This window comes from Nicotiana tabacum, chromosome 14, assembly GCF_000715075.1.
Source record: "Nicotiana tabacum cultivar K326 chromosome 14, ASM71507v2, whole genome shotgun sequence".
Taxonomy (NCBI): domain Eukaryota; kingdom Viridiplantae; phylum Streptophyta; class Magnoliopsida; order Solanales; family Solanaceae; genus Nicotiana; species Nicotiana tabacum.
Genome location: NC_134093.1, coordinates 50,143,489 through 50,287,667, shown reverse-complemented (window position 1 = coordinate 50,287,667; position 144,179 = coordinate 50,143,489). Strand labels below are relative to the sequence as shown.

The 144,179-nt window shown below is 40.1% G+C and overlaps 1 protein-coding gene across 1 annotated transcript; it reads left to right on the top strand.

Moving 5' to 3' along the window:
* The first annotated feature begins 23,044 nt into the window (after positions 1-23,044).
* On the top strand, positions 23,045-128,692 carry LOC142168939 (uncharacterized). Its single transcript, XM_075230116.1, has 16 exons — positions 23,045-23,295; positions 24,398-24,909; positions 36,305-36,487; positions 36,635-36,705; positions 37,082-37,222; positions 37,354-37,394; positions 37,733-37,947; positions 78,040-78,222; positions 78,370-78,440; positions 78,865-78,957; positions 79,061-79,155; positions 79,494-79,812; positions 126,565-126,684; positions 127,616-127,771; positions 127,875-127,969; positions 128,308-128,692. Exons 1-16 carry the CDS (start codon positions 23,045-23,047, stop codon positions 128,690-128,692), a joined length of 2,931 nt encoding a protein of 976 aa, XP_075086217.1.
* Positions 128,693-144,179: the final 15,487 nt, after the last annotated feature.

Here is a 144,179-nt window from a genome sequence, read left to right as displayed (position 1 = left end):
TTTTAGAAATATTTTAAGTGGGAAAATCGGGGGCCGTTAGATCAAAGAAATTTGGATGGTTGACATTTGATCTCTCGGTTGGTGTTTAAAAATCAAAGGAAAGCCAGAGATTAAATGTGAGACGTTGATCAGATAGATCAACAGTTCAAATGCATGTGTGTTTGTTTTGTGAGTGATAAAGGAGGGTGACATGGCACGATCTCATTGATTTAGTGAGAATGGCATGGATTGCCGAGTTGGAAGAGAGGGGTGGACTTGGGCTAGGTATTTTCGGATTGGGCTGTATATTTGGGCTAAAATAATTGAAGAAATAGCCATTTTGTATTTAGTGAAGGAATTGCAATTGTAGCCTTTTAGTTTTTTAACCCTTTTAAAATGAATTTAAATAAACTTAACAATTTTAATAAAAAAATATGGTAAAATTATAATTACTATATGTTTCTAATTATTTTAATTAATTATCTATAAATGACACATATTTCGAATAATAGCACTAATTTCGAAATATTAACATAGTAACCTAATTCACTAGAAATTAAGGAGTAATTTTGTCAAATTATAAAACCTATGTAATGTATATACAAAATTTATTTTATTATAGTAAATACATTTATAATTACACTATATAAGTACTACATGATAAATTTTAAAACTAATACTTAATTAATTAATAAAAATAAATAGTCAATAATAGAAAATACTTTTAAAGTATTTATTGTAAATTGTTAGGCGTGAATAAATTAATTTTAAAAGTTGGTCGTCAACAGTGACGAACTTGGACAACGGTCAGAGTCCAACACCAACAACCAAGAACAACTCGCAATAATATAATGAAAACAGTACAAGTAATATTCAAAGATACTATGCTCAGCTCGTTCATAATTACGGAAAATAGGCATATTTTTCAAGTATAAAAGTAAAACCCAAATCTTTCACCGAAACCACCAAAATATGAGTAAATCAGAAAACTGTGATTTTTTCCCAAACCATTCAACAATAGATAAGATATTTCATTCTCAGATAGCATGAGGAAAGTACATCTTTATGCCTACATGTCAATGTACATGTGAAATCACGAATGTCACAAAACCGTGTAGCATGAGGAAATTCATCTCTATGAATGTATGTCAAGTATGCATGTCAAATGCAATGCATTACAGTGATGAAATCATGTACTCATACTCTCAGAGTTCTCAATCTCATTGTCTCCCACCCCCACTCATCATGTTCAATCACTCAGCACACTCAGTCACTTAGCATTGTACGGTACCTGCACTCACTGCTAGTATGTCAGACTCAGGAGGGGCGGATCCTTCCCAAGCGCTAATATAAGCCAACATGGCCTGCTGTGGCGTGCATCCTGATCCCATCATGAATCAATAAAGCTTACTGCGTCGTGCAGCCCGATCCCATCAATAATAATAAAGCCTATAAGGCCTACTGCGGCGTGCAACCTGATTCATATAATAATAATATATATAAAGCCAATATGGCATGCCGCGTCATGCAGCCCGATCCACAATATCTCTCACAACACGTCTCTCAGACCACAACTCAGCCATCAATCTCTCCAGCCTCTTGGGCTCACAATTCTCATGTCAATCAGTCCAAACAATGATAACATGATGTGACAACAAAGGATAACAGAGACTGAATATGACTGAGTATGTAACTGCAATTTAAAAAAATAACTCAACAGCAGAGATCACCTTAGTGGGTCCTAATAGAATAAGCATATAGCCTAAACATGATTTTTAACATGATTCACCGCTCAATTTCTCTAACACATAGAAATTTCTTGAATAGAAACAATATTATGTAACTACACAATATCACAAAATCAACCGAGTCATAATACACACGGTGCATGCCCACACGCCTATCACCTATCACGTGCATCACCTTAACACCAAACACATAACACGTATGTTCAGGGATTCATACCCTCAGCATCTAGTTTAGAAGTGTTACTTACCTCGAACAAGCTAATCTAATACCGAGCAAGCCAAACAATACTCTAGAAATGCCATCCCACTCGTACCGACCTCAGAAAGGTTCGAAACTAGCTAAAAGCAACTCAAGAACATCAAAGAATGCCAAAGGAAACAAACTCAATCGATAAAGGTTAAATCTTTAATCAAAAGCCCAAAGTCAACCAAAACGTCAAACCCGAGCCCCCACGTCGGAACCCGATAAAACTCACAAAATCCGATTACCCATTCAATTACGAGTACAACTATACTATTTTCACTCAAATATGACTCCGAATCGATGTTCAAAACTCAAAAATTCACTTTATAAAATTTTAGATAAAAAAACCCCCAATTTCTCTTTTGAAATCATCAACCAAATGTCAAAAACGAAGATAGATTCATGAAATATAATCAAAACCGAGTAGAAAATACTTACCCCAATCCGTGTGGTGAAAATCGCCTAAACAATCATCCAAATCCGAGCTCCCCAACTCAAAATATGACCAAATGAACAAACCCTCGATATTATATGTTTTTGCCCAGCTTTTCTGCTTGTTTCTTGTGTCCAACGATCCCGAAACTCGATTTTGATTTCTCCAATGGATTCCTCATGAAATTCCAATCAAGCTAGGCTTTTGAATCACTCCATATGACTTTATAATGAAGGAGATATGTTTTTTTCAATATTTGGAAATAGTATAGATTTTTAAATACGAATTCGTGGCAATATCGTAATTAATTTGAAAAACTAGCGACCCAATTCTTAGTAAAATGACCATAAATTTCTCATACTATGTCCAAATTCAATGATTTTTTTTGCTATAGTTCCGTAATTACGATACAGATCTAATTATTTAATCAAAACAGAAATTGGAGATCATTTTCTTAATGTGGTACCATTTATGCATAAAGAAACGACGTTGAAACATCAAAAAAACGAGCGCAATACAACCCAAACCTATCTGAAACTCACCCGAGCTTCTCTGCAACCTGTCCGAATATACCAACAAGTCCCATAACATAACATGGACTTACTCGAGACCTCAAATCACGCATAGCAACATCAAAACCACGAATCAAACCTTAAATCGAACTTAATGGACCTTTGAACTTTCAACTTTCAAAACTCGTGCTGAACCATATCAAATCAACTCGGAATGAGCTCAAATTTTACACACAAGTTTCAAATGACATAACAAACCTATTTCAACTCCCGAAATAATAATTCGTACCCGATATAATCAAAGTTAACTCTCCTGTCAAATTTATGAACATTTCAGATCTTCAAATTCTAACTTTCGCCAATTAGTGCCGAAACCTTCTAGAAATATTCAAATGCAAATTTAGGCATATGCCCATATCCAAAATCACCATCTGAAACTAACAGAACCATCAAAAATCTGATCCAAGGTCAAATACTAAAAAGTCAAACTTGGTCAACTCTTCCAACTTAAAGCTTCCTAGTTGAGAATCATTCTTCCAGTTCAATTCTGAGTTACCTAAAAATCAAAATCAATGATTCATACAAGTCATAATATATCATACGAAGCTACTCAAGACTTCAAATAGATGAACGGAATGCAAATATTCAAAATGACCGATCGGATTGTTACAAAAATATAACTATCACAAAAGTGGATATGTCATGCATATTTTGGTATGCCCGAGACCAATAATGACATTAATGTTTTAGACTCATCACATTTATTTTTCAATCTTGCTAAAGGTATGGCTCCTCCCGCCCATTATGTTATTCAAGAAAAAGAATATGATGTGGGTTATTATTTAACTGATGGTATATATCCAAAATGGTCTACTATTGTGTAAACTATTCGTGAGCCACGTTCTCAAAAGAGGAAATATTTCGCGATGAAACAAGAATCATGTTGAAAAGATGTTGAACGTGCATTCGGAGTTTTGCAATCTTATTTTGCAATTATTACAGGGCCGTCACGTTTTTGGAGAAAAGAAGTGCTACATGATATATTAACTACATGTATTATACTGCACAACATGATAAGCGAGGATGGTAGTAGATGAAAATGACCAGCTTGAATAATTTTTAGCTCGACACAAAAAAACTAAGGATAAAGATGTTTATTTTGCACTTCGTAATGCATTAATAGAGTATTTATGGGAGCAATATGCTAATAATGGAAGTTAAATATTTATGTAAAATTTTAAATAAATTTACCATAATATAATATTTATTTAATTATATTTTATAAATAATTTCACTTTTATTCGAATTATCCATTAATATATATACTGTATAATATTTGCTTACAATTTATATTATGTAAAAATTTATGGTAAAAAATAATTTTATATTAAATGATTATATAAGAAAGGAATATGAATTATATGGGATGAATATGTAAAAAAGTAAAAAAATAAAAGATTTATTTTATGAAATAAAAAAAAAATTTAAATAAAAAAATATAATATAGAAGAGAGAGAAGAATATATAAGGGATATTCTTTTTTGGTGTAAAAAATAGTGTAACAGGTTGGAGTTAATTTCCACAATTTTGGTATAAAAAATAGTGCTTAAGGTTGGAGATGCCCTAATTTGATTCTAAATTTGAGTCCAAATCGGTGTTTAAAATCACAAAATCCACTCTCTTAAGTTTTGGTTGAAAAACTCATTTTCTCTTGCTCAACATTTTTTAGTGTTAGATATAATGATAAATTCATGTAATAATCATAGATTCGAGTTATGATTGCTTACCCCAATGAAGTAAATGAAAATCTCCTAAAAATTTACCTTAATCTAAGTCTCTAGCTCCCAAACTGATAAAATGAACTCTAAGTATGAAATGAAGCTATTTATAGTGAGTGCTGAAAAATATCTAAAAATACAAAAAATGGGTGAAGTGGCTACTGGTGCAATTATTGCTTATTTTGCTTTTTTCCCCTTAAAAATCCTCCCCGAGCTTCTCATAACTCACCCGAGCCCTATCGGACCCCTTTAATCCATCCCGACAAGTTCAAATACCCTATAAGAACTTGTCCAAGGGCTCAAAACACATAAGAAAATATCACAACTCAAAATCAAGGCTCAAATCAAACATATGAACTCTTATGTTTTTTATGCAATAGTGTCGAATCATACCTGAGACCCTCGGGTCCTAATCTGAACATATACTTAAGTCCAAAATCATCATTATTCCTAGTCCGTTTACTCAAAATGTTGATTTTTGTTAATTCTTTTGACTTAAGGCTTCAAGTTCACGTTCAAGAGTTCCAATACGCCCCGGATCCTTTGGAACCCGAATCACCCATACCCATAAGTTATAAATCACCAAATGGACCTACGAGAAGTCTCAAATAAGAGAACATGGTTCTAGAACTCAAAACGACAAGCTAGATTCTAGAATTCAAAACGACCAGATATATATACTCAACACCTTAAACTTGTCCGAATATTTTATTAGACACTTAAACTAAATGTTGTACCTGCTAGATACCTCAAAAGCTCAATTGTACCTATTAGACCCTTCACTAACATCTGGTGAAAAAAACCAAATCTGTAAAATACACACGCAAATGACTAGTCCAAAAAAAAAATTCGTGACACATGGATTTCGAGCATAGAATTATAATTAAAAATTGAGTAAATAAATTTATCTTTTCTTTACAAAAGTCTCAACCTCCATTTCCCTATCGTCTTCTGTTGGGAGTGTCGTCACAAGCAACTCTTTCTCCTCTTATATAATTTATATTTTGAGTAAATAATAGGCACAATTTATATTTTCCACCGAAATTAAAATCACATACTTTCCCTCCGGCGCTGTTATCGCACTGGCACTTCCACAATCAGAAAACTAACCTCAATTTCAACGCTCCTCAATCAACTCTACTCTCTAAAAGTTGAAAGAATTGATGAAATATGCTTAAGTTATACTCGCTCTTATCACAATAACTAAATTTGAAAGAAGTCAAAATTGTAAAATGAGAATTAACCGGAAAAGACTTCCGGCAAAGCTCTTATTTTTTCCGACAAGGCCAATTTTGAGTCAAGACTATGCAATGGACAAGCCTGGTTCTCTCCCCCCCCCACACACACATATATGTGTGTGTCTATGCTTATTGTTTAATCCAAAATTTGATTTATAAGTCAAATTAATTAAATTTATAAATAAAGGCCACAAGCAACTGAATTGATTCACTTTCGCAGATATGAACAACAGAATTGAATGATAATAGTAAAAATAAAAAATAAAATTAGATGTTGCGATGGCAAAGAAGAATTCTAATTGAAATTGCTCCTTCTCGAAGATCTCGTTTTTGTTATGTAACGATCCGGCCAATCGTTTTGTGTATTAGAACCACATTCCCCTATTGGATGCTTCCCCTATGTTTATTTAATATTTTGTGACTTGTGGGGATGATTGGTTTGGTTTCGGGAAGGTTTGAGAGTGAATTAGAACACTTAATTCTATTTTGGAAAGCTTAAGTTATAAGACTTGATCAAGGTTCGACTTTTGAGTAAACGGCCTCGGAATTGGGATTTGATGGTTTTAATAGTGTGATGACTCAATACTCAATACGTCGTGATGACTCCTATCATAGTACTAGGCAAGCCGACATCCACAAATAACCACACATCTTTAAATTTAAAACATAATGAAATAAACTTAATAGTGAAAATCTCATAATAACTGATAAGAAAATACTGCAACTCAATACAAAATTCCCCAGAATCTGCATGTCACTGAGTACATGAGCATCTAAATGACAATATAGTCTGACTGCTAAAGCACTGTCTAGGAAGATAGAACAGTACTAATAAACTTAAAAAGGAGGAGAGGCAAGGTCTACGGATGCCAAGGCAGCTACCTCGATAGTCTTCGAATAGATAAAGCTCCAATGCTAGCAAACGTCGTGCCCGGAAGTACCTGGATCTGCACACGAAGTGCAAAGTGTAGTATGAGTACAACCGACCCAATGTAATCAATAAGTAACAAGAATAAAATTGGGTTGAAAGCAGTGACGAGCTCAACAGGTACAGTCCAAATACAGATCTTTAATAGTACATAAATATAGACATGCTTTCAAATTTAACAGTTTAAGTTCAACATGGATAAAATACGCCAAGTGTGACTAATATGAGAAATGATACATCACTATATCTACATGTCAATTATTCATGCCAACTGTAATGCAACACAGTGATAAAGTCATATGCATACTCGGAGTATTCAATCTCACTTAGCACGCTCAATCACTCAATCCTCCTAGTCATTCGGTCCTTCCAGTCACTCAGTCCACTCAGTCACTTAATCCTCTCAATCACTGGTACTCGTGCTCGGCACTCGCACTTGGCACTTGACACTCGCACTCAGTATGTACCTGCGTTCGCTGCTGGTATGTCAGATTACGGAGGGGCGGATCCTGCCCAAGTGCTAAAATAAGACAATCATGGCATGAATCAATAAAGCCTGATGCGACATGCAGCCCGATCCCATAAATATCGCTCACAATCAAGCCCTCGGCCTCACTCAGTCATCAATCTCTCGAGTCTCTCGGGCTCAAAAATCTCATGACAATTAGCCCAAAAAATGATAATATGATGTATCAATAAATGGCAACAGATACTGAGATATGATATGCAAATGATATATGTGGCTGAGTACATAATTGCAAATTAAGCAAGTAATTCAACAGCAACACGACCTATCTGGGTTCCAACAGTACCAGCATATAACCTAAGCATGATTTCTAACATGAATCACAACTCAATTTCTCTAACACATGGAGAATACGTGAATAATAACAAGATTAGATGACTATACAGTTCCATACAATCGACCGATTCACAATTTCTATGGTGCACGCCCACACGCCCGTCACCTAGAATGTACGTCACCTTAACACCAACCACATAACACATAATGCAGGGATTCATACTCTCAGAACCAAGTTTAGAAGTGTTACTTACCTCAAATCGTGTAAACCTCTACTCCAACAAGCCCTTGCCTTGGGAATCGAGCTTCGAACAACTCGAATCTAGCCACAAACAACTCAATACAATTAACACGAGCTATAAGAATTAATTCCATATGAATAAGCTAAGTTCTTTAACAAAAGTCAAAAAGTCAACTCAAAAAGTCAACCCTGGGCACACGTCTCAGAATTCGACAAAATTAATAAAATCCGAACACACATTCAATCACGAGTCCAACCATACCTAAATTACCAAATTCCGACACCAAATCGTCATTCAAATCTCTAATACATGGGTCACAAATCCCCAATTTTCACTTCAAAAATACCAAATCTATGGGGAAAATTCAACGGGTAATCAATATAAATAGATAAAAACGACCAAAAGTTGCTTATCTCTCAAAATCTAGCAAAACCCCCTTTCAAACATCTCCTTTATTCGAGCTCATTAAGTCCAGAAATGAATAAATCATTAAACACTTCGAATATAAGGCACTGCCAAGCATCTCGCACATGCGACCACTTTCACCGCTCCTGCGATACTGCTTCTGCGGCCAAAACTCTGCTTCTTCGTAAGTCACTTAAGGCCCGACCAACCGCACCTGCTGTCCCAAGCCCTCACCTACGGGTGCGCTTCTGCGCAAAGCTGTCCGCTTTTGCGGACCTGCCACTCCAACCCCCTTTCGCTTTTGCGACCATCCTTCCGCATCTGCGAGCTCGCAGGTGTGCTCCTCCCTCCGCATCTGAGATACTCCCTTAGCCAGACCAACTTTGCTTTTGTGCCACTCCAGCCGCACCCGCGACCAATCCCCTCGCAGGTGCGATCACACCAGAAGGTGCCCAACTTTTGCAATACTTCAAGTCTCATTTTTGATCCGTTAACCATCCGAAATCCATATGAGGCCCCCAGGACCTCAACCAAACATACCAACAAGTCCTAAAACACGATACGAACTTAGTCGAGACCTCAAATCACCCAAACAACGTCAAAAACACGAATCACACCCCAATTCAAGCCTAATAAAACTAATGGATTTCTAACTCCTACAATTGATGCCGAAACCTATCAAACAAACTACGATTGACCCCAAATTTTGCACACAAGTCATAAATGATACAACGGACCTGTTCTAACTCCCGAAACCAAATCTGAGCCCGGTAACTACAAAGAAAACTCTCGGTCAAACTTCTCAACTCTCCAAACTTCAACTTTTTCAATGTTCGCCAATTCAAGCGAAAATCAACTACGTACCTACAAATCAAAATCTGTACACACTCCTAAGTCTAAAATCACCACACAGAGCTATCAAAACCATCAAAATTCCGTTCCATAGTCAATTATATATTAGTCAACATCGGGTCAACTCTTTCAACTTAGACTTCCAATCTTGGGACTTAGTGTCCCAACTCATTCTGAATCATCCCCGGAACTAAACCGACTACCCCGGTAAGTCTTATAACAACAAATGAGCATGGAATAAGCAATAAATAGGGTAACAAGGCTTAATACTTAAAACAACCGGCCGGGTCATTACAAATAGGTTCGTATAGGGATTTTGGACTTAGTTGTATGTTCGAATTTGATTTTAGATGTTCCTAGAAGATTTTGACTCTATTTGCCAAAAGTGGGTAATTTGAAGAATTTGAGAGTTCGTAGATTTGATCGGTAGTTGATTTTATGGTTGTCGAGCTCCGATTGGTGTTCTGGAACATTGGATATATTTATTTGGTTGAGTAGAACTTCTATGCAACGTTTGTTGGTAATCCAAAATGTCTAAGTGTGATTTGGATGCATTCGATTAGGTTGGAAAGATTGGAAGTTAAGATATGCATTTTATATTTGATTCTTGAATTTGTTATTTTTTTAAGCCCTCGAGCAAGTTTATATGAAGTATATGGACATATTAGAATGATTGGATGGGATCCCGGGAGCTCGAGTGTGATTCAGTATAATATCGAACCATTTCAGTTGAGTTTGTAATAGATGGTTTGTTGGTGTGATGCAGTGCTTCGTGATTCCGGAGTAGAGACTTGCAATTGCGGAGAAGGAGTCTTGGCAGGCTAGTTGTTCATCACGATCGCGGGAGAGGGATCGTGATCACAAAGTGTTGGGCACGCTGGGCATTGTGTCGCGGCCAAGGGTGTCATGAACGCGTAAGGTTGTAGGCGCTTGGTCATCGCATTCACGGGCTGGGGATCGCTTGTCACCAGTGTGGTGAAGGGGGGGGGGGGGCAAGAGGCAGGCCATTCTCTCATATTTTGAACTCTAGATTTGGAGAAGGGCGCTTTTGCAAGGAGATTTTCATATAAGACAAGAGGATAAGATTTCTACTCATTTGTTAATATGTGAAGAATCTACATGGATTTTTAACCCCTAAATCAAGGATTTTGGTATGCGCTTAAGAGAGTGATTTTGAGGGTTTTGATTATGAAATTGGAACCCGATTTCTAATCATATATGAAATCATGGGGTTACGGGTGAACTATTTCTATGATCAATTTTGAAATTTGGGCATGTGGCCTGAGGTTGACACATGTTGACTTTTTGATTTGGGTTAAATATTGAATTTATTTATATGGAATCAATTCCTAAAGCTTGTATTGACTCATTTAAGTAATATTTAACAAAAATTGAGTTGTTTATAGTTGGATTTGAAAGAAAAGTCGGTTTTTGATGATTGAAGTTAGCTGGAAAGAGGTAAATCTCTTGTCTATCCTTGCAAGAGAGAATTCTCCTCATAGGTGATCTATTTTCTACTTGTTGCTTGATTAAGGAGTCACGTATATGCAAGGTGACGAGCGTAAGTGCGTAGCTAGGTTATGACCATAATTTTTCCCTGTAACTTTCTCTATAAAACTATTATCCATGTTTCATTAATTCTATGACTACATGATGATTCATAATTATGGCTTAAAGCATGCTTAAGGTTATGACTTGTTAAATTTGGCATAAAAGATTTTTCTACCATTTCTAGCTTTCTTATTAAGCTGTAGTCATACCATTGACTTATTTGAATATTATTTGGTGTTTAAATAGATTAATTTACTAATGTTAAATATCATGATTAGACTAATGAATATTGAATTTTCTCATTAATTGTTATGATAAATTGAATTACATGATTAGCCATAGATATATTTAGCCACATGAGCTTTTATCTATATTTCTATTATTATGATCTGATGCCTCTTAATTATATTATTTCACACACATATATATGCGCTTGAAAGTGGGTTGTTGAGAAAAATTGAGGATTTTGGCACCAAAAACATGATTCGCGGATATTGATTATTGATGGTATTATGATTGGATAGGATTACATACCACAACAATATTATGAGTGGATCTCACACTGCAATGGTGATATGATCAAATCGAGTTGCACGCCACAATAGCGTTTTCGATATGCATTCGTCCCTCCGGAGTTAGGTGAACTTTGGGCCCTGTGTGCGTGGGAACCTACATTTGTGCTAGTTTGGATACTTGGCCAGTGTCATATAAATGATTTGTGCAGCGAGGTATTGAAATCGCATCATAAGCATGCATTCCCAACCTAGACTCATACAGTAGCTCTTACATATATAAATGTTGACTAATTTATGTCATTATTAGGAAAAGAACTGAGCTAATTGATATTGTACTCTATCTCTTTGTCTAAAAAGTATGTCTGAATTCCAGAATTATTATGCTTCTACTGTTAGACTTGATTGATAATATCATACCTTATTCCATGTTCTAATTGTGCCTTCACTTATATTTTAGATTGATAGTAAGTGTTAGTGTCGACCCCTCGTTACTACGAATTCGAGGCTAGACTTGATACTTATTGAGTACCGTAGTTTTGTACTTATACTACAGTTATGCATATTTTATGCAGGTTCTGAGGCTGATACTAGTGGTATCCATCAGGTTGAGTAGGAATATATATTGGAGACTTCGTAGTGAGCTGCTTTACTTGATCTGATCCAAAACATATGGAGTCCGCTTCCCTTGTTTACTCGTTTCTGTCTATTTATTTCCTTTTCATACAGATGTTATTGTTCAGTGGAGACATTTACTCTTGTTAGATATTTGTGACATTGTGACATCAGGTTTTGGGATGTTCTAGAGACAGTTGTGGTCATATTTAGACCCTATCCTTGATATATATATATATATATATATATATATATATATATATATATATATACACTCATGGCTTTAGGTTTATTCCACTTGTTATTTATTTCATAACTCGATTAATGACTTAATAATTGGATTCTTTTGTGCCATTGAGTGTTGGCTTATCTATCAAGAAGGTTGCGCACCATCACGGCCTTTGGAGGAATTTTAGGTCGTGAAAAGTTGGTATTAGAGCTCTAGGTTCCAAGGGTCTCACAAGTCACGAGCATGCTTAGCAGAGTCTTGTGAATTAGTACATAGACATTATTATCTATATGCGAGAGGCTATAGGGTTTTAGGAACTTTCCCTTTCTTGATTCCTTATTGTGTGTTGATTATTGAGTAAGTCTGAATATTTCCCTTTTATTATCTCTTAGATGGCGAGAATGCGCGCTGCAACAATAGCAGGTGAGGGAGAGGTTGTACCACTGGTTGTAGCCATGAGGGGTAGGGCCCTAGGCAGGGCCAAGGCTCCCACTAGAGGTCGCACAATTACAGCTTGGGACAGAGCACCCACCGGAGCCCATGAGCGTACTAGGGCAGTGCCAGTAGATACACCTATGGATCAGGTGGAGGATCAAATTATTGATAATATGGTTGAGGCTCTAGTGCTAGCTTAGCATCCGGAGGGTTTTATTGCTGCACCCGTATTTCAGGAGGATATTGTCACGACCCAACTGGAGGGTCATGACTAGCACCCGGGCCATACTTGCCGAGCACCAACGTACATTTTATCTAACCTTCCTTATTATCTTTAAGGGCCGACAAGATCAATATAAATAGTAGACATGGATCATGAACATCCAACAATGAAAGATAATGTCATGAACATACATAACATGGGACGACAAGACTGTCAAGAAACTATATATAAGGTACGAGCTATCATGATGCCATGAAAGACTATACAACAAAAATCAGCCGAAAAGGCATTCTAAACCATACATAAGTCGACACCTGTCTATGAACCTCTAAAGGAACATAAGTGCTACAACATTGCTGGAACAGGGCCCCGACATACCCATAATGTCTATAACAAAAATGCATACCAAGACTACGGCAAGTCCGAAGAAGGGATCTCGCCAATAACCGCTGAACTGGACAGCCTACTGTGGTGGGGGAGCTACGTCTACCTGTCTATCAGGACCTGCAGCACGACATGCAGCGTCCACAAATAAAAAGGACGTCAGTACGAATAAAGTACTGAGTATGTAAGGCAGGAAAGCATAAGTGAGAACAGTAATGTAAACAGGGATAGAGAATATACAACCTGTGACATCTGGGTACCTCTGAGGGCTACTGACATGAAATACATGATACATACATATATATACATATACATAAACTTTTAAAACATACGCCTTTGTGGGCATCACCATCATCATATCGTACCCGGCCGTAATAGGCTCGGTAAAACGTACTCGGCCATCATAGGGCTCGGTATAATCGTACCCGGCCACGTGGAGCTCGGTAAAACCCAACTGATCAGTGGTTGCACAATAGGTGCCATACCCGGCCGACTATAGCGCGGCTCGGTAGAGTAAAATAGATACATATATATGATGCATGCTGGACTCATTGGAATCACATTTTGAACCTTTCGGAGTGACGTAAGGTCGGTATCCTTTGTACACGTTATTAGGATTAACTCTTCATCAAGAATCTTATAAGAATCAGGAACTACCAACAACATTGATAATATAAGAATAAGAGAAGTAACATCAATATCAATCGTTTCATAAGAAGGGCAGCAATGTAAGTACTGCTAGCTTCTAAGAGTAGAGTATCTTTGGGAGCTCGTCATTACATTATGTACAATCGGAGTCATGCAAAAGAATGAAGGGGATAGCCTCACATACCTTGTATATACTGCCCAACCTCAAGCTATGCAAATGTCACGACTCCTTAGTCTACAATAAGACAAATGACACTATCATTATCGTTTAAGCGTCGTAACTATTATGTATCGACCACAACCTATTTTACGATGAAACGGACAGCACCTCCCCTATTTATATGACTTCCCACAAGTCAATACAATCACCAAACAGCCCCAAAAACATCATTAATAATCATATTGAGCCTCCAAAACAGTCCACCAACCAACAACATTACTACCAAGTCTTTCGATATATATTTCACAAGTTCTAGCTTCAACGACTTAGCTGCAACTTGGATAATCTTAAATATATATAGAGTAAGAGGTTCCTTACCTTTAAACAGAAAGAACAACTCCAATTTGACCTTAATTTTCCACGAAATATCCCTTCAATTCTGCCACAAGAACAAGGAAGCGAAACTAGCAATTAATTCGGGGTTTTCGGCACTAGAATTACTTTAGAAGACTTGAAATCACCTAGGGTTGATATTAAAAACTTGAAGGTGTATTTACAGGACATAAAACACTTAAAACAACCTCCCACAAGAGCTGGAACAACACAAAAATCAGCAACAACAAGAAGAACAAGAAACTTACTAGCGCCACGGGATTCCCGACATTTGATTTGTATTGTTTGCCCTTTGTTTGGGTCTTGGATCATGAGAGAACCTTGAGAGACTGTTTTTAGGGTTATAAGGTCTGAATATACTGAAAAATAATGACTTAAAACGGGGTTGAGGTATCTTATATATGTCCATATGTCTTAAACCGCCTTTGTGGGCCCCATAGAGAGCAGCTTGGCGCACTCTCGCGAAAACGCGAATATCTCTCTATTCCGAGATCGTATCGATGAACGGTTTAATGTGTTGGAAACTAGACTCATAGATCTTCAATTTGAGAGGTAGATCACCCTATAATTCCAAGCACATTGGGAGAAAAATGCAGTAACATTTGACCTAAAGTTTAAGTAAAATTATAAACCTAAGTTGCGACAACTTTTATCGACTTTTGTTTCATAACTCGCTTGACTTCAAGACTTATGATGCGGATATTATATGATTCAAATACATTAAAACAAGACCTCTTGGGACAATTAATCACCTCTAGTGTTACCCGAAAATACGGGTTACAACATCCTTGATTCGTTTAACTTCAAATACTTGTTAACCACTCTTATACACCCTTGTATCGTTTAAGACCAATAGGATTAACTTCTTATCATCTCAAAGATAATATCTTCTTGGATTTACGTCGACTAACTTACGGCGTGATCTATGGTATGCGAATTTGGGTTGTAACACCCTCTCCCCCTTAGGAACATTCGTCCTCGAATGTAAGGGTTTATGGGGTGTCTAACTCATTGTGGATTCCGACGGAGATTTTCGGCTGAGTTTCCCCTATAAAATGGACACTAGCCAAACTTGCAAGCAGTTAAACCTAACCTATGGCCTTACAAGACTATACAAAGCATTATGGATATGTACATTATCTGCATATTACCATTTTGTATTAAAAAAAAGTATTCACAAGCTATTGCTTACCTCATAGAGCCGTTTCACCTTATAATGCGTCCTTCTTTCCCCCGGCATCCTCGTTATCTTCACTCTGGAATAGGTAAGGGTATTTAGACTTCATCTCCTCTTCTGCTTCCCATGTCATTTCTTCTATATTCTTGTTCCTCCATAATACTTTCACGGAAGCTACATCCTTTGTTCTCAGCTTGCGAACTTGTCGATCTAATATAGCCACTGGCACTTCATCATATGATAGATCCTTTGTAACTTGTACATCTTTGATAGGGACGACCCGAGAAGGGTCTTCAATACATTTCCTCAACATAGATACATGGAATACCGGGTGGACAAATTCCAATTCAGATGGCAATTCTAACTCGTAAGCAACCTGTCCAATTCGTCGAAGAATTTTGTACGGCCCAATATACCGCGGACTCAACTTACCCTTCTTCCCAAAACGCATAACACCCTTCATCGGTGAGATCTTCAGGAAAACCCAATCACCAACCTCAAATTCCAGATCACGACGTCAGACGTCAGAATAAGACTTTTGCCTGCTTTGTGCCGTCCTCAGTCGCTCTTGTATCACTTTCACCTTCTCAATGGCTTGGTGAATCAAATCTGGCCCATATAATTCTGTCTCACCTCTTCGAACCATCCAACTGGTGATCTACATCTCCTCCCGTACAGTGCCTTATACGGGGCCATTTTAATACTGGAATGGTAGCTATTATTGTAGGCAAATTCTATAAGTGCCAGATGGTCATCCCAATTCCCCTTGAAATCTAGAACACATGCTCGTAGCATATCTTCAAGCGTCTGGATGGTACGTGCAGCCTGTCCGTCAGTCTGCGGATGGAATGCAGTGCTAAGGTTTACTTGTGTGCCTAAACCCTTCTGAAAAGACCTCCAAAAGTTAGCCGTAAATTGAGCTCCTCGGTCTGATATAATAGATACCGGCACACCATGAAGCCTAACAATCTCCTTGATATACAACTTTGCATAATCTTCAGCCGTGTAAGTTGTCTTAACTGGCAGAAAATGGGCAGATTTTGTAAGTCGATCAACTATCACCCAGATGGAGTCAAACTTATGATAAGAGCGAGGTAATCCAATAATGAAGTCCATATTAATCACCTCCCATTTCCAGGTCGGAATCTCTATATTCTGAATCAATCCACTAGGTTTCTGATGCTCGATCTTTACTTGTTGACAATTAGGACACTGGGCTACAAATTCTGCAATAGACTTCTTCATGTTATCCCACCAATACTGCTCCTTAACGTCATGATACATCTTTGTCGAGCCAGGATGGATAGAATATCGGGACTGGTGAATCTCAATCATAATCTTCTCTCGCAACCCTGCCACACTAGGTACACATAATCGGCCCTGGTATCTCAGTGTCCCATCTCCTCCGATCTTGAAAGCTGTAATCTTACACTGCTGAATTCCCTCTCTCAATCTTACTAAGGTAGGATCTTCATATTGCCGTGCTTTTACCTCGGCTACCAAAGATGATTCTGCTGTATTCTGTACAGTAACACCTCCATCATCAGAGTCCAACAATCTGATTCTCATATTGGCCAGCTGGTGAAGCTCTTTGGTCAACCCTTGTCTACCTGCCTCAATATGTATTAAGCTTCCCATTGACTTACGGCTGAGAGCGTCTGCCACAACATTAGCTTTACCGGGATGGTACAATATCTCGACATCGTAGTCTTTCAGTAATTCAAGCCACCTACGCTGCCTCAAATTCAACTCCTTCTGCTTGAAGATGTATTGTAAACTCTTGTGATCTGTGTAGATGTCAACATGGATGCCGTATAAGTAGTGCCGCCATATCTTCAAAGCATATATTACTGCAGCCAATTCCAAATCATGAGTCGGGTAATTCTTTTCATGCTTCTTCAATTGTCTTGATGCATAAGCAATCACCTTCCCACGTTGCATCAATACGCACCCCAAACCTATACCTGAGGCATCACAATATACCACATAACCTTCTGTTCCTTCTGGGAGAGTGAGCACTGGCGCGGATGTCAATCGATTCTTTAGCTCCTGAAAACTATGTTCACAAGCATCAGACCACTGGAACTTGGTAGCTTTCTGTGTTAACTTAGTCAATGGTGCTGATATAGAGGAAAACCCTTCTACAAACCGCCTATAATATCCTGCTAGCCCCAGGAAGCTGCGGACTTCTGACGGTGTTGTCGGTCTCGGCCAATTCTTCACTGCATCGATCTTCTGAGTGTCGACACTAATACCCTCATCAGATATCACATGGCCAAGGAATGCTACTGAGTTTAGCCAGAATTCACATTTAGAGAGCTTAGCATATAACTTATGATCCTGAAGGGTTTGTAATACTATCCGCAAGTGGCCCGCATGTTCCGCCTCCGAACGAGAATACACCAGAATGTCATCAATGAATACGATCACGAACACATCAAGATAGGGCCTGAATACACTATTCATGAGATCCATAAAAGCTGCTGGGGCATTTGTTAGCCCGAACGACATCACCAAGAACTCAAAATGCCCATATCTTGTCCGGAAGGCCGTCTTTGGAATATCCTTCTCCTTAACCCTCACCTGATGATACCCTGAACGCAAGTCAATCTTGGAGAAATACTTGGTACCCTGGAGTTGGTCAAACAGGTCATCAATTCTTGGAAGTGGATACTTGTTCTTTATTGTAAACTTATTCAACTGTCGATAATCGATACACATCCTTAACGACCCATCTTTCTTCCACACGAACAAGACTGGCGCACCCCAAGGTGAAGTGCTAGGCCTAATGAAACCCTTATCCAGCAAGTCCTTCAACTGTGCCTTCAACTCTTGCAACTCTGCCGGGGCCATCCTATACGGAGGGATAGAGATCGGTGGAGTGTCAGGCAATGCATCAATGCTAAACTCAATCTCCCTTTCAGGAGGAAGGCCTGGGAGTTCATCTGGGAAAACATCTAGAAATTCATTGACCACAGGGATTAATTGTAGAGTAGGCGGCTTCGCCTCTGCATCCCTAACGCGAACAAGATGATAAATGTAACCTTTTGAGATCATCTTCCTTGCCTTAAGATAGGAAATAAACCTACCTTTCGGCATAGCAATGTTCCCCTTCCATTCAATGACGGGTTCACAAGGAAACTGAAACCTAACCATCTTCGTACGACAGTCAACATTTGCATAGCATGAGGCCAACCAGTCCATTCCCATTATCACATCGAAATCAACCATTTCTAACTCAAATAAATTTGCTGAGGTTTGACGACTACAAATCATCACAGTGCAACCTTTATATTCCCTTCTAGAAATCACAGAATCTCCTATCGGAGTGGATACCGCAAGTGGTTTACTTATCAATTCAGGTTCAATGCCAAACTTATTAGCCACAAAGGGTGTAACATATGATAAGGTAGATCCTGGATCAATTAGCGCATATACATCATAAGAAAACACAGACAATATACCTGTAACAACATCCGGAGATGACTCGAGATCTTGTCGACCTATTAGAGCATAGGTTCGATTTTGAGCACCACTCGAACTCGGCACTGAACCTCTACCTCTACCACGACCTGTCGACTGTTGAAAACCTTGTGCTGGAGGTCGAACTGATGAGGATGAACCAGACACAGATCCAGTCGGTTGAGCCATACCACCACCTCCTCTGTTAGGACAATCCCGCATCATATGGCCACGCTGTCTGCAAGAATAGCACGCATCAGAACCTCGACGGCACAGTCCAAAGTGGGCCTTGCCGCACTGATCACAACGAGGTGTTGGGGGTCTCGTCTGACTAGTATCTCTATGAAATTGTGAGCCTGATGCCCTCAAACTCTGACCTGAACCAGAATAGGTAAATCGATCATACCAAGGCCTCTAAAACTTTGGAGGAGCACTAGCTACAGGTGGCGCCGAACTCCTCGAAGATTGGGGCCTGATACTGCCTCTGAACTCATCAGAATACCCTGCAAATCTCGCCCTCTTATGCTGGCCCCTATCCTGCTCCCTATCTGCCCTTTGCTGGCGCTTACGATCCTCTAGGGTCTGGGCATAAGCCTGAATACGAGAAATATCCATGCCCTCTACCAAGGAGGCTGTTGTGCACTCATTTATCAGATGTGGTCCAAACCCGTTCACGAACAGATGCACCCTATCACTCATCTCGGCCACCATATGGGGAGCATACCTTGCTAAAGAATCAAACTGTATACTATACTCTCGTACACTCATATTACCCTGTCGAAGGTTCAAGAACTTCTCAGCTCTAGCTTGTCGTATCTCAACTGGCAAGTAGTGACGAAGAAAGGCCTCATAAAATTCCTTCCACACGGCTGGAGGAGCGTTCGGACCCCTAGATCTCTCCCAACTATCATACCAGAAAACTGCTAAATCCTGTAACCGATAAAAAGCCAACTCTACTGCCTCCGTATCACTAGCATGCATAACCCGCAATGTACGATGAATCTGATCAATAAATGTTTGTGGGTCCTCTTTGGGGTCTGATCCGGTAAACACTGGAGGGTCTAGATTAATAAAATCACGAACTCTTGCACTAACCGGTTTATCAGCAGCACCGATATTCTGCCTCTGAGCCTGAGCAGCTACCAAGCTAGTCAACAATTGCACTGCACTGCGCATATCGTGGTCTGTAGTGATAGACGGAGGAACTGGATGTACTGGGTGCCTTCTAATATCCTCTGGAGGAGACGGAGAGGTATGAGACGGCATCTCACTCTGAGCCTCACTTTGGCCTGCTTTGGCTGGAGGCACCTGAATGTTACCCTCTCCCACAGCTGTATCAAGCCGTTTACTAATTGCTTGCTTCCTAGTCGAAGGCATCGCTGAAAGAAAACAAGGTGAATATTAGATATGAACACTTACTACTCAACTCTACGCACGATCTAGATTCAGGAAGAAGGTAACAACCCTAGATGTCACGTAGCCTCCTGATTATAAATGTGGCGCGCTACACATCCATAATCAAAACTCTACTAGACACGGCTCATAGACATCCCCTAGGACAGACTTGCTCTGATACCAAGTTTGTCACGACCCAACTGGAGGGTCATGACTAGCACCCGGGCCATACTTGCCGAGCACCAACGTACATTTTATCTAACCTTCCTTATTATCTTTAAGGGCCGACAAGATCAATATAAATAGTAGACATGGATCATGAACATTCAACAATGAAAGATAATGTCATGAACATACATAACATGGGACGACAAGACTGTCAAGAAACTATATATAAGGTACGAGCTATCATGATGCCATGAAAGACTATACAACAAAAATCAGCCGAAAAGGCATTCTAAACCATACATAAGTCGACACCTATCTATGAGCCTCTAAAGGAACATAAGTGCTACAACATTGCCGGAACAGGGCCCTGACATACCCATAATGTCTATAACAAAAATGCATACCAAGACTACGGCAAGTCCGGAGAAGGGATCTCGCCAATAACCGCTGAACTGGACAGCCTACTGTGGTGGGGGAGCTACGTCTACCTGTCTATCAGGACCTGCAGCACGACATGCAGCGTCCACAAATAAAAAGGACGTCAGTACGAATAAAGTACTGAGTATGTAAGGCAGGAAAGCATAAGTGAGAACAGTAATGTAAACAGGGATAAAGAATATACAACCTGTGACATCTGGGTACCTCTGAGGGCTACTGACATGAAATACATGATACATACATATATATACATAAACTTTTAAAACATACGCCTTTGTGGGCATCACCATCATCATATCGTACCCGGCCGTAATAGGCTCGGTAAAACGTACCCGGCCATCATAGGGCTCGGTATAATCGTACCCGGCCACGTGGAGCTCGGTAAAACCCAACTGATCAGTGGTTGCACAATAGGTGCCATACCCGGCCGACTATAGCGCGGCTCGGTAGAGTAAAATAGATACATATATATGATGCATGCTGGACTCATTGGAATCACATTTTGAACCTTTCGGAGTGACGTAAGGTCGGTATCCTTCGTACACGTTATTAGGATTAACTCTTCATCAAGAATCTTATAAGAATCAGGAACTACCAACAACATTGATAATATAAAAATAAGAGAAGTAACATCAATATCAATCGTTTCATAAGAAGGGCAGCAATGTAAGTACTGCTAGCTTCTAAGAGTAGAGTATCTTTGGGAGCTCGTCATTACATTATATACAATCGGAGTCGTGCAAAAGAATGAAGGGGATAGCCTCACATACCTTGTATATACTGCCCAACCTCAGGCTATGCAAATGTCACGACTCCTTAGTCTACAATAAGACAAATGACACTATCATTATCGTTTAAGCGTCGTAACTATTATGTATCGACCACAACCTATTTTACGATGAAACGGACAACACCTCCCCTATTTATATGACATCCCACAAGTCAATACAATCACCAAACAGCCCAAACAACATCATTAATAATCATAATGAGCCTCCAAAACAGTCCACCAACCAACAACGTTACTACCAAGTCTTTCGATATATATTTCACAAGTTCTAGCTTCAACGACTTAGCTGCAACTTGGATAATCTTAAACATATATAGAGTAAGAGGTTCCTTACCTTTAAACAGAAAGAACAACTCCAATTTGACCTTAATGTTCCACGAAATATCCCTTCAATTCTGCCACAAAAACAAGGAAGCGAAACTAGCAATTAATTCGGGTTTTTCGGCACTAGAATTACTTTAGAAGACTTGAAATCACCTAGGGTTGATATTAAAAACTTGAAGGTGTATTTACAGGACATAAAACACTTAAAACAACCTCCCACACGAGCTGTAACAACACAAAAATCAGCAACAACAAGAAGAACAAGAAACTTACTAGCGCCACGGGATTCCCGACATTTGATTTGTGTTGTTTGTCCTTTGTTTGGGTCTTGGATCATGAGAGAACCTTGAGAGACTGTTTTTAGGGTTATAAGGTCTGAATATACTGAAAAATAATGACTTAAAACGGGGTTGAGGTATCTTATATATGTCCATATGTCTTAAACCGCCTTTGTGGGCCCCATAGAGAGCAGCTTGGCGCACTCTCGCGAAAACGTAAATATCTCTCTATTCCGAGATCGTATCGATGAACGGTTTAATGTGTTGGAAACTAGACTCATAGATCTTCAATTTGATAGGTAGATCACCCCATAATTCCAAGCACATTGGGAGAAAAATGCAGTAATATTTGACCTAAAGTTTAAGTAATATTATAAACCTAAGTTGCGACAACCTTTATCGACTTTTGTTTTATAACTCGCTTGACTTCAAGACTTATGATGCGGATATTATATGATTCAAATACATTAAAACAAGACCTCTTAGGACAATTAATCACCTCTAGTGTTACCCAAAAATACGGGTTACAACATCCTTGATTCGTTTAACTTCAAATACTTGTTAACCACTCTTATACACCCTTGTGTCGTTTAAGACTAATAGGATTAACTTCTTATCATCTCAAAGATAATCTCTTCTTGGATTTACGTCGACTAACTTATGGCGTGATCTATTGTATGCGAATTTGGGCTGTAACAGATATGGCCAAGATAGTCTTCTTTATTGGTGCATTGACTCAAGTTGGGGTGGTTCTAGTAGCCCCGACCACATCTCAGACTGGAGGAGGAGTTCATATCTCTGCCACTCATACACCAAAGCAAGCAAGGATGATGTTTCAAATGCTGGGAGTATTGCCAGCTGGCGGCGAGCAACCTATTGTAGCAGTTAGACCCGTGGTTATGCCTTCTATATATTATGATGAACAGAAGAGGATGAAGAGATTCCAAAGACTGTATCCTCCACACTTTTATGGAGACACTTTAGAGGATGCCTAGGCTTTCTAGACAGATATCATCAGATGCTTTGCAATTTGGGTTTGGTAGAGTCTAATGGAGTGTACTTCACAACATTTCAGTTAAGAGGGGCTGCAAGGAGATTGTGGTAGACCTACGAGCTGGGTAGACCAGCAGGTTTACCTCCTCTTACTTAGACTCATTTCTTAACGTTGTTTCTTTAGAGTTACATCCCCCACACCAGGAAGGATGAGTTGGAGAGGCCAGTTTGAGCATCTTCAGTAGGATTGTATGATTGTGACTAAGTATGAGGTGAGATTCACAAAATTGTCTCGTCATGCTGCTTTCTTGATCCCACCGAGGCATAAAAGGTGAGGCAATTCATTAAGGGGTTGAATTATGGCATCAGGATTTCTATGGTTCGAGAGTCAGAGATTTGGACTACTTTCCACTAGGATGTGGAGATAACTCAGAGGATTGAACATATTCATAGTCAGGAGAGAGAAGTTATGGTGAGAGATAAAAGACTTCATCATTCTGGTAGCTTTAGTGGTACCTCATCTGGAGGTAGGATCAATTTGCTAAAGGCTAAAACTATAGACCAGATCATTTAACACAACATGTAGCCCATGGGGTAGTGGCTCAGTCATTTTTTAGCACTCCTATTCCATCATCTTTCAGTGCTCTCCCCCTGCGTTCATATCGTGCTTCGTCTATTTAGTGTTCTACTGGGTATTCAAGTCATCAAGGGTAGATTTAGATTGAGCATCCTCATCCAACAAGGGGTTATTACGAGTGTTGAGATTTTGGCCATATGAGGAGGCGTTGCCCCATGCTTGTTAAGGGCACAACTATGTAGATTTTCCAGTCAGTGGTTCCCACATCAGTTGCTCCATCCACTGCCCGATCTTCTAGAGGGAGAGGACATGTAGTCAAGGGTCACCCTAGAGAAAGGCGTTAGGGAGGTGGAGGTCAGGCCGGTCGCGGTCAGGCTCATTGCTATACTTTCTCGGGTAGACCCGAGACCAGTGGCCTTAGATACTGTCATCAAAGGTATGATTTCGGTTTCTCATAGAGATACTTCTGTAATATTTGATCCAGGTCTACCTATTTGTATGTGTCATCATATTTATCTCCCTATTTGGATATACCTCATGGTTCTCTTGATATTCCTGTTTCTGTGTCTACACTCGTTGGTGATTCTATTGTCGTGGATCGTGTATATCGGTATTTTGTGGTTACCATTGGGGGTTATGAGACTATTGTTGATCTTTTGTTGCTGAATTTGGTATATTTCGATGTGTTTTTGTGTGTGGATTGGCTATCTCTGTACTATGCTATTTTTTATTGTCACACTGAGACTGTAATGTTGGCTATAGTAGGGATGTCAAGGCTAGAATGGACGGGTTCTCTTGGTCTCACCCCTAGTAGAGGGATTCCATTTCTGAAGGCTCAACCGATTTTTGATAAGGAGTGTTTAGCATATCTGACTTTTGTTAGACATACTAGTGTTAATACTTCTAATATTGAGTCGATTCCACTAGTGAGGGAGTTTCCAGATAAATTTCCTGAAGATCTACCGAGCATGCCACCAGATAGGGATACTGATTTTGGTATTGATTTGGTGCCCAACACATAGTCCATATCTATTTCTCCATACCTTATGACTCCAGCTGAGTTGAAAGTGACATGACCCAAAATCCATTAAAGGTCGTGATGGCGCCGAACACCACTGTCAGGCAAGCCAACAATAAAAGTTTAACTTAATTACTCATTTTAGTATTTTTGAAATCGTAAATTTCCTTCAATTGAATAGTAAGAGTTAAAATTTTACAGAGTAAATGATAATATCTTCACAATAACAATACAGAAAAACCCATAATCATCCCCACAATCTGGTGTCACAAGTGCATGAGCATTTACGAGGTAGTAAAATAAAATACAGCATCTGTCCGGAATACAAATTGGACAGGAGAATATAAATTACTCTGAAGGAGACTCTGCTGGCTGCAGATCGTAACATGAAAAGCAGCTCAAGGTAAGTCCCCGCATCATCCACGCTTCCGCGCCCAAAGGACCACCAGACATTAAAGTACCAGCACAAAAATGTGCAGCAAGTGTAGTATGAGTACGTAAATCAACGTGTACCCAGTTAGTATCTAGCCTAACCCCGAAGGAGTAGTGACGAGGGGTCGACATCGACACTCACTAGTGGTCCAGTAATATCAAGTATAGTAAAGAGGTGAACAAATATGAGGCATAGTAAATAAATAAAATAAACAAGTATAAATACGTGGTACAATTCTCCTCTTTAAAATAGGCTCAAGCTCTCAATTAGCAAAATTTCTCCGCAACCGAAGCATATATACAAATATATAGTGAACCTCACCAAAATGGGTCGTTATACTTCAAATCAGGAAGAACTCATTAATACAGTGGCTTCTTGCAAAATGTTACGCACGATTTCATGAGGATATTTTATAGAAATGTCGAGGCGTACGGCCCAATCCCATCATAATCTATGCAATGCCGAGGGTCGAATGACACGAACTATAGATGTATCTATTAACTTGCCAAGGCAAACGGCCCGCTCCCATGAGAATGTGGTACATAAATCCTGTCGAGGTGAATGGCCCGATCCCATTAAAATAAGAAGCTGCGGAATAAACTACAGAGGTGTGATCTTTATAATGTTGTGTGGAGAATCTTCTTTTCTACCAGTAGGGCAGATGTATTGGGATTTGAATTTGAATCTGGTTGAGAAAGTTGACTTGACTGTCACGAGAATAAATGCAAATTTAGCGGATGCTTGAGGTAATTATGGTTGGTGTGTCTTGATCTTGAGAAGAATTTTCGTTGAACTGATTGTAGTATTATGGGAGTAATAAAGTATGGGTATTGTGAGTTATGAAGTGTTTTAATCTATGGCTTTGAGCCAAGTGGGGGAGCCTGCTATTGACAACTCAATTCATGGTTATGTGTCAAATATTTTTTGTTTTGGTTTGAAGTACGCTTGGGAATCGGTGATGACTTGCACATGTGGAGTTCGAGAATGAGTAGAGTAAGGAAATTTCTAGATATGGTTTATATTTCGCTTTAGGAGTATATGAAAATCGTGGGATGAGTGAGTTGTTATTTGTGAATGATGTAGTGTGCACGGAGTATGAATTTGATAGGTGGTATTAAAGTAGAGTTACTCCTTTGAGTGTTGTTGTGCTAATGGGGACGTGTCTTTTGGCCCATTTGGGCGGTGTAATGTGGATTTGAACAAAGGGGGTGACTCTCGAGAAAGTTCCAATGGATTCAAGATTAATATGTAACAATTGAGAATTTTTGGATGATTTGTTTATGGCTAAAATATGAGATTTTAGTTGGATGGTGTCAAGACTTGTGCCATTTTTGTATATCATTAGGGATTTTATATTTCGGTATCAGGAAGGTGAACGAAACGGCCTTAGACTCGATTAAGGTATTTTCAGAGTGGGTGTTTCAGTTGTGGTATTTATAAGGGTAATTATGATGTGGAGAGACTCTACAGATGTTTTGGTGGCAATATTCTTAGGTTTTGGTGACCTACGTGGTTTGGTCGAGTTAGAGGAATTAGTTCTAATAGCTTACTTATGTGCAGATGGATTTCAAAGTGTTCTTGACGGTTTGAATCGGATATTTTCTACTGGTGTGGGAAACATGTTGTATATTGTGATTTCCTCCTGGAAGGAAGCGAGAGAAAGGTTTCTAACTAACCGGGTATGTAATTTGCCGGTAACTCAGAGTTGATAATGAGATTCTTGTGCCTTTCACATGGTAGATGTGGTGTGGTGTGCGGGATTTAGATTCACACGCATAAGGTGGCAGTTCATTCTTGAAAGAAAGATCATGAATTTTAGACAGAATGGACAATTTTAAATATTTAGAGGAATGTTATAACTGCCCGAGGATCACTGAGAAGGGTGCGGATTTCAGAAGGCGCGTTATGTTTTGACTTATAGATGTTCATCGATATTGCAGTACCCACATGGGTTATAGACTGCTAATATTCAAATTATTTCTATGTGGCACGAAAGAATTATGAAAGTATTCCTCATGGGAAGATCGTGAAAAGAATACGTGTTAGTCATTCTAGTGCTGGAGTTGGGATCAGTTATGGTGATTCATGTGTTTGATGAATTTGGAGACTAGGAGCTCTCAGAAGTATATTATTTCAAGTTGTATCCTGTTTGAGGTGAGTATTTTATTTTTACTCAGTGGAGGCACTAGTTGCGTTAATTAATTGTAATAGTTACACACTATAAGTGTGCATATATGTGAGGTTTGAGCCAATGTGCGGGCATCAGGACAAGTACTCATACTCGAAAGAATGCTTAGGCTATGATATGCCTAGAGTTGGCTGTTGAGCGTAAAGTTATAATGTTTCTTGTGTTCGTACCTTTTTTGAGAACTATCTGGGATACATTTGAGGTTTAAAGGAGGTTAATTCCCCTTAATAAATGGGGTAGTTACTATTTTTGCGTTAACTTGTCAATTTGAAATGTGACACCAGACTTTGCACATGCTTACGCTATGGCGTGTTATTTATACCAGTCCAGGAGCATGCGAATCTTATTTCATTTATCACATACTTGTGTAATTATTTGATTGCTCTTCTATGATATGCTTGGACTGGAGGCCTGTGACCATGCCTGGCGGATTACGTTATTGGCATGTGAGTTGTCTGTGCGGATCCATATACTGATGTTTTTGGCACGTGAGTTGTTCGTGCGGGTTCATATATTGATACGATAGCACGTGAGTTGTCCGTGTGAGTCATGTTAATGTGAGCTCTAAAAGAGCTGGTTATTGTTATTTAACTTATATGTATCGGTTGTACAATATATAATGAGATTATAGCATTACAGTTGTGGTGGTTCTTGTTGAACTTACAATACGGTTCTCTACTTTGAGACATTTTCCATTTTTGGGTACAAAGTTGCGCAGCTGTGGATTGAGTTGTATTGGTGTGGCATCTCAATAGGATAGTTGTGTTTAATAATATAAGGTCATTGGACCTAGAATGGATACTATCAGGTTGGATTCCAGTATATTGGGAGGATAATATTGAAGGTCGGCATAGAAAGTGATTTTATCTGGGACTATAGTTATGGCTGGATACAGCTTGTTCATACTTATACAGTGTGTATATGTGAGATTCGGGTATTGAAAAGAATTCTGGATGCTAGAAATTTGGCTCCATGGTTTTTGGGCTAAGGTTAAATTAATGATTTTCAGTTATGTTGTGTGGTCAGGCCTATATAGAATAGGGTGACGTGAGATCACCCCCGGGTACGCGTGTAGTAAGATGAAAAAGTGATGCGGTGGCTTGGAACCAACTCTTGGCATGTTCGAGGACGAACGTATGTTTAAGTGGGGGAGATTGTAACGACCCAACCGGTCATTTTAAACATTTACGCTCCTTTCAACTATTTGAAGTATTGAATAACTTCCTACAAGGTATTATAACTTTTGTAAATTATCGATTTTGGTTTTAAGGTACTTCGGAGTTAGCTTGGAAGAATGAATTTCATGTTGAAAACTTAAGTTGAAATAGTTGACTTGATGTCGACTTATGTGTAAACAACCTCGAAATGGAGTTTTGATAATTCCAATATTTCCGTATGGTGATTTTGGACTTAGGAGTGTGTCCGGAAAATTATTTGGAGGTACGTAGTGGAATTTGGCTTGAAATGCCGAAAGTTAAATTTTTGGAAAGTTTGACCGGGGTGTTGACGTTTTGATATCGGGGTCGGAATTCAATTCTGTAAATTGGAATAGGTCCGTTATGTCATTTATGACTTGTGTGAAAAATTTGAGGTCAATCGGACTTGATTCGATAGGTTTCGGCATCGAATGTAGAAGTTGAAAATTTCATTTCATGTGAGTTCGCACAATACCCAACTTTGAACGAGAATCTCTCTCTATATATATATATATATATATATATATATATATATATATATATATATATATATATATATATATATATATATATATATGGAGTTATGTGATGTTCTACCTATCAAATGAAGGATTTTCGAGTCTAGTTTCTAACGCTTCAAACCGTTCGTCATTTGGACATTCCTACAAGAAGTTATGACCCAATTACCAAAGTTTGGAAAAAATGCGATTATGCGACCGCACAACCATTATGCGATCGCAGAAGTAGTTATGCGACCCCAAAATGGTTGCAAACCTGTCCAGTGAAGCCCATTTCTGGGCATCGATTTTGCGGTTAATTTTATGACCCGCATACCAATTCTGCAAACCATTATGCGACCGTAGACCTGCTTTCGGAGGGTTAATGTTTCTATTTTCATAACTCGACCCCATTTTGATAAATAGGCTTTGGGACTCATTTTGGAACAAATAATCTGACATTTTTAGAGAGAAGGGAGAGTGTTCTAGATAGAGGAAGAAGCTCAAGTGCTTTGTTCATCAAGATCTTGTTCAAGCTTTGAAATCCAACAAGGAAATATCACAAGATCTTCACCCAAGAGGTAAGGTTCTAACTCCTAGTCTTCAATTTCGAGTTTGGGTAAAGATGGGTGATTAAGAGTTTGATTCTTGGGTGTAATAGTATCGTTTATACATATCAATAAGGTTTATGGAAAGATTGTTGAGTTCAAATGGGTATATATTGGGTTGAAAATGGTAGAAATCTTCAAAGACTTTAATTGAAGATTTGAGGGTCGAGTTGACGTCGGAATTTGGTGAAATTTGTATGGTTGGACTCGTGGTTGGATGGGCGTTCATATTTGGTAACTTTTGTTAGATTTCAAGATGTGGGACCCACGGACAATGTTTGAGTTAAATTCGGATTTTATTGGAAAAATTAGTATATCCATATGGAATTAATTACAATAATTGGTATTGATTGAATCAAATTAATTGTGGCTAGATACAAGGTTTTGGAGACCAATTCTCGTGGCAATGGCATATCAGAATAAAGAATTACACGGTTTGAGGTAAGTAACAGTTTTAAATCTGGTCCATAGGGTATGAAACCCAGGATTTTGGTATCATGTGATTATTTTGGCGGTGACGCACATGCTAGGTGACGAGCGTGTGGGCGTGCACCGAGGGGATTGTGACTTGGTCCGTCCCGGGAAACTGTAAAGTTGAATAATTTGTTGTTAGCTATATGCCCTCTATGTGTTGATAAAATTTGACTATAAATCATGTTAGAAATCATGCTTAGGCTATGTGATATTACTGTTGGGGCCCACAAAGGTCGTGTACTTGTTGAATTGCCTGCTAAATGCTATATTTACTCAGTCTCAGTTTTTAGTTGCACATTTTATCTCAGTCTCTATTATTATTATTGATACATCATATCATTGTTATTTTGGCTGATTCATGATTTTTGAGAGCCCGTGAGACTGGAGAGATTTATGACTGCGGGAGGCCGAGGGCTTGATTGTGAGGATATATTTTGGATTGGGGCTCCCCGCCTGCAGCAGGCCTTATTGGCTTATTATTGCACGTGAGTTGGCCGTGAAGATCCTTATATTATTATTGCACGTGAGTTGGTCGTGCATCATGTGAGTTGGCCGTGCGGATCCAGATATTTATATTATAGGACGTGAGTTGTCCGTTCAGCACGTAAGTTGTCCGTGCTTATAGCGCTTGGGCTGTAGGAGCCCATCATGAGTCTGTACACGCCCAGTGAGCGAGGGTACCCATTGAGAGTGAGTGATAAAGGCTGGGAGCCCAGGGAGTGATTAGGGCTGGGAGCCCAGAGAGTGATTGTTGTCCTAAGAGGTGGTACTTGATTTTCATTTGTTGTTGCACTTAGTTGCTATCTGTCATTGTTGTGAAATCTTTGAAAGATTGTTGATATACGGATTACATGAACATGAACTGTATAAAAATATTGATTTGACATTAAACTGCGAGATTTGATAGCATGTCTATTCTTTGCCGAAATTACTGGAAATGAACCATAACTGTGTAGCTCGTTACTATCTTCAGTTCCTTATTTATTATTGTTACTTGTTGAGTTGGTTGTACTCATACTACACCCTGCACTTCGGGTGCAGATCCAGGTGTTCCCGGACATAGCGGGTGTTGATCCTTTTCGCGCGGTTGATTTTCAAGAGATTTTGAGGTAGCTGCCATGTTCTGCAGATCTTGTCTCTCCTTCTCTATCTCCTTGTTCACTGTGTTTGGCCTAAGACTATTATAGACCATATTTTCCAGACTTGTACTCATATTAGATGCTCATGTACTCGGTTACACCAGGTTTTGGGGAGTGTTCATGTCATTATTTGTGAGATTTTGTATTGTGTTAAATTATTGTATTTTCAAACTTAAGAGAAATTGTGGTTTATCAAGATTATCGGCTTTCCTAGTATCGAGATAGGCATCATCACGACAAGTTGGGATTTTGGGTCGTGACATATCCTACCACAGAACCCATATGCTACTTTGCCGCTCTCCCACTTTAGTCAAACCCTCTCCTTTAGGCAACTTCCCGACTTCTACTTTTCATACTTAATTTACTAGTAATTCAACCACCGCGAGACTCCCTTCCACCATGTCCTTCCTCATCCTTCGCTGTCCAGCTGTTGCCTTAATTCCAAATCCATCTATGTAGCACTTGGATTAATAGATCGCTACCAACTTTAAACCTCCCCGAAGTTCACCTTTATCGAGCTATCAACACTAGGAACACCGATTCATTTCTAAACCACATCACACCACGATCTCTGACGGCCGCTTCCCTGGCACCATTTCACCATACCCTGCCCCGAAGGCGAATTGAAGAAAACCATAACACCGGCGAACTTTACACATTCACCAAGGACAACGACGCCACATCACAAATGAAAATTTTGCCATGCTCGAAAAAACAAAGTCTCGTTACTCCATCAACCCAACCCTGGACATTCATAGTCCGATTGCCTTTCCTCCACTGGAAATAAAATGATGAACCTCTGAATCATGCACCGAGAATAACCTCCTTTCAAGTCATTCACTACCCCGACACATAGACAAGAATTTTACCATTACATCAATACTATGCGATAACAACTCATGAATCATTATAACAACAAATTCTTAACTTCAAAACCATAGGAATTACTGATACTGAGCTGAAATGACAGGACAGCCTTCGCAAGGTGACGACCATAGCCCAAGCAATTACGTAGGGAGAAACATCCTGCACCACATCTATAGTACCATTAAAATTCCTCGATTCCCAATTGATAACAAGCGCTTCATGTCACATAAGATTGAGTAGGAAAGAAATAAAGGTGCAAGTCTTAAATGAATCAAATTGCACGATGAAGAATCAAGAAGGGAAGTAATCCTATCAGCCCTGCAGCCTCTCGAAGATAAGTATAGACGTCTTCGTACCGATCCACAAGACTCTACTAGACTCGCTCATGACTCGTGAGACCTAAGTGAACCTAGAGCTATGATACCATGTTTTCATGACCCAAAATCTATTAAAGGTCGTGATGGCACCTAACACCACTGTCAGGCAAGCCAACAATAAAAGTTTAACTTAATTACTCATTTTTGTATTTTTGAAATCGTAAATTTCCTTCAATTGAATAAGAAGAGATAAAATTTTACAGAGTAAATGATAGTATCTTCACAACAACAATACGGAACAACTCATAATCATCCCCAAAATCTGGTGTCACAAGTGCATGAGCATTTACGAGGTAGTAAAATAAAATACAACATCTGTCCGGAATACAAATTGGACAGGAAAATATAAATAACTCAGAAGGAGACTCTGCTGGTTGTGGATCGTAACATGAAATGCAGCTCACGGTAAGTCCCTGCATCATCCGTGCCTCCGCGCCCAAAGGACCACCAGACATAAAAGTACATGCACAAAAATGTGCAGAAAGTGTAGTATGAGTACGTAAATCAACATGTACCCAATAAGAATCTAGCCTAACCCCGGAGGAGTAGTGACGAGGGGTCGACATCGACACTCACTAGTGGTCCAATAATATCAGGTACAATCAAGAGATGAACAAATATGAGGCAGAGTAAATAAATAAAATAAACAAGTATAAATACGTGGTACAATTCTCCTCTTTATAATAGGATCAAGCTCTCAATTAGAAAATTTCCTCCTCAACAGGAGCATATATATAAATATACAGTGGACCTCACCAAAATGGGTAGTTATACTTCAAATCAGGAAGAACTCACAGATACACTGGCTTCTTGCCAAATGTTATGCACGATTTCATGAGGATATTTTATAGAAATGCCAAGGTGTACGACCCGATCCCATAATAATCTGTACACTGCCGAGGGTCAAACGACATGAACCATAGATGCATCTATTAACCTGCCGAGGCGAACGGCCCGCTCCTATGAGAGTGTGGTACATAAATCCTGCCGAGGCGAACTGCCCGATCCCATTAGAATAAGAAGCTTTATCGGGTCCTTGCCCCCACTCACTAATAAACGTGTGAGTTATAATTTTAAAGAAAACCTTTCGATGAAAATGCATAGCGCTGAACAAATCCGTAAGAGGAACACAAGTATTCTGTGGCAAGTCATGAAACTCGCGAAAATATTACAATAGCAAGTATATCACTCTACACATGTCTAGTCTCAAGTTATAATGCGAAATAAAAGAATTAAACGAGCAAGGATTATCCCTATAGTACAAGTACAGCATGGGGTGAACCTAAGTCTACCCGGACAATAACATGGATATAACTACGTACGGACTCTCATCACCTCGTGTGTACGCAATCCCCGCAACAAGTTTCACATATTAAATATATCACCTAGGGGTAGTTTCCCCCTCACAGAGTTAGACAGGAGACTTACCTCGTCTCAAAGCTTACTTTCCGGTCCAAAATTGTGCTTTAAATCCTCAACTCTGTGCCAAATGACCCGAACCTAGTCAAATATTATATAAAATAGTCAATACATGCTCAAGAGTTCGCATCCCAACTATTAAAGTGATTTTCCAACCCAAATTGAAGAATTCCTAAAATTCACCCCCGGGCCCACGTGCCCAAATTTAGGAAATTTTTGAAGAAAATTGTTCCCCATAACCTCATGAACTAAAATATATTATTTTTATCTAACTCCATAATCATTTTCGTGGGTTAATCCCATTTTTATCAAAACCCTTGATTTCACCAATTTTTACATGTTAATCTACCCCTAATCTATGTATTTAACTTATGTTGTATAGAAATTACTTACCTCAATGTGCTAGGTGAAAACCCTATTCTAAGAACTCCAAAAATCGCCCAAGAGATGAAAGAAATGAGCTAAATGGCCTAAGTTTTGCATTTAATAAAGTTGTGCACGGACTCAGATGTCGCATTTGCGACATCTGGTTAACTAATGCAAAGGTCGCAAATGCGACAAAAACATCGCAAATGCGAATTGCGCTCCCACTGCCAAGGTCGCAAATGTGACCAAGGAATTGCAAATGCGAACCCTATCAAGGTCGCAAATGCGACTGATTTTTCGCAAATGCGAATGCCCAGATCAGGATTCTTCGCAAATGCGAACAAATTCTCGCATTTGCGAGACCTGCAATAGCTACCAATAAACACCAGAAAAACAGAAGTTTTTCTCATCTTTTCGAACGTCCGAAACTCACCCGAGCTCTCAGGGCTCCACACCAAACACACACATGGATTAACACACGAATCGGACGCCAAAATGCATGGATTAACTCATGAACTCGAAAACTTATAAAAATACTCTCGCGCCTCTGATTCCTATCAAATCAACTCGGAATGATACCAGATTTTGCGTGTAAGTCTTAAATCATATTACGGACCTACTCCAACCTACAGAACCGGAATCAAAACTCGATATCAATAAATCCACCCACGGTCAAACTTTCCAAAAATTTCAAATTTCCATTTTTCACCAAATGACCCTGAATCGACCTATTGACCTCCAAATCCACTTCCGGATGCGCCCCTAAGTCTAGAATCACCATACGGAGCTATTCCCAAGCTTGGAATCCCAAACGGACATCGATAACATTGAAATGCACTTCAACCCTAATTTATGAAATCCTTCCAAAGTGCCAACTTTCCACAATAGACGCTGAAGTGCTACCGGGTCATCCAAAACCCGATCCGGACATACGCCCAAGTCCAAAATCATCATACAAACCTGTTGAAGCCTTCAAATTCCGATTCTGAGGTCATTTACTCGAAATCACACCCTAGTAAATTATTCCAACTTAAAGCTTCCGAAATGAGAATTTTCTTTCTAAATCAACTCCGGACTTCCCGAAAATCAATTCTGATCACACGTACAAGTCATAATATCTAAAGTGAATCTACTCATGGCCTCAAACTACCAAACGATGTGCTAGGGCTCAAAACGATCGGTCGGGTCGTTACAGAAAGAGTAAAGAAGCAGTTGCATGAGTTTTTGGATAAGGGGTTCTTTAGATCAACAGTTGTATGAGTTTTTGGATAAGGGGTTCTTTAGATCGAATGTTTCTCCTTGGGGTACACCGTTGTTGTTTGTAAAGAAGAAGGATGGTTCCATGAGGATTTGCATTTGCTATAGGAAGTTAAACAAGGTCAGCAGTTGAACAACGTCACTATCAAGAAGAAGTATCCATTACCTCGTATTGGTAATTTGTTTGATCATATGTTTGGTGTCAGAGTATTCTCGAATATTGATTTAAGATCATGTTAATATCAATGAAGATTAGGGATTCAGACATCCCTAAAATGGCTTTCAGGACTCGTTATAGACATTATGAGTTTTTGTTGATGTCCTTTGGTTTGACTAATGCTCTTGCAGCTTTTATACATTTGATGAACAATGTATTCTAGCCATATTTGAATTCTTTTGTCATTGTATTCATTGATTGATATCTTGGTATATTTTCATAGTAGGAAGGAGCACGAGTAGCCTTTGAGAATTGTGCTTAAGATTTTGAGGGAGAAGAAGTTGTATGCTAAGTTGTTAAGTGCGAGGTTTGGTTGGATTCGGTGGCATTCTTAGGCTTAGTGGTGTCTAGTGATGATATCAAGGTGTATTCAAAGAAGATTGAGGCGGTACAGGGTTGGCCTAGACCTTCTACAACTACAGAGTTTAGGAGTTTCTTGGGATTGGCTGGCTACTATCATCGTTTTGTGTATGGGTTTTCATCCATTGTAGACCCATTTACCAAGTTGACTCATAAAGGTGATTCTTTTAGATGGTCTAATGAGTATGGGGAGAGATTTCAAAAGCTCAACACTACTTTGACTACAGCTCCAGTGTTGGTGTTCCCTATAGTTTTAGGGTCATACACTATGTATTGTGATGCTTCACGCATGGGTCTTGGTGCAGTGTTGATGCAGGATGATAGCATGATTGCTTATAAGTTACAACAGTTGAAGCCCCATGACAAGAATTATCCGGTTCATAATTTGTAGTTGGCAGCTATTGTGTATGCACTCAAGATTGGGAGGTATTACTTATGTGGTGTGTCATGTGAGGTTTATACGGATAATAGAAGTCTTCAGCACTTGTTGAAGCAAAAGGATTTGAATTTGAGGTAGTAGCAATGACTTGAGTTGCGTAAGGATTATGATATTACTATCTTGTATTATTCAAGTAAGGCAAATATTCTAGTGGATTCCTTGAGTGGGAAGGCATAAAGTATGGATAGTTTGGCATTCATTCTAGTTGAGGAGAGGACTTGGCTATGGCTGTTCAGGCCTTGGCTAATAAATTTGTATTTACGAGCCTAGCAGAGTTCTTGCTTGTGTTGTTGCGTAGTGGTCCTTGTTTTAGCGCATTAAGGTTCGTCTGTATGATTATCCTTATCTTCTTGTCCTAAAGGTCACAATGTTGCAAGGTGGTGCTAAGGAAATGTTCATTGGAGATAACGGTGTTTGCAACTTCAAGGTCGGCTTTGTATTCCTAATGTGGATGGTTTGAACGAGTTGATTCTTGAGGATGCTCATAGTTTGTAGTATTTTATTCACCCTGTATTACGAAGATGTATCGTGATTTGAAGCGGCATTATTGTTGGACATGTTTCGCGATGTTTGAATTGTCAGCAGGTCAAGTGTGAGCACCAGAAGCCAGGTGGTTTGGTTCAGAGGTTAGATATACCAGAGTGGAAATGGGAGTGCATTGCTATGAACTTTGTAGTTGGGTTACATGAACCTTGAGAAAGTTTGATGTTGTTTGGTTCATTGTGGATAGATCGACTAAGTCTATGTATTTCATTTCGGTTATGACTTCTTACACCCCATTCGTCTATGGGTGAATTGCAATGCTAAGCTCTGGTTAGTTGAGAGCTTATGTTATTAATTTTGGGGGACATTGGGGTCGGTTTCTACCATTGGCGAAGTTTTCTTACAATAATAGTTACCAGTCTAGTATCCAAATGGCTCCATGTGAGGCCTTATATGAGATGTGATGTCATTCTTTGGTTAGTTGCTTTGAGCCTTGTGAGGCTAGGTTATTGGATACAGCTTTGGTTCGTGATGTTCTAGAGAAGGTGAAGTTGATTCAGGGGAGACTTCGTACATCGCAATCCAAGCAAAAGCGTTATGTTGATAGGAAGGTTCGTCATGTGGCTATCATGGATGGTGAAAAGGTTCTTCTTAGAGTTTTGCCTGTGAAGGGCGCGATGAGATCTGGGAAGAAGGGTAATATGAGCCCCAAGTAAATTGGCACGTTTAAAGTTTTAGAGAGAGTTCATGAGATGGATTACAGGCTTGCTTTGCCACCCATCTTGTCGGGAGTTTATCCGGTATTTTATGTTTTCATGCTTCAGAAGTATTATAATGACAAGTCACATGTGTTACATTTCAGTTCAGTGCAGTTGGATGAGAATCTGGCTTATGAAAAAGAGTTAGTGTCACTACATAAAATCTCAACCAAAGGGTCGTGATGGCGCCTAACGCTACTTGCTAGGCAAGACAACAGTTAACCATAATAAGAGATACAAAACTAACATATAACAGTGTGATATAATAAATGAGAGTAAAATCTCCACAATCACATGATAAGTCTAAACAAATACACTATCTAAACAAATCCCTAAGAGTGGCTGTCGGTGAGTGCATGAGTACTAGGGAATACTAAATACAGAGTCTGAAATGAAATACAATATTGTCTAATAAAATGAACAACAATAGAGATAATGAAGGTGACTCCATAGTCTGTGGAAGGAGACATAGCAGTACCTCGAATCACCTAGATGTCCAAGATAATAACCTCTTGAGACTCTGCTGGGACAAATGACGGGATCTACACAAGAAGTACAATAGTATAGTATACCGGTCTCATGTACTCAGTAAGTATCGAGCCTAACCCTGACGAGGTAGTGATGACGCTAAGACATGACACCTACTTATAAACCCGTGAAGTTAATATGCAAGAGAAATAACAAGTGAAATAATAGGCAGAATAGTTCGGGACCCCCCTGAACTTGACAATTTTTATTTAGTTCCCTCTTTAACTTCACGTGGCCTTTAATACTCCCCCTGAACTTGGTAATGTCATAGCCTCGATCCTCCGGGACGCTGACAATCCTTGGAAGTGTGACACACGCGCTGCCATATGGATTCTTTTGCCAATGTGGTATTTTTCTTATAATAAAATATATACTTTTATCTGTTTAAGTCCACCAACTATTTAAATCAGTTTTTTCGTGCCAAATTTGTAAATAACGCTTGAAACAACATTATTTTGACTATAACTTTTTATTTGGTTAAAGATAATGATATTTCAATCAAGTTACTTTTACATATTTGGTCAGGAAAAGAAGAAATATACAGTTAAAATATATTATCATCGCATCTAAAAAAAATACATTGTTGGAACTCCATATATTGGCTAAATAAATATTTTAGCTAAAAATAGTAAAATTTTGACCAAATATTTGCAAATTGGACTCGAAAAAAATTCATAGTTTAAATAAATAGTCATTACATGAAAAACAAAATACACAGTACTTTTTTCTTTTTGTAGAAAATACACCATTTGAATCATTTCAGTACTTTGGCTAAATCTTCTTTTTATTTTGCTAAAATAAATGCAGTTTCAACTAACTTTTGAAAATTTGGACTGAAAAGTTATAACATATATTTGTTGTATCGAAATAAATACCATTGGGATAAAATATGCAATGTATATAAAGAAGTAACAACGAGAAACACAATTGGAACAAATAAATCATTATATTTCATTTTGTGGCAATTAATATTTGAAAAATACCCCACTTGGAAGCTAATTTTTCGATTTTTCTTCCCTCCTACACGCCTAAAAGAGAGTATATTCACACTTTTTTCCATATCCGTGTCTAGGAGGTCAAGACTATAAAATTTCCATGTTTGGGGGGAGGGGGGGGGAGGAATAAAGATCACATGAAGTTTAAGGGGGAATTAAACAAAAGTTGCCAAGTTTGGGGGGGGGGGGGGGAGGTATTGAACTTTTCTGCCGAAATAATAATAAGAATAACAAAATAAATTGGAAGATAGAAAACAGAAATAAATATGATAAATACTAAAAGCGGTTAATAAAAGAAATAGCGACCATGTTTCTCATATATCACCACCAAGCCTCTCTGAGCAACTCAAATCCAAGAGTATGAAACGATAACTATGAAAAGAAATAAAGTCAAATTCATAAATCCACATAATAAGAGAAATGAGAAAAAGATATCATATTAATAGCACAGAAACACCCATCGTGCATATAACACCCATCCTCACAGCAAGAAAATATCGGTCATGCAATATCTCTCATCTTCACAATATGGAAGAACCCGTCGTGAAATATGTCTCATCCCGACAGCACAGAAACATCCGTCGTGCAATATCTCTCATCCTGAAAGCATGGAAATACCCATCGGGCAATATCTCTCATCATCAAAGCAAGAAAACACACATCGTGCATAATCACTCATCCTCACTAAGTATATGTAAATCAGTACCAAGTAAGGTAAAGAGCATAATAACATCAAGGCGAGTGATTAAATATAATACGCCAAGTGAGAGAATAATCACAACATTTGCACCAATAAGCGAGCCAAGATCTCAAGAACCGTAAATTACAAATATCTCAACAAAACCTAAACATACTTACTAGCATGAATGTAAATAAGCAAGTACTGTAACAAACTATTTTAGCATAGGAGAAATAATACATGAAGCAAACAAGGAATAAATAAGGTTAATTTTATCTGTATGCTTAAACCCTGTCAAACGCATATACACTTATCACTCACATATATGCCGCTCCTAACACATATATCACATAGCATATAGACCCAACTATAGCCTAATTCTCTAAAATCAAGGTTAACCAAGACACTTACCTCTTTTCTAAACAAGTCAACCCTCCAATACCGCTTTCCCTTTAGCACAAACCTCTAACACAACTCGAATGTAGTCAATTAATACTCGAATAAGTCAAAACAAGAATTAAAAACTATCCTAGTATAAAAAAGGTTCAATCTTTATCATATTTGAAAAGGTCAATAAAAAGTCAACCCAGACCCACTTGGTCCAAATCCGAAATCAATACCAAATCTCAATTTTTTATTCTTTCTTAAATCCATATGTGATTTGTATCAAAATCAGACATCAAATCGAGGTTCAAATTCCCAAAATTATCTCTCTTTAGTTTTACCCAAAATCCCCAACTTTTACCCTTAAAATTTCTAGATTTAAAGGTGAAAATGTAAAAATTATGAAAATAAATAAAAACTAAGTAAAAATTACTAACCTTTGAAGTTGGGGTAAAAATCCTCTCAATAATATCCTAAATCCATGGTCTAGGTAAACAAATGGTGAAAAGTAGCTAAATCCCGATTTTCATCACTTTATATATATGGGCGCCAGGTGCTCTTCACATTCGCGGAGCACCTATCGCACTCGCGAAGGCCAATGGTCAGCAGACCATCGCATTCGTGAAGGCTGCTTCATGTTTGCAAAGGTTGTCTTCCCCAAGCCTCAGCGTTAGCATTATACCTCACGCATTCGTGGAGAAGAAAACCGTATACCCCCTCCCCCAAAAACTGGAAGCCTATGTGTTCAACTCCCCCCACACCATTGCATTTGAAGTATCTCCTCCGCATTCGAAGAAGGTAAGACTTCCCCTGCCCTAAATCACCCTACACGAACCCGAGACAAGCTCCGCGTTCACGATGCACATCACACTAGCATCAAATCAGCTACTGTAATTTTTGCAAAAATGACCGAAAACCACCCTGAAACTTACCCGAGCCCCTCGGAACCCCGTTCAATTATTCCAACAAGTATATAAAACTAACACGAACTCGCTCACAAGCTAGAAACTTCAAAATAACTTAAAAAATCAAGAATCAACCATCAAACTTGTCATGACCCAAAATCTACCCAGTCGTGATGGCACCTAACCCAATCTGCTAGGTAAGCCAAATAACAGTCGACACAATTTAAATGAGGACTATAAGAATTAATAAATAAAATAACTGAATTCTCATACAAAACACAAGGGTTGGTAATACAAGTCATGAGCCACTAAGACTTAGATTTACAAAGTTGGTATGCAATAAATACAACATCTATTTGGAATGTATATAAACAGATTACAAATCTGAAACTACCAATGACAAATGGTACCTATATCCAAAAATCAAGTACATCTCCACTGCCAGTTCCCGTCACCCATAGCATCTCAGTTCCAAGATCTGCACACAAGGTGCAGAAGTGTAGTACAAGTACAACCAACCACATATACTCAGCAAGTATCATAACTAACCTCGACGAGATAATAAAAGCAAGAATTATAAATGATGCTCGCTAATAACCTATACAGTTGATAAATTCCAACAAGTACAAAATAGTAATATGATCAAATCATGAAATCATAGATAAAATTACCTCGGTGCACACAATTTTCTTAGCATACTCTGCTCTGTCAACAATCCATCATATAAGGAAAATATGCAATTAAATCACGTAAGTAACCAAGGAAATTGCAAGTAAAGATGAAATGCAATAACCAAATATCAATCCATTGCGACGCGCAACCCGATCCAAATAGAAATCACAATACGGTTCTACGGCCCACATCAGAATCTCAGTAACCAAACCAGGCCAAATCACTAATCAGCCTTCCCAAGGCCCGCATCAACTAGAAACCCATCGGTTTCTCACAATCCGCGTGTACACCATCAAGAAGAAACATAAGAGGGTGACCCAAGGGGGATGGATCCATATCCACATACAACATGGACAACTGACGTACTATCATAATCCGCCTGATGTGGTCACATGCTCAATATCATAATCCACTCGGCGTGGTTACATGCTCAATATCATGGATCCGCCCGGCGTTGTTACATGCTCAATATCACAATCCGCCCGGCATGGTTATTGGCTCAATATCATAATCCGTCCGGCATAGTCATAGGCTCCCAATCAAATCTATATCACACAGAAAGAAGATGTGTGAGAATACATGTACATGATCAGAAAACATCAAATTTTATACTCCTAGACTGGTTTAAGTGACATGCTAAGGTGTATACATGTGCAAAGTGTGCTAACATAGCTCAAATGAGGCAAATACATCACAAAAGTAGCCACTATCAGGTTCAATAAGGAGATTACCCTATATGTAACCTCAAACATGGCTCAAATAACTAACAACAGGGGTACAAATATAAGAATCATCACAGCTTGAAGCTTAGCAATCAACACAAGGCATATCATAGTCTACGCACTACCCCGAGTATGAATAATACCACGGTGCACACACATGGGCTCAACCACGCACATGTGCGCCACCAATAGCATGTATCTATCACAAATAACTCAGGTAACTAGTGCCTCATCCAAGTTTAGGTAGGATATTTACCTAAAGCAAGCCAAATCGTTACTATAGAAATGCCATCCCGTGAGAATAAAGGTCGAATCTTTAATCAAATACTCAAAGTCAACGAAAAACTCAACTCGGGCTCGCACCTTGAAACCCAACAAAACTCATAAATTTGGATAAATCATTTGAATACAAGTCCAACCATATTAATTTCACTGAAATTTGACTCCGAGTCAATGTTCAAAACCCAATTATTCATTTTAGAAACGTTTAGACAAAACCCCCAATTTCTCTTTTAGATTCATCAATCAAATACAAAAATCAAAGACGAAATCATGTAAAATAAACAAATTCGAGTAAAAAAATACTTAACCCAATCCAAATTGTGAAAACCGCCTCAAAGATCTCCCAAATCCGAGCTTAAGATCTAAAAATATGACAAAATAACTCAACCCTAGAAATATAAAGTCTGCCCAGGCATCTCCGCATCCGTGGACCAAATAGCCTCATCTGCGACAAATAACTCACATATATGAGTTCCACTGAAGCCCTGACCTATCGCTCCTGCGGACAACTCCTCGTATCTGCGGACTCGCAGATGCGGAAAGACTTTGCATCTGCGCACACACCCAACCTCCGCTAACTTTGCATATGCGGACACCCAAGCGCATATGTGTTTCATCATCTGCGGCCAATATCCTTCTCTGAAGACTCTTCTCTCGTGCCATCTCTTCCCCTTCTATGCCCTTTCGTTTGCATCTGCGCCTAATGTTCCGCAGGTGCGATCACTCCAGATCCCTGCCAAAATCAGCCTTACCAACATGATTCAAAATGATCTGAAACCCATCTTAAACTCACCCGATCCCCTCGAGACCCTGTCTGAACATACCAATAAGTCCCAACACATAACACATACCTACTCAAGGCCTCAAATTATACATTGTAATATCAAATCCATGAATCGTGACTCAATTCAAGTTTAATGAACTATTTCAAATTTCCAAATTCCAAACTTACGACGTATACGTCTAAACAACTCAGAATCACCTCAAGTTTTGAACACAAGTTCCAAATGAAATAAAAACCATATTCCAACTCACAGAAAAATAATCTGTACCTGATAACATTGAAGTCAACTCCCTGTCAAACTTATGAACTTTCCAAAACTTTCAAATTGCCAACTTTCACCAAATATAGCCGAAACCTTATAGAAATATCCAAATGAATATCTGGGTATACGCCAAAGTCCAAAATCGTTATCCGGACCTAACAGAACCATAAAAACTCTGATCCGAGGTCAAATACACTAAATTAAAAATCAGTCAACTTTTCCAACTTAAAGCTTCCTAGTTGAGAATCATTCTTCCAAATCAATCCCGAACCACTCAAAAACCAAAACCGACGATACACACAATTCATAATACACCATATGCAGCTATTGAAGACCTTAAACCACTAAACGAAATGCAAATACTCAAAATGACCGATCGGGACGTTACGTTCTCCCCCACTTAAACATACGTTCATCCTCGAATGTGCCAAGAGTCATTCCACAACCATCAAATCACTGTATAAACTCACTATACCCATACCCGTGGGAGAACCCGCGTCACCCCAACCTATATAAGACTAACAACATAGCCTAATTGAAGATCCTTACTTCAACCTTAGTCCATAAACCTTAGAACACAATCCCCAACATTCGGAACTCATTATAAGACCCGACTCTTGCATATGAACACTGAATAAGTCTAAATAAGTTGTATCAAGACATAACCATAACCTTAGATATAATCACATGATATAGCACATGACTCAAATACTCATAGCAATAACTCCCGACCACAATAGCTGCTGAATAACAAACTCGATATCGGTAGCAAACCACTTATCGAATACAACCTTGATCTAAAACTTCGGATACTGCCATTGATGAAAGAAAAACGCAAAAACTTTAAATCACTCATCATATCAACAAGTCGTGGAGCTCTCTCGCCCGACAAGAACCATAGCCAAATTCTAAGCTGACTAATAACATTACTCTTCCAAACATACTTTAATCAAACTCGATAGCACTCATTCAAGGTACAATAACCTCTCATCCAGTACAAGCTTCTCGATAGACATGCAACACCAATACCACCTAGAGCAACATACCATTCAATCCGTGCACCAAACAAATAACAACTCGAATGTAACCAAAGATAGAAGAAGAACCAAATAAGAGAATCATCCTGTAAGCTCAACAGAGACTACCACAAATCACAACACTATCAACCCATCACACAAAGGAGAAACAAAACACACGGAAGAAGCACAAAGGATCATATCCTAGCATATCTTCATTGTGATGCATGACCCAATCCAAACCCCGGTCCACAAGGAATACCTTTAGCCATGATGCTCCCAATCAACAACCATATGCATATCAACAACAAACACGCGAAGTGCATGACCATAACTATGGAGAAACATATAGCACAATATACCATAAATGGAAGACTATAACCAAGGCGCAAACCACCATTGAACACCCCAAGAACCATCTCGCTCGAATTCCACCACAATGCCCAAATAAAACCGCTTCATGTGTATAAATAGTCAATAGTCGCACATCCCATCGTAGCATAGAAGTGTAACACATGGAACATATTACACACGGATAAGATCAACTCTAATCGATGACACACCCCTCAACCATAGCTGTACTGAATAATTAAACTCGATCTGACATAAAGCACATATTCTCAGCAGGCTTTCTAATGGGCCCCCAAATCAATATTGATCCTCCCTAAATAGGTAGATAACCTCCGAAAAGTCCAAAATAACCAATCCATAACACGTACAATGAGCCGTCAGCCTCTTAACATACCTTTACCGTCTGCAATCAAGGAACAATTTTCCTCTAAGAACCCACTTAGTCTTCAAATCCCTATAATATAAGAATCTCAATATATGATCCCATCTCCACCACACATATATCTGAAATATCCCTCGTATTCAATAATCTCACGAAAAATACTTCCATAATACTTCTGTGCTACATAGCAAAATCTGAACATCAGTAGTCAAGCAACCAGGCCAGTACTGTAATACCAGTCAAGCATCCGTAAGTCAAACACAATGCACCTTCTTAAATATGTAGTCTTCTCGGGTGATACCAGATGGTGCCAGCATTTTTCTAAACATCTGAAACCATCCAAGCTGTCTAGAGCTTATAACATTCCCTTCGAACGTAGCCACAACCTCGCACATACAAACCTCAATCCCACACGTCACACTGCATCTATTATGACATCCTATGAAAACACGAGGACCCCATTATCAACCCAGAATCACATGCAGAATACATATTCCGTCAGCCCGAAACCTTCCACTAGACCCCCATCCAAGAGAAAATCACTATACACAACATACTCCTTATGCCTATATAAAACATCTGCCCCATGTCGTAGTAAAAATCATCAAGAAATCTTCGAACCCATTAGCACAAAACTAAGCCATTAGAATTGAAACCCTCTAACTCCACCAAGTCACGCAGGTGACCGAAAACCAAGAGTATTTCCACAACACACCTACAAAGCCTTGCCACACCAAAAGAACCAAAACAATCGATTATTTCTATTACCATGCCAATCTACACCACTACTAAGCTGACCTATTTCTCGAGTCTTTCTTGAATTGCCTTCAACATCTGACCTATTTCTCGAGTCCCTCTTAAATTGCCTTCAAGCTAACACTTGTCCTTGCTAATAACACTACGGTCCTTAACCAAATCTCACCACAAGAATCCTAGCATAAAATCACATCATCCTAAAGCCCATAAACCGTTGTATCCCCTCTTAAGCACCCAAGAATACCGCAACTGAGATACCCACTCTGAAGAGACCTTCTGTGAATCTAAAGTTGTTTCTTTATCCCCCCTGATACTAGAATATAGAATCACTAATGATACAAAAATACCACAAGTTCTGACACCATCTAATGCAAATCTCAGATCTTAGGATTTTACAAATCCGGGAAACATCCTCCAATCCCACATAATAGCATTCTATGGGTACATAGGATCAACCGTAAAGCAATGCTCTCTTGGAAGAGTTTTAGGCGGAATGAGAATTTGAATCTTGAACTCACTAGAACTTTCTCGAGAGTCATCCACCCTACTCAAATTTCGTCATACGCTGACATAGCACCAGCCAAAGAATACCTCCAATCTTCTGCTAAGTGCATATCCATCCTTGTGACAGTCGTGCGAACTTCATCAAGTGATTTGAACTCAAATTGCAACACCTAGACCATCCCGCAGAAGATAACCCACCTGCTTAGCCTCAAACTGGCATCTCTTTATGATCCCATCATGGTCGCAACCACTACACAACCCCCCCGATTCTGAACTCATCATCAAAACATATGAATCTACTTTGTCCCGCAATGAACAACATGAAAGATCTCTCAACATACTCATAACTCAACCGTACAACACATCAAGATAGTAATCAAGCATCCATAGTCCTTTCACATCCCAAGCAAAATTCCTCTCCTCACAGACAAACCATCTAAGAACATTTTGTAGTGACATAATACTCATCATATAGTTAACCAAGCATTCACTGAGCCATCGACCCCACTCTTAGGGACATGTCACGCCCCAAAACCGAGGAGCGTGACCGACGCTCAATCAAGTGAACCCGACCAAGCAAGCCTGTTAGATTCCTTTTACCCAAACTCATTCATGAATAAAGAGAATATATATTTTCCTTAATTAAACAATAAAGTGGTCATGTCTGCAATTACCAATTCATTTCCAATTGTTTCATCATTTTTAAAGTCTCAATGGACAAGTAATACATTCACAACATAACATAGTTTTTCTTTCCCCAACGCCAATACACAACCCACACTATGTCTACGGAGCCTCTGTATATAAAGAAGAGTACAATAATAATGTCGGCAACAAGGCCCCGACTATACCTCAACCATAATACATAAAGATCAAAAGATACATGACCCCGGAATGAAGTGGGGCTCACCAAGTCAGCTAGGAAGAAGGTGTATTGCTATCACTGATCAATGTCTCATGCTGTGGAACCACCTGCATCCATTTAAAGATGCAGCGCCCCCGGCAAAAGGGATGTTAGTACCGTCGAATAGTACTAGTATAAAAACTAAACACAAATTTAAGAATTTAGAAATACAAGATAATTATGATGAACCAGTGCAGCAATAGAATAATATAGATAACTGTCTCAATGATAGCAAGCTTATTAAAAGCTATCAACAATATTTATAGGATTTAAGATGAGATCCTATGTAACAATCTTCACACAAAGTAGCCCCGCCGCCTCACCCGATGTATGCAGGTGGAGGTGTACGTACAATACCATAACTCTAATCAAGCGGCCCTGCCGCCTCACCCCAATGTATGCGGGTGGATATACAACCACAGTACTAAGAACTTACACAAAGCGGCTATGCCGTCTCACCCCAATGTATGCGGGTGGTGGTGCCACAAATATACCAAAACTATACACAAAGCGGTCGTACCGCCTCACCCCAATGTAAGCTGGTGGAGGTGCAGTCCCACAATATCATAATTCCTACACAAAGCGGTCATGCCGCCTCACCCCAATATATATGCGGGTGGAGGTGTATCAGAATCACGATCTCTATACCATAATCCCCACACAAAGCGGTCATGCTGCCTCACCCCAATATATGCGGGTGGAGGTGTATCACAATCACAATCTCTACACAACTTGGTATAATACCTTTCACATAAATCACGACTAGAAATTTTAACATGTGGATACGTAATCCATAGTTTGGGACATATCCTCAATTTATAATACAATATGATAAGAGCATTTGAAATACAAATTGAACTTATATCTTCATCACAAAGCTGATCGGAATACTTGATTTATAATCAAAATCTCGGAACTCACAAGTATAATGAGAATTCCAACTCTTAAAGAAGAGTTTAGCCAACATACCTCACTTGAGCTTCCTTACACTCTAAATGTTTGAAAATTCTTAGCAACTTCAATCTATTTTAGAAATATAACAAATTAAACCAAAATTAGGAAGATGATCATGGTTCTAGCTCATTTGAGCATTTTATCAAACACTAGAATGTGCATTAAGATTACAAGATCCTTTTATGGAGGATTTCATCATCCCACAACCCAACCTTTACCATTTTTAGCTCAACAATCTTTCTACACCCCTTGAAAACACATGCATGTAAAATAACCAACCCTCTTTCCCAGAAATTATCTTGCATATTATCCATTTCTACACAAAATTCGAAGTTGAGGGTTAGGGTGTAGAATCTTACCTCTAGGATGAAGACCTAGTGAGTTTCCCTTCTCAATCTTCCAAAACTTGGGCAAGAATTGAAGAACAATTATTGGAGAACACCTTCTCACTCTAGGGCACCCTCTCTCACTCTAAAATGTCAGATAATAGCTAAAAAATGACCCAAAGAGTGTATTTAACGAAATAGGGTCGGGTTTTAAAAACCAAAAAATGAAGCTCCGGAACAGGTTCTGCGGTTGCATATGCGACCGCATAATAGTTATGCATACCGCATATCGGTCGCATAATTGGATACAAAATAGCCAAAAGAACTGCCTGTGTATGCGGTCCGCATATTTATTATGCGGTCGCATAATGCACTGCATATCAGTTATGTTGTCGCATAATGCACCGCATATCAATTATGCGGTCGCATAGTCGACCGCATAGTTGCTTCCAACTGACCCAATTAACTGCCTCACTCTGTGGCCATTATGCGGTCCACAGAGTGGTTCTGCGGTCGCATAATGGACCGCAGAAATAAACTTTTCTGCCAAAATTTTTCCTTTTCATTCCCGTGCATTGTTCAACCCAAAAATTCCTTTTCTATAATCCCCAAACACGTAAGCCTAGTCTGGAACCATAAAACATTATTTTCTTTGCAAATTTTACCAGGCCTTATACTTAAGTACTTTGTAATATTTTTCCGGGGTGTTACATGCTCCCCCGCTTAGGATCATTCGTCCTCGAATGGGGGTCAAATTCTGTTATTAGCATCTTATGCAACTTAGTCTTTCATACCATCACCAGCAACCCCAAATTTCACTAACTCCCTAAATTTCCAAAACATTCGCCAGAGTTTCCTTTGTTATTAGGCCTATCCACCTGTCAGAGAGCCCCAGAAACACATCCTTACAGCATATACATAATCCATCAACGTAACATAATACAAAACAACACCAATTGTGGCCTCACAAGCAAGTATATTACCAGAACAGAACGCCCTTAATACCAAATGTACAAGTCATACCTATTTCATAGGAATATCCCTTAGCATTTTCTTAAGGCACAACTCATAATTACATGGTTATTCAAATAAATAAGGATACTTTTTCTTCATTTCTTCTTCGGCCTCCCAAGTAGCCTCTTCAACCTGTTGGTTTCTCTATAGCACTTTCACGTATGCAATTTCTTTGTTTCTCAACTTTACCACAAATATCCGGCTTTGATTGGCCCAAATCTAGCCAAAAGCTACATATCATAAATACAACAATAAGAGACTCATCTAATTAATGAAATCAACACTTTAACAAAATCCCGATATTAACTCAATAATTGCACATGGGGCCCACATCTCAGAATCAGGTAAAATTTACAAAATAGAAATGTCCATTCCACCACGAGTCTAACCATACCAAAATTACTAAATTCCGATACCAAATCCCCAAATCAAACTTCCAAATCCCTAGCCTCCAACTTCTAATTTCCACCTTAAATACGCACTAACTAGGTGGGAAAATATATGGCAAAGCAAGAGTATTGTTCAAAAATAAGCACAAGGGACATACCTCAAGAAATGCCTCGAAAATGCTCTAAACAATCGCCATAAACCGAGTTTGCAAAGTCAAAAATGACAAAATTCACGAAGCCATTCTGTTTTAACCACTGCCCAGGTATTTTCGCACCTGCGGAACCTGGGCTCGCACCTGCGGGTGTGCTTGTGCAGAAATTGTGCGCATTTGCGAAATTCACTTGCCCCTTCCTTCGCATCTGCGATGAAAGGGCCGCATCTGCGCGTGCGCGCCTGCGGAATTCCCTTCCACTTTTGCGGAGCTTGGGCACCTGCGAAGACCCCTAACGCATCTGCGGGCACCGTATATGCGGAAATCACCTTGCACGTGTAACCCCTGGCACTGCTCCATTTTCATGCTTCTACGCCAATTTGCTCGCACCTGCGGGCAGCCTTGCGCAGGCGCGATTACAGCAGAACCAACAAAAGCACCAGATTTCCCTAAGTCAAATTTCATTCTGTTAAGAATCTGAAACACACCCGAGGCCCCCGGGACCTCAACCAAACCTACCAACCAATCCTATAACACCATACAAACTTAGTCGTGCCTTCAAACCACATCGAATAACACCAAAAATCATGAATTAAACACGGATTCAAGCCTAAGAACTTAGAATTTTCCAAATCCTACAAACGAGGCCGAACCACGTCAAATCTAGTCCGAATTACCTAAAAAATTACACAGAGGTCACAAATGACACTATGAACCTACAACCACTTTCGGAATTTTCAAAATTTTGAGCTCGATGTCAAAATTTTCACTATCGGCCAAAATCGCCGAAAATCTAACTTTCGCCAATTCGAGCCTAAATCTACTACAGACCTCCAAAACACATTCCGGACGTGCTCCTAAGCTCAAAATCACTCAACAGAGCTAACGAGGTTGACAAAATTCCATTTCGGAACCGTCTTCACATAATTCCGACTACGGTCTACATTTTAAGACTTAAGCTCTCATTTAGGGACTAAATGTCCCAAAACACTCCGAAACTCAAAACCAATCATCCCGGCAAGTCACAATAGCAGAAATAGATATGGGGAAAGAAGTTAATAGGGGTTCAGGGCTCTAACTCTCAAAATGACCGGCCGGGTCGTTACATCCTCCCCCTCTTAAAACAATCGTTCGTCCTCGAACGAGCATAGAGACATACCTGAAGTGGTGAAAAGATGAGGATAACGGCTGCGCATATCCTGCTCAGTCTCCCAAGTCACCTCCTCGACCGTGTATCCCCTCCAATGAACCTTCATGGACGCAATGTTCTTTGATCATAGCTTTCTGACCTGCCTGTCTAAAATAGCCACTGGCTCCTCAACATAAGATAGATCCTTGTCCAATTGAACTGAGCTGAAATCTAACACATGGGACGGATCAACGTGATACTTTCGGAGCATAGAAACATGGAATACCGAATGAACTCCTGCTAGACTGGGAGGCAAGGCAAGCTTAAAAGCAACATCCCAACTCGACGCAACACCTCAAATGGACCAATGAACCTTGGGCTCGGCTTGCCATTCTTTCCAAACCTCATAACGCCCTTCATAGGTGAAACCCGGAGCAAGACTCGCTCTCCAACCATGAATTCCACATCACAAACCTTCCGGTCCGTATAACTCTTCTATCTGGACTAGGCTGTGCGAAGTCTATCCTGAATCACCTTTACTTTTCCCAAGGCATCCTGAACCAAGTTCGTACCCAATAATCTGGCCTCACCGGGTACGAACCAACCCAATGGGGACCGACACCTCCTACCGTACAGAGCCTCACACAGTGCCATCTGAATGCTGGACTGATAACTGTTATTGTAAGGAAACTCCGCAAGTAGCAAGAACTGGTCCCAAGCATCCCCAAAATCTAACACACACGCACATATGATATCCTCTAATATCTGAATAGTGCGCTCAGATTGCCCGTCCGTCTGAGGGTGAAAGGTTATGCTCAGCTCCACCCTAGTACCCAACTCTTGTTGTACGGCTCTCCAAAACCGTGATGTGAACTGTGTACCTCTGTCTGAAATGTTGGATACTGGAATACCATGAAGGCGGACAATCTCTCTGATATAAATCTCAACCAACCTCTCAGAAGAATAAATGGTCAACACTGGAATAAAATGAGTTGACTTCGTCAGTCGATCCACGATCACCCAAATATCATCGAACTTTATCAAAGTCTGTGGAAGTCCAACTACAAAGTCCATGGTGATCCACTCCCACTTCCACTCTGGGATCTCTAACCTCTAAAGTAATCCACTCGGCCTTTGGTGCTCATATTTGACCTACGGACAGTTGAGGCACTTGGCCACAAACCCAACTATATCCTTCTTCATCCTCCTCCACCAATAGTGCTATCTCAAATCCTAGTACATCTTCGCGGCACCGGGATGAATGGAGTACCGTTAGCTGTGGGCCTCCTCGAGAATCAACTCCCGAAGCCCATCGACATTGGGCACACAGATCCGGCCCTGCATCCTCATCACACCGTCATCACCAATAGTCACATCTCGGGCATCACCTCGCCGAACCCTGTCCTGAAGAACTAGAAGATGAGGATCATCATACTGGCGCTCCCTGATACGGTCATAAAGAGAAGGTCGAGCAACCACACAAGCTAATACCCGGTTAGGCTCTGAAATATCCAATCTCACGAACTGGCTGGCTAAGGCTCGAACATCTAAGGCTAAGGGCCTCTCAGCTGCCGGAAGATATGCCAAACTCCCCAAACTCTATGCCCGGCGACTCAAAGCATTGGCCACCACATTGGCCTTCCCAGGGTGGTACAAAATAGTGATATCATAATCCTTAAGAAGCTCCAACCACCTCCACTGATGTATGTTAAGGTCTTTCTGCTTAAACAGATGCTGCAAACTCCGATGATCGGTGTAAATCTCACAAGGAACACCGTACAAATAATGTCGCCATATTTTCAAGGCATGAACAATAGCTATTAACTCAAGGTCGTGGACATGATAGTTCTTTTCGTGCACCTTCATATGTCTGGACACGTAGGCAATGACCCTATCGTCTGCATCAACATCGCTCCAAGGCCAATCCTCGAGGCATCACAATAACAGTGTAGGACTCCGAACCTGTAGGTAATACTAATACTAGGGCTGTAGTCAAAGCTATCTTAAGCTTCTGAAAGCTCTCCTCACACTCCTCGTTCCACCTAAATGGAGCACCCTTCTGGGTCAGCCTGGTCATAGGTGCTGCAATAGATGAAAATCCCACCACAAAGCGACGGTAATACCCCACCAAACCAAGGAAACTGTGGATCTCCGTAGCTGATGACAGTCTAGGCCAACTCTGCACTGCCTCCACCTTCTTCGGATCTACCTTGATCCCATCACAAGACACTATGTGGCCCAAGAGTGCCACTGAATCAAGCCAGAATTCACACTTAGAAAATTTTGCATACAACCTCTTCTCCCCTAAAGTCTGAAGCACGGTCCTCAGGTGCTGCTCATGATCTTCCCGAGACCGGGAATATACCAGGATATCATCAATAAACACAATGATGAAGGAATCAAGATAAGGCCGGAACACACTGTGCATCAAATGCATAAAGGCTGCTGGGGAATTGGTCAGCCCAAATGACATGACAAGAAACTCATAGTGACCATATCTGGTCTTGAAAGCAGTCTTCGGGATGTTCGGCTCCTGAATCTTCAACTGATGATAGCCAGAACGCAAGTCAATCTTGGAAAACACCCTGGCACCCTGTAACTGATCAAATAAATCATCGATGCGAGGCAAAGGATAACTGTTCTTCACTGTAACCTTGTTCAACTGCCGATAATCAATACACATACGCATAGAACCATCCTTCTTCTTCACAAATAAGACCGGAGCACCCTAAGGTGATACACTGGGCCTGATGAAAACCTTATCAAGAAACTCCTGCAACTGCTCCTTCAACTCTTTCAACTCAGGAGGAGCCATACGGTAGGAAGGAATAGAAATGGGCTAAGTGCCCGACAACAAATCAATGCCGAAATCAATATCTCTATCGGGCGGCATACCCGGAAGATCAGCTTGAAATACATCAGAGAAATCCCTCACTACTGGAACTGACTCAACTGTAAGGGTATCAATACTGACATCTCTCATATAAGCCAAATACGCATCACACCCCTTCTCAACCATTCGCTGAGCCCTAAGAAATGAAATAACCATGCGGGGAGTATACTCTAAGGTACCTCTCCACTCTAATATCGGCAAGCCTGGCATAGCCAGCGTCACAGTCTTAGCATGACAATCAAGAATAGCATAATGGGGCGACAACCAGTCCATGCCCAAGATAACATCAAATCTACCAGACTGAGTAATAACAAATCGGCTCTGGTCTCAAAACCACTAAGAGAAATCAAACACGACCGATATACGCGGTCCACAATGAGAGAATCTCCCACAAGAGTAGATACATAAATAGGGAAACACAAAGAATCCTGCGATATGCCCAAATACGGGGAAAAATAAGAGGACAAATAAGAATATGTAGATCATGGGTCAAATAATACCGACGCGTCTCTATGGCGAACCGGAACAATACCTGTAATGACAGAATCAGAAGCAATTGCCTCTGTACGAGCAGGATGTGCATAATATCTGGCCTGGCCTCCCCCTCTAGGGCGACCTCTACCTCCCCGACCTCCACCTCGAGCTGGTTGAGAAGGTGGGGTGGCAGCTGGTGCTGTAATCATAGCCTGGGGACCCGGTGGAGCACATTGTGGGTGAAAAGTCTGTGGAGGTGCACCCCTCCAAATCCTGGGACAATCCCTCACCATGTGGCGAGTGTCACCACACTCAAAATAAGCTCTGGGAGGGCGTGGCTGCTGTGACTGGCTCGGGCTAGGTCTGCGGGATTGGCCGCTAGGAACACCCCATGCAGGAGGCACACTAGATATTGGCAGTGCATAATAAGGCTCCTGGGGTCTAGAAGGAATTGGAACATCGCTGGAGGCTGGAAGAGCTGAATGAATCGGGCAACTCACATAACCCCTACCATGGCGACCTGCTGGGGCACGAGCTACCGAATAATAACCAGCCTCTCGAGACCTCTTGGCCTCCCTCTCCTCTCTATCCCGGGCAAACATGCCCTCAAATCTTCTAGCAATACCCACAACCTGCTAATAAGAAATATCCATCTCCAATTCACTGGCCATACTACTCCGGATGATGGGATGGAGACCTTCAGTAAACCGAGGAACCCTCTCTCGAACAATGGAAACTAAGGTCGGTGCATGTCGGGCCAAATCACTGAAGCGGACTGCATACTCTGACACAGTCATAGCACCCTGAAACAGCTGCTCAAACTCCGCGTGCCATGATTCCCTGAGGCTCTGAGGGACATACTCTCTCAAAAACATGTCCGAGAACTGAGTCCATGTAAGTGACGCTGCCTCAGCCGGAGTACTCAACTCATAAGCACGCCACCACTGATAGGCTGCTCCTCTAAGCAAGAATGTGGTAAAAGAAACCTCGTTTGTCTCCGCTACGCCCATAGTACGGAGAATACGATGACATTCCTCCAGAAAACCCTAAGCATTATCTATAGCCAATCTGCTGAAAGTAGGTGGGTGGTACTTCTTGTACCTCTCAAGTCTGAGTTGCTCCGCCTCAGAAGCTGTTGCCCTAACCTCGGGCTGAGCTGGAGCTACCGGTTGCATTGGTATAATCTCTGGAACCTGGTCGACCTGAACCCGCTACTTTGGAGTATTAGCGACGGGAGTCTGTGCTCCTCCCCCGGCCTGATATGTGGCAGGAGCAAGTGGAATCAATCCAGCTTGAGCTAAGGTGCTGAACATGCTCAGAAACTGGGCTAGAGTCTCCTGGAGGGCTGGTGCAGGAACAGGTTTCTCAGGTGTCTGCCCTCCAGCTTGAGCTACTGGGGGTTTCTCTATATCAGCTCGTGCGGGTGCTCTGGTTGCACCACGTGGACGTCCCCGGCCTCTCACGACTCTAGCAGGGGGCGCAGGTGTCTGGTCATTAGATCCGCTTGTACGTGTCCTCATCATCTGTGAGAGAATAGAATACAGAAGTTTAGAATCTTTGAAGTCAACAATTTTCGCACTACAAGGAATCAAAGTAGTGAAATTGTCCTAACAGTTTCATAGCCTCCCGAAGGTAAGTACAAACGTCTCTGTACCGATCCGCGAGACTCTACTAAACCGGTTTGTGACTCACGACACCTATGAATCTAGAGCTCTGATACCAACTTGTCACAACCCAATTTCCCCTCCGTGTGACGTCGTTACGGCACCTAGTCTCTACAACTAGGTAAGCCTAACATTTTGCGGAATAATGAAATAAAAATATAAATTTAACCAATTATTCAAAAATACACAACAAATCCCAAAACCCGGAACATCGTGAATCACAAAATACAGAAGAAAACAAATCGCGTGTCTCTATACATCAGAGTCTAACAAGGAAAAATATAGAAGATAATGGACATGAGAAAGAGTAGAAGGGGACTCCGAGGTCTGCGAACGCGGCAGATATACCTTGAACTCTCCAAAGTTGTCCTGTCTCACTGATAGTGCAGCTAATAAGGTACACCTGGATCTGCACACGAAAAACATATGCAGAGAGTAGCATGAGTACACCACAATCTGTTCCCAGTAAGTGCCAAGCCTAACCTTGGTCGAGTAGTGACGAGGTCAGGTCAAAGACCTACCGGAGTAAATATAATAAATTAAACAGTAAAAAAAATATAAGTAAGTTTTACGGTAATCAATTAAAGAAATTTTTCAAAGAAATCTAACAGTCAAGGGAACCCTCGGCTTAGAACAAAGTATACACAATGTGGAATCTCCTGGGATACCGTCCCGTAGTCCCGAATGAATATTTAGTATAGGGGGATCTCCTGGAATACGTCCGTAGTCCCAAAGTAAATATGCAGTGCTGGAGGATCTCCAGGAATACGTCCGTAGTCCCAAAATAAATATGCAAGACAAGGGGATCTCCCGGAATACGTCCGTAGTCCCAATTTAAATATGCAAGACAGAGGGATCCCCCGGAATATGTCCGTTGTCCCAATTTAAATATGCAAGACAGGGGGATCTCACGGAATACTGTTCCGTAGTCCCAAAGTAAATATGCAACACGAAAGATAGAAATACAACTACATCATGAAATTTTTACAATATATGCTATGTACCAGTCAGGGAAGGAGCAGGAAATTCACTAAGCATGCTGCACATAATTCACATAAACAATTAAGACACGTAGACATGTTGTAATAGACTAAACATGATAGCAACACATATTGGAATAGATTAATTAAGAATAAAATAGATTTGTACTCATTAAAATGGTATAACTCAAAATAACAGGAAATCATGTTGCTGCTCAGTAAGAAAATCGGGTTTTACCATGACTAGCCCGTGTACGTACTAACTAGGTGGGAAAATATATGGCAAAGTAAGATTGTTGATAAAAAATAAGCACAAGGGACTTACCTCAAGAAATGCCTCGAAACTGTTCTCATATATCGCCCTAAACCGAGTTTGCAAAGTCAAAAATGACAAAAATCATGAAGCCCTTCGAGTTTAAGCACTGCCCAGGTAATTCTGCACCTGCGGAACCTGGGCTCGCACCTGCGGGTGCGCTTTTGCAAAAATTGTGTGCATCTATAAAATTCACTTTCCCCCTGCCTTCGCATCTGCGATGAAAGGGCTGCATCTTCGCGTGCGTGCCTACAGAATTCCCTTCCGCTTCTGCGGACCTTGCGCACCTGCGAAGAATCCTAACGCATCTGCGTGCATCACAAATGCGAAAATCACCTCGCACCTGCGACCCCTGGCACTCCTCCATTTTCCCGCTTCTGCGCTAATTTGCTCGCACCTGCGAGCTCGCACCTGCGGGCAGCCTTGCACAGGGGCGATTACAGTAGAACCAGCAAAAGCACCAGATTTCCCTAAGTCCAATTTCATTCCGTTAAGCATCCGAAACACACCCGAGGACCCCGGGACCTCAACCAAACCTACCAATAAATCCTATAACACCATACGAACTTAGTCGATCCTTCAAACCACATAGAATAACACCAAAAATCATGAATTAAGCACGGATTCAAGCCTAAGTACTTAGAATTTTCCATATCCTACAAACGACGCCGAACCACGTCAAATCTTGTCTGAATTACCTTAAATTATACACACAGGTCACAAATGACACTACGAACCTATAACCTCTTTCGAAAATCCATTCCGAGCTTGATATCAAAATTTTCACTATCGACCGAAATCGCTGAAAAATCTAACTTTAGCCAATTCGAGCTTAAATCTACTACATACCTCCAAAACACATTCCGGACGCGCTCTTAAGCACAAAATCACTCAACAAAGCTAATGGAGTCAACGAAATTCCATTCCGAAACCTTCTTCACACAGTTCCGACTACAGTCCAAATTCTAAGACTTATGCTCTCATTTAGGGACTAAGTAACCCAAAACACTCTGAAACTCAAAAACAATCATCCCGGCAAGTCACAATAGCATAAATAGATATGGGGAAAGCAGTTAATTGGGGTTCGGGGCTCTAACTATCAAAATGACTGGCTGGGTCGTTACAATGTCGCATTTGCAACATCTGGTTTGCAAATGCGAAGGTCGCAAATGCGAACTGTGCTCCCACTGCCAAGGTCGCAAATGCGACCAAGGACTCGCAAATGCGAACCCTGTCAAGGTCGCAAATGTGAACCCTGTCAAGATCGCAAATGCGACTGATTTCTCGCAAATGCGAGCTATGCCGAGATGAGGCTTCTTCGCAAATGCGAAGCCTTTCTCGCAAATGCGAGGTTCGCACATGCGAACAAATTCTCGCATTTGTGAGACCTGCAACAGCTGCCAAGAAACACTAGAAAAACTGAAGTTTTTCTCATCCTCCCGAACGTCCAAAACTCACCCGAGCCCTCGGGACTTCACACCAAACACACACACAAGTCTAACCACATCATACGAACTCGCTCGAGCGATCGAAACACTGAAATAACATCAAAACCCATGAATCAGATGCCAAAATGCATGGATTAACTCATGAACGCAAAAACTTCTAAAAATACTCCCGCGCGTCCAATTCTTATCAAATCAACTCGAAATGATGCCAAATTTTGCGTGCAAGTCTTAAATGACATTATAGACATACACCAACTTCCGGAACCGGAATCCGAACCCGCTATCAAATAGTCCACCCCCGGTCAAACTTTCCAAAAACTTCAAATTTCCATTTTTTTACCAAATGACCCCGAACCGACCTAGGGCCCTCCAAATCCACTTCTGGACGGGCCCCTAAGTACAGAATCACCATACGAAGCTATTTCCAGGCGTGGAATCCCAAACGGACATCGATAACATTGAAATGCGCTTCAACCTAAATTTATGAAATCCTTCCAAAATGTCAACTTTCCACAATAGGCGCCGAAACGCTCCCGGGTCATCCAAAACCCGATCCGGACATACGCCCAAGTCCAAAGTCATCATACGAACCTATTGGAACCTTCAAATCCCGATTCTGAGGTTGTTTACGCAAAATAACACCTTAGTAAATTCTTCCAACTTAAATCTTTCGAAATGAGATTTTTCTTTTTAAATCAACTCCGGACTTTCCGAAATTCAATTCCGACCACATGTACAAGTCATAATACCTGAAGTGAAGCTACTCATGGCCTCAAACTGCCGAACGAGGCGCTAGGGCTCAAAACGACCGATCGGGTCGTTACATTCTCTTCCACTTAAACATACGTTCGTCCCCGAACGTACTAAGAACTGTTCTGGAGTTGTTTGAAATCACCGTTTAACACGTCGTGCACCTATCCGTGCTACCACAACTCAGTTGAGCACATTAGCTCGAGCCAATCTAAAGATCTTCCCATTTATTTAGTCAAGTAAGCCTTAGAGTCAAATTCCAACATCCGGAATTCTCCACCAAGCCTGTTTCCAACATACGAACACCGTATCAATCACTACACACTGCACCAAACAAAATTGTATACCCTTACTGAATTCTTACCATGCACCGCGTAACTCATTTGCCCTAGGCAATATTTCCAAAGAACAACAACTAAAATTTCCACTGACCCGAAGCCCATATTGTACCTCGTGACCCATTAAGCCTTGCTTTAAATCTTGCAATACAGCCACGATGGAAGAGATGTGTAGAAACTCATAACCACCTGCCGAATCACCAATCATGGAGTCTCTCCTCTTGACAAGAACCATTACCTCATTTTGAACTGAATAATGATATTTTCCCTTTAATATACCCTTCCTAACTCTGATCGCACTGATCCCAGGTCCAATAACCTCATCTCTCCCAGTACAAGCCGCTCAGGAAATAAGCCATCTCAGACACTGCCAAAAGTCTCATCTGACGCCATCAATGTGCCGATAGGCCACGGCTCAAATATGATATATAAGGAAAAATGAACCATGGGAAAGAAACCCAGCACACGTTACTAATATGACAACCGAAAAGATGTTATGAGTCTTTCTCAGAGAATGAGAAACAAAATACACAAGAATAGATATAGGGAACCATACTCATCATCTTGTTGTTGCGACGTGCAACCCGATCCATACGTGATACCATTGCGGCGTGCAACCCGATCCAAACAACATATTTGTGGCGGTGTGCCACCCGACCCACACATAAAAATAAGTAAGGAAATACCCATTAATCCATAATGCTAATACCTATGAAATACCCGAATATCGACCACAAGCACGCCAAGTGCAGAAACACACCCCTGGGGAGACAGATAGCGTCATATGCTACGAAACCCAAGCACAACTAAGGTGCAATAAATGACCTACATATAGAGAGCCATCCTGCTCTCGCAACACCATGAACTTCATGGGATCTCAATACATTTGAGAATAATCAAACCGTCTCACAACCCACATGGCACAATAGAGATTACATGGAATGGATGACGACAAAAATAACATCCAAGGCTCGAAGACTCCTCCGTAAACAACGCTATGTTGAAATGAATACATTCACATTTAGATCCATCCACGTACCTCAAGCCGATTCTAATCGTACCGTACTGGGCTAATAACCTTTCAAGGATCCACCCCTAAGAATAGTTTTCAAATCCGGAACAAACTTCCACAATTCACAACCAATTGAACAGAGCGCCCTTCAGGCACAAATTCTCACATTAGCGATAGTACCACAATCTCCATACTTGGTTCTAATCTTTAAACAATCAAGTGACTACATGTCACACTTATACAATCCTCCTGTGGGATACACTCCCACGGCCTTTCGCACTAGGTAACAAGTCTGCACATCCATACCACCGATCATACTAATGACGTAAAGCGAATCAAGGATCCGAAAATCAGTACACAAATCCTCTTACACATGAAACTGATCTCAGGTGACGCTGAAGACAGTACCAGCTTACTCTACACATCTAAATTCTTTCCTGCTCATCCGAGCTCATGTCATTCTTGTCGACACCAAACTGCAACCTTGATCCTCAACTTCAAATTCCCTAGCCGCTCACTGCACCTAACATGCCAATACGTGAGAGTATAAGAATTTCATCATAACTCCTGAACCACTAGTAGGATACACACTTCATCATATAGGAACCTTTCACTCAACTCATTTCAGGAGAACCATAGCAACACGCGACTGAATTCACATAATCGCAGAAATTACAATCCTCTAGTAGTGGTCTAAACCGCCATAATTCTTCCGGGATCTATCTACACATAACATTCCATAATACTCAAATGCCTCCAAATAAAATCGATTACGGCGGCCGTCAAGCCTCGCACGTACCGCCACAAATCACGTGCACAACTTAACATGCTAAAGGAACTGATCGTGGCCACCACCATGCCAATTCAACCATTGCCAACCAATCCGACTTCTCCTAATTTACTCTGGACTTGCCTTAGGAATAATAATAGCTCCATTGAAAACATAACGAACCCAAATTCGCACTCATCTGGAGTGACCTCATTTCACGAGACAACGAACCATCTCATACCCTCCTTATGCGCATATTCACATCTTCAACTGGTATACATATTCTGATAATTTCTCTATGAATCTGAAGTTATTTCCTCCCAATGGTGCACCGCATACCAATAATAACATAGAACACTCCAAGCCCCTTTCGTAATCCACTACAAAAACTCGATACTTAACTACACAACGGACTCTAAATCCTTAGGCACCATATGTTAAAATTATTTATTTTGAACCTACTATGACCATTGTTGAGAGTCACCCACTCCGACTTGGTCCCGAATATCATTAGCTCCAAGTCTCTGCTAGCACATGAACACTCTCTCAGGGAAGCACCCGGCTAAATCACTTTCCTTGTATATCACATCTACACGAAGCATAAACTCTGAGTCTTCCAAAACACTGAACATGAATCGAGAAGGCCAAATATAGCACACATTCCCCCAAATCCTTTGCTCAAATTACCACTGATGTTTTCTTGGTTTAGTCATAATAACCCGCCAATATGCCGATAACCAAAAACCTCATAAGTAGACAACCATGCAATCCAATCATAGATGGTGGGGCTCTCCCACTTATCTTGAAGCTACAATTGCACAATCCCAGAACCCACCAAAATTCCGTCTTCCTCATTAGCACGATCTCGCACAATCAACCCGCCAAATTTCTCGGAATCTTCCTGTTAAACATTTCATGAACATTCTGAACCACTACCCACATTCACATATTCGACCTCTTACTAGATAGCCAGTAAAATTCTTCGTAGAAGCTTCATCAACATAACACAACAACTAGCCTGCTCACATGAGATAACCCACTTGTGGAAAGTCCATGACGACACCTCCCAACGACGCTGCACTGAGTACAATTACTATGAAATCCTTAAACCATCCTGAGCCCGTGCTCATTCACAGGCTGTACATGTCCGTTCACTTCTCATGGACACCAACTAAAGGTGCGACAATACATTCCAATCCAAAGTCATGTTGTATCCTTTTTCATATCAAGCAACTCCTTTTTGTCGTATCCAACCTTCCTCTGTATAGCGGCCAATATTCCAAATTAAGCCTGTAGACCTAGTCACTATCCACCATAAATCCCAAATCAATCTAAACTTTCCTCAAGGCGTGCAACTATCCTATAACGACCCGACCGGTCATTTTAAGCATTTACGCTTCTTTCAACTATTTGAAATATTGAATAACTTCCTACGAGGTATTATGACTTGTTTAAATTATCAGTTTTGGTTTTAAGGTACTTCGGAGTTAGCTTGGAAGAATGAATTTCATGTTGGAAGCTTAAGTTGAAATAGTTGATCGGATGTCGACTTATATGTAAATGACCTCGGAATGGAGTTTTAATAATTCCAATAGCTCTGTATGGTGATTTTGGGCTTAGGAGCGTTTCCAGAAAATTATTTGAAGGTACATAGTGGAATTTGGCTTGAAATGCCGAAAGTTAAATTTTTGGAAAGTTTGACCGGGGGGTTGACTTTTTGATATCCGGGTCAGAATTCAATTCCGTAAATTGGAATAGGTCTGTTATGTCATTTATGACTTGTTTGTAAAATTTGAGGTCAATCGGATTTGATTTGGTAGGTTTCGGCATCGAATGTAGAAGTTGGAAATTTCATTTCAAGTGAGTTCGCACAAGACCCAACTTTGAACGAGAATATCTACATATATATATATATATATATATATATATATATATATATATATATATATATATATATATGGAATTATGTGATGTTCTACCTATCAAATGAAATATCTTCGAGTCTAGTTTCTAACGCATCAAACCGTTCGTCATTTGGATATTCCTACAAGAAGTTATGACCAGACTACCAAAGTCTGGAAAATATTCGATTATGCGATCGCACAACCATTATGCGATCGCAGAAGTAGTTATGCGACTGCAAAATGGTCGCAAACCTATCCAGTGAAGGCAATTTTTGGGCATCGATTTTGCGGTGCATTTTGCGACCCGCATACCCATTCTGTGGTCCATTATGAGACCACAGACCTGCTTTCGGAGGGTTAATTTTTCTATTTTTATAACCCGATCCCATTTTGATAAATAGGCTTTGGGACTCATTTTGGAGCAAAAAAATTGACATTTTTAGAGAGAAGGGAGAGTGTTCTAGAGATAGGAATAAACTCAAGTGCTTTGTTCATCAAGATCTTGTTCAAGCTTTGAAATCCAACAAGGAAATATCACAAGATCTTTACCCAAGATGTAAGGTTCTAACCCCTAGTCTTCAATTTTGAGTTTGAGTAAAGATGGATATTTGTAATAGTATCATTTATACATATCAACAAGGTTTTTGGAAAGATTGTTGAATTCAAATGGGTATAGATTAGGTTGAAAATGGTAGAAATCTTCAAAGACTTTAATTGAAGATTTGAGGGTCGAGTTGATGTCATAGTTTGGTGAAATTTTTATGGTTGGACTCGTGGTTGGATGGGCGTTCATATTATGTATTCTTTGTCGGGTTCCGAGATGTGGGACCCACGAGCGATTTTTGAGTCAATTTCGGAATTTATTGGAAAAATTTGTATTTTCATATGGAATTAATTACAATAATTGGTATTGATTGAATCGAATTAATTGTCGCTAGATACGAGTCTTTTGGAGACCAATTCTCATGGCAAGGGCATATCGGAATAAAGAATTACACGGTTTGAGGTAAGTAACAGTTTTAAATCTGGTCCAGAGGGTATGAAACCCATAATTTTGGTATCATATGATTATTTTGTAGGTGACGCACATGCTAGATGACGAGCGTGTGGGCGTGCACCGAGGGGATTGTGACTTGGTCCGTCCCAGAAAACTGTAAAGTTGAATAATTTATTGTTAGCTATATGCCCTCTATGTGTTGATAAAATTTGACTGTAAATCATGTTAGAAATCATGTTAGGCTATGTGATAGTACTGTTGGGACCCACAAAGGTCGTGTACTTGTTGAATTGCCTGCTAAATGCTATATTTACTCAGTCTCAATTTTTACTTGCACATTTTATCTCAGTCTCTGTTATTATTATTGATACATCATATCATTGTTGTTTGGGCTGATTCATGATTTTTGAGTGCCCGAGAGACTGGAGAGATTTATGACTGCAGGAGGCCGAGGGCCTGATTGGGAGGATATTTTATGGATCGGGGTTGCCTGCCTGCAGCAGGACTTATTGTCTTATTATTGCACGTAAGTTGGCCGTGCAGCACGTGAGTTGGCCGTGCGGATCCTTATCCATGCATAACCTGAGTTGGCCGTGTGGATCCAGATATTAATATTATGGCATGTGAGTTGTCCGTACAGTATGTGAGTTGTCCCTGCTTATAGAGCTTGGGCTGTAGGAGCCCCTCATGAGTCTGTACACCCCCAGTGAGCGCGGGTACCTATTGAGAGTGAGTGATGAAGGCTGGGAGCCCAGAGAGTGATTGTTGTCCTTAGAGGTGGTACTTAATTTCCATTTGTTGTTGCACTTAGTTGCTATCTGTCATTGTTGTGAAATCTCTGAAATATTGTTTATATACGGATTACATGAATAGGAACTGTATAAAAAAATTGATTTGACATTAAACTGCCAGATTTGATAGCATGTCTATTCTTTGCGGGATTTACTGGAAATGAACCATAACTGTGTAGCTCGTTACTATCTTCAGTTCCTTATTTATTATTGTTACTTGTTGAGTTGGTTGTACTCATACTACACCCTGCACTTCGGGTGCAAATCCAGGTGTTCCCGAACATAGCGGGTGTTGATCCTTTTCGCGCGGTTGATTTTCAAGAGATTTTGAGGTAGCTGCCATGTCTCGCAGATCTTGTCTCTCCTTCTCTATCTCCTTGTTCACTGTGTTTGGCCTTAGACTATTATAGACCGTATTTTCCAGACTTGTACTCATATTAGATGCTCATGTACTCGGTGACACCAAGTTTTGGGGAGTGTTCATGTCAGTATTTGTGAGATTTTATATTATGTTAAATTATTGTATTTTCAAACTTAAGAGAAATTATGGCTCTTGCATAGTATCGAGATAGGCACCATCACGACAAGTTGGGATTTTGGGTCGTGACAAGTTGGTATCCGAGCTCTAGGTAAAATATGTCTCACGAGTCATGAGCAGGTTTAGTAGAGTCTTGCAGATCGGTACGGAGATGTCTGTACTTATCTTCGAGAGGCTGCCGAACCCTTAGGAAAATTTCACTTTCTTGTATTCTACTATGCGGAATTGATTTAGCTTGAAACATAACTCTTTGAATTCCTTCTACGCATTCGTATGCGCACATAAGCGCTCGGTATCAGTTGTGCATCACGGATTGTTATTTCATGAACGAGGTTCGAACGGTGTATTCTGTGTTTTGGTGATGGGCCAGTCTGGATCACTTGAGGCCAGGATTGGACCGCAGCTTAGGCTCGGTAGTTTCAGTTGTATGAACTTGTACAATTGGACTCATATGTCCGGTGGTAGTGTCCCTATGAGTGGAATTTGTAGCTCGATGAATGGCTAGATGACCATATGATGATTTTATTGTGACCGTGGGATGTATTCAGATGGTTAAGGAATGTAAAAAGGGACTATTGGGTATTTGATTTCTGTCTCGATTTGACATAGTGTCTCGAGTTATGAATGTGTTGAAGAATCTTTTATGTGGTGTAATTGTGGAACAAATTGAATTTTCATTTCTTGTTGATGAGTTCAGACTCATGAAGTTTAAGTGATTACGTAGGAGTTGTGGGAGTAAAAAGGGTATGGAAAGATGCTATTTTGAGGCTAAACATGCGGGTTATCACCTGCTGAATAAACTACAGAGGTGTGATCTTTATAATGTTGTGTGGAGAATCTTATTTTCTACCAGTAGGGCAGATGTATTGGGATTTGAATTTGAATCTTGTTGAGAAAGTTGACTTGACTGTTACGAGAATAAATGCGAATTTAGCGGATGCTTGAGGTAATTATGGTTGGTGTGCCTTGATCTTGAGAAGAATTTTCGTTGAACTGACTGTAGTATTATGGCAGTAATAAAGTATGGGTATTGTGAGTTATGAAGTATTTTAATCTATGGATTTGAGCCAAGTGGGGGAGCCTGCTATTGACAACTCAATTCATGGTTATGTGTCAAATATTTTTTGTTTTGGTTTGAAGTATACTTGGGACTCGGTGATGACTTGCAGAGGTGGAGTTCGAGAATGAGTAGAGTAAGGAAATTTCTAGATATAGGTTATATTTCGCTTTAGGAGTATATGAAATCCGTGGGATGAGTGAGTTGTTATTTGTGAATGATGTAGTGCGCATGGAGTATGAATTTGATAAGTGGTATTAAAGTAGAGTTACTCCTTTGAGTGTTGTTGTGCTAGGGGAACGTGTCTTTTGGCCCATTTGGGCGGTGTAATGTGGATTTGAACAAAGGGGGTGACTCTCGAGAAAGTTCCAAAGGATTCAAGATTAATATGTAACAATTGAGAATTTTTGGCGGATTTGTTTATGGCTAAAATATGAGATTTTAGTTGGATGATGTCGAGACTTGTGCCATTTTTGTATATCATTGGGGATTTTATATTTCGGTATCAGGAAAGTGAACGAAACGACCTTAGACTCAATTAAGGTATTTTCAGAGTGGGTGTTTCAGTTGTGGTATTTATAAGGGTAATTATGATGTGGAGAGACTCTACAGATGTTTTGGTGGCAATATTCTTGGGTTTTGGTGACCTACGTGGTTTGGTCGAGTTAGAGGAATTTAGTTCTAATAGCTTACTTATGTGCAGATGGATTTCAAAGTGTTCTTGACGGTTTGAACCAGATATTTTCTACTGGTGTGGGAAACATGTTGTATATTGTGATTTCCTCCTGGAAGGAAGCGAGAGAAAGGTTTCTAACTAACCGGGTATGTAATTTGCCGGTAACTCAGAGTTGATAATGAGATTCTTGTGCCTTTCACATGGTAGATGTGGTGTGGTGTGCGGGATTTAAATTCACACGCATAAGGTGGCAGTTCATTCTTGAAAGAAAGATCACGAATTTTAGACAGAATGGTCAGTTTTAAATATTTAGAGGAATGTTATAACTGCCCGAGGATCCAGAGATGGGTGCGCATTTTAGAAGGCGCGTTATGTTTTGACTTACGGATGTTCATCGATATTGCAGTACCCACTTGGGTTATAGACTGCTAATATTCAAATTATTTCTATGTGGCACGAAAGAATTATGAAAGTATTCCTCATGGGAAGATCGTGAAAAGAATACGTGTTAGTCATTCTAGTACTGGAGTTGGGATCAGTTACGGTGATTCATGTGTTTGATTAATTTGGAGACTAGGAGTTCTCAGAAGTATATTATTTCAAGTTGCATCCTGTTTGAGGTGAGTATTTTATTTTTACTCAGTTGAGGCACTAGTTGCGTTAATTAATTGTAATAGTTACGCACTATAAGTGTGCATATATATGTGAGGTTTGAGCCAATGTGCGAACATCAGGACAAGTACTCATACTAGAAAGAATACTTAGGTTATGATATGCCTAGAGTTGACTATTGAGCATAAAGTTATAATGTTTCTCGTGTTCGTACCTTTTTTGAGAACTATCTGGGATACATTTGAGGTTTAAAAGAGGTTAATTCCCCTGAATAAATGGGGTAGTTACTATTTTTGCGTTAACTTGTCAATTTGAAATGTGACATCAGACTTTGCACATGCTTACGCTATGGCGTGTTATTTATACTAGTGCAGGAGCATGCGAATCTTATTTCATTTATCATATACATGTGTAATTATTTGATTGCTCTTCTATGATATGCTTGGACTGGAGGCCTGTGACCATGCCTGGTGGATTACATTATTGGCACGTGAGTTGTCCGTGCGGATCCATATACTGATATTTTTGGCACGTGAGTTGTCCGTGCGGGTTCAGATATTGATACGATAGCACGTGAGTTGTCCGTGTGAGTGATGTTAATGTGAGCTCTAAAAGAGCTGGTTACTGTTATTTAACTTGTATGTATCGGTTGTACAATATATAATGAGATTATAGCATTACAGTTGTGGTGGTTCTTGTTGAACTTACAATACGGTTCTCTACTTTGAGACATTTTCCATTTTTGGGTACAAAGTTGCGCAGTTGTGGATTGAGTTGTATTGGTGTGGAATCTCAATAGGATAGTTGTGTTTAATAATATAAGGTCATTAGACCTAGAATGGATACTATCAGGTTAGATTCCGGTATATTGGGAGGATAATATTGAAGGTCGGCATAGAAAGTGATTTTATCTGGGACTATAGTTATGGCTGGATACAGCTTGTTCATACTTATACAGTGTGTAGATGTGAGATTCGGGTATTGAAAAGAATTCTGGATGTTAGAAATTTGGCTCCACGGTTTTTGGGCTAAGGTTAAATTAATGATTTTCAGTTATGTTATGTGGTCAGGCCTATATAGAATAGGGTGACGTGAGATCACCCCCGGGTACGTGCGTAGTAAAATGGAATAGTGATGTGGTGGCTTGGAAACAACTCTTGGCATGTCCGAGGACGAACGTATGTTTAAGTGGGAGAGATTATAACGACCCAACCGGTCGTTTTAAGCATTTACGCTCCTTTCAACTATTTGAAGTATTGAATAAATTCCTACGAGGTATTATGGCTTTTGTAAATTATCGGTTTTGGTTTTAAGGTACTTCGGAGTTAGCTTGGAAGAATGAATTTCATGTTGGACACTTAAGTTGAAATAGTTGACCGGATGTCGACTTATGTGTAAACAACCTCGAAATGGAGTTTTGATAATTCCAATATCTCTGTATGGTGATTTTGGACTTAGGAGCGCGTCCGGAAAATTATTTGGAGGTACGTAGTGGAATTTGGCTTGAAATGCCGAAAGTTGAATTTTTGAAAAGTTTGACCGGGGGGTTGACTTTTTGATATCGGGGTCAGAATTCAATTCTGTAAATTGGAATAGGTCCGTTATGTCATTTATGACTTGTATAAAAAATTTGAGGTCAATCGGACTTGATTCGGTAGGTTTCGACATCGAATGTAGAAGTTGGAAATTTCATTTCAAGTGAGTTCGCACAAGACCCAACTTTGAACGAGAATATCTACATATATATATATATATATATGGAGTTATGTGATTATGTGATGTTCCACCAATCAAATGAAGGATTTTCGAGTCTAGTTTCTAACGCTTCAAACCGTTCATCATTTGAACATTCCTACAAGAAGTTATGACCCAATTACCAAAGTCTGGAAAAAATGCGATTATGCTACCGCACAACCATTATGCGATCGCAGAAGTAGTTATGCGACCGCAAAATGGTCGAAAACCTTTCCAGTGAAGCCCATTTCTGGGCATCGATTTTGCGGTGAATTTTGCGACCCGCATACCAATTCTGCAAACCATTATGCGACCGCAGACCTGCTTTCGGAGGGTTAATTTTTTTATTTTCATAACCTGATCCCATTTTGATAAATAGGCTTTGGGACTCATTTTGGAACAAATAATCTGACATATTTAAAGAGAAGGGAGAGTGTTCTAGAGAGAGGAAGAAGCTCAAGTGCTTTGTTCATCAAGATCTTGTTCAAGCTTTGAAATCCAACAAGGAAATATCACAAGATCTTCACCCAAGAGGTAAGGTTCTAACCCCTAGTCTTCAATTTCGAGTTTGGGTAAAGATGGGTGATTAAGAGTTTGATTCTTGGGTGTAATAGTATCGTTTATACATATCAATAAGGTTTATGGAAAGATTGTTGAGTTCAAATGGGTATATATTGGGTTGAAAATGGTAGAAATCTTCAAAGACTTTAATTGAAGATTTGAGGGTCGAGTTGATGTCGGAATTTGGTGAAATGTGTAAGGTTGACTCGTGGTTGGATGGGCGTTCATATTTTGTAACTTTTGTCGGGTTTCGAGATGTGGGACCCACGGACGATTTTTGAGTTAAATTCGGATTTTATTGGAAAAATTAGTATATCCATATGGAATTAATTACAATAATTGGTATTGATTGAATCAAATTAGTTGTGGCTAGATACAAGGTTTTGGAGACCAATTCTCGTGGCAAGGGCATATCGGAATAAAGAATTACACGGTTTGAGGTAAGTAACAGTTTTAAATCTGGTCCTGATGGTATGAAACCCTGGATTTTGGTATCATGTGATTATTTTGGAGGTGACACACATGCTAGGTGACAGGCGTGTAGGCATGCACCGAGGGGATTGTGACTTGGTCCGTCCCGGGAAACTATAAAGTTGAATAATTTGTTGTTAGCTATATGCCCTCTATGTGTTGATAAAATTTGACTATAAATCATGTTTAAAATCATGTTTAGGCTATGTGATAGTACTGGTGGGACCCACAGAGGTCGTGTACTTGTTGAATTGCCTGCTAAATGCTATATTTACTCAGTCTCAGTTTTTACTTGCATGTTTTATCTCAGTCTCTGTTATTATTATTGATACATCATATCATTGTTGTTTGGGCTGATTCATGATTTTTGAGAGCCCGTGAGACTGGAGAGATTTATGACTGCGGGAGGCCGAGGGCCTGATTGTGAGGATATTTTATGGATTGGGGCTGCCCGCCTACAGCAGGCCTTATTGGCTTATTATTGCACGTGAGTTGGCCGTGCGGATCCTTATATTATTATTGCACGTGAGTTGGCCGTGCGGATCCATATATTTATATTATAGGACGTGAGTTGTCCGTTCAGCACGTGAGTTGTCCGTGCTTATAGCGCTTGGGCTGTAGGAGCCCATCATGAGTCTGTACACCCCCAGTGAGCGCGGGTACCCATTGAGAGTGAGTGATGAGGGCTGGGAGCCCAGAGAGTGATGAGGGCTGGGAGCCCAGAGAGTGATTGTTGTCCTAAGAGGTGGTACTTGATTTTTATTTGTTGTTGCACTTAGTTGCTATCTGTCATTGTTGTGAAATCTCTGAAAGATTGTTGATATACGGATTACATGAACATGAACTGTATAAAAATTGATTTGACATTAAATTGCTAGATTTGATAGCATGTCTATTCTTTGCTGGAATTACTGGAAATGAACCATAACTGTGTAGCTCGTTACTATTTTCAGTTCCTTATTTATTATTATTACTTGCTGAGTTGGTTGTACTCATACTACACCCTGCACTTCGGGTGCAGATCCAGGTGTTCCCGGACAAAGCGGGTGTTGATCCTTTTCGCGCAGTTGATTTTCAGGAGATTTTGAAGTAGTTGCGGTGTTCCGCAGACCTTGTCTCTCCTTCTCTATCTATTTGTTCACTGTGTTTGGCCTCAGATTATTATAGACCGTATTTTCCAGACTTGTACTCATATTAGATGCCCATGTACTCGGTTACACCAGGTTTTGGAGAGTGTTCATGTCATTATTTTTGAGATTTTGTATTGTGTTAAATTATTGTATTTTCAAACTTAAGAGAAATTGTGGTTTATCGAGATTATCGGTTTTCTTAGTATCGAGATAGGCGCCATCTCGACAAGTTGGGATTTTGGATCGTGACATATCCTACCACAGAACCCATATGCTACTCTGCCGCTCTTCCACTTTGGTCAAACCCTCTCCTTTAGGCAACTTCCCGACTTCTGCTTTTCATACTTAATCTACTAGTAATTCAACCACCGCGAGACTCCCTTCCCCCATGTCCTTCCTCATCCTTCACTGTCCAGCTGTTGCCTTAAATCAAAATCCATCTATGTAGCACTTGGATTAATAGATCCTACCAAATTTAAACCTCCCCGAAGATCACCTTTATCGAGCTATCAACACTAGGAACACCGATTCAATTTTGAATCACAGCACACCGCGATCTCTGACGGCCACTTCCCCGGCACCATTTGACCATACCCTGCCCCGAAGGCGAATTGAAGAAAACCATAACACCGGCGAACTTTACACATTCACCAAGGACAACGACGCCACATCACAAATGGAAATTTTGCCATGCTCGAAAATACCAAGTCTCGTTACTCCATCAACCCAACCCTGAACATTCATAGTCCAATTGCATTTCCTCCGCTGGCTATAAAATGATGAACCTCTGAATCATGCACCGAGAATAACCTCCTTTCAAGTCATTCACTACCCCGACACATAGAAAGAATTTTACCATTACATCAATACTATGCGATAACAACTCATGAATCATTATAACAACAAATGCTCAACTTCAAAACCATAGGAATTACTGATACTGAGCTGAAATGACAGGATAGCCTTCACAAGGCGACGACCATAGCCCAAGCAATTACGCAGGGAGAAACATCCTGCACCACATCTATAGGACCATTAAAATTCCTCGATTCCCAATTGATAACAAGCACTTCATGTCAGATAAGATTGAGTAGGAAATAAATAATGGTGCAAGCCTCAAAGGAATCAAATCGCACGATGAAGAATCAAGAAGGGAAGTGCTCCTATCAGCCCTGTAGCTTCTCGAAGATAATTACAGACGTCTTCGTACCGATCCACAAGACTCTACTAGACTGGCTCATGACTCGTGAGACCTAAGTGAACCTAGAGCTATTATACCATGTTTTCAGGACCCAAAATTCATTAAAGGTCGTGATGGCACCTAACACCACTGTCAGGCAAGCCAACAATAAAAGTTTAACTTAATTACTCATTTTAGTATTTTTGAAATCGTAAATTTCCTTCAATTGAATAGTAAGAGATAAAATTTTACAGAGTAAATGATAATATCTTCACAACAACAATACAGAACAACCCATAATTATCCCCAAAATCTGGTGTCACTAGTGCATAAGCATTTACGAGGTAGTAAAATAAAATACAACATCTGTCCAGAATACAAATTGGACAGGAGAATATAAATAACTCTGAAGGAGACTCTGTTGGCTGTGGATCATAACATGAAATGCAGCTCACGGTAAGTCCCTGCATCATCCGTGCCTCCGCGCCCAAAGGACCACCAGACATAAAAGTACCTGCACAAAAATGTGCAGAAAGTGTAGTATGAGTACGTAAATCAACGTGTACCCAGTAAGTATCTATCCTAACCCTGGAGGAGTAGTGACGAGGGGTCGACATCGATACTCACTAGTGGTCCAATAATATCAGGTACAATCAAGAGATGAACAAATATGAGGCAGAGTAAATAAATAAAATAAACAAGTACAAATACGTGGTACAATTCTCCTCTTTATAATAGGATCAAGCTCTCAATTAGCAAATTTCCTCCTCAACAGGAGCATATATATAAATATATAGTGGACCTCACCAAAATGGGTAGTTATACTTCAAATCAGGAAGAACTCATAGATACACTGGCTTCTTGCCAAAAGTTATGCACGATTTCATGAGGATATTTTATAGAAATGCCGAGGTGTACGACCTGATCCCATAATAATCTGTACACTGCCGAGGGTCGAACGTCACGAACCATAGATGCATGTATTAACCTGCCGAAGCGAACGGCCCGCTCCTATGAGACTGTGGTACATAAATCCTGCCGAGGCGAACTGCCCGATCCCATTAGAATAAGAAGGTTTAACGGGTCCTTGCCCCCAATCACTAATAAACGTGTGAGTTATAATTTTAACGAAAACCTTTTGATGAAAACGCATAGCGCTGAACAAATCCGTAAGAGGAACACAAGTATTCTGTGGCAAGTCATGAAACTCGTGAAAACATTACAATAGCAAGTATATCACTCTACGCATGTCTAGTCTCAAGTTGTAATGCGAAATAAAAGAATTAAACGAGCAAGGATAATCCATATAGTACAAGTACAGCATGAGGTGAACCTAAGTCTACCCGGACAATAACATGGATATAACTACATACGGATTGTCATCACCTCGTGTGTACCCAATCCCCGCAACAAGTTTCACATATTAAATATATCACCTAGGGGTAGTTTCCCCCTCATAGAGTTAGACAGGAGACTTACCTCATCTCAAAGCTTACTTTCCGATCCAAAATTGTGCTTTAAATCCTCAACTCTGTGCCAAACGACCCGAAGCTAGTCAAATGTTATGTAAAATAGTCAATACATGCTCAAGAATTCTCATCCCAACTATTAAAGTGATTTTTCCAACCCAAAATTGAAGAATTCCTAAAATTCACCCCCGGGCCCACTTGCCCAAATTCCGGAAATGTTTGAAGAAAATTGTTACCCATATCCTCATGAACTCAAATATATTATTTTTATCTAACTCCATAATCATTTTCGTGGGTTAATCCCATTTTTATCAAAACCCTTGATTCACCAATTTTTACATGTTAATCTACCCCTAATCTATGTATTTAACTCATGTTGTATAGAAATTACTTACCTCAAAGTGCTAGGTGAAAACCCTATTCTAAGAACTCCAAAAATCGCCCAAGAGATAAAGAAATGAGCTAAATGGCCAAAGTTTTGCATTTAATAAAGTTGTGCACGGACTCAGATGTCGCATTTGCGACATCTGGTTAACTAATGCGAAGGTCGCAAATGCGACAAAAACATCGCAAATGCGAATTGCGCTCCCACTGCCAAGGCCGCAAATGTGACCAAGGAATCACAAATGCGAACCCTGTCAAGGTCGCAAATGCGACTGATTTCTCGCAAATGCGAGCTATGCCCAGATCAGGATTCTTTGCAAATGCGAGTAAATTCTCGCATTTGCGAGACCTGCAATAGTTACCAATAAACACCAGAAAAACAGAAGTTTTTCTTATCCTTTCGAATGTCCGAAACTCACCCGAGCCCTCGGGGTTCCACACCAAACACACACATGGATTAACACACGAATCATACGGCAAAACACATGGATTAACTCATGTACTTGAAAACTTATAAAAATACTCTCGCGCCTCCGATTCCTATCAAATCAACTCAGAATGATGCCATATTTTGCGTGTAAGTCTTAAATGACATTGTGGACCTACTCCAACTTTCAGAATCGGAATCGAAACTCGATATCAATAAGTCCTCCCACGGTCAAACTTTCCAAAAACTTCAAATTTCCATTTTTCGCCAAATGACCCTGAACCGACCTATTGACCTCCAAATCCACTTTCGGACAGGCCCCTATGTCCAGAATCACCATACAGAGCTATTCTCAAGCTTGGAATCCCAAAAGGACATCGATAACATTGAAATGCACTTCAACCCAAATTTATGAAATCCTTCCAAAGTGCCAACTTTCCACAATAGACGCCGAAATGCTACCGGGTCATCCAAAATCCGATCCGGACATACGCCCAAGTTCAAAATTGTCATACAAACGTGTTGGAGCATTCAAATCCCGATTCTGAGGTCGTTTACTTGAAATCACACCCTAGTAAATTATTCCAACTTAAAGCTTCCGAAATGAGAATTTTCTTTCTAAATCAACTTCGGACTTCCGAAAAATCAATTCTGATCACACGTACAATTCATAATACCTAAAGTGAATCTACTCATGGCCTCAAACTATCAAACAACGTGCTAGGGCTCAAAACGACCGGTCGGGTCATTACCGAAAGAGTAAAGGAGCAGTTGCATGAGTTTTTGGATAAGGGCTTCTTTAGATCAACAGTTGTATGAGTTTTTGGATAAGGGGTTCTTTAGATCGAATGTTTCTCCTCGGGGTACGTCGTTGTTATTTGTAAAGAAGAAGGATGGTTCCATGAGGATTTGCATTTGCTATAGGAAGTTAAACAAGGTCAGCAGTTGAACAACATCACTATCAAGAAGAAGTATCCATTACCTCCTATTGGTAATTTGTTTGATCAGATGTTGGGTGTCAGAGTATTCTCGAAGATTGATTTAAGATCATGTTAACATCAATGAAGATTAGGGATTCAGACATCCCTAAAACGGCTTTCAGGACTCGTTATGGACATTATGAGTTTTTGTTGATGTCCTTTGGTTTGACTAATGCTCTTGCAGCTTTTATACATTTGATAAACAATGTATTCCAGCCATATTTGAATTCTTTTGTCATTGTATTCATCGATTGATATCTTGGTATATTTTCATAGTAGGAAGGAGCACGAGCAGCCTTTGAGAATTGTGCTTAAGATTCTGAGGGAGAAGAAGTTGTAAGCTAAGTTTTTAAGTGTGAGGTTTGGTTGGATTCGGTGGCATTCTTAGGCTTAGTGGTGTCTGGTGATGATATCAAGGTGTATTCGAAGAAGATTGAGGCGGTACAGGGTTGGCCTAGACCTTCTACAACTACAGAGTTTAGGAGTTTCTTGGGTTTGGTTGGCTACTATCGTCGTTTTGTGCATGGGTTTTCATCCATTGTAGCCCCATTTACCAAGTTGACTCATAAAGGTGATTCTTTTAGATGGTCTAATGAGTACGAGGAGAGATTTCAAAAGCTCAACACTACTTTGACTACAGCTCCAGTGTTGGTGTTCCCTATAGTTTTAGGGTCATACACTGTGTATTGTGATGCTTCACACATGGGTCTTGGTGCAGTGTTGATGCAGGATGATAGCATGATTGCTTATAAGTTACAACAGTTGAAGCCCGATGACAAGAATTATCCGGTTCATAATTTGTAGTTGGCAGCTATTGTGTATGCACTCAAGATTGGGAGGTATTGCTTATGTGGTGTGTCATGTGAGGTTTATACGGATAATAGAAGTCTTCAGCACTTGTTCAAGCAAAAGGATTTGAATTTGAGGTAGTAGAAATGACTTGAGTTGCTTAAGGATTATGATATTACTATCTTGTATTATTCAAGTAAGGCGAATATTCTAGTGGATTCCTTGAGTGGGAAGGCATAAAGTATGGATAGTTTAGCATTCATTCTAGTTGAGGAGAGGACTTGGCTATGGATGTTCAGGCCTTGGCTAATAGATTTGTATTTACGAGCCTAACAGAGTTCTTGCTTGTGTTGTTGCATAGTGGTCCTTGTTTGAGCGCATTAAGGTTCGTCTGTATGATTATCATTATCTTCTTGTCCTAAAGGACACAATGTTGCAAGGTGGTGCTAAGGCAATGGTCATTGGAGATAACGGTGTTTGCAACTTCAAGGTCGGCTTTGTATTCCTAATATGGATGGTTTGAACGAGTTGATTCTTGAGGATGCTCATAGTTTGTAGTATTTTATTCACCATGTATTACGAAGATGTATCATGATTTGAAGCGGCATTATTGGTGGCAGATGATGAATAAGGACATTGTTGGACATGTTTCACGATGTTTGAATTGTCAGCAGGTCAAGTGTGAGCACCAGAAGCCAGGTGGTTTGGTTCAGAGGTTAGATATACCAGAGTGGAAATGGGAGTGCATTGCTATGAACTTTGTAGTTGGGTTACATGAACCTTGAGAAAGTTTGATGTTGTTTGGTTCATTGTGGATAGATCGACTAAGTCTATGTATTTCATTTCGGTTATGACTTCTTACACCCCATTCGTCTATGGGTGAATTGCAATGCTAAGCTCTGGTTAGTTGAGAGCTTATGTTATTAATTTTGGGGGACATTGGGGTCGGTTTCTACCATTGGCGAAGTTTTCTTACAATAATAGTTACCAGTCTAGTATCCAAATGGCTGCATATGAGGCCTTATATGGGAGGTGATGTCGTTCTTTGGTTAGTTGCTTTGAGCCTGGTGAGGCTAGATTATTGGATACATCTTTGGTTCGTGATGTTCTAGAGAAGGTGAAGTTGATTCAAGGGAGTCTTCGTACATCGCAATCCAAGAAAAAGCGTTACGTTGATAGGAAAGTTCGTCATGTGGCTATCATGGATGGTGAAAAGGTTCTTCTTAGAGTTTTGCTTGTGAAGGGCGCAATGAGATTTGGGAAGAAGGTTAATATGAGCCCTAAGTATATTGGCCCATTTAAAGTTTTAGAGAGAGTTCGTGAGGTGGATTACAGGCTTGCTTTGCCACCCATCTTGTCGGGAGTTTATTCGGTATTTTATGTTTTCATGCTTCAGAAGTATTATAATGACAAGTCACATGTGTTACATTTCAGTTGAGTGCAGTTGGATGAGAATCTGGCTTATGAAAACGAGTCAGTTTCACTACATAAAATATTCAACCAAAGGGTCGTGATGGCGCCTAACGCTACTTGCTAGGCAAGACAACAGTTAACCATAATAAGAGATACAAAACTAACATATAACGGTGTGATATAATAAATGAGAGTAAAATCTCCACAATCACATGATAAGTCTAAACCAATACACTATCTAAACAAATCCCCAAGAGTGGTTGTCAGTGAGTGCATGAGTACTAGGGAATACTAAATACAGAGTCTGAAATGAAATACAATACTGTCAAATAAAATGAACAACAATAGAGATAATGAAGGTGACTCCAGAGTCTGTGGAGGGAGACATAGCAGTACCTCGAATCACCTAGATGTCCAAGATAATATCCTCTTGAGACTCTGTTGGGACAAATGACGGGATCTACACAAGAAGTACAATAGTATAGTATGAGTACAACCGGTCTCATGTACTCAGTAAGTATCGAGCCTAACCCTGACGAGGTAGTGATGACGCTACGACATGACACCTACTTATAAACCCGTGCAGTTAATATGCAAGAGAAATAACAAGTGAAATAATAGGCAGAATAGTTCGGGACTCCCCTGAACTTGACAATTTTTGTTTAGTTCCCTCTTTAACTTCACGTGGTCTTTAATACTCCCCCTGAACTTGGTAATGTCATAGCCTCGATCCTCCGGGACACTGACAATCCATGGAAGTGTGACACACGCGCTGCCACATGGATTCTTTTGTCAATGTGGTATTTTTCTTATAATAAAATATATACTTTTATCTGTTTAAGTCCACCAACTATTTAAATCAGTTTATTCGTGCCAAATTTGTAAATAACGCTTGAAACAACATTATTTTGACTATAACTTTTTATTTGGTTAAAGATAATGATATTCAATCAAGTTACTTTTACAGATTTGGTCAGGAAAAGAAGAAATATACAGTTAAAATATATTATCATCGCATCTAAAAAAATAAATTGTTGGAACTCCATATATTGGCTAAATAGATATTTTAGCTAAAAATAGTAATCTTTTGACCAAATATTTGCAAATTGGACTCGAAAAAAATTCATAGGTTAAATAAATAGTCATTACATGAAAATAAAATCAAATACACAGTACTTTTTTCTTTTTGTAGAAAATACACCATTTGAATCACTTTAGTACTTTGGCTAAATAAATACCATTGGGATAAAATATGCAATGTATATAAAGAAGTAACAACGAGAAACACAATTGGAACAAATAAAATATTATATTTCATTATGTGGCAATTAATATTTGAAAAATACCCCACTTGGAAGCTAATTTTTCGATTTTTCTTCCCTCCTACACGCCTAAAAGAGAGTATATTCACACTTTTTGCCATATCCGTGTCTAGGAGGTCAAGACTATAAAATTTCCATGTTTGGGGGGAGGGGGGGATAAAGATCACATGAAGTTTAAGGGGGAATTAAACAAAAGTTGCCAAGTTTGGGAGGGGGGGGAGGGGAGGGTATAAAGGTGGAGATAAAGTTTTAGGGGGAATTAAACAAAAGTTACCATGTTTGGGGGGGGGGGGAGGTATTGAACTTTTCTGCCAAAATAATAATAAGAATAACAACAATAAATAAGAAGATAGAAAACAGAAATAAATATGAGAAATACTAAAAGCGGTTAATAAAAGAAATAGCGACCATGTTTCTCATATATCACCACCAAGCCTTTCTGAGCGACTCAAATCCAAGAGTATGAAACGATAACTATGAAAAGAAATAAAGTCAAATTCATAAATCCGCATAATAAGAGAAATGAGAAAAAGATATCATATTAATAGCACAGAAACACCCATCGTGCATATAACACCCATCCTCACAGCAAAAAAATATCGGTCATGCAATATCTCTCATCTTCACAATATGGAAGAACCCGTCGTGAAATATCTCTCATCCCGATAGCACAGAAATATCCGTCGTGCAATATCTCTCATCCTCAAAGCATTAAAATACCCATCGTGCAATATCTCTCATCATCATAGCAAGGAAACACGCGTCGTGCGTAATCACTCATCTTCACTAAGTATATATAAATCAGTACCAAGTAAGGTAAAGAGCATAATAACATCAAGGCGAGTGATTAAATATAATACACCAAGTGAGAGAATAATCATAATATTTGCACCAATAAGCGAGCCAAGATCTCAAAAACCATAAATTACAAATATCTCAACAAAACCTAAACATACTTACTAGCATGAATGTAAATAAACAAGTACTGTAACGAACTATTTTAGCATAGGAGAAATAATACATGAAGCAAATAAGGAATAAATAAGGTTAATTTTATCTGTATGCTTAAACCCTGTCAAACGCATATACACTTATCACTCATATATATGCTGCTCCTAACACATATATCACGTAGTATATAGACCCAACTATAGCCTAATTCTCTAAAATCAAGGTTAACCAAGACACTTACCTCTTTCCTAAACAAGTCAACCCTCCAATATCGCTTTCCCTTTAGCACAAACCTCTAAACAACTCGAATCTAGTCAATTAATACTCAAATAAGTCAAAACAAGCATTAAAAACTATCCTAGTATAAAAAAGGTTCAATCTTTATCATATTTGAAAAGGTCAACAAAAAGTCAACCCAGACCCACTTGGTCGAAATCCGAAATCAATACCAAATCTCGATTTTTCATTCTTTCTTGAATCCATATGTGATTTGTATCAAAATCAGACATCAAATCGAGGTTCAAATTCCCAAAATTATCTCTCTTTAGTTTTACCCAAAATCCCCAACTTTTACCCTTAAAATTTCTAGATTTAAAGGTGAAAATGTAAAAATCATGAAAATAAATAAAAACTAAGTAAAAATTACTAACCTTTGAATTTGGGGTAAAAATCCTCTCAATAATATCCTAAATCCATGGTCTAGGTAAACAAATGGTGAAAAGTAGCTAAATCCCGATTTTCATCCCTTTATATATCTGCGTCAGGTGCTCTTCACATTCGCGGAGCACCTATCGCACTCGTGAAGGCCAATGGTCAGCAGACCATCGCATTCGTGAAGGCTGCTTCATGTTTGCAAAGGCTGTCTTCCCCAAGCCTCTGCGTTAGCATCCTACCTCACACATTCGTGGAGAAGAAAACCGCATACCCCCTCCCCCAAAAACTGGAAGCCTATGCGTTCGTGAAAGAGCTACCACGTTCGTGAAGTTCAACTCCCCCCCACACCATTGCATTTGAAGTATCTCCTCCGTGTTCGAAGAAGGTAAGCCTTCCCCTGCCCTAAATCACCCTACACGAACCCGAGACAAGCTCCGCGTTCACGATGCACATCACACTAGCATCAGATCAGCTACCGCAATTTTTGTAAAAATGACCGAAAACCACCCTGAAAGTTACCCGAGCACGTCGGAACCCCATCCAATTATTCCAACAAGTATATAAAACTAACACAAACTCGCTCACAAGCTAGAAACTTCAAAATAACTTAAAAATCAAGAATCAACCATCAAACTTGTCATGACCCAAAATCTACCGAGTCATGAGCCACTAAGACTTAGATTTACAAAGTTGGAATGAAATAAATAAAACGAGGACTATAAGAATTAATAAATAAAATAACTGAATTCTCATACAAAACACAAGGGTTGGTAATACTAAGACTTAGATTTACAAAGTTGGAATGAAATAAATAAAACATCTGTTTGGAATGTACATAAACAGATTACAAATCTGAAACTACCAACGACAAATGGTACCTATATCCGATAATCAAGTACATCTCCACTGCCAGTTCCCGTCACCCATAGCATCTCAGTTCCAAGATCTGCACACAAGGTGCAGAAGTGTAGTACAAGTACAACCGACCACATATACTCAGTAAGTATCATAACTAACCTCGACGAGATAATAAAAGCAAGAATTATAAATGATGCTCGCTAATAACCTATACAGTTGATAAATTCCAACAAGTACAGAATAGTAATATGATCAAATCATGAAATCATAGATAAAATCACCTCGGTGCACACAATTTTCTTAATGTACTCTGCTCTGTCAACAATCCATCATATAAGGAAAATATGCAATTAAATCATGTAAGTAACCAAGGAAATTGCAAGTAAAGATGAAATGCAATAACCAAATATCAATCCATTGCGACGCGCAACCCGATCCAAATAGAAATCACAATATGGCTCTACGGCCCACATCAGAATCTTAGTAACCAAACCAGGCCAAATCACTAATCAGCCTTCCCAAGGCCCGCATCAACTAGAAACCCATTGGTTTCTCACAATCCGTGTGTACACCATCAAGAAGAAACATAAGAGGGTGACCCAAGGGGGATGGATCCATATCAACATACAGCATGGACAACTGACTTACTATCAAAATCTGCCTGATGTGGTCACATGCTCAATATCATAATCCACGCGGCGTGGTTACATGCTCAATATCATGGATCAGCCCGGCGTTGTCACAGGCTCAATATCACAATCCGCCCGGCATAGTTATTGGCTCAATATCATAATCCGCCCGGCATAGTCACAGGCTCCCAATCAAATCTATATCACACAGAAAGAAGATGTGCGAGAATACATGTACATGATCGGAGAACATCAAATTTTGTACTCCTAGACTGGTTTAAGTGACATGCTAAGGTGTATACATGTGCAAAGTGTGCTAACATAGCTCAAATGAGGCAAATACATCACAAAAGTAGCCACTATCAGGTTCAATAAGTGATTACCCTATATGTAACCTCAAACATGGCTCAAATAACTAACAACAGGGGTACAAATATAAGAATCATCAGACCATGAAGCTTAGCAATCAACACAAGGCATATCATAGCCTACGCACTACCCGAGCATGAATAATACCCCGGTGCACACACATGGGCTCAACCACGCACATGTGCGCCACCAATAACATGTATCTATCACAAATAACTCAGGTAACTAGTGCCTCATCCAAGTTTAGGTAGGATATTTACCTAAAGCAAGCCAAATCGTTACTATAGAAATGCCATCCCGCGCGAATAAAGGTCGAATCTTTAATCAAATACTCAAAGTCAACGAAAAACTCAACTCGGGATCGCACCTCGAAACCCAACAAAACTCATAAATTTGGACAAATCATTTGAATACAAGTCTAACCATATTAATTTCACTGAAATTTGACTCCGAGTCAATGTTCAGAACCCAATTATTCATTTTAGAAACGTTTAGACAAAACCCCCAATTTCTCTTTTAGATTCATCAATCAAATACAAAAATCAAAGACGAAATCATGTAAAATAATCAAATTCGAGTAAAAAATTACTTACCCCAATCCAAATTGTGAAAACCGCCTCAAAGATCTCCCAAATTCGAGCTGAAGATCTAAAAATATGACAAAATAACTCAACCCTAGAAATATAACGTCTGCCCAGGCATCTCCGCATCTGTGGATCAAATAGCCTCATCTGCGACAAATAACTCACATATATGAGTTCCACTGAAGCCCTTACCTATCGCTCCTGCGGACAACTCCTCGTATCTGCGGACTCGCGGATGCGGAAAGACTTTGCATCTGCACACACACCCAACCTCCGCTAACATCGCATATGCGGACACCCTAGCGCATATGCGTTTCATCATCTGCGGCCAATATCCTTCTTTGAAGACTCTTCTCCCGGGCCATCTCTTCCGCTTCTATGCCCTTTCGTTTGTATCTGCGCCTAATGTTCCGTAGGTGTGACCACTCCAGATCCCTGCCAAAATCAGCCTTACCAACATGATTCAAAATGATCTGAAACCCATCTAAAACTCACCCGATCCCCTCGGGACCCCGTCTGAACATACCAATAAGTTCCAACACATAACACGGACCTACTCAAGGCCTCAAATTATACATTGTAATATCAAATCCATGAATCGTAACTCAATTCAAGTTTAATGAACTATTTCAAATTTCCAAATTCCAAACTTACGACGTATACGTCTAAACAACTCAGAATCACCTCAAGTTTTGAACACAAGTTCCAAATGAAATAAAAATCATATTCCAACTCAGAGAAAAATAATCTCTACCTGATAACATTGAAGTCAACTCCCGATCAAACTTATGAACTTTCCAAAACTTTCAAATTGCCAACTTTCACCCAATAGAGCCGAAACCTTATAGAAATATCCAAATGAATATCTGGGTATACGCCAAAGTCCAAAATTGTTATCTGGACCTAACAGAACCATAAAAACTCTTATACGAGGTCAAATACACTAAAGTCAAACTCGGTCAACTTTTCCAACTTAAAGCTTCCTAGTTGAGAATCATTCTTCCAAATCAATCCCGAACCACTCAAAAACCAAAACCGATGATATACACAATTCATAATACACCATATGAAGCTATTGAAGACCTCAAACCACTGAACGAAATGCAAATGCTCAAAATGACCGATCGGGACGTTACGTTCTCCCCCACTTAAACATACTTTCATCCTCGAATGTGCCAAGAGTCATTCCACAACCATCAAATCACTGTATAAACTCACTATACCGATACCCATGGGAGAACCCGCGTCACCCCAATCTATATAAGACTAACAACATAGCCTAATTGAAGATCCTTACTTCAACCTTAGTCTATAAACCTTAGAACACAATCCCCAACATTCGGAACTCATTATAAGACCCGACTCTTGCATATGAACACTGAATAAGTCTAAATAAGTTGTATCAAGACATAACCATAACCTTAGATATAATCACATGATATAGCACATGACTCAAATACTCATAGCAATAACTCCCGACCACAATAGCTGCTGAATAACAAACCCGATATCGGTAGCAAACCTCTTATCGAATACAACCTTGCTCTAAAACTTTGGATACTGCCATTGATGAAAGAAACACGCAAAAACTTATAATCACTCATCATATCAACAAGTTGTGGAGCTCTCTTGCCCGACAAGAATCATAGCCAAATTCTAAGCTGACTAATAACATTACTCTTCCAAACATACTTTAATCAAACCCGATAGCACTCATTCAAGGTACAATAACCTCTCATCCAGTACAAGCTTCTCGATAGACATGCAACACCAATACCACCTAGAGCCACATACCATTCAATCCGTGCACCAAACAAATAACAATTCAAATATAACCAAAGATAGAAGAAGAACCAAATAAGAGAATCGTCCTGCAAGCTCAAAAGAGACCACCACAAATCACAACACTATCAACCCATTAGACAAAGGATAAACAAAACACACGGAAGAAGCACAAAGGATCATATCCCAGTATATCTCTGTTGTGATGCGTAACCCAATCCAAACCCCGGTCCACAGGGAATACCTTTAGCCATGATGCTCCCAATCAACAACCATATGCATATCAACAACAAACACGCGAAGTGCATGAACATAACTATGGAGAAACATATAGAACAATATACCATAAATGGAAGACTATAACCAAGGCGAAAACCACCATTGAACACCCCAAGAACCATCTCGCTCGAATTCCACCACAATGCCCAAATAAAACCGCTTCATGTGTATAAATAGTCAATAGTCGCACATCCCCTCGTAGCATAGAAGTGTAACACATGGCACATATTACACACGGATAAGATCAACTCTAACCGATGACACACCCCTCAACCATAGCTGTACTGAATAAATCAACTTGATCCGACATAAAGCATATATTCTCAGCAGGCCTTCTAATAGGCCCCCAAATCAATATTGATCCTCCCTAAATAGGTAGATAACCTCCGAAAAGTCCAAAATAACCAATCCATAACACGTACAATGAGCCGTCAACCTCTTAACATACTTTTACCGTCCGCAATCAAGGAACAATTTTCCTCTAAGAACCCTCTTAGTCTTCAAATCCCTATAATATAAGAATCTCCATATATGATCCCATCTCCACCACACATATATCTGAAATATCCATCGTATTCAATAATCTCACGAAAAATACTTCCATAATACTTCTGTGCTACATAGCAAAATCTGAACATCAGTAGTCAAGCAACCAGGTCAGTACTGTAATACCAGTCAAACATCCGTAAGTCAAACACAATGCACCTTCTGAAATACGTAGTCTTCTCGGGTGATACCAGATGGTGCCAGCATTTTTCTAAACATCTGAAACCATCCAAGCTGTCTAGAGCTTATAACATTCCCTTCGAACGTAGCCACAACCTCGCACATACAAACCTCAATCCCACACATCACACTGCATCTATTATGACATCCTATGAAAACACGAGGACCCCATTATCAACCCAAAATCACATGCAGAATACATATTCTGTCAGCCTGAAACCTTCCACTAGACCCCCATCCAAGAGAAAATTACTATACACAACATACTCCTTATGCCTATATAAAACATCTGCCCCATGTCATAGTCAAAATCATCAAGAAATCTTCGAACCCATTAGCACAAAACTAAGCCATTAGAATTGAAACCCTCTAACTCCACCAAGTCACGCGGGTCGCCGAAACCCAAGAGTATTGCCACAACACACCTACAAAGCCTTTCCACACCAAAAGAACCGAAAGAATCGATCATTTCTATTACCATGCCGATCTACACCACTACTAAGCTGACCTATTTCTCGAGTCTTTCTTGAATTGCCTTCAACATCTGACCTATTTCTCGAGTCCCTCTTGAATTGCCTTCAAGCTAACACTTGTCCTTGCTAATAACACTACGGTCCTTAACCAAATCTCATCACAAGAATTATAGCATAAAATCACATCGTCCTAAAGCCCATAAACCATTGTATCCCCTCTTATTCACCCAAGAATACCGCAACCGAGATACCCACTCTGAAGAGACCTTCTGTGAATCTAAAGTTGTTTCTTTATCCCCCTTGATACTGGAATATAGAATCACTAATGATACAAAAATACCGTAAGTTCTGACACCATCTAATGCAAATCTCAGATCTTAGGCATTTACAAATCTGGGAAACATCCTCCAATCCCACATAATAGCATTCTATGGGTACACAGGATCAACCATAAAGCAATGCTCTCTTGGAAGAGTTTTAGGCAGAAAGAGAATTTGAATCTTGAACTCACTAAAACTTTCTCGAGAGTCATCCACCCTGCTCTAAATTCATCATACGCTGACGTAGCACCAGCCATAGAATACCTCTAATCTTCTGCTACTTGCATATCCATCCTTATGACAGTCGTGGAAACTTCATCAAGCGATCTGAACTCAAATTGCAACACCTAGACCGCCCCGCAGAAGATAACCCACCTGCTTAGCCTCAAACTGGCATCTCTTTATGATCCCATCATGGCCACAACCACTACGCAATTGCTAAACCCCCCCCCCCCCCGAGTCTGAACTCTTCATCAAAACATATGAATCTACTTTGTCCCGCAATGAACAACATGAAAGATCTCTCAACATACTCATAACTCAACCGTACAACACATCAAGACAGAAATCAAGCATCCATAGTCCTTTCACATCCCAAGCAAAATTCCTCTCCTCACAGCCAAACCATCTAAGCACATTTTGCAGTGACATAATACTCATCATATAGTTATCCAAGCATTCACTGAGCCATCGACCCCCCTCTTAGGGACATGTCACGCCCCAAAACCGAGGAGCGTGACCGACGCTCAATCAAGTAAACCCGACCAAGCAAGCCTGTTAGATTCCTTTTGCCCAAACTAATTCATGAATAAAGAGAATATATATTTTCCTTAATTAAACAATAAAGTGGTCATGTCTGCAATTACCAATTCATTTCCAATTGTTTCATCATTTTTAAAGTCTCAATGTACAAGTAATACATTCACAACATAACATAGTTTGTCTTTCCCCAACGCCAATACACAACCCACACTATGTCTACGGAGCCTCTATAGATAAAGAAGAGTACAATAATAATGCCGGCAACAAGGCCCCGTCTATACCTCAACCATAATACATAAAGATCAAAAGATAAATGACCCCGGGATGAAGTGGGGCTCACCAAGTCAGCTGGGAAGAAGGTGTATTGCTATCACTGATTAATGTCTCCTGCTGTGGAACCACCTGCATCCATTTAAAGATGCAGCGTCCCCGGCAAAAGGGACGTTAGTACCGTCGAATAGTAATGGTATAAAAACTAAACACAAATTTAAGAATTTAGAAATACAAGATAATTATGATGAACCAGTGCGGCAATAGAATAATATAGATAACTGTCTCAATGATAGCAAGCTTATTAAAAGCTATCAACAACATTTATAGGATTTAAGATGAGATCCTATTTAACCATCTTCACACAAAGTAGCCCCGCCGCCTCACCCGATGTATGCAGGTGGAGGTGTACATACAATACCATAACTCTAATCAAGCAGCCCTGCCGCCTCACCCCAATATATGCGGGTGGTAGTGCCACAACAATACCAAAACTATACACAAAGCGGTCATGCCGCCTCACCCCCAATATATATGCGGGTGGAGGTGTATCACAGTCACGATCTCTATACCATAATCCCCACACAAAGTGGTCATGCCGCCTCACCCCAATGTATGTGGGTGGAGGTGTATCACAATCACAATCTCTACACAACTTGGCATAATACCTTTCACATAAATCACGACTATAAATTATAACATGTGGATACGTAATCCATAGTTTGGGAAACATCCTCAATTTATAATGCAATATGATAAGAGCATTTGAAATATGAATTGAAGATATATCTTCATCACAAAGCTGATCGGAATACTTGATTTATAATCAATATCTCGGAACTCACAAGTATAATGAGAATTCCAACTCTTAAAGAAGAGTTTAGCCAACATACCTCACTTGAGCTTCCTTACACTCTAAATGTTTCGAAATTCTTAGCAACTTCAATCTATTTTAGAAATATAACAAATTAAATCAAAATTAGGAAGATGATCATGGTTCTAGCTCATTTGAGCATTTTATAAAACACTAGAATGTGCATTAAGATTATAAGATCCTTTTATGGAGTATTTCATCATCCCACAACCCAACCTTTACCATTTTTAGCTCAACAATATTTCTACAGCCCTTGATAACACATGCATGTAAAATAACCAACCCTCTTGCCTAGAAATTATCTTGCTTATTATCCATTTCTACACAAAATTCGAAATTGAGGGTCAGGGTGTAGAATCTTACCTCTAGGATGAAGACCTAGTGAGTTTCCCTTCTCAATCTTCCAAAACTTGGGCAAGAATTGAAGAACAATTATTGGAGAACACCTTCTCACTCTAGGGCACCCTCTCTCACTCTAAAATGTCAGATAATAGCTAAAAAATGACCCAAAGAGTGTATTCAACGAAATAGGATCGGGTTTTAAAAACCCAAAAATGAAGCTCCGGAACAGGTTCTGCGGTCGCATATGCGACCGCATAATAGTTATGCGTACCGCATATCGGTTGCATAATTGGATACAAAATAGCCAAAAGAACTGCCTGTGTATGCGATCACTATGCGGTCCGCATAACTATTATGCGGTCGCATAATGCACTGCATATCAGTTATGTCATCGCATAATACACCGCATATCAGTTATGCGGTTGCTAGTCGACCGCATTGTTGCTTCCAACTGACCTAATTAACTGCCTCACTCTGCGGCCATTATGCGGTCCACAGAGTGGTTCTGCGGTCGCATAATGGACCGCAGAAATAAACTTTTCTGCCAAAAATTTTCCTTTTCATTCCCGTGCATTGTTCAACCCAAAAATTCCTTTTCTATAATCCCCAAATACGTAAGCCTAGTCCGGCACCATAAAATATTATTTTCTTTGCAAATTTTACTAGGCCTTATACTTAAGTACTTTGTAATTTTTTTCTGGAGTGTTACATTCTCCCCTGCTTAGGATCATTCGTCCTAGAATGGGGGTCAAATTCTGTTATTAGCATCTTATGCAACTTAGTCTTTCATACCGCACACCAGCAACCCCAAATTTCACTAACTCCCTAAATTTCCAAAAAATTCGCCAGAGTTTCCTTTGTTATTAGGCCTATCCACCTGTCAGAGAGCCCCTGAAACACATCCTACCAGCATATGCATAATCCATCAACGTAACATAATACAAAATAACACCAATTGTGGCCTCACAAGCAATTATATTACCAGAACAGAATGCCCTTAATACCAAATGTACAAGTCATACCTATTTCATAGGAATATCCCTTAGCATTTTCTTAAGGCACAACTCATAATTACATGGTTATTCAAATAAATAAGGATACTTTTTCTTCATTTCTTCTTCGGCCTCCCAAGTAGCCTCTTCAACCTGTTGGTTTCTCCATAGCAATTTCACGGATGCAATTTCTTTGTTTCTCAACTTTACCACAAATATCCAGCTCTGATTGGCCCAAATCTAGCCAAAAGCTACATATCATAAATACAACAATAAGAGACTCATCTAATTAATGAAATCAACACTTTAACAAAATCCCGAAATTAACTCAATAATTGCACGTAGGGCCCACGTCTCAGAATCGGGTAAAAGTTACAAAATAGGAATGCCCATTCCACCACGAGTCTAACCATACCAAAATTACTAAATTCCGATACCAAATCCACAAATCAAACTTCCAAATCCCTAGCCTCCAACTTCAAATTTCCACCTTAAATACACACTAACTAGGTGGGAAAATAAATGGCAAAGCAAGAGTATTGATCAAAAATAAGCACAAGGGACTTACCTCAAGAAATGCCTCAAAAATTCTCTCAAAAATTGCCATAAACCGAGTTTGCAAAGTCAAAAATGACAAAAATCACGAAGCCATTCTGTTTTAACCACTGCCCAGGTATTTCCGCACCTGCGGAACCTGGGTTCGCACCTGCGGGTGCGCTTCTGTAGAAATTGTGTGCATTTGCGCAATTCACTTGGCCCCTTCCTTCGCATCTGCGATGAAAGGGCTGCATTTGCGCGTGCAAAAGCGGAATTCCCTTCCGCTTTTGCGGAGCTTGCGCACCAGCGAAGACTCCTAACGCATCTGCGGGCATCGCATATGCGGAAATCACCTTGCACCTGCGACCCCTGGCACTGCTCCATCTACCCGCTTCTACGCCAATTTGCTCACACCTGCGGGCAGCCTTGTGCAGGCGCGATTACAGCAGAACTAACAAAAGCACCAGATTTCCCTAAGTCCAATTTCATTCTGTTAAGAATCTGAAACACACCCGAGGCCCTCGGGACCTCAAACAAACCTACCAACCAATCCTATAACACCATACAAACTTAGTCGAGCCTTCAAACCACATCGAATAACACCAAAAATCATGAATTAAACACGGATTCAAGCCTAAGAACTTAGAATTTTCCAAATCCTACAAACGAGGCCGAACCACGTCAAATCTAGTCCGAATTACCTCTAAAATTACACAGAGGTCACAAATGACACTACGAACCTAAACCACTTTCAAAAATCGATTCCGAGCTCGATATCAAAATTTCCACTATCGGCAAAAATCGCCGAAAATCTAACTTTCACCAATTCGAGCCTAAATCTACTACAGACCTCCAAAACACATTCCGGACGCGCTCCTAAGCTCAAAATCACTCAACGGAGCTAACGGGGGTGACAAAATTCCATTCCGAAAACGTCTTCACATAGTTCCGACTACGGTCCAAATTCTTAGACTTAAGCTCTCATTTAGGGACTAAGTGTCCCAAAACACTCCGAAACTCAAAACCAATCATCCCGGCAAGTCACAATAGCAGAAATAGATATGGGGAAAGTAGTTAATAGGGGTTCAAGGCTCTAACTCTCAAAATGACCGACCGGGTCGTTACATCCTCCCCCTCTTAAAACAATCGTTCGTCCTCAAACGAGCATAGAGACATACCTGAAGTGGTGAAAAGATGAGGATAACGGCTGCGCATATCCTGCCCAATCTCCCAAGTCACCTCCTCAACCGTTTGTCCCCTCCAATGAACCTTCACAGAAGCGATGTCCTTTGATCTTAGCTTTCTAACCTGCCTGTCTAAAATAGCCACTGGCTCCTCAACATAAGATAGATCCTTGTCCAATTGAACTGAGCTGAAATCCAACACATGGGACGGATCGACGTGATACTTTCGGAGCATAGAAACATTGAATACCGAATGAACTCCTGCTAGACTGGGAGGCAAGGAAAGCTCATAAGCAACATCCCCAACTTGACGCGACACCTCAAATGGACCAATGAACCTTGGGCTCGGCTTGCCCTTCTTTCCAAACCTCATAACGCCCTTCATATGCGAAACTCGGAGCAAGACTCACTCTCCAACCATGAATTCCACATCACAAACCTTCCGGTCTGCATAACTCTTCTGTCTGGACTTGGCTGTGCGAAGTCTATCCTGAATCACCTTTACTTTTTCCAAGGCATCCTGAACCAAGTCCGTACCCAATAATCTGGCCTCACCGGGTTCGAACTAACCCACTAGGGAATGACACCTCCTACCGTACAGAGCCTCACACAGTGCCATCTGAATGCTGGACTGATAACTGTTATTGTAAGGAAACTCCGCAAGTAGCAAGAATTGGTCCCAAGCACCCCCAAAATCTAACACACACACACAGATCATATCCTCTAATATCTGAATAGTGCGCTCAGATTGCCCATCCGTCTGAGGGTGAAAACCGTGATGTGAACTATGTACCTCTGTCTGAAATGTTGGATACTGGAATACCATGAAGGCGGACAATCTCTCTGATATAAATCTTAACTAACCTCTCAGAAGAATAAGTGGTCAACACTGGAATAAAATGAGTTGACTTGGTCAGCCGATCCACGATCACCCAAATATCATCGAACTTTCTCAAAGTCCGTGGAAGTCCTACTACAAAGTCCATGGTGATCCGCTCCCACTTCCACTCTGGGATCTCTAACCTCTAAAGTAATCCACTCGGCCTTTGGTGCTCATATTTGACCTACGGACAGTTGAGACACTTGGCCACAAACCCAACTATATCCTTCTTCATCCTCCTCCACCAATAGTGCTGTCTCAAATCCTAGTACATCTTCGCGGCACCGGGATGAATGGAGTACCGCTAACTGTGGGCCTCCTTGAGAATCAACTCCTAAAGCCCATCTATATTGGGCACACAGATCTGGCCCTGCATCCTCATTACACCGTCATCACCAATAGTCACGTTTCTGGCATCACCTCGCCGAACCCTATCCTGAAGAACTAGAAGATGAGGATCATCATACTGGCACTCCCTGATACGGTCATAAAGAGAAGGCCGAGCAACCACACAAGCTAATACCCGGCTAGGCTCTGAAATATCCAATCTCACGAACTGGCCGGCTAAGGCCCGAACATCTAAGGCTAAGGGCCTCTCAGCTGTCGGAAGATATGCCAAACTCCCCAAACTCTATGCCCGGCGACTCAAAGCATCGGCCACCACATTGACCTTCCCAGGGTGGTACGAAATAGTGATATCATAATCCTTAAGCAGCTCCAACCACCTCCACTGATGTAAGTTAAGGTCTTTCTGCTTAAACAGATGCTGCAAACTTCGATGATCGGTGTAAATCTCACAAGGAACACCGTACAAATAATGTCGCCATATTTTCAAGGCATGAACAATAGCTGTTAACTCAAGGTCATGGACATGATAGTTCTTTTCGTGCACATTCAGATGTCTGGACACGTGGGTAATGACCCTATCGTCCTGTATCAACATCGCTCCAAGGCCAATCCTCGAGGCATCACAATAGACAGTGTAGGACTCCGAGCCTGTAGGCAATACTAATACTAGGGCTGTAGTCAAAGCTATCTTAAGCTTCCGAAAGCTCTCCTCACACTCCTCATTCCACCTAAATGGAGCACCCTTCTGGGTCAGCCTGGTCATAGGTGCTGCAATGGATGAAAATCCCCCCACAAAGCGACGGTAATACCCTGCCAAACCAAGGAAACTGCAGATCTCCATAGCTGATGACGGTATAGGCCAACTCTGCACTGCCTCCACCTTCTTCGAATCTACCTTGATCCCATCACAAGACACTATGTGGCCCAAGAGTGCCACTGAATCAAGCCAGAATTCACACTTAGAAAATTTTGCATACAACCTCTTCTCCCCCAAAGTCTGAAGCACGGTCCTCAGGTGCTGCTCATGATCTTCCCAAGACCGGGAATATACCAGGATGTCGTCAATAAACACAATGACGAAGGAATCATGATAAGGCCGGAACATACTGCGCATCAAATGCATAAAGGCTATTGGGGAATTGGTCAGCCCAAATGACATGACAAGAAACTCATAGTGACCATATCTGGTCCTGAAAGCAGTCTTCGGGATGTCCGGCTCCTGAATCTTCAACTGATGATAGCCACAATGCAAGTCAATCTTGGAAAACACCCTGGCACCCTGTAACTGATCAAATAAATCATCGATGCGAGGCAAAGGATAACTGTTCTTCACTGTAACCTTGTTCAACTACCGATAATCAATACACATACGCATAGAACCATCCTTCTTATTCACAAATAAGACTGGAGCACCCCAAGGTGATACACTGGGCCTGATGAAACCCTTATTAAGAAACTCCTGCAACTGCTCCTTCAACTCCTTCAACTCAGGAGGAGCCATACGGTAGGGAGGAATAGAAATGGGCCAAGTGCCCGGCAATAAATCAATGCCGAAATCAATATCTCTATCGGGCGACATACCCGAAATATCAGCTGGAGGGCGTGGCTGCTATGACTGGCTCGGGCCAGGTCTGCCGGACTGGCCGCTAGGAAAACCCCGTGCAGGAGGCACACTAGATATTGGCAGTGCATAATAAGGCTCCTGGGGTCTAGAAAGAGTTGGAACATCGTTGGAGGCTGGAAGAGCTGAATGAACGGGGCGACTCACATAACCTCTACCATGGCGAGCTGCTGGGGCATGAGCTACCGAATAATAACCAGCCTCTCGAGACCTTTTGGCCTCCCTCTCCTCTCTATCCCGGGCAAACATACCCTCAAATCTCCTAGCAATACCCACAACCTGCTAATAAGAAATATCCATCTCCAATTCCCTGGCCATACTACTCCGGATGCTGGGATGGAGACACTCAATAAACTGTCGAACCCTCTCTCAAACAATGGCAACTAAGGTCGGTGCATGTCGGGCCAAATCACTGAAGCGGACTGCATACTCAGACACAATCATAGCACCCTGGCGCAGCTGCTCAAACTCCGTGCACCATGAGTCCCTGAGGCTCTGAGGGGCATACTCTCTCAAAAACATGTCCGAGAACTGAGTCCATGTAAGTGAAGTTGCCTCAGCCGGAGTACTAAACTCATAAGCACGCCACCACTGATAGGCTGCTCCTCTAAGCAAAAATGTGGTAAAAGAAACCTTGTTCGTCTCCGCTACGCCCATACGATGACATTCCTCCAGAAAATCCTAAGCATCATCTATAGCCAATCCGCTGAAAGTAGGTGGGTGGTACTTCTATACCTCTCAAGTCTGAGTTGCTCCACCTAAGAAGTTGCTACCCTAACCTCGGGCTGAGCTGGAGCTACCGGTTGCATTGGTATAATCTCTGGAACCTGGTCGACCTGAACCCACTGCTCTGGAGTACTAGCGATAGGAGTCTGTGCTCCTCCCCCGGCCTGAGATGTGGCAGGAGCAAGTGGAATCAATCCAGCTTGAGCTATGGTGCTGAACATGCTCAGAAACTGGGCTAGAGTCTCCTGGAGGGCTGATGCAGAAACTGGTATCTCAGGTGTCTGCCCTCCAGCTTGAGCTACTGGGCGTTCCTCTATATCAGCTCGTGCGGGTGCTCTGGTTGCACCACGTGGACGTTCCCGGCCTCTCACGACTCTAGCAGGGGGCGCAGGTGTCTGGTCATTAGATCCGCTTGTACGTGTCCTCACCATCTGTGAGAGAATAGAATACAGAAGTTTAGAATCTTTGAAGTCAACAATTTTCGCACTACAAGGAATCAAAGTAGTGAAATTTTCCTAAGCCTCCCGAAGGTAAGTACAAACGTCTCCGTACTGATCCGCGAGACTCTACTAAACCGATTTGTGACTAACGACACCTATGAATCTAGAGCTCTGATACAAATTTGTCACAACCCAATTACTCCTCCGTGTGACGTCGTTACGGCACCTAGTCTCTACAACTAGGTAAGCCTAACATTTTGCGGAATAATGAAATAAAAATAAAAATTTAACCAATTATTCAAAAATATACAACAAATCCCAAAACCCGGAACATCGTGAATCACAAACTACAGAAGGAAAAATCTCGTTTCTCTATACATCAGAGTCTAACAAGGAAAAATACAGAAGATATACCTTGAACTCTCCAAAGTTGTCCTGTCTCACTGATAGTGCAGCTAATAAGGTACACCTAGATCTGCACACGAAAACCATATGCAGAGAGTAGCATCAGTACACCACAATCGGTTCCCAGTAAGTGCCAAGCCTAACCTTGGTCGAGTAGTGACGAGGTCAGGTCAAAGCCCTACCGGAGTAAATATAATAAATTAAACAGTAAAAAAAAATATAAGTAAGTTTTACGGTAAACAATTAAAGAAATTTTTCAAAGAAATCTAACAGTCAAGGGAACCCTCGGCTCAGAAAAAGGTATACACAATATGGAATCTCCCAGTATACCGTCCCGTAGTCCCGAATGAATATGCAGTACAGGGGGATCTCTCAGAATATGTCCGTAGTCCCAAAGTAAATATGCAGTGCTGGGGGATCTCCAGGAATACGTCCGTAGTCTCAAAATAAATATGCAAGACAAGGGGATCTCCCGGAATAAGTCCGTAGTCCCAATTTAAATATGTGAGACAGGGGATCCCCCGGAATACGTCCGTTGTCCCAATTTAAATATGCAAGACAGGGGGATCTCCCGGAATACCGTTCCGTAGTCCCAAAGTAAATATGCAGCGCGAAAGATAGAAATACAACTACATCATCAATTTTTTACAATATATGCTAGGTACCAGTCAGGGAAGGAGCAGGAAATTCACTAAGTATGTTGCACATAATTCACATAAACAATTAAGACACGTAGACATGTTGTAATAGACTAAACATGATAGCAACACATATTGGAATAGATTAATTAAGAATAAAATTGATTTGTACTCATTAAAATGGTATAACTCAAAATAACAGGAAAACATGTTGCTGCTCAGTAAGAAAATCGGGTTTTACCATAACTAACCCGTGTACGTACTCGTCACCTCACGTACACGGCGCTCACATATCACAATAGCTTCAAATCTTAAGGGGATTTCCCTACACAAAGTTAAGCAAGCCACTTAACTCGAACCAAGCTCAATCAATCGATCACAATGCCTTTCCCACAAATATCCGGCTCCGAATGGCTCAAATCTAGCCAAAAGCAATTACATATCATAAATACAACAATAATAGACTCATCTAATTAATGAAATCAACACTTTAACAAAATCCCAAAATTAACTCAACAATTGCCTGTGGAGCCCACGTCTCGGAATCAGGTAAAATTTACAAAATAGGAACGCCCATTCCACCACGAGTCTAACCATACCAAAATTACTAAATTCCGTTATCAAATGTTCCTCCAAATCCACAAATCAAACTTCCAAATCCCTAGCCTCCAACTTCCAATTTCCACCTGAAATACACACTAACTAGGTGGGAAAATACATAGCAAAGTAAGATTGTTGATAAAAAATAAGCACAAGGGACTTACCTCAAGAAATGCCTCAAAACTGCTCTCATATATCGCCCTAAACTGAGTTTGCAAAGTCAAAAATGACAAAAATCATGAAGCCCTTCGATTTTAAGCATTGCCCAGGTAATTCTGCACCTGCGGAACCTAGGCTCGCACCTGCGGGTGCGCTTTTGCAGAAATTGTGCACATCTGTGCAATTCACTTTCTCCCTGCCTTCGCATTTGCGATGAAAGGGCCGCATCTGCGCGTGCGTGCCTAAGGAATTCCCTTCCGCTTCTGCGGATCTTGCGCACCTGCGAAGAATCCTAACGCATCTACGTGCATCCCAAATGCGGAAATCACCTCGCACCTGCGACCCCTGGCACTCCTCCAATTTACTGCTTCTGCATTAATTTGCTCGCACCTGCAAGCTCGCACCTACGGGCAGCCTTGCACAGGCGCGATTACAGTAGAACCAGCAAAAGCACCAGATTTCCCTAAGTCCAATTTCATTCCGTTAAGAATCCGAAACACAACCAAGGCCCCGGGGACCTCAACCAAACCTACAAATAAATCCTATAACACCATACGAACTTAGTCGAGCCTTCAAACCACATCGAATAACACCAAAAATCATGAATTAAGCACGGATTCAAGCCTAAGAACTTAGAATTTTTCAAATCCTACAAACGACGCCGAACCACGTCAAATCATGTCCGAATTACCTTAAAATTTACACACAGGTCACAAATGGCACTACGAACCTACAACCACTTACAGAAATCCATTCCAAGCTCGATATCAAAATTTTCACTATCGGCCAAAATCGCCGAAAATCTAACTTTAGCCAATTCGAGCCTAAATCTACTACATACCTCCAAAACACATTCCGGAGCACAAAATCACTCAACGGAGCTAATGGAGTGGACGAAATTCCATTCCGAAACCGTCTTCACACAGTTCCGACTACAATCCAAATTCTAAGATTATGCTCTCATTTAGAGACTATGTGTCCCAAAACACTCTGAAACTCAAAACCAATCATCCCGGCAAGTCACAATAGTAGAAATAGATATGGGGGAAAGCAGTTATTAGGGGTTCGGGGCTCTAACTCTCAAAATGGCCGGTCGGGTCGTTACAATGTCGCATTTGCGACATCTGGATCGCAAATGTAAACTGTGCTCCCACTGCCAAGGTCGCAAATGCGAACCCTGTTAAGGTCGCAAATATGAACCCTGTCAAGATCGCAAATGCGACTGATTTCTCGCAAATGCGAGCTATGCTGAGATGAGGCTTCTTCGCAAACGCGAAGCCTTTCTCGCAAATGCGAGGTTCACACATGCGAACAAATTCTCGCATTTGTGAGACCTGCAATAGCTGCCAAGAAACACTAGAAAAACTGAAGTTTTTCTCATCCTTATGAATGTCCAAAACTCACCCGAGCCCTCGGGACTTCACACCAAACACACACACAAGTCTAACAACATCATACGAACTCGCTCGAGTGATCAAAATACTGAAATAACATCAAAACCCACGAATCAGACGCCAAAATGCATGGATTAACTCATGAACTCAAAAACTTCTAAAAATACTCTTGCGCGTCCAATTCTTATCAAATCAACTCGAAATGATGCCAAATTTTGCGTGCAAGTCTTAAATGACATTATGGACCTACTCCAACTTCCGGAACCGGAATCCGAACCGCTATCAAACAGTCCACCCTCGGTCAAACTTTCTAAAAACTTCAAAATTCCATTTTTCACCAAAGGACCCCGAACCGACCTAGGGCCCTCCAAATCCACTTCCAGATGGGCCCCTAAGTACAGAATCACCATACGAAGCTATTCCCAAGCGTGGAATCCCAAACGGACATCGATAATATTGAAATGCGCTTCAACCCAAATTTATGATATCCTTCCAAAATGTCAACTTTCCACAATAGGCGCTGAAATGCTCCCGGGTCATCCAAAACCCGATCCGGACATACGCCGAAGTCCAAAGTCATCATACGAACCTGTTGGAACCTTCAAATCCCGATTCTGAGGTTGTTTACTAAAAATCACACCTTAGTAAATTCTTCCAACTTAAATCTTTCGAAATGAGATTTTTCTTTCTAAATCAACTCCGGACTTTCCGAAATTCAATTCCAACCACATGTACAAGTCATAATACCTGAAGTGAAGCTAATCATGGCCTCAAACTGCAGAACGACGCGCTAGGGCTCAAAACGACCGGTCGAGTCGTTACATTCTCTTTCACTTAAACATACATTCATCCTCGAACGTGCTAAGAACTGTTCTGGAGTTGTCTGAAATCACCGTTTAACACATCGTGCACCTACCCGTGCTACCACAACTCAGTTGAGCATATTAGCTCGAGCCAATCTGAAGATCTTCCCATTTATTTAGTCAAGTAAGCCTTAGAGTCAAAGGTGCAATGAATGACCTACATATAGAGAGCCATACTGCTCTCACAACACCATGAACTTCATGGGATCTCAATACATTTGAGAATAATCAAACCGTCTCACAACCCACATGGCACAATAGAGATTACATGGAATGGATGACGACGAAAATTACATCCAAGGCTCGAAGACTCCTCCGTAAACAACGCTATGTTAAAATGAATACATTCACATTTAGATCCATCCATGTACCTCAAGCCGATTCTGATCGTACCGTACTGGGCTGATCCACCCCCAAGAATAGTTGTCAAATCCGGAACAAACTTCCACAATTCACAACCAATTGAACAGAGCACCCTTCAGGCACAAATTCTCACATTAGCGATAGTACCACAATCTTCATACTTGGTTCTAATATTTAATCAATCAAGTGACTATATGTCACACTTATACAATCCTCTCATGGGATACACTCCCATGGCCTTCCGCACTAGGTAACAAGTCTGCACATCCATACCACCGATCATACTAATGACGTAAAGTGAATCAAGGATCCGAAAATCAGTACACAAAGCTTTTACACATGACACTGATCTCAGGTGACGCTGAAGACAGTACCAGCTTACTCTAAACATCTAAATTCTTTCCTGCTCATCCGAGCTCATGACATTCTTGTCGACTCCAAACTGCAACCTTGATCCTCAACTTCAAATTCCCTAGCCGCTCATTGCACCTAACATGCCAATACATGAGAGTATAAGAATTTCATCATAACTCCTGAACCACTAGTAGGATACACACTTCATCATATAGGAACCTTTCACTCAACTCATTTCAGGAGAACCATAGCAACACGCGACCGAATTCACATAACCGCAGAAATTACAATCCTCTAGTAGTGGTCTAAACCGCCATAATTCTTCCGGGATCTATCTACACATAACATTCCATAATACTCAAATGCCTCCAAATAAAATCGATTACGGCGGCCGTCAAGCCTCGCACGTACCGCCACAAATCACGTGCACAACTTAACATGCTAAAGGAACTGATCGTGGCCACCACCATGCCAATTCAACCATTGCCAACCAATCCGACTTCTCCTAATTTACTCTGGACTTGCCTTAGGAATAATAATAGCTCCATTGAAAACATAACGAACCCAAATTCGCACTCATCTAGAGTGACCTCATTTCACGAGACCACGAACCATCTCATACCCTTCTTGTGCGCATATTCACATCTTCAACTGGTATACACATTCTGATAATTTCTCTATGAATCCAAAGTTATTTCCTCCCAAAGGTGCACCACATACCAATAATAACATAGAACACTCCAAGACCCTTTCGTAATCCACTACAAAAACTCGATACTTAACTACAGAACGGACTCGAAATCCTTAGGCACCACACGTTAAAATTATTTATTTTGAACCTACTATGACCATTGTTAAGAGTCACCCACTCCGACTTGGTCCCAAATATCATTAACTCCAAGTCTCTGCTAGCACATGAACACCCTCTCAAGGAAGCACCCGGCTGAATCACTTTCCTTGTATATCACATCTACACGAATCATAAACTCTGAGTCTTCCAAAAGACTGAACATGAATCGACAAGGCCAAATATAGCACACATTCCCCCAAATGCTTCGCTCAAATTACCACTGATGTTTTCTTGGTTTAATCATAATAACCCGCCATTATGCCGATAACCAGAAACCTCATAAGTAGACAACTATGCAATCCAATCGTAGACGGTGGGGATCTCCCACTTATCTTGAAGCTACAATTGCACAATCCCGGAACCCACCAAAATTCCGTCTTCCTCATTAGCACGATTTTGCACAATCAACCCGCCAAATTTCTCGGAATCTTCCTGTTAAACATTTCATGAACATTCTGAACAACTAGCCACATTAATATATTTGACCTCTTACTGGATAGCCAGTAAAATTCTTCGTAGAAGCTTCATCAACATAACACAACAACTAGCCTGCTCACATAAGATAACCCACTTGTGGAAAGTCCATGACGACACCTCCCAACAACGCTGCACTGAGTACAATTACTATGAAATCCTTAAACCATCCTGAGCCCGTGCTCATTCACCGGCTGTACATGTCCGTTCACTTCTCATGGACACCAACTAAAGGTGCGACAATACATTCCAATCCAAAGTCATGTTGTATCCTTTTTCATATCAAGCAACTCCTTTTCGTCGTATCCAACCTTACTCCGTATAGCAGCCAATATTCCAAATTAAGCCTGTAGACCTAGTCACTATCCACCATGAATCCCAAATCAATCTAAACTTTCCTCAAGGTGTGCAACTATCCTATAACGACCCGACCAGTCATTTTAAGCATTTACGCTTCTTTCAACTATTTGAAGTATTGAATAACTTCCTACGAGGTATTATGACTTGTTTAAATTATCGATTTTGGTTTTAAGGTACTTCGGAGTTAGCTTGGAAGAATGAATTTCATGTTGGAAGCTTAAGTTGAAATAGTTGATCGAATGTCGACTTATGTGTAAACGACCTCGGAATGGAGTTTTGATAATTCCAATAGCTCTGTATGGTGATTTTGGGCTTAGAAGCATTTCCAGAAAATTATTTGGAAGTACATAGTGGAATTTGGCTTGAAATGCCGAAAGTTAAATTTTTGGAAAGTTTGACCGGGGGGTTGACTTTTTGATATCGGGGTCGGAATTCAATTCCGTAAATTGGAATAGGTCTGTTATGTCATTTATGACTTGTTTGCATAATTTGAGGTCAATCGGACTTGATTCGATAGGTTTCGGTATCGAATGTAGAAGTTGGAAATTTCATAAGATTAAAGTTTCGAGTGAGTTCGCACAAGAGATAACTTCAAATGCACATAACTCTCATGATGGGAAGTTGTGTATAGTGTATTACCTATCAAATGAAAGATGTTCTACCTATCAAATGAAAGATCTTCGAGTCTAGTTTCTAACGATTCAAACCGTTCATCATTTGGACATTCCTACAAGAAGTTATGACCAAATTACCAAAGTCTGGAAAATATTCGATTATGCGATCACACAACCATTATGCGATCGCAGAAGTAGTTATGCGACCGCAAAATGGTCTCAAACCTGTCGAGTGAAGGTAATTTTTGGGCATCGATTTTGCGGTGCATTTTACGACCCGCATACCCATTCTGTGGTCCATTATGAGACCGCAGACCTGCTTTCGGATGGTTAATATTTCTATTTTTATAACCCGACCCCATTTTGATAAATAGGCTTTGGGACTCATTTTGGAGCAAAAAATCTAAAATTTTTAGAGAGAAGGGAGAGTGTTCTAGAGATAGGAATAAACGCAAGTGCTTTGTTCATCAAGATCTTGTTCAAGCTTTGAAATCCAACAAGGAAATATCACAAGATCTTCACCCAAGATGTAAGGTTCTAACCCCTAGTCTTCAATTTCGAGTTTGAGTAAAGATGGGTATTTAAGAGTATGTTTCTTGGGTGTAATAGCATCATTTATATGTTACAACCCAAATTCGCGTACCTTAGATCATGCCGTAAGTTAGTCGATGTAAATCCAAGAAGAGATTATATTTGAGATGATAAGAAGTTAATCCTATTGGTCTTAAACGATACAAGGGTGTATAAGAGTGGTTAACAAGTATTAGAAGTTAAACGAATCAAGGATGTTGTAACCCGTATTTTTGGGTAACACTAGAGGTGATTAATTGTCCCAAGAGGTGATGTTTTAATGTATTTGAATCATATAATATCCATATCATAAGTCTTGAAGTCAAGCGAGTTATGAAACAAAGTCGATAAAGGTTGTCGCAACTTATGTTTATAATTTTACTTAAACTTTAGGTCAAATGTTACTACATTTTTCTCCCAATAGACTTAGAATTATGGGGTTATCTACCTATCAAATTGAAGATATATGAGTCTAGTTTCCAACGCATTAAACCGTTCGTCGATACGATCTCGGAATAGAGAGATATTCGCGTTTTCGTGAGAGTGCGCCAAGCATCTCTCTATGGGGCCCACATAGGCGGTTTAAGACATATGGATATATATAATATACCTCAACCCCGTTTTAAGTCATTATTTTTCAGTATATTCAGACCTTAGAACCCTAAAAACACTCTCTCAAGGTTCTCTCATGATCCAAGACCCAAACAAAGGGCAAACAACACAAATCAAGTGTCGGGAATCCCGTGGCGCTAGTAAGTTTCTTGTTCTTCTTGTTGTTGCTGATTTTTGTGTTGTTCCAGCTCGTGTGGGAGGTTGTTTTAAGTGTTTTATGTTCTGTAAATATTCCTTCAAGTTTTTAATATCAACCCTAGGTGATTTCAAGTCTTCTAAAGTAATTCTAGTGCCGAAAAACCCGAATTGATTGCTAGTTTCGCTTCCTTGTTCTTGTGGCAGAATTGGAGAGATATTTCGTGGAAAATTAAGGTCAAATTGGAGTTGTTGTTTCTGTTTAAAGGTAAGGAACCTCTTACTCTATATATATATTTAGGATTATCCAAGTTGCGGCTAAGTCGTTGAAGCTAGATCTTGTGAAATATATATCGAAAGGCTTGGTAGTAATGTTGTTGGTTGGTGGACTGTTTTGGGAGGCTCAATATGATTATTAATGATGTTGTTTGGGCTGTTTGGTGATTGTATTGACTTGTGTGAAGTCATATAAATAGGGGAGGTGCTGTCCGTTTCATCGTAAAATAGGTTGTGGTCGATACATAATAGTTACGACGCTTAAACGATAATGATAGTGTCATTTCTCTTATTGTAGACTAAGGAGTCGTGACATTTGCATAGCTTGAGGTTGGGCAGTATATACAAGGTATGTGAGGCTATCCCCTTCATTCTTTTGCACGACTCCGATTGTACATAATGTAATGAACGAGCTCCCAAAGATACTCTACTCTTAGAAGCTAGCAGTACTTACATTGCTGCCCTTCTTACGAAACGATTGATATTGATGTTACTTCTCTTATTCTTATATTATCAATGTTGTTGGTAGTTCCTGATTCTTATAAGATTCTTGATGAAGAGTTAATCCTAATAATGTGTACGAAGGATACCAACCTTATGTCACTCCGAAAGGTTCAAAATGTGATTCCAATGAGTCCAGCATGCATCATATATATGTATCTATTTTACTCTACCGAGCCGCGCTATAGTCGGCCGGGTACGGCACCTATTGTGCAACCACTGATCAGTTGGGTTTTATCGAGCTCCACGTGGCCGGGTACGATTCTACCGAGCCCTATGATGGCCGGGTACGTTTTATCGAGCCTATTATGGCCGGGTACGATATGATGATGGTGATGCCCACAAAGGTGTATGTTTTAAAAGTTTATGTATATATATATGTATGTATCATGTATTTCATGTCAGTAGCCCTCAGAGGTACCCAGATGTCACAGGTTGTATATTCTCTATCCCTGTTTACATTACTGTTCTTACTTATGCTTTCTTGCCTCACATACTCAGTACTTTATTCGTACTGACATCCTTTTTATTTGTGGACGCTGCATGTCGTGCTGCAGGTCCTGATAGACAGGTAGACATAGCTCCCCCACCACAGTAGGCTATCCAGTTCAGCGGTTATTGGCGAGATCCCTTCTCCGGACTTGCCGTGGTCTTGGTATGCATTTTTGTTATAGACATTATGGGTATGTCGGGGCCCTGTTCCGGCAATGTTGTAGCACTTATGTTCCTTTAGAGGCTCATAGACAGGTGTCGACTTATGTATGGTTTAGAATGCCTTTTCGGCTGATTTTTGTTGTATAGTCTTTCATGGCATCATGATAGCTCGTACCTTATATATAGTTTCTTGACAGTCTTGTCGTCTCATATTATGTATGTTCATGACATTATCTTTAATTGTTGGATGTTCATGATCCATGTCTACTATTTATATTGATCTTGTCGGCCCTTAAAGATAATAAGGAAGGTTAGATAAAATGTACGTTGGTGCTCGGCAAGTATGGCCCGGGTGCTAGTCATGACCCTCCAGTTGGGTCGTGACAAACTTGGTATCAGAGCAAGTCTGTCCTAGGGGTTGTCTATGAGCCGTGTCTAGTAGAGTTTTGATTATGGATGTGTAGCGCGCCACATTTATAATCTGGAGGCTACGTGACATCTAGGGTTGTTACCTTCTTCCTGAATCTAGATCGTGCGTAGAGTTGAGTCGTAAGTGTTCATATCTAATATTCACCTTGTTTTCTTTTAGCGATGCCTTCGACTAGGAAGCAAGCGATTAGTAAACGGCTTGATACAGCTGTGGGAGAGGGTAACATTCAGGTGCCTCCAGCCATAGCAGGCCAAAGTGAGCCTCAGAGTGAGATGCCGTCTCATACCTCTCTGTCTCCTCCAGAGGATATTAGGAGGCACCCAGTACATCCAATTCCCCCGTCTGGCACTACAAACCACGATATGCGCAGTGCGGTGCAGTTGTTGACTAGCTTGGTAGCTGCTCAGGCTCAAGGGCAAAATACCGGTGCTGCTGATAAACCGGTTAGTGCGAGAGTTCATGATTTTATTAATCTAGACCCTCCAGTGTTTACCGGATCAGACCCCAAGGAGGACCCGCAAACATTTATTGATCAGGTTCATTGTACATTGTGGGTTATGCATGCTAGTGATACGGAGGCAGTAGAGTTGGCTTCTTATCGGTTACGGGATTTAGCGATTTTATGGTATGATAGTTGGGAGAGATCTAGGGGTCCGAACGCTCCTCCAGCCGTGTGGAAGGAATTTTCTGAGGCCTTTCTTCGTCACTACTTGCCAGCTGAGATACGACGAGCTAGAGCTGATAAGTTCTTGAACCTTCGACAAGGTAATATGAGTGTACGAGAGTATAGTATACAGTTTGATTCTTTAGCAAGGTATACTCCCCATATGGTGGCCGAGATGAGTGATAGGTTGCACCTGTTTGTGAACGGGTTGGGACCACATCTGATAAATGAGTGCACAACAGCCTCCTTGGTAGAGGGCATGGATATTTCCCGTATTCAGGCTTATGCCCAGACCCTTCAGGATCATAAGTTATATGCTAAGCTCTCTAAATGTGAATTCTTGCCGAACTCAGTAGCATTCCTTGACCATGTGATATCTGATGAGGTTATTAGTGTCGACACTCAGAAGATCGATGCAGTAAAGAATTGGCCGAGACCTACAACACCGTCAGAAGTCCGCAGCTTCCTAGGGCTAGCAGGATATTATAGGCGATTTGTAGAAGGGTTTTCCTTTATATCAGCACCATTGACTAAGTTAACACAGAAAGCTACCAAGTTCCAGTGGTCTGATGCTTGTGAACATAGTTTTCAGGAGCTAAAGAATCGATTGACATCCACGCCAGTGCTCACTCTCCCAGAAGGAACAGAAGGTTATGTGGTATATTGTGATGCCTCAGGTATAGGTTTGGGGTGCGTATTGATGCAACGTGGGAAGGTGATTGCTTATGCATCAAGACAATTGAAGAAGCATGAAAAGAATTACCCGACTCATGATTTGGAATTGGCTGCAGTAATATATGCTTTGAAGATATGGCGGCACTACTTATACGGCGTCCATGTTGACATCTACACAGATCACAAGAGTTTACAATACATCTTCAAGCAGAAGGAGTTGAATTTGAGGCAGCATAGGTGGCTTGAATTACTGAAAGACTACGATGTCGAGATATTGTACCATCCCGGTAAAGCTAATGTTGTGGCAGACGCTCTCAGCCGTAAGTCAATGGGAAGCTTAATACATATTGAGGCAGGTAGACAAGGGTTGACCAAAGAGCTTCACCAGCTGGCCAATATGAGAATCAGATTGTTGGACTCTGATGACGGAGGTGTTACTGTACAGAATACAGCAGAATCATCTTTGGTAGCCGAGGTAAAAGCACGGCAATATGAAGATCCTACCTTAGTAAGATTGAGAGAGGGAATTCAGCAGTGTAAGATTACAGCTTTCAAGATCGGAGGAGATGGGACACTGAGATACCAGGGCCGATTATCTGTACCTAGTGTGGCAGGGTTGCGAGAGAAGATTATGATTGAGATTCACCAGTCCCGATATTCTATCCATCCTGGCTCGACAAAGATGTATCATGACGTTAAGGAGCAGTATTGGTGGGATAACATGAAGAAGTCTATTGCAGAATTTGTAGCCCAGTGTCCTAATTGTCAACAAGTAAAGGTCGAGCATCAGAAACCTAGTGGATTGATTCAGAATATAGAGATTCCGACCTAGAAATGGGAGGTGATTAATATGGACTTCATTATTGGATTACCTCGCTCTTATCATAAGTTTGACTCCATCTCGGTGATAGTTCATCGCCTTACAAAATCTGCCCATTTTCTGCCAGTTAAGACAACTTACACGGCTGAAGATTATGCGAAGTTGTATATCAAGGAGATTGTTAGGCTTCATGGTGTGCCGGTATCTATTATATCAGACCGAGGAGCTCAATTTACGGCTAACTTTTGGAGGTCTTTTCAGAAGGGTTTAGGCATACAAGTAAATCTCAGCACTGCATTCCATCCGCAGACTGACGGACAGGCTGAACGTACCATTCAGACGCTTGAAGATATGCTACGAGCATATGTTCTAGATTTCAAGGGGAATTGGGATGACCATCTGGCACTTATAGAATTCGCCTACAATAATAGCTATCATTCCAGTATTAAAATGGCCCCGTATGAGGCACTGTACGTGAGGAGATGTAGATCACCAGTTGGATGGTTCGAAGTCGGTGAGACAGAATTATATGGGCAAGATTTGATTCACTAAGCCATTGAGAAGGTGAAAGTGATACAAGAGCGACTGAGGACGGCATAAAGCAGGCAAAAGTCTTATTTCGATGTCCGACGTCGTGATCTGGAATTTGAGGTTGGTGATTGGGTTTTCCTGAATATCTCACCGATGAAGGGTGTTATGCGTTTTGGGAAGAAGGGTAAGTTGAGTCCGCGGTATATTGGGCCGTACAAAATTCTTCGACAAATTGGACAGGTTGCTTATGAGTTAGAATTGCCATCCGAATTGGAATTTGTACACCCGGTATTCCATGTATCTATGTTGAGGAAATGTATTGGAGACCCTTCTCGGGTCGTCCCTATCAAAGGTGTACAAGTTACAAAGGATATATCATATGATGAAGTGCCAGTGGCTATATTAGATCGACAAGTCCGCAAGCTGAGAACAAAGGATGTAGCTTCCGTGAAAGTATTATGGAGGAACAAGAATATAGAAGAAATGACATGGGAAGCAGAAGAGGAGATGAAGTCTAAATACCCTTACCTATTCCAGAGTGAAGATAACGAGGATGCCGGGGGAAAGAAGGACGCATTATAAGGTGAAACGGCTCTATGAGGTAAGCAATAGCTTGTGAATACTCTTTTTTAATACAAAATGGTAATATGCAGATAATGTACATATCCATAATGCTTTGTATAGTCTTGTAAGGCCATAGGTTAGGTTTAACTGCTTGCAAGTTTGGCTAGTGTCCATTTTATAGGGGAAACTCAGCCGGAAATCTCCGTCGGAATCCACAATGAGTTAGACACCCCATAAACCCTTACATTCGAGGACAAATGTTCCTAAGGGGGATAGGATGTTACAACCCAAATTCGCGTACCTTAGATCATGCCGTAAGTTAGTCGACGTAAATCCAAGAAGAGATTATCTTTGAGATGATAAGAAGTTAATCCTATTGGTCTTAAACGATACAAGGGTGTATAAGAGTGGTTAACAAGTATTAGAAGTTAAACGAATCAAGGATGTTGTAACCCGTATTTTCGGGTAACACTAGAGGTGATTAATTGTCCCAAGAGGTGATGTTTTAATGTATTTGAATCATATAATATCCATATCATAAGTCTTGAAGTCAAGCGAGTTATGAAACAAAGTCGATAAAAGTTGTCGCAACTTACGTTTATAATTTTACTTAAACTTTAGGTCAAATGTTACTACATTTTTCTCCCAATATACTTAGAATTATGGGGTTATCTACCTATCAAATTGAAGATCTATGAGTCTAGTTTCCAACGCATTAAACCGTTCGTCGATACGATCTCGGAATAGAGAGATATTCGCGTTTTCGTGAGAGTGCGCCAAGCATCTCTCTATGGGGCCCACATAGGCGGTTTAAGACATATGGATATATATAATATACCTCAACCCCGTTTTAAGTCATTATTTTTCAGTATATTCAGACCTTAGAACCCTAAAAACACTCTCTCAAGGTTCTCTCATGATCCAAGACCCAAACAAAGGGCAAACAACACAAATCAAGTGTCGGGAATCCCGTGGCGCTAGTAAGTTTCTTGTTCTTCTTGTTGTTGCTGATTTTTGTGTTGTTCCAGCTCGTGTGGGAGGTTGTTTTAAGTGTTTTATGTTCTGTAAATATTCCTTCAAGTTTTTAATATCAACCCTAGGTGATTTCAAGTCTTCTAAAGTAATTCTAGTGCCGAAAAACCCGAATTGATTGCTAGTTTCGCTTCCTTGTTCTTGTGGCAGAATTGGAGAGATATTTCGTGGAAAATTAAGGTCAAATTGGAGTTGTTGTTTCTGTTTAAAGGTAAGGAACCTCTTACTCTATATATATATTTAGGATTATCCAAGTTGCGGCTAAGTCGTTGAAGCTAGATCTTGTGAAATATATATCGAAAGGCTTGGTAGTAATGTTGTTGGTTGGTGGACTGTTTTGGGAGGCTCAATATGATTATTAATGATGTTGTTTGGGCTGTTTGGTGATTGTATTGACTTGTGTGAAGTCATATAAATAGGGGAGGTGCTGTCCGTTTTATCGTAAAATAGGTTGCGGTCGATACATAATAGTTACGACGCTTAAACGATAATGATAGTGTCATTTCTCTTATTGTAGACTAAGGAGTCGTGACATTTGCATAGCTTGAGGTTGGGCAGTATATACAAGGTATGTGAGGCTATCCCCTTCATTCTTTTGCACGACTCCGATTGTACATAATGTAATGAACGAGCTCCCAAAGATACTCTACTCTTAGAAGCTAGCAGTACTTACATTGCTGCCCTTCTTACGAAACGATTGATATTGATGTTACTTCTCTTATTCTTATATTATCAATGTTGTTGGTAGTTCCTGATTCTTATAAGATTCTTGATGAAGAGTTAATCCTAATAATGTGTACGAAGGATACCAACCTTATGTCACTCCGAAAGGTTCAAAATGTGATTCCAATGAGTCCAGCATGCATCATATATATGTATCTATTTTACTCTACCGAGCCGTGCTATAGTCGGCCGGGTACGGCACCTATTGTGCAACCACTGATCAGTTGGGTTTTACCGAGCTCCACGTGGCCGGGTACGATTCTACCGAGCCCTATGATGGCCGCGTACGTTTTACCGAGCCTATTATGGCCGGGTACGATATGATGATGGTGATGCCCACAAAGGCGTATGTTTTAAAAGTTTATGTATATATATGTATGTATCATGTATTTCATGTCAGTAGCCCTCAGAGGTACCCAGATGTCACAGGTTGTATATTCTCTATCCCTGTTTATATTACTGTTCTTACTTATGCTTTCTTGCCTCACATACTCAGTACTTTATTCGTACTGACGTCCTTTTTATTTGTGGACGCTGCATGTCGTGCTGCAGGTCCTGATAGACAGGTAGACATAGCTCCCCCACCACAGTAGGCTGTCCAGTTCAGCGGTTATTGGCGAGATCCCTTCTCCGGACTTGCCGTGGTCTTGGTATGCATTTTTGTTATAGACATTATGGGTATGTCGGGGCCCTGTTCCGGCAATGTTGTAGCACTTATGTTCCTTTAGAGGCTCATAGACAGGTGTCGACTTATGTATGGTTTAGAATGCCTTTTCGGCTGATTTTTGTTGTATAGTCTTTCATGGCATCATGATAGCTCGTACCTTATATATAGTTTCTTGACAGTCTTGTCGTCTCATATTATGTATGTTCATGACATTATCTTTAATTGTTGGATGTTCATGATCCATGTCTACTATTTATATTGATCTTGTCGGCCCTTAAAGATAATAAGGAAGGTTAGATAAAATGTACGTTGGTGCTCGGCAAGTATGGCCCGGGTGCTAGTCATGACCCTCCAGTTGGGTCATGACATTATACATATCAACAAGGTTTTTGGAAAGATTGTTGAATTCAAATGGGTATAGATTGGGTTGAAAATGGTAGAAATCTTCAAAGACTTTAATTGAAGATTTTAGGGTCGAGTTGATGTCAGAGTTTGGTGAAATTTTTATGGTTGGACTCGTGGTTGGATGGGCGTTCATATTATGTAACCTTTGTCGGGTTCCGAGATGTGGGACCCACGAGCGATTTTTGAGTCAATTTCGGATTTTATTGGAAAAAATAGTATTTCCTTATGGAATTAATTACAATATTTGGTATTGATTTAATCGAATTAATTGTGGCTAGATACGAGTCTTTTGGAGATCAATTCTCATGGCAAGGGCATATCGGAATAAAGAATTACACGGTTTGAGGTAAGTAACAGTTTTAAATCTGGTCCAGAGGGTATGAAACCCAGGATTTTGGTATCATGTGATTATTTTGAAGGTGACGCACATGCTAGGTGAGGAGCGTGTGGGCGTGCACCGAGGGGATTGTGACTTGATCCGTCCCGGGAAACTGTAAAGTTGAATAATTTATTGTTAGCTATATGCCCTCTATGTGTTGTTAAAATTTGACTGTAAATCATGTTAGAAATCATGCTTAGGCTATGTGATAGTATTGTTGGGACCCACAAAGGTCGTGTACTTGTTGAATTGCCTGCTAAATGCTATATTTACTCAGTCTCAGTTTTTACTTGCACATTTTATCTCAGTCTCTGTTATTATTATTGATACATCATATCATTGTTGTTTGGGCTAATTCATGATTTTTGAGAGCCCGAGAGACTGGAGAGATTTATAACTGCGGGAGGCTGAGGGCCTGATTATGAGGATATTTTATGGATCGGGGTTGCCTGCCTGCAGCAGGACTTATTGTCTTATTATTGCACGTGAGTTGGCCGTGCAGCACGTGAGTTGGTCGTGCGGATCCTTATCCGTGCATAACCTGAGTTGGCCGTATGGATCCGGATATTTATATTATGGCATGTGAGTTGTCCGTGCAGCATGTGATTTGTCCCTGCTTATAGAGCTTGGGCTGTAGGAGCCCCTCATGAGTCTGTACACCCCCAGTGAGCGCGGGTACCCGTTGAGAGTGAGTGATGAGTGCTGGAATCCCAGAGAGTGATTGTTGTCCTAAGAGGTGGTACTTGATTTCCATTTGTTGTTGCACTTAGTTGCTATCTGTCATTGTTGTGAAATCTCTGAAATATTGTTTATATACGGATTACATGAACAGGAACTGTATAAAAATATTGATTTAACATTAAACTGCCAGATTTGATAGCATGTCTATTCTTTGCCGAAATTATTGGAAATGAACCATAATTGTGTAGCTCGTTACTATCTTCAGTTCCTTATTTCTTATTGTTACTTGTTGAGTTGGTTGTACTCATACTACACCCTACACTTCGGGTGCAGATCCAGGTGTTCCCGGACATAGCGGGTGTTGATCCTTTTCGCGCGGTTGATTTTCAAGAGATTTTGAGGTAGCTGCCATGTTTCGCAGATCTTGTCTCTCCTTCTCTATCTTCTTGTTCACTGTGTTTGGCCTTAGACTATTATAGACCATATTTTCTAGACTTGTACTCATATTAGATGCTCATGTACTCGGTGACACCAGGTTTTGGGGAGTGTTCATGTCACTATTTGTGAGATTTTATATTGTGTTAGTTTAATTGCTTTAGCTCACTTCTGTTATACATTGAAAGCATATTGAGAATGTCAGCTTGCCTAGTTCCACGATAGGTGCCATCATTACTGGTTAGCTATTTTGGGTCGTGACAAGTTGGTATCAGAGCCTAGGTTACATAGGTCTCGCGAGTCATGAGCAGGTTTAGTAGAGTCTTGCGGATTGGTACGGAGATGTCTGTACTTATCTTCGAGAGGCTGCCGAACCCTTAGGAAAAACTTCACATTCTTGAATTTTACTGTGCAGAATTGATTTAGCTTGAAACATAACTCTTTGAATTCCTTCCACGCATTCGTATGTACACATAAGCGCTCGGTATCAGTTGTGCATCACGGCTTGTTATTTAATGAACGAGGTTCAAACGGTGTATTCTGTGTTTTGGTGATGGGACAGTCTGGATGACTTGAGGCCAGGATTAGACCGCAACTTAGGCTCGGTAGTTTCAGTTGTATGAACTTGTACAATTGGACTCATATGTTCGGTGGTAGTGTCCCTATGAGTGGAATTTATAGCTCGATGAATAGTTAGATAACCATATGATGATTTTATTGTGACCGTGGGATATATTCATATGGTTAAGGAATGTAAAAAGGGACTATTGGGTATTTGATTTCTGTCTCGATTTGACATAGAGTCTCGAGTTATGAATGTGTTGAAGAATCTTTTATGTGGTGTAATTGTGGAACAAATTGAATTTTCATGTCTTGTTGATGAGTTCAAACTCATGAAGTTTAAGTGATTACGTAGGAGTTGTGGGAGTAAAATGGGTATAGAAAGATGCTATTTTGAGGCTAAACATGCGGGTTATCACCTGCGGAATAAACTTTAGAGGTGTGATCTTTATAATGTTGTGCGGAGAATCTTCTTTTCTACCAGTAGGGCAGATGTATTGGGATTTGAATTTGAATCTTGTTGAGAAAGTTGACTTGACTGTCACGAGAATAAATGCGAATTTAGCAGATGCTTGAGGTAATTATGGTTGCTGTGTCTTTATCTTGAGAAGAATTTTCGTTGAACTGACTGTAGTATTATGGATGTAATAAAGTATGGGTATTGTGAGTTATGAAGTGTTTTAATCTATGGCTTTGAGCCAAGTGGGGGAGCCTGCTATTGACAACTCAATTCATGGTTATGTTTCAAATATTTTTTGTTTTGGTTTGAAGTATACTTGGGAATCGGTGATGACTTGCAGAGGTGGAGTTCGAGAATGAGTAGAGTAAGGAAATTTCTAGATATGGGTTATATTTCTCTTTAGGAGTATATGAAAATCGTGGGATGAGTGAGTTGTTATTTGTGAATGATGTAGTGCGCACGGAGTATGAATTTGATAGGTGGTATTAAAGTAGAGTTACTCCTTTGAGTGTTGTTGTGCTAATGGGGAACGTGTCTTTTGGCCTATTTGGGTGGTGTAATGTGGATTTGAACAAAGGGGGTGACTCTCGAGAAAGTTCCAATGGATTCAAGATTAATATGTAACAACTAAGAATTTTTGGCGGATTCGTTTATGGCTAAAATATGAGATTTTAGTTGGATGGTGTCGAGACTTGTGCCATTTTTGTATATCATTAGGGAATTTATATTTCGGTATCAGGAAGGTGAACGAAACCGCCTTAGACTCAATTAAGGTATTTTCAGAGTGGGTGTTTCAGTTATGGTATTTATAAGGGTAATTATGATGTGGAGAGACTCTACAGATGTTTTGGTGGCAATATTCTTGGGTTTTGGTGACCTACGTGGTTTGGTCGAGTTAGAGGAATTTAGTTCTAATAGCTTACTTATGTGCAGATGGATTTCAAAGTGTTCTTGACGGTTTGAACCGGATATTTTCTACTGGTGTGGGAAACATGTTGTATATTGTGATTTCCTCCTGGAAGGAAGCGAGAGAAAGGTTTCTAACTAACCGGGTATGTAATTTGCCGGTAACTCAGAGTTGATAATGAGATTCTTGTGCCTTTCACATGGTAGATGTGGTGTGGTGTGCAGGATTTAGATTCACACGCATAAGGTGGCAGTTCATTCTTGAAAGAAAGATCACGAATTTTAGACAGAATAGTCAGTTTTAAATATTTAGAGGAATGTTATAACTGCCCGAGGATCCCTGAGAAAGGTGCGCATTTCAGAAGGCGCATTATGTTTTGACTTACGGATGTTCATCGATATTGCAGTACCCACCTGGGTTATAGACTGCTAATATTCAAATTATTTCTATATGGCACGAAAGAATTATGAAAGTATTCCTCCTGGAAAGATCGTGAAAAGAATATGTGCTAGTCATTCTAGTGCTGGAGTTGGGATCAGTTACGGTGATTCATGTGTTTGATGAATTTGGAGACTAGGAGTTCTCAGAAGTATATTATTTCAAGTTGCATCCTGTTTGAGGTGAGTATTTTATTTTTACTCAGTGGAGGCACTAGTTGAGTTAATTAATTGTAATAGTTACGCACTATAAGTGTGCATATATATGTGAGGTTTGAGCCAATGTGCGAACATCAGGACAAGTACTCATACTAGAAAGAATGCTTAGGCTATGATATGCCTAGAGTTGACTATTGAGCATAAAGTTATAATGTTTCTCGTGTTCGTACCTTTTTTGAGAACTATCTGGGATACATTTGAGGTTTAAAAGAGATTAATTCCCCTGAATAAATGGGGTAGTAACTATTTTTGCGTTAACTTGCCAATTTGAAATGTGACACCAGACTTTGCACATGCTTACGCTATGGCGTGTTATTTATACCAGTCCAGGAGCATGCGAATCTTATTTCATTTATCACATACATGTGTAATTATTTGATTGCTCTTCTATGATATGCTTGGACTGGAGGCCTGTGACCATGCCTGGCGGATTACGTTATTGGCACGTGAGTTGTCCGTGCGGATCCATATACTGATGTTTTTGTCATGTGAGTTGTTCGTGCAGGTTCAGATATTGATACGATAGCACGTGAGTTGTCCGTGTGAGTAATGTTAATGTGAGCTCTAAAAGAGATGGTTACTGTTATTTAACTTGTATGTATCAGTTGTACAATATATAATGAGATTATAGCATTACAGTTGTGGTGGTTCTTGTTGAACTTACAATACGGTTCTCTACTTTGAGACATTTTCCATTTTTGGGTACAAAGTTGCGCAGTTGTGGATTGAGTTGTATTGGTGTGGCATCTCAATAGGATAGTTGTGTTTAATAATATAAGGTCATTGGACCTAGAATGGATACTATTAGGTTGGATTCCGGTATATTGGGAGGATAATATTGAAGGTCAGCATAGAAAGTGATTTTATCTGGGACTATAGTTATGGCTGAATATAGCTTGTTCATACTTATACAGTGTGTAGATGTGAGATTCGGGTATTGAAAAGAATTCTGGATGTTAGAAATTCAGCTCCATGGTTTTTGGGCTAAGGTTAAATTAATGATTTTCAGTTATGTTGTGCGGTCAGGCCTATATAGAATAGGGTGACGTAAGATCACCCCCGGGTACGTGCGTAGTAAGATGGAAAAGTGATGTGGTGGCTTGGAAACAACTCTTGGCATGTTCGAGGACGAAAGTATGTTTAAGTGGGGGAGATTATAACGACCCAACCGGTCGTTTTAAGCATTTACGCTCCTTTCAACTATTTGAAGTATTGAATAACTTCCTACGAGGAATTATGACTTTTGTAAATTATCGGTTTTGGTTTTAAGGTACTTCGGAGTTAGCTTGGAAGAAAGAATTTCATGTTGGAAACTTAAGTTGAAATAGTTGACCGGATGTCGACTTATGTGTAAACAACCTCAAAATGGAGTTTTGATAATTCCAATATCTCCGTATGGTGATTTTGGACTTAGGAGCGTGTCCGGAAAATTATTTGGAGGTACGTAGTAGAATTTGGCTTGAAATGCCGAAAGTTGAATTTTTAGAAAGTTTGACTGGGGAGTTGACTTTTTGATATCGGGGTCGGAATTCAATTCTGTAAATTGGAATAGGTCCGTTATGTCATTTATGACTTGTGTGAAAAATTTGAGGTCAGTCGGACTTGATTCGATAGGTTTCGGCATCGAATGTAGATGTTGGAAATTTCATAATAGACTAAAGTTTCTAGTGAGTTCATTCATGAATAAAGAGAATATATATATATATATATATATATATATATATATATATATATATATATATATATATATATGGAGTTATGTGATGTTCTACCTATCAAATGAAGGATTTTCGAGTCTAGTTTCTAACGATTCAAACCGTTCGTCATTTGGACATTCCTACAAGAAGTTATGACCCAATTACCAAAGTCTGGAAAAAATGCGATTATGCGACCGCACAACCATTATGCGATCCCAGAAGTAGTTATGCGACCGCAAAATGGTCGCAAACCTGTCCAGTGAAGCCCATTTCTGGGCATCGATTTTGCGGTGAATTTTGCGACCCGCATACCAATTCTGCAAACCATTATGCGACTGCGGACCTGCTTTCTGAGGGTTAATTTTTCTATTTTCATAACCCGACCCCATTTTGATAAATAGGCTTTGGGACTCATTTTGGAACAAATAATCTGACATTTTTAGAGAGAAGGGAGAGTGTTCTAGAGAGAGGAAGAAGCTCAAGTGCTTTGTTCATCAAGATCTTGTTCAAGCTTTGAAATCCAACAAGGAAATATCACAAGATCTTCACCCAAGAGGTAAGGTTCTAACCCCTAGTCTTCAATTTCGAGTTTGGGTAAAGATGGGTAATTAAGAGTTTGATTCTTGGGTGTAATAGTATCGTTTATACATATCAATAAGGTTTATGGAAAGATTGTTGAGTTCAAATGGGTATATATTGGGTTGAAAATGGTAGAAATCTTCAATGACTTTAATTGAAGATTTGAGGGTCGAGTTGATGTCGGAATTTGGTGAAATTTGTATGGTTGGACTCGTGGTTGGATGGGCGTTCATATTTTGTAACTTTTGTTGGGTTTCGAGATGTGGGACCCACGGATGATTTTTGAGTTAAATTCGGATTTTATTGGAAAAATTAGTATTTTCATATGGAATTAATTACAATAATTGGTATTGATTGAATCGAATTAATTGTGGATACATACAAGGTTTTGGAGACCAATTCTCGTGGAAAGGGCATATCGGAATAAAGAATTACACGGTTTGAGGTATGTAACAGTTTTAAATCTGGTCCTGAGGGTATGAAACCCTGAATTTTGGTATCATGTGATTATTTTGGAGGTGACACACATGCAAGGTGACGAGCGTGTGGGCGTGCACTGAGGGGATTGTGACTTGGTCCGTCCCGAAAAACTGTAAAGTTGAATAATTTGTTGTTAGCTATATGCCCTCTATGTGTTGATAAAATTTGACTGTAAATCATATTAGAAATCATGTTTAGGCTATGTGATAGTACTGGTGGGACCCACAGAGGTCGTGTACTTGTTGAATTGCCTGCTAAATGCTATATTTACTCAGTCTCAGTTTTTACTTGCACATTTTATCTCAGTCTCTATTATTATTATTGATACATCATATCATTGTTGTTTGGGCTGATTCATGATTTTTGAGAGCCCGTGAGACTGGAGAGATTTATGACTGCGGGAGGCCGAGGGCCTGATTGTGAGGATATTTTATGGATTGGGGTTGCCCGCCTGCAGCAGGCCTTATTGGCTTATTATTGCACGTGAGTTGGCCGTGCGGATCCAGATATTTATATTATAGGACATGAGTTGTCCGTTCAGCACGTGAGTTGTCCGTGCTTATAGCGCTTGGGCTGTAGGAGCCCATCGTGAGTCTGTACACCCCCAGTGAGCGGGGGTACCCATTGAGAGTGAGTGATGAGGGCTGGGAGCCTAGGGAGTGATCAGGGCTGGGAGAAGAGAGAGTGATTGTTGTCCAAAGAGGTGGTACTTGATTTCCATTTGTTGTTGCACTTAGTTGCTATCTGTCATTGTTGTGAAATCTCCGAAAGATTGTTGATATACGGATTACATGAACAGGAACTATATAAAAAAAATTGATTTGACATTAAACTGCCAGATTTGATAGCATGTCTATTCTTTGCTGGAATTACTGGAAATGAACCATAACTGTGTAGCTCGTTACTATCTTCAGTTCCTTATTTATTATTGTTACTTGCTGAGTTGGTTGTACTCATACTACACCCTGCACTTCGGGTGCAGATCCAGGTGTTTCGGACAAAGCGGGTGTTGATCCTTTTCGCGCGGTTGATTTTCAGGAGATTTTGAGGTTGTTCTGGTGTTCCGCAGACCTTGTCTCTCCTTCTCTATCTCCTTGTTCACTGTGTTTGGCCTCAGATTATTATAGACCATATTTTCCAGACTTGTACTCATATTAGATGCTCATGTACTCGGTTACACCAGGTTTTGGGGAGTGTTCATGTCATTATTTGTGAGATTTTGTATTGTGTTAAATTATTGTATTTTCAAACTTAAGAGAAATTGTGGTTTATCGAGATTATAGGCTTTCCTAGTATCGAGATAGGTGCCACCACGACAAGTTGGGATTTTGGGTCGTGACATATCCTACCACAGAACCCATATGCTACTCTGCCGCTCTCCTACTTTGGTCAAACCCTCTCCTTTGGGCAACTTCCCGACTTCTGCTTTTCATACTTAATCTACTAGTAATTCAACCACCGCGAGACTCCCTTCCGCCATGTCCTTCCTCATCCTTCGCTGTCCAGCTGTTGCCGTAAATCAAAATCCATCTATGTAGCACTTGGATTAATAGATCACTACCAACTTTAAACCTCCCTAAAGATCACATTTATCAAGCTATCAACACTAGGAACACCGATTCAATTCTGAACCACAGCACACCGCGATCTCTGACGGCCGCTTCCCTGGCACCATTTCACCATACCCTGCCCCGAAGGCGAATTGAAGAAAACCATAACACCGGCAAACTTTACACATTCACCAAGGAAAACGACACCACATCACAAATGAAAATTTTGCCATACTCGAAAATACCAAGTCTCGTTACTCTATCAACCCAACCCTGAACATTCATAGTCCAATTTCCTTTCCTCCGCTTGAAATAAAATGATGAACCTCTGAATCATGCACTGAGAATAACCTCCTTTCAAGTCATTCACTACCCCGACACATAGACAAGAATTTTACCATTACATCAATACTATGCGATAACAACTCATGAATCATTATAACAACAAATGCTCAACTTCAAACCCATAGGAATTACTGATACTGAGCTAAAATAACAGGACAGCCTTCGCAAGGCGACGACCATAGCCCAAGCAATTACGCAGGGAGAAACATCCTACACCACATCTATAGTAGCATTAAAATTCCTCGATTCCCAATTGATAACAAGCACTTCATGTCAGATAAGATTGAGTAGGAAAGAAATAAAGGTGCAAGCCTCAAAGGAATTAAATCGCACGATGAAGAATCAAGAAGGGAAGTGCTCCTATCAGCCCTGTAGCCTCTCGAAGATATGTACAGACGTCTTCGTACCGATCCACAAGACTCTACTAGACTCGCTCATGACTCGTGAGACCTAAGTGAACCTAGAGCTATGATACCATGTTTTCACGACCCAAAATCAATTAAAGGTCGTGATGGCACCTAACACCACTGTCAGGCAAGCCAACAATAAAAGTTTAACTTAATTACTCATTTTAGTATTTTTGAAATCATAAATTTCCTTCAATTGAATAGTAAGAGATAAAATTTTACAGAGTAAATGATAATATCTTCACAACAACAATACAGAATAACCCATAATCATCCCTAAAATCTGGTGTCACAAGTGCATAAGCATTTACGAGGTAGTAAAATAAAATACAACATCTATCCGAAATACAAATTGGACAGGAGAATATAAATAACTCTGAAGGAGACTCTGCTGGTTGTGGATCATAACATGAAATGTAGCTCACGGTAAGTCCCTGCATCATCCGTGCCTCCGCGCCCAAAGGACCACCAGACATAAAAGTACCTGCACAAAAATGTGCAGAAAGTGTAGTATGAGTACGTAAATCAACGTGTACCCAGTAAGTATCTAGCCTAACCCTAGAGGAGTAGTGACGAGGGGTCGACATCGATACTCACTAGTGGTCCAATAATATCAGGTACAATCAAGAGATGAATAAATATGAGGCAGAGTAAATAAATAAAATAAACACGTATAAATACGTGGTACAATTCTCTTCTTTATAATAGGATCAAGCTCTCAATTAGCAAATTTCCTCCTCAACAGGAGCATATATATAAATATATAGTGGACCTCACCAAAATGGGTAGTTATACTTCAAATCATGAAGAACTCACAGATAAACTGGCTTCTTGCCAAAAGTTATGCACGATTTCATGAGGATATTTTATAGAAATGCCGAGGTGTACGACTCGATCCCATAATAATCTATACACTGCCGAGGGTCGAACGACACGAACCATAGATGCATCTATTAACTTGCCGAGGCGAACGGCCCGCTCCTATGAGAGTGTGGTACATAAATCCTGCCGAGGCGAACTGCCCGATCCCATTAGAATAAGAAGCTTTAACGGGTCTTTGCCCCCACTCACTAATAAACGTGTAAGTTATAATTTTAAAGAAAACCTTTAGTTGAAAACACATAGCGCTGAACAAATCCGTAAGAGGAACACAAGTATTCTGTGGCATGTCATGAAACTCGCGAAAACATTACAATAGCAAGTATATCACTCTATGCATGTCTAGTCTCAAGTTGTAATGCGAAATAAAAGAATTAAACGAGCAAGGATAATCCCTATAGTACAAGTACAGCATGGGGTGAACCTATGTCTACCCGGACAATAACATGGATATAACTACATATGGACTCTCATCACCTCGTGTGTACGCAATCCCCGCAACAAGTTTCACATATTAAATATATCACCTAGGGGTAGTTTCCCCCTCACAGAGTTAGACAGGAGACTTACCTCGTCTCAAAGCTTACTTTCCGGTCCAAAATTGTGCTTTAAATCCTCAACTCTGTGCCAAATGACCCGAACCTAGTCAAATGTTATATAAAATAGTCAATACATGCTCAAGAGTTCGCATCCCAACTATTAAAGTAATTTTTCCAACCCAAATTGAAGAATTCCTAAAATTCACCCCCGGGCCCACGTGCCCAAATTCCGGAAGTTTTTGAAGAAAATTGTTACCCATAACCTCATGAACTCAAATATATTATTTTTATCTAACTCCATAATCATTTTCATGGGTTAATCCCATTTTTATCAAAACCCTTGATTTCATCAATTTTTACATGTTAATCTACCCCTAATCTATGTATTTAACTCATGTTGTATAGAAATTACTTACCTCAAAGTGCTAGGTGAAAACCGTATTCTAAGAACTCCCAAAATCGCCCAAGAGATGAAAGAAATGAGCTAAATGGCCTATGTTTTGCATTTAATAAAGTTGTGCACGGACTCAGATATCGCATTTGCGACATCTGGTTAACTAATGCGAAGGTCGCAAATGCGACAAAAACATCGCAAATGTGAATTGCGCTCCCACTGCCAAGGTCGCAAATGTGACCAAGGAATCACAAATGCGAACCCTGTCAATGTCGCAAATGCGACTGATTTCTCGCAAATGCGAGCTATGCCCAGATCAGGATTCTTCGCAAATGCGAACAAATTCTCGCATTTGCAAGACCTGCAATAGCTACCAATAAACACCAGAAAAATAGAAGTTTTTCTTATCCTTTCAAATGTCTGAAACTCACCCGAGCCCTCGGGGCTCCACCCAAAACACACACATTGATTAACACACGAATCGGACGCCAAAACGCATGGATTAACTCATGAACTCGAAAAATTATAAAAATACTCTCGCGCCTCGTATTCCTATCAAATCAACTCGGAATGATGCTAGATTTTGCGTATAAGTCTTAAATGACATTGCGGACCTACTCCAACTTCCAGAACTAGAATCCAAACTCGATATCAATAAGTCCACCCACGGTCAAACTTTCCAAAAACATCAAATTTCCATTTTTCGCCAAATGACCCTGAACCGACCTATTGACCTCCAAATCCACTTCCGGACGCGCCCCTAAGTCCAGAATCACCATACGGAGCTATTACCAAGCTTGGAATCCCAAACGGACATCGATAACATTGAAATGCACTTCAACCCAAATTTATGAAATCCTTCCAAAGTGCCAACTTTCCACAATAGATGCCAAAATGCTACCGGGTCATCCAAAATCCGATCCGGACATACGCCCAAGTCCAAAATCGTCATACAAACCTGTTGGAGCCTTCAAATACCGATTCTAAGGTCGTTTACTCAAAATCACACCCTAGTAAATTATTCCAACTTAAAGCTTCCGAAATGAGAATTTTCTTTCTAAATCAACTCCGGACTTCCTGAAAATCAATTCTGATCACATGTACAAGTCATAATACCTAAAGTGAATCTACTCATGGCCTCAAACTACCGAACGACGTGTTAGGGCTCAAAACGACCGGTCGGGTTGTTACATAAAGAGTAAAGGAGCAGTTGCATGAGTTTTTGGATAAGGGGTTCTTTAGATCAACAGTTGTATGAGTTTTTGGATAAGGGGTTCTTTAGATCGAATGTTTCTCCTCGAGGTACGCCGTTGTTGTTTGTAAAGAAGAAGGATGGTTCCATGAGGATTTGCATTTGCTATAGGAAGTTAAACAAGGTCAGTAGTTGAACAACGTCACTATCAAGAAGAAGTATCCATTACCTCGTATTGGTAATTTATTTGATCAGATGTTGGGTGTCAGAGTTTTCTCAAAGATTGATTTAAGATCATGTTAACATCAATGAAGATTAGGGATCCAGACATCCCTAAAACGGCTTTCAGGACTCGTTATGGACATTATGAGTTTTTGTTGATGTCCTTTGGTTTGACTAATGCTCTTGCAGCTTTTATACATTTGATGAACAATGTATTCCTGTCATATTTGAATTCTTTTGTCATTTTATTCATTGATTGATATCTTGGTATATTTTCATAGTAGGAAGGAGCACGAGCAGCCTTTGAGAATTGTGCTTAAGATTCTGAGGGAGAAGAAGTTATATGCTAAGTTTTTAAGTGCGAGGTTTGGTTGGATTCGGTGGCATTCTTAGGCTTAGTGGTGTCTGGTGATGATATCAAGGTGTATTCGAAGAAGATTAAGGCGGTACAGGGTTGGCCTAGACCTTCTACAACTATAGAGTTTAGGAGTTTCTAGGGTTTGGCTGGCTACTATCGTCGTTTTGTGCATGGGTTTTCATCCATTGTAGCCCCACTTACCAAGTTAACTGATAAAGGTTATTCTTTTAGATGGTCTAATGAGTATGGGGAGAGATTTCAAAAGCTCAACACTACTTTAACTACAGCTCCAGTGTTGGTGTTCCCTATAGTTTTAGGGTCATACACTGTGTATTGTGATGCTTCACGCATGGGTCTTGGTGCAGTGTTGATGCAAGATGATAGCATGATTGCTTATACGTTACAACAGTTGAAGCCCCATGACAAGAATTATCCGGTTCATAATTTGTAGTTGGCGGCTATTGTGTATGCACTCAAGATTGGGTGTGGTGTGTCATGTGAGGTTTATATGGATAATAGAAGTCTTCAGCACTTGTTCAAGCAAAAGGATTTGAATTTGAGGTAGTAGCAATGACTTGAGTTGCTTAAGGATTATGATATTACTATCTTGTATTATTCAAGTAAGGTGAATATTCTAGTGGATTCCTTGAGTGGGAAGGCATAAAGTATGGATAGTTTGGCATTCATTCTAGTTGAGGAGAGGACTTGGCTATGGTTGTTCATGTCTTGGCTAATAGATTTGTATTTACGAGCGTAACAGATTTCTTGCTCGTGTTGTTGCGTAGTGGTCCTTGTTTGAGCGCATTAAGGTTCGTTTGTATGATTATCCTTATCTTCTTGTCCTAAAGGACACAATGTTGCAAGGTGGTGCTAAGGAAATGGTCATTGGAGATAACAGTGTTTGCAACTTCAAGGTCGGCTTTGTATTCCTAATGTGGATGGTTTGAACGAGTTGATTCTTGAGGATGCTCATAGTTTGTAGTATTTTATTCACCCTGTATTACGAAGATGTATCGTGATTTGAAGCGGAATTATTGGTGGTAGAGGATGAATAAGGACATTGTTGGACATGTTTCGCGATGTTTGAATTATCAGCATGTCAAGTGTGAGCACCAGAAGCCAGGTGGTTTGGTTCAGAGGTTAGATATACCAGAGTGGAAATGGGAGTGCATTGCTATGAACTTTGTAGTTGGGTTACATGAACCTTGAGAAAGTTTGATGTTGTTTGGTTCATTGTGGATAGATCGACTAAGTCTATGTATTTCATTTCGGTTATGACTTCTTACACCCCATTCGTCTATGGGTGAATTGCAATGCTAAGCTCTGTTTAGTTAAGAGCTTATGTTATTGATTTTGGGGGACATTGGGGTCAGTTTCTACCATTGGCGAAGTTTTCTTACAACAATAGTTACCAGACTAGTATCTAGATGGCTCCATATGAGGCCTTATATAGGAGGTGATGTCGTTCTTTGGTTAGTTGCTTTGAGCCTGGTGAGGCTAGATTATTGGATACAGCTTTGGTTCGTGATGTTCTAGAGAAGGTGAAGTTGATTCAGGGGAGACTTCGTACATCGCAATCCAAGCAAAAGCGTTATGTTGATAGGAAGGTTCGTCATGTGGCTATCATGGATGGTGAAAAGGTTCTTCTTAGAGTTTTGCTTGTGAAGGGTGCGATGAGATTTGGGAAGAAGGGTAATATGAGCCCTAAGTATATTGGCCCATTTAAAGTTTTAGAGAGAGTTCGTGAGGTGGATTACAGGCTTGCTTTGCCACCCATCTTGTCAGGTGTTTATCCGGTATTTTATGTTTTCATGCTTCAGAAGTATTATAATGACAAGTCACATGTGTTACATTTCAGTTGAGTGCAGTTGGATGAGAATCTGGCTTATGAAAAAGAGTCAGTTTCACTACATAAAATATTCAACCAAAGGGTCGTGATGGCGCCTAACGCTACTTGCTAGTCAAGACAACAGTTAACCATAATAAGAGATACAAAACTAACATATAACGGTGTGATATAATAAATGAGAGTAAAATCTCCACAATCACATAATAAGTCTAAACCAATACACTATCTAAACAAATCCCCAAGAGTGGTTGTCAGTGAGTGAATGAGTACTAGGGAATACTAAATACAGAGTCTGAAATGAAATACAATACTATCTAATAAAATGAACAACAATAGAGATAATGAAGGTGACTCCAGAGTCAGTGCAAGGAGACATAGCAGTACCTCGAATCACCTAGATGTCCAAGATAGTAACCTCTTGAGACTCTGCTGGGACAAATGACGGGATCTACACATGAAGTACAATAGTATAGTATGAGTACAACCGGTCTCATGTACTCAGTAAGTATTGAGCCTAACCCTGACGAGGTAGTGATGACGCTAAGACATCACACCTACTTATAAACCCGTGCAGTTAATATGCAAGAGAAATAACAAGTGAAATAATAGGCAGAATAGTTCGGGACCCCCCCCTGAACTTGACAATTTTTGTTTAGTTCCCTCTTTAACTTCACGTGGTCTTTAATACTCCTCCTGAACTTGGTAATGTCATAGCCTCGATCCTCCGGGACGCTGACAATCCATGAAAGTGTGACACACGCGCTGCCACATGGATTCTTTTGTCAATGTGGTATTTTTCTTATAATAAAATATATACTTTTATCTATTTAAGTCCACCAACTATTTAAATCAATTTTTTCGTGCGAAATTTGTAAATAACGCTTGAAACAACATTATTTTGACTATAACTTTTTATTTGGTTAAAGATAATGATATTTCAATCAAGTTACTTTTACATATTTGGTCAGGAAAAGAAGAAATATACAGTTAAAATATATTATCATCGCATCTAAAAAAATACATTGTTGGAACTCCATATATTGGCTAAATAGATATTTTAGCTAAAAATAGTAAAATTTTGACCAGTACTTTTTTCTTTTTGTAGAAAATACACCATTTGAATCACTTTAGTACTTTGGCTAAATCTTCTTTTTATTTTGCTAAAATAAATGCAGTTTCAACTAACTTTTGAAAATTTGGACTGAAAAGTTATAACATATATTCGTTGTATCGAAATAAATACCATTGGGATAAAATATGCAATGTATATAAAGAAGTAACAACGAGAAACACAATTGGAACAAATAAAACATTATATTTCATTATGTGGCAATTAATATTTAAAAAATACCCCACTTGGAAGCTAATTTTTCCATTTTTCTTCCCTCCTACACGCCTAAACAAGAGTATATTCACACTTTTTGCCATATCAGTGTCTAGGAGGTCAAGACTATAAAATTTTCATGTTTGGGGGGGGGGGGGAGATCACGTGAAGTTTAAGGGGAATTAAACAAAAGTTGCCAAGTTTGGGGGGAAGGGGGAGGGGAGGGTTTTGTTTTTATGAAGTTTAAGGGGGAATTAAACAAAAGTTGCCAAGTTTGGGGGGGGGAGGGGGGGGGGAGGTATTGAACTTTTCTGCCGAAATAATAATAAGAATAACAAGATAAATAGGAAGATAGAAAATAGAAATAAATATGAGAAACACTAAAAGCGGTTAATAAAAGAAATAGCGACCATGTTTCTCATATATCACCACCAAGCCTTTCTGAGCAACTCAAATCCAAGAGTATGAAACGATAACTATGAAAAGAAATAAAGTCAAATTCATAAATCCGCATAATAAGAGAAATGAGAAAAAGATATCATATTAATAGCACAGAAACACCCATCGTGCATATAACACCCATCCTCACAGCAAGAAAATATCCGTCATGCAATATCTCTCATCTTCACAATATGGAAGAACCCGTGGTGAAATATCTCTCATCCCGACAGCACAGAAATATCCATCGTGCAATATCTCTCATCCTCAAAGCATGGAAATACCCATCGTGCAATATCTCTCATCATCATAGCAAGGAAACACGCGTCGTGCATAATCACTCATCCTCACTAAGTATATGTAAATCAGTACCAAGTAAGGTAAAGAGCATAATAACATCAAGGCGAGTGATTAAATATAATACACCAAGTGAGAGAATAATCATAACATTTGCACCAATAAGCGAGCCAAGATCTCAAGAACCGTAAATTACAAATATCTCAACAAAACCTAAACATACTTACTAGCATGAATGTAAATAAACAAGTACTGTAACGAACTATTTTAGCATAGGAGAAATAATACATGAAGCAAACAAGGAATAAATAAGGTTAATTTTATCTGTATGCTTAAACCCTGTCAAACGCATATACACTTATCACTCACATATATGCCGCTCCTAACACATATATCACGTAGCATATAGACCCAACTATAGCCTAATTCTCTAAAATCAAGGTTAACCAAGACACTTACCTCTTTCCTAAACAAGTCAACCCTCCAATACCGCTTTTCCTTTAGCACAAACCTCTAAACAACTCGAATCTAGTCAATTAATACTCAAATAAGTCAAAACAAGCATTAAAAACTATCCTAGTATAAAAAAGGTTCAATCTTTATCATATTTGAAAAGGTCAACAAAAAGTCAACCCAGACCCACTTGGTCGAAATCCGAAATCAATACCAAATCTCGATTTTTCATTCTTTCTTGAATCCATATGTGATTTGTATCAAAATCAGACATCAAATCGAGGTTCAAATTCCCAAAATTATCTCTTTAGTTTTACCCAAAATCCCCAACTTTTACCCTTAAAATTTCTAGATTTAAAGGTGAAAATGTAAAAATCATGAAAATCAATAAAAACTAAGTGAAAATTACAAACCTTTGAAGTTGGGGTAAAAATCCTCTCAATAATATCCTAAATCCATGGTCTAGGTAAACAAATGGTGAAAGGTAGCTAAATCCCGATTTTCATCCCTTTATATATCTCGGAGTCAAGTGCTCTTCACATTCGCGGAGCACCTATCGCACTCGCGAAGGCCAATGGTCAGCAGACCATCGCATTCGTGAAGGCTGCTTCATGTTTGCAAAGGCTATCTTCCCCAAGCCTCTGCGTTAGCATCCTACCTCACGCATTCGTGGAGAAGAAAATCGCATACCCCCTCCCCCAAAAACTGGAAGCCTATGTGTTCGTGAATGAGCTACCACGTTCGTGAAGTTCAACTCCCCCCACACCATTGCATTTGAAGTATCTCCTCCGCGTTCGAAGAAGGTAAGCCTTCCCCTGCCCTAAATCACCTTACACGAACCCGAGACAAGCTCCGCGTTCACGATGCACATCACACTAGCATCAGATCAGCTACTGCAATTTTTGTAAAAATGAACGAAAACCACCCTGAAACTTACCCGAGCCCCTCGGAACCCCGTCCAATTATTCCAACAGGTATATAAAACTAACACAAACTCGCTCACAAGCTAGAAAGTTCAAAATAACTTTAAAAATCAAGAATCAACCATCAAACTTGTCATGACCCAAAATCTACCAAGTCGTGATGGCACCTAACCCAACCTGCTAGGTAAGCCAAGTAACAGTCGACACAATTTAAATGAGGACTATAAGAATTAATAAATAAAATAACTGAATTCTCATACAAAACACAAGGGTTGGTAATGCAAGTCATGAGCCACTAAGACTTAGATTTACATAGTTGGTATGAAATAAATACAACATCTGTTTGGAATGTACATAAACAGATTACAAATCTGAAACTACCAACGACAAATGGTACCTATATCCGAAAATCAAGTACATCTCCACTGCCAGTTGCCGTCACCTATAGCATCTCAGTTCCAAGATCTGCACACAAGGTGCAGAAGTGTAGTACAAGTATAACCGAACGCATATACTCAGCAAGTATCATAACTAACCTCGACGAGATAATAAAAGCAAGAATTATAAATGATGCTCGCTAATAACCTATACAGTTGATAAATTCCAACAAGTACAGAATAGTAATATGATCAAATCATGAAATCATAGATAAAATCACCTCGGTGCACACAATTTTCTTAACGTACTCTGCTCTATCAACAATCCATCATATAAGGAAAATATGCAATTAAATCACGTATGTAACCAAGGAAATTGCAAGTAAAGATGAAATGCAATAACCAAATATCAATCCATTGCGACGCGCAACCCGATCCAAATAGAAATCACAATACGGCTCTACGGCCCACATCAGAATCTCAGTAACCAAACCATGCCAAATCACTAATCAGCCTTCCCAAGGCCCGCATCAACTAGAAACCCATCGGTTTCTCACAATCCGCGTGTACACCATCAAGAAGAAACATAAGAGGGTTACCCAAGGGGGATGGATCCATATCAACATACAGCATGGACAACTGACTTACTATCAAAATCTGCCTGATGTGGTCACATGCTCAATATCATAATCCACGCGGCGTGGTTACATGCTCAATATCATGGATCAGCCCGGCGTTGTCACAGGCTCAATATCACAATCCGCCCGGCATAGTTATTGGCTCAATATCATAATCCGCCCGGCATAGTCACAGGCTCCCAATCAAATCTATATCACACAGAAAGAAGATGTGCGAGAATACATGTACATGATCGGAGAACATCAAATTTTGTACTCCTAGACTGGTTTAAGTGACATGCTAAGGTGTATACATGTGCAAAGTGTGCTAACATAGCTCAAATGAGGCAAATACATCACAAAAGTAGCCACTATCAGGTTCAATAAGTGATTACCCTATATGTAACCTCAAACATGGCTCAAATAACTAACAACAGGGGTACAAATATAAGAATCATCAGACCATGAAGCTTAGCAATCAACACAAGGCATATCATAGCCTACGCACTACCCGAGCATGAATAATACCCCGGTGCACACACATGGGCTCAACCACGCACATGTGCGCCACCAGTAGCATGTATCTATCACAAATAACTTAGGTAACTAGTGCCTCATCCAAGTTTAGGTAGGATATTTACCTAAAGCAAGCCAAATCGTTACTATAGAAATGCCATCCCGCGCGAATAAAGGTCGAATCTTTAATCAAATACTCAAAGTCAACGAAAAACTCAACTCGGGCTCGCACCTCGAAACCCAACAAAACTCATAAATTTGGACAAATCATTTGAATACAAGTCCAACCATATTAATTTCACTAAAATTTGACTCCGAGTCAATGTTCAGAACCCAATTATTCATTTTAGAAATGTTTAGACAAAACCCCCAATTTCTCTTTTAGATTCAACAATCAAATACAAAAATCAAAGATGAAATCATGTAAAATAATCAAATTCGAGTAAAAAAATACTTACCCCAATCCAAATTGTGAAAACCGCCTCAAAGATCTCCCAAATCCGAGCTTAAGATCTAAAAATATGACAAAATAACTCAACCCTAGAAATATAAAGTCTGCCCAGGCATCTGCGCATCTGTGGACCAAATAGCCTCATTTGCGACAAATAACTCACATATATGAGTTCCACTGAAGCCCTGACCTATCGCTCCTGCGGACAACTCCTCGTATTTGCGGACTCGCAGATGCGGAAAGACTTTGCATCTGCGCACACACCCAACCTCCGCTAACTTCGCATATGCGGACACCCTAGCGCATATGCGTTTCATCATCTGCGTCCAATATCCTTCTTTGAAGACTCTTCTCCCGGGCCATCTCTTCCGCTTCTATGCCATTTCGTTTGCATCTGCGCCTAATGTTCCGCAGGTGCGATCACTTCAGATCCCTGCCAAAATCAGCCTTACCAACATGATTCAAAATGATCTGAAACCCATCTAAAACTCACCCGATCCCCTCGGGACCCCGTCTGAACATACCAATACGTCCCAACACATAACACAGACCTACTCAAGGCCTCAAATTATACATTGTAATATCAAATCCATGAATCGTGACTCAATTCAAGTTTAATGAACTATTTCAAATTTCCAAATTCCAAACTTACGACGTATACGTCTAAACAACTCAGAATCACCTCAAGTTTTGAACACAAGTTCCAAATGAAATAAAAACCATATTCCAACTCACAGAAAAATAATCTGTACCTGATAACATTGAAGTCAACTCCCTGTCAAACTTATGAACTTTCCAAAACTTTCAAATTGCCAACTTTCACCAAATATAGCCAAAACCTTATAGAAATATCCAAATGGATATCCGAGTATACGCCAAAGTCCAAAATCATTATCCGGACCTAACAGAACCATAAAAACTCTAATCCGAGGTCAAATACACTAAAGTCAAACTCGGTCAACTTTTCCAACTTAAAGCTTCCTAGTTGAGAATCATTCTTCCAAATCAATCCCGAACCACTCAAAAACCAAAACCGACGATACACACAATTCATAATACACCATATGAAGCTATTGAAGACCTCAAACCACTGAACGAAATGCAAATGCTCAAAATGACCGATCGGGACGTTACGTTCTCCCCCACTTAAACATACTTTCATCCTCGAATGTGCCAAGAGCCATTCCACAACCATCAAATCACTGTATAAACTCACTATACCCATACCCGTGGGAGAACCCACGTCACCCCAATCTATATAAGACTAACAACATAGCCTAATTGAAGATCCTTACTTCAACCTTAGTCCATAAACCTTAGAACACAATCCCCAACATTCGGAACTCATTATAAGACCCGACTTTTGCATATGAACACTGAATAAGTCTAAATAAGTTGTATCAAGTCATAACCATAACCTTAGATATAATCATATGATATAGCACATGACTCAAATACTCATAGCAATAACTCCCGACCACAATAGCTGCTGAATAACAAACTCGATATCGGTAGCAAACCTCTTATCGAATACAACCTTGCTCTAAAACTTTGGACACTACCATTGATGAAAGAAACATGCAAAAACCTATAATCACTCATCATATCAATAAGTCGTGGAGCTCTCTCGCCCGACAAGAACCATAGCCAAATTCTAAGCTGACTAATAACATTACTCTTCCAAACATACTTTAATCATACCCGATAGCACTCATTCAAGGTACAATAACCTCTCATCCAGTACAAGCTTCTCGATAGACATGCAATACCAATACCACCTAGAGCCACATACCATTCAATCCGTGCACCAAACAAATAACAACTCGAATGTAACCAAAGATAGAAGAAGAACCAAATAAGAGAATCGTCCTGCAAGCTCAACAGAGACCACCACAAATCACAACACTATCAACCCATCACACAAAGGAGAAAGAAAACACACGGAAGAAGCATAAAGGATCATATCCCAGCATATCTCCGTTGTGATGCGTGACCCAATCCAAACCCCGGTCCACAGGGAATACCTTTAGCCATGATGCTCCCAATCAACAACCATATGCATATCAACAACAAACACGCGAAGTGCATGACCATAACTATGGAGAAACATGTAGCACAATATACCATAAATGGAAGACTATAACCAAGGCGCAAACCACCATTGAACACCACAAGAACCATCTCGCTCGAATTCCACCACAATGCCCAAATAAAACCGCTTCATGTGTATAAATAGTCAATAGTCGCACATCCCCTCGTAGCATAGAAGTGTAACACATGGAACATATTAGACACGGATAAGATCAACTCTAACCGATGACATACCCCTCAACCATAGCTGTACTGAATAAATCAACTCGATCCGACATAAAGCACATATTCTCAGCAGGCCTTCTAATGGGCCCCCAAATCAATATTGATCCTCCCTAAATAGGTAGATAACCTCCGAAAAGTCCAAAATAACCAATCCATAACACGTACAATGAGCCGTCAACCTCTTAACATACCTTTACCGTCCGCAATCAAGAAACAATTTTCCTCTAAGAACCCTCTTAGTCTTCAAATCCCTATAATATAAGAATCTCCATATATGATCCCATCTCCACCACACATATATCTGAAATATCCCTCGTATTCAATAATCTCACAAAAAATACTTCCATAATACTTCTGTGCTTCATAGCAAAATCTGAACATCAGTAGTCAAGCAACCAGGCCAGTACTGTAATACTAGTCAAGCATCCGTAAGTCAAACACAATGCACCTTCTAAAATACGTAGTCTTCTCAGGTGATACTAGATAGTGCCAGCATTTTTCTAAATATCTAAAACCGTCCATTCTATCTAGAGATTATAACATTCCCTTCGAACGAAGCCACAATCTCGCACATACAATCCTCAATCCCACACGTCACACTGCATCTATTATGACATCCTATGAAAACATGAGGACCCCATTATCAAACCAGAATCACATGAAAAATACATATTCCGTCAGCCCGAAACCTTCCACTAGACCCCATCCAAGAGAAAATCACTATACACAACATACTCCTTATGCCTATAGGAAACATCTGCCCTATGTCGTAGTCAAAATCATTAAGAAATATTCGAACCCATTAGCACAAAACTAAGCCATTAGAATTGAAACCCTCTAACTCCACCAAGTCACGCAGGTCGCCGAAACCCAAGAGTATTGCCACAACACACCTACAAACCCTTGCCACACCAAAAGAACCGAGAGAGTCGATCATTTCTATTACCATGCTGATCTACACCGCTACTAAGCTGACCTATTTCTCGAGTCTTTCTTGAATTGCCTTCAACATCTGACCTATTTCTCGAGTCCCTCTTGAATTGCCTTCAAGCTAACACTTGTCCTTGCCAATAACACTACGGTCCTTAACCAAATCTCACCACAAGAATCCTAGCATAAAATCACATCGTCCTAAAAGCCCATAAACCGTTGTATCCCCTCTTAAGCACCCAAGAATACTGCAACCGAGATACCCACTCTGAAGAGACCTTCTGTGAATCTAAAGTTGTTTCTTTATCCCCCCTGATACTGGAATATAGAATCACTAATGATACAAAAATACCACAAGTTCTGACACTATCTAATGCAAATCTCAAATCTTAGGCATTTACAAATCCAGGAAACATCCTCCAATCCTACATAATAGCATTCTATGGGTACATAGGATCAACCGTAAAGCAATGCTCTTGGAAGAGTTTTAGGCGGAAAGAGAATTTGAATCTTGAACTCACTAGAACTTTCTCGAGAGTCATCCACCCTTCTCTAAATTCATCATACGCTGACGTAGCACCAGCCATAGAATATCTCTAATCTTTTGCTAAGTGCATATCCATCCTCGTGATAGTCGTGCGAACTTCATCAAGCGACCTGAACTCAAATTGCAACACCTAGACCACCCCGCAGAAGATAACCCACCTGCTTAGCCTCAAACTGGCATCTCTTTATGATCCCATCATGGTCGCAACCACTACACAATCGCTAAATCCCCCCCCCCCCACCCCCCCGATTCTGAACTCATCATCAAAACATATGAATCTACTTCATCCCGCAATGAACAACATGAAAGATCTCTCAACATACTCATAACTCAACTATACAACACATCAAGACAGAAATCAAGCATCCATGGTCCTTTCACATCCCAAGCAAAATTCCTCTCCTCACAGCCAAACCATCTAAGCACATTTTGCAGTGACATAATACTCATCATATAGTTATCCAAGCATTCACTGAGCCATCGACCCCACTCTTAGGGACATGTCACGCCCCAAAACCGAGGAGTGTGACCGATGCTCAATCAAGTGAACCCGACCAAGCAAGCCTGTTAGATTCCTTCTACCCAAACTCATTCATGAATAAAGAGAATATATATTTTCCTTAATTAAACAATAAAGTGGTCATGTCTGCAATTACAAATTCATTTTCAATTGTTTCATCATTTTTAAAGTCTCAATGGACAAGTAATACATTCACAACATAACATAGTTTGTCTTTCCCCAGCGCCAATACACAACCCACACTAAGTCTACGGAGCCTCTATAGATAAAGAAGAGTACAATAATAATGCCGGCAACAAGGCTCCGGCTATACCTCAACCATAATACATAAAGATCAAAAGATATATGACCCCGGGATGAAGTGGTGCTCACCAAGTCAGCTGGAAAGAAGGTGTATTGCTATCACTTATCAATGTCTCCTGCTGTGGAACCACTTGCATCCATTTAAAGATGCAGCGCCCCCGGCAAAAGGGACGTTAGTACCGTCGAATAGTACTAGTATAAAAACTAAACACAAATTTAAGAATTCAGAAATACAAGATAATTATGATGAACCAGTGCAGCAATAGAATAATATAGATAACTGTCTCAATGATAGCAAGCTTATTAAAAGCTATCAACAACATTTATAGGATTTAAGATGAGATCCTATGTAACCATCTTCACACAAAGTAGCCCCGCCGCCTCACCCAATGTATGCAGGTGGAGGTGTACGTACAATACCATAACTCTAATCAAGCGGCCCTACCGCCTCACCCCAATGTATACGGGTACATATATAACCACAGTACTAAGAACTTACACAAAGCGGATATGCCGCCTCACCCCAATGTATGCGGTGGTAGTGCCACAACAATACCAAAACTATACACAAAGCGGTCGTACCTTCTCACCCCAATGTAAGTGGGTGGAGGTGCAGTCCCACAATATCATAATTCCTACACAAAGCGGTCATGCCGCCTCACCCAAATATATATGCGGGTGGAGGTGTATCAGAATCACGATCTCTATACCATAATCCCCACACAAAGCGGTCATGCCGCCTCACCCCAATGTATGCGGGTGGAGGTGTATCATAATCACAATCTCTACACAACTTGGCATAATACCTTTCACATAAATCACGACTAGAAATTATAACATGTGGATACGTAATCCATAATTTGGGACACATCCTCAATTTATAATGCAATATGATAAGAGCATTTGAAATACAAATTGAACATATATCCTCATCACAAAGCTGATCGGAATACTTGATTTATAATCAACATCTCGGAACTCACAAGTATAATGAGAATTTCAACTCTTAAAGAAGAGTTTAGCCAACATACCTCACTTGAGCTTCCTTACACTCTAAATATTTCGAAATTCTTAGCAACTTTAATCTATTTTAGAAATATAACAAATTAAATAAAAATTAGGAAGATGATCATGGTTCTAGCTCATTTGAGCATTTTATCAAACACTAGAATTTGCATTAAGATTACAAGATCCTTTTATGGAGGATTTCATCATCCCACAACCCAACCTTTACCATTTTTAGCTCAATAATCTTTCTACACCCCTTGATAACACATGCATGTAAAATAACCAACCATCTTGCCCAGAAATTATCTTGCTTATTATCCATTTCTATACAAAATTCGAAATTGAGGGTTAGGGTGTAGAATCTTACCTCTAGGATGAAGACCTAGTGAGTTTCCCTTCTCAATCTTCCAAAACATGGGCAAGAATTGAAAAACAATTATTGGAGAACACCTTCTCACTCTAGGGCACCCTCTCTCACTCTAAAATGTCAGATAATAGCTAAAAAGGACCCAAAGAGTGTATTTAACGAAATAGGGTCGGGTTTTAAAAACCCAAAAATGAAGCTCCGGAACAGGTTCTGCGGTCGCATATGGGACCGCATAATAGTTATGCGTCCCGCATATCGGTTGCATAATTGAATACAAAATAGCCAAAAGAACTGCCTGTGTATGCGGTCATTATGCAGTCCGCATAACTGTTATGCGGTCGCATAATGCACTGCATATCAGTTATGTTGTCGCATAATGCACCGCATATCAGTTATGCGGTCGCATAGTCGACCGCATAGTTGCTTCCAACTGGCCCAATTAACTGCCTCACTCTGCGACCATTATGCGGTCCACAGAGTGGTTCTGCGGTCGCATAATGGACCGCAGAAATAAACTTTTCCGCCAAAAATTTTTCTTTTCATTCCCGTGCATTGTTCAACCCAAAAATTCCTTTTCTATAATCCCCAAACACGTAAGCCTAGTCTGGCACCATAAAAGATTATTTTCTTCGCAAATTTTACCAGGCCTTATACTTAAGTACTTTGTAATTTTTTTTCGGGGTGTTACATTCTCCCCCGCTTAGGATCATTCGTCCTCGAATGGGGGTCAAATTCTGTTATTAGCATCTTATGCAACTTAGTCTTTCATACCACACACCAGCAACCCCAAATTTCACTAATTCCCTAAATTTCTAAAAAATTCGCCAGAGTTTCCTTTGTTATTAGGCCTATCCACCTGTCAGAGAGCCCCAGAAACACATCCTAACAGCATATACATAATCCATCAACGTAACATAATACAAAACAACACCAATTGTGACCTCACAAGCAATTATATTACCAGAACGGAACGCCCTTAATACCATATGTACAAGTCATACCTATTTCATAGGAATATCCCTTAGCATTTTCTTAAGGCACAACTCATAATTACATGGTTATTCAAATAAATAAGGATACTTTTTCTTCATTTCTTCTTCGGCCTCCCAAGTAGCCTCTTCAATCTGTTGGTTTCTCTATAGCACTTTCACGGATGCAATTTCTTTGTTTCTCAACTTTCGACTTGCCGATCAATAATAGAAACTGCAATCTCTTCATAAGTCAATTCTTCATTTACCTCAATAGTCTCAACCGGAATAATGGCTGTCGGGTCTCCAAATACTTTCTTTAACATAGACACATGAAACACCGGGTGTACTAATGCCATCTCAGGTGGTAGCTCAAGCTTGTATGCTACCTCACCGATCCTCTGAATGATTTTGTACGGTCCGACATACCTCGGACTCAATTTCTCTTTCTTACCAAATCGCATTACCCTTTTCATGGGGGAAAGTTTTAAGAATACCCAATCATCTTCTTTGAACTCCAAATCCCTACGACGAAAATCCGAATAGGATTTCTGATGACTCTGCGACCATTATGTGGTCCGCAGAGTGGTTCTGCGGTCGCATAATGGACAGTAGGAATGAACTTTTCCGCCAAAAATTTTCCTTTTCATTCACGTGCATTGTTCAACCCAAAAATTCCTTTTCTATAATCCTCAAACACCTAAGCCTAGTCCGGCACCATAAAACATTATTTTCTTTGCAAATTATACCAGGCCTTATACTTAAGTACTTTGTAATTTTATTCCGAGGTGTTACAGGACACTACCGGACATATAAGTCCAAAAGTATATATTCACACAACTGAAACCACAAAGCCCAATCTGCGGTCTAAACCTGGCCTCAAGTCCTCCATACTGACCTATAACCACAACACTAAGAATACATCTCATACCTCATCCATGACATCACAAACAGTCATTGCATAATTGATACCGAACACTCAACATCACGTACGAATGAGTGGAACGAATTCAATGAGATATACTTCAAGCTAAATCAATGTCGCACGATAAGAAAAGAAAGATGGGAAATTTTCCTACATGCCATGTAGCCTCTCGAAGATAGGTATGCACGTCATCATACCGATTCGCAAGACTCTACTAGACACTTGATCATGACTCGTAGAACCTATGAACCTAGGGCTCTGATAACAACTTGACACTACCCAAAATCTACCCAGTCGTGATGGCACCTAACCCCAACCGACTAGGTAAGCCAAAGAACAGTCAACATAATTCAAATGAGGACTAAACAAATCAGTAAATGCAATAATTGAATAATCATACAAAACCCAAGGATTGGTAGTACAAGTTATGAGCAACTAAGACTTAGATTTACAAAGCTGGTATGAAATAAATACAACATCTATTTGGAATGTAAATAAACAGATTATAAATCTAAAATTACCAAGGACAAATAGTAGCAATATCCGAAAAGCAAGTACATCTCCGGTGTCAACTCCCGACACGCACAGTATCTCAGATCCAAGACCTGCACACAAGGTGCAGAAGTGTAGTACGAGTACAACTGACCCTATGTACTCAGCAAGTATCATAATTAACTTAATCAAGATAATAGAAGCAAGAATTATAAATGATACTCGCTAATCACCTCTACAGTTCATACATTCCAACAAGTACATAACTGTAATATGATTAAATAATGAAATCATAGATAAAACCACCTTGGGAACATAATTTTCTTAAGGTACTCTTCTCAGTCAACAATCTAGAATATAAGGAAAATATACAATTAAATAAGGTAAGCAGCCAAGAAAATTGCACGTAAAGATTAAATACAATAACCAAATATCAATCCGTTGCGGCGCGCAACCTGATCCAAATAGAAATCACAACACGGCTCTAAGGCCCACATCACAATCTCAGTAACCAAACCAAACCACTGATCAACCTTCCCACGGCCCACATCAACCAGAAACCCGTTGGTTTCTCACAATCCGCGTGTAAACCATCAAGAAGAAATTTTAGAGGGTGACTCTAGGGGGAAGGATCCAAATCCACACACAGCACAGATAACTCACGTGCTATCATAATCCACCCGGCAAGGTCACAGGCTCAATATCATAATCCGTCCGACGTGTTCACATGCTCAATATCACGGATCCACCCGGTGTGATCACATGCTCAATATCACAATCTGCCTGGCGTGGTCATAAGCACAATATCACAATCCACCTGGCGTGGTCACATGATCAATAATATAATCCGTCCGACGTGGTCACAGGCTCAATAATATAATCCGCCCGATGTGGTCACATGCTTAATATCATAATCCGCCCGGCATGGTCACAAGCTCAATATCATAATCCACCCGACATGTTCACAGGCTCAGTATCATAATTCGCATGGCTTAGTCACATGCTCAATATCATAATCCGCTCGGCGTGGGTAGAGGCTCAATATCATAATCCGCCCGACATGTTCACATGCTTTATATCACAATCCGCCTGGTGTGGTCACATGTTCCTAGTCCAATCCATATCTTCACATAGAAAGAAGATGTGCAAGAATACATGTACATAATCGAAAAACATCAAGTGACTTGCTAAGGTGTATACATATGCAAAGTGCGCTAACATAGCTCAAATCAGGCAAATACATCACAAAGTGGCCATTATAAGGTTCAATCAGGAGATTAACCTCTATGTAACCTCAAACATGACTCAAATAACTAACAAGGGTGCAAATACAAGAACCATAACATCATGAAGCTTAGTAATCAGCTCAAGACATATCATAGCCTAAGCACTACCCTGAGCATGAATAATACCCCGTTGCACACACATGGGCGCAACCCCGCACATGTGCGCCACCCATAGCATGTAGCTATCACAAATAACTCAGGTAACTAGTGCCTCAACCAAGTTTAGATAAGATAGTTACCTAAAGCAAGCCAAATCGATACTCTAGAAGCGCCATTCCGTGCGAGTCTACCTCTGAATCGCTCGAAACTAGCCAAAAACAACTCAAAAATATCAAATGATGCCAAAGAAAACAAACTCAAACGATAAAAGGTTGAATCTTTAATCAAATACTCAAAGTCAACCAAAAGATCAATTCGGGCCTGCACCCGGAACCCGGTAAAA

What these genes read in the sequence shown, in the direction of transcription:
- LOC142168939 (XM_075230116.1), top strand. Translation starts at nt 23,045, where the DNA reads ATGGCCAAGATAGTCTTCTTTATTGGTGCATTGACTCAAGTTGGGGTG. An exon ending in TTGTATTCCTAATATGGATG is followed by an intron (nt 78,958 to 79,060) that starts GTTTGAACGAGT and finishes TATTGGTGGCAG; the next exon opens with ATGATGAATAAGGACATTGT. An exon ending in CCAGGTGGTTTGGTTCAGAG is followed by an intron (nt 79,156 to 79,493) that starts GTTAGATATACC and finishes TTCTTTGGTTAG; the next exon opens with TTGCTTTGAGCCTGGTGAGG.